The sequence below is a fragment of the Electrona antarctica genome (assembly GCF_951216825.1).
Source record: "Electrona antarctica genome assembly, chromosome: 14".
NCBI classification, from domain to species: domain Eukaryota; kingdom Metazoa; phylum Chordata; class Actinopteri; order Myctophiformes; family Myctophidae; genus Electrona; species Electrona antarctica.
The window spans coordinates 30715729-30859907 of record NC_136795.1 but is presented as its reverse complement, the minus strand read 5'-3'; the positions used below and the strand labels follow the sequence as shown (position 1 = coordinate 30859907).

At 42.6% G+C, this 144179-nt stretch overlaps 4 protein-coding genes and 1 long non-coding RNA gene across 6 annotated transcripts in view; 1 reads left to right on the top strand and 4 right to left on the bottom strand.

Moving 5' to 3' along the window:
- Nucleotides 1-9467, bottom strand: part of LOC306937150 (uncharacterized protein) — a gene marked incomplete at its 3' end in the record, with an annotated part of 28851 nt that extends 19384 nt beyond the window's left edge. The window contains exon 1 of the mRNA XM_079520816.1: nucleotides 9159-9467. Coding sequence (XP_079376942.1) covers nucleotides 9159-9213 — 55 coding nt within the window. The 5' untranslated portion in view covers nucleotides 9214-9467. The remainder of the gene's footprint in view (nucleotides 1-9158) is intronic.
- A 22363-nt stretch (nucleotides 9468-31830) lies between these two features.
- Nucleotides 31831-33195, bottom strand: LOC306936827 (tubulin alpha-1A chain-like; the record flags this gene model as incomplete). Its single annotated transcript, XM_079520451.1, has 1 exon — nucleotides 31831-33195. One exon carries the CDS (start codon nucleotides 33193-33195, stop codon nucleotides 31831-31833), a length of 1365 nt encoding a protein of 454 aa, XP_079376577.1.
- A 17517-nt stretch (nucleotides 33196-50712) lies between these two features.
- On the bottom strand, nucleotides 50713-129086 carry fbxl16 (F-box and leucine-rich repeat protein 16). 2 transcript variants are annotated; one of them, XM_079521594.1, is made up of 7 exons: nucleotides 128783-129086; nucleotides 72635-73361; nucleotides 61874-62116; nucleotides 58823-59088; nucleotides 56510-56594; nucleotides 55998-56061; nucleotides 50713-52121 (listed from the first exon to the last, which is right to left on the bottom strand). In XM_079521594.1, exons 2-7 carry the CDS (start codon nucleotides 73352-73354, stop codon nucleotides 51973-51975), a joined length of 1527 nt encoding a protein of 508 aa, XP_079377720.1. In that variant the 5' UTR covers nucleotides 73355-73361; nucleotides 128783-129086; the 3' UTR covers nucleotides 50713-51972. The 2 variants fall into 2 exon arrangements, with proteins under 2 accessions (XP_079377720.1, XP_079377719.1); XM_079521593.1 differs by lacking the exon at nucleotides 128783-129086 and adding an exon at nucleotides 81201-81821.
- Nucleotides 129087-131190: 2104 nt separating this feature from the next.
- Nucleotides 131191-135077, bottom strand: LOC306936150. The gene is made up of 5 exons (XR_013791471.1): nucleotides 135004-135077; nucleotides 134495-134527; nucleotides 134095-134400; nucleotides 133575-133712; nucleotides 131191-131305 (listed from the first exon to the last, which is right to left on the bottom strand). It is a non-coding gene; the product is annotated as an uncharacterized lncRNA (long non-coding RNA).
- A 1141-nt stretch (nucleotides 135078-136218) lies between these two features.
- Nucleotides 136219-137775, top strand: LOC306937149 (tubulin-specific chaperone E-like; the record flags this gene model as incomplete). The annotated part of the gene is made up of 1 exon (XM_079520815.1): nucleotides 136219-137775. The coding sequence occupies one exon, from the start codon at nucleotides 136219-136221 to the stop codon at nucleotides 137773-137775; it is 1557 nt and encodes a 518-aa protein (XP_079376941.1).
- Nucleotides 137776-144179: the final 6404 nt, after the last annotated feature.

The following is a 144179-nucleotide window of genomic DNA, read 5'->3' as shown; positions in this document are numbered from 1 at the left end:
ACGCACGCGAGTGTGTCTGCACACGCTCAAGCTCACACACATGTGTGCACACACAAACACACAAGCATGCACACAAACACTAGGCACCCTAGTCTAGTTGGTGGTGAAGCCTACTTCCACTTACTAAAAAGCACATCTGGAAGATGCATTCCAGCCAGCCGTTTGCAATGTCGTAACATTGCAAATAACACAGTGCCTGGGGACTCATAAATACACACAGACACAGAGACATGCGCGCGCACGCACGCACACACACGCACACACACACACACACACACACACACACACGCACGCACACTAATGCCTACATCACTTAGTTATGTATGTAAAGCTGCTATTTATCCTCTTAAGCACCTGTTGGCTGAAATAAAACATTAAAAAGAAAAGACATATTAAAGGGTGAGACCGCACAAACTTCAAACTCCCCGCCTTTCCTGCCTGAAAAAAACAGTCTGTCTGTCAATGTTGCAGGCTTGTAGATGACACAGAACCACTTATGTAACCCCAGACAGCCACAGGCGTCATGTTACAAACATTTTTGTAAAATGTACATACATGGAACTAGGGCTGAGCAATATTACTTCAAATCGAGATCACGATTATTTCAAACATTCGCCTCGATTACGAATTAACGTGTTTTTGGTTTTCCATCCATCCATCTTCAACCGCTTATCCGTAGTCGGGTCTCGGGAGCTCCACCAGAGAGCTCCAGACTTCCCTCTCCAGAGCAACATTAGTGACTTCCTCCTGGGGTATCCCGAGACGTTCCAAGGCCAGTGAGTCGATGTAATCCCTCCATCTGCGCCTTGGGATCTCCCAGTGGGACGTGCATCGAGGACCTCCCTAGGGAGACGCCCGAGAGGCATCCTAACCAGATGCCCGAACCACCTAAGCTGGCTCCGTTCCAGGCGAAGGAGCAGCAGCTCTACTCCGAGTCTCTCCCGTGTGACTGAACTTCTCACCCTATCTCTAAGGGAGATGCCAGCCACCAGTCAGAGAAAACTCATTTAGGCCGCTTGAATTTGCGACCTTATTCTTTCGTGAGAGTAGGAACGAAGATTGCTCGGTAGACAGAGAGCTTTGCCTTCTGGCTCAACTCTCTTTTCGTCACAACAGTGCGGTACAGCGACTGCAATACCGTTTTTGGTTTTATATAGTGAAAATAGTAGATCTATCTACAAGCACATGATGCAAACTTGCCACTATACAATGAATGAATACAATTTTAAGGAGTTCAGACTAATCAATGTAGTTGATTACAAATCTATTAGAAGAATGCTTTAATGTTGTTTTGTTGATATGATATTTTACAAATATATTCTAAAAACTGCAAGATTAAGTCAATATATTTTAATGGTTAATTGCCCGGCCCTGAACTGAAACTGAAACAAGCTTATGGGACTTGACTGAAATCCTTGGGAGATAAAAGAACCAGACTTAAATCGCCTTACAAATATTGAAAGATTAACTATATGAATTATCTAAAGCCCTTTGTAATGCTTGAGCTTGTAGAACTGCAATTTTCACCGGATGTTTGCCCTTTTATTACATGCCAAGAATAGAGCGTCGCAGTCCCGCCTCCTACCCTGGACCAGGAAATGAAACCCAATGCATTTTCCTCATAGACATTTCTTAAAGTATTTATTTAAAGACGGTTACGCCGCGGACAAAGCCAACTCGAGTCGTGACAACTCATGAAAACACAAACAATATTTTGGACCAAACAAATAATTAGAAAGAAGAAAAAACTAAAATTATTTGTTTGGTCCAAAATATTGTTTGTGTTGTCATGAGTTGTCACGACTCGAGTTGGCTTTGTCCGCGGCGTAACCGTCTTTAAATAAATACTTTAATAAATGTCTATGGGAAAAATGCATTGGGTTTAATTTCCTGGTCCAGGGTAGGAGGCGGGACTGCGACGCTCTATAGGGTCTCTATAGGGTTCACGTGGTTCAACAGAGTTGTTCTGACTGGTGTGGGAAGGTCATTATTTCACCTCTGAGGAGAACGAGAAGCGGACAGAGAAAAAAATATAAACCCGATATATGAAGATGATGTAAACATACGCCGTTATCATCTCCTGGAACATGGCTCCCTGCCTTCTCTCACAGTCTCATTAGGCGAGGACCCAGCATGGTTTGAGGGCCTGAATGCTCCTTGACATGTCTGAGCACTGCAGCCTTCACTGATGTTCTGCCAAGATCTGCTCTGTTACGGAAGAACGGCTTGGCAGCACAGCATGTGCGTGCGTGCGTGCGTGCACGAGCGTGTGCGTGCGTGCGTGCACGCCATTAAGGTAGTTCAAGATAGAAGCTTTCTGAAAAGGATTGGTCATAAGTGAATAGTAACTTGGTGACAGGTGAGTTAGAGAGTGCGCACACACACACACACACACACACACACACACACACACACACACACACACACACACACACACACACACACACACACACACACACACACACACACACACACACACACACAGCCTGTTAGCTGCTGCAACATGCCAAAGAATCGCATGACGGTAGAACAGACACACAGGAGCATGTGAAGTACGTGACCCTGTTACAACATTTTCCACAATCTCACTTTATTCGCTATATGGAACCTATATAATATGACGGCTGTTTTAGCTCATCACTCATACAGTTACACTAGCCCCGTTTGTGACCGCAACCTTTTAACCCGTCGATTCTTTATTTATATATATTCTGTCAAAACTCTAGACATCAGTAGGATTGCTGGACTACCTTTGCATTTTTGTAAAGGTAGATGACGTACAATTAGAAGAATGTAAGAATTAGACATTTTCTCCGATCCCATGCACCCTCCGCCAGAGCCCAATGCAGCAGGAACTCATTCTTTTTATATAGAGTATACCTCCTATCACATCCCACCGTTCCCACGGGGGAATTTCAGTTTTCGACTTCACCCAGCTGAGTGGGGAACAGTGTATTGCTCAGGGACACTTCAGCACATTGCTGAGAGCTGGAATTGTACCTGGGACCTCCGGAGCTCACTAACCATTCAGCTATGGCCGCCCCCAATAGAGCAATAGCGTGGGGGAGGTCCACATCCACACGCCATAGACTCGCACTGACATACGTACAAACACCACGAATGGCCCACATACACAGTATAAGATCCTCAGTATTCATTTGTGTGAAATTGGACCCCAAATGGGCCCCGCGAGAGTTCATCTGGGGTAGTGTGCACAGCACACACACTATCACATGGCACACCCACAAAAGGATTTTCACATAAACATATGGATCGACATTCAAACAGACAGCCGCGCACGCACGCACGCACACCACACACACACACACACACACACAAAGCTCCACAGACTTAATGCAGACTGGAATGTAGGAGTGGGACACCCTGCTCTTTGTTTTGACTGAGTGCCACTTGTCAACCCGACCAAAGACCACTAGCTCTGTGAGTGTGTGTGTGTGTGTGTGTGTGTGTGTGTGTGTGTGTGTGTGTGTGTGTGTGTGTGTGTGTGTGTGTGTGTGTGTGTGTGTGTGTGTGTGTGTGTGTGTGTTATGCTAATATGTGACGCATTTTGTGCATTTGACTGTATTATGTGTACATACGTGATTCCATATGTGTATTTGCATTTCAACCATTGTATGTATGTGTGTGTGTGTGTGTGTGTGTGTGTGTGTGTGTGTGTGTGTGTGTGTGTGTGTGTGTGTGTGTATGTGTTGTATGTCACTGGGTCAGTGAGTCATGGGACCGTCTGATGTTTTGGGGGTCCGGGTGGGGGCCTTTGCTGGATTGGAGTACCAGTAGGTGACAGGGGGGAGGGCGGGACCACCCGTACCCTTCTGACCTTCTGCTAATCCCTCCCCGCTACCCGCTGGCTCCTGTATTCAAACCTAGGAGCCGCTCTGCGATTGTGGCACTTAGTTGGTTTACGATGACACTTTCATCCTTATTTGAACAAATGAGAATTTATTCTAGAAGGATTGTTTAAGCAGTTAACAGTTTTCTCGCCTCACAGCAATCGAGCAATAAGATGAAGATTTATCCTTTTGGAGTGTTTTGCAAGCGTGTGCTGGTTTTAGGGTTGGCAGGACAGCAAATCTGATGATACAAATGCTTTGAGAAAAGTGGTGTGTGCCTGACACCCCCTCCCCTTAACTTCATTAGAGTTTAGCACTCAGCGGTAAATTCCTGTCCTGGGAGTCAATCTACCTTTCACACGCACAAACACGCACAATCACGCTTTTCTGATTTAGCGAAGAATCCTCAGCAGCTTCCCACATGTTTATATGTGCTCTGCACACACATCTACATAAACACACATGGTTGACGTGGGACAGCACAACACTGGCCCTTTTGTTTCGGAAAAGGGGCCCGGCCCGGGCCTCACTTGATAAGGTAAAAAACACTACAAGAAAAGTCCCCTCTCCAAGATCACATGCCTTAACAAAGGGGTTGGCTCTCCTGAATCGGATTGAAAGGCCCGCTAATTGAAGCAGGCACTGTGGGAGAGGGGGGGGCACAGTGATTCGTTGAGCCCTCCAGCGGTATGGGCAGCTTTGAGATCAACAATCGATCCCCTGTGACCAAAATTGAATTAGGAGTCTTGTCACATCTGATGATCCTGTGCCTCCAAAGGAGACGGTGGCAGCGAGCCACAGGGTTCAGAGTATAGTACTGGAACACAGAAAATTGAAGACAGCAGCGAGATAACTCACTGTCTTCTTTCATTCCCAGCGGGCGGCGGGCGGACAAACATCTGTCTGGCAATTTAAAACAACGTTGGCTTCATGGAGGCATCAAGGGCAACAGTGCTTTGGTTGTCAGGGGACAGAGGGCAGTCACAGGTAGCCCATGTTGTTCACTTCAAACTCAAGGGGTTAGGAGGGCCAGCAACGCAACTCGATCCTAAATGTGTTTACTCTAGCCCGGGCCTTAGCTACTGCCTTAGCTGATCTCTCTCTACCCGCGAGGACAGCCTTATTGTGGGTAATCAGCTTAGCTCTTGAAGAGTCATCTCAGAAGAATCTAGGAGGGTGGGAGATAAGACGCATTAGCTCTGTAAATCTCTAACACATTGCATAAGTTGGCCTGTTGCCCCCACACAAGATGCTGGCTGGGTTCAACTCAAGTAAGACACACACTACAGTAGTGAATGAGCTCGCTGCCGACGCCTTGTACAGGGTCGTAAACGATGGGCGGAGGCTAACTACTATTAACACTCTCGTGCCGATGTTTTGAGGTGACAAAGGCACTCAAATTCAGCAATGGTGGCTTTCTCTGACCGGACGCTACAAGGCTACTTTGTTTAGCCCCACGGAGCAACACCTGTCTAAACAGTGCGATGTGGAAATAGAGGAAGAATGACAGAGAGAGAGAGAGAAAGAGAGAGCAGCTTTTGTTGGACCATCCCTGCAGGGCCCCAGGACTTGATGGATCACCATAAGAAAAACAAGGTCTCTCTCTTATTGCTTCCTCTCTCTATTGCTGACAGTTCTCTTGCTAAATTATTAGTCAGTATATTTTTCTCCTTTCCCCGGTATATTTTATTACCATTATCTTGTATTTACTGTGTGTGTGTGTGTGTGTGTGTGTGTGTGTGTGTGTGTGTGTGTGTGTGTGTGTGTGTGTGTGTGTGTGTGTATGTGTGTGTATGTGTGTGTGTGTGTGTGTGCGCCTGCGAATTCCCTCTGCCTCTTTACATCCAAAGGTTCCTTTGTCTCCCCCTATCTTTGAGAAGGAGGAGGTCCCATTAATAAAGTACAGTATGTGAGCTGAATTTTAATTGCTTATCTTAACCACTCAGTTATACACTTTGTTGAATGGGGCCCCCTAGTTGTCTGTACCTGTGTCAATAACGACCCCGCTTTTTCGCACCAAATCTCTTTGCATGCTTACAATATCCGATTTACAAGCTCTCAAGACTTCACGGCTGCTATTTTTGCCACATGCATGTTCGCCTATTTTCACCAAGTGATCGCCTATATTATCCCATGCCCACTGCCCAAGAGAATAGGGACAATATAGGGCAGTGGTTCCCAAAGTGGGGTCCGGGGGTCCACAGCTAAATGATAGTTTGGAACCAAATGGACCCTTGTGGGTCTGTAACTCTGAGAGTGTACAAATGTGTATATTGGAACCAAACAAATGGAACCAAATGGACCCTAACGGGTCCATTTGATTCCATTTGTACACTCTCAGAGTTAAATTAACATTGATTTTACAATATAAATCGGGGGTCCCAGAGATAGAAATGCCATTAAATGGGGGTCCGTAGAGTGTCAATTTGGGGGTCCTTGGCATGAAAAGGTTTGGGCACCACTGCTATAGAGTTCATGGGGTTAAGGATTATGTTGTGCGGTGCCATTCCCGGTAGGCAGAGAAGCCACGGCCTATTACCTGAAAGTTGAATCATTATAAATAAATCCAATTCGTCAATGCAGAAAGAGAGGGGAGGTGGGGGTATGTGGGGGGGGGGGGGGGGGGGCAATTCCTTCTACTCAGTTTCCCATGACATACGGGAAGACAAGGGGCTTTGCAACCTGTGCAACTCTAAATTTGGATGATCCGTTTTCACGAGGATTATTTTAAGGCATCATTCATACTTTTATGAGAACAGCGGAGAGAGACAGGAAGGAGTGGGATGTGAGAGGAGATAAATGTGGCACCGGTTTATATTCACATCCGTGATGTTGTCATTTCAAGGTCTGTGCCAACGTGCACGATGGTAGTCCTCTGCAAACTGTCTTAACCACTTCAGCCCAATTTAATACTTTGTCGTACAACTGTGTCGTACAGTTGGGTGCCACCGATATTGTCCCTTATCATTTGACCCATTTAGGCCTGACCTCAAAATTAAAAAAAATCCTTCTAAATCCTCCAGTTTTCTGGAATAAATATTTTCACGATTTTTCAAAAATAGCAGACCTACAAGCTTGTAGCGCGCCACTCGGTGGCGCGCTATGAGCTTGTAGATCTGCTATTTTTCAATAGCTAAATTATAACATAATGTTTAAAACACCAAAAGGGGTTTTGCGCAGATCACGCAAACCTCAGCAAAAAGAAAAGAACAATATCGATGGCCTCCAACGTAGGGTTGGGATCCGAGTCGGTTCCTTCACATTTGGAACCGTTTCTGGAACCGTTTTTATCACACTGTCAGAGCTGGTTATGTGGACTTCATGTCTGCTATGCAATTACTATACCAGTGGTTCTTAAACTATTTTACTTCAAGGACCTACCATAACTCACTGAGAGTGTACAAATGTAACCAAATGGACCCAGTTGGTAAGGGTCCATTTGGTTCCATTTGTACTCTCTCAGAACAGTCCTGTAAGGTTTCATTTGGAACCCCCTATAAGAACTGAGGGGATTGTTAATGAACCGGAATGGTTATAATCCTAACGGATCGCAACCCTAGTCGCATGTCAGGCTACATGTAATATTTCAATAATAATGATATGCCCAAAATAGGGATGCCAGTGGCTTGAAAGTGGTGAAGATGTCCTCTACCTCATTTTTTTCCTTCTTCTTCTTTTGTCAGAATTAACAAGGGATCCTTATCCGTTGTTTCCTAACCAGGGAGGCCAATTGGAATGCGGGGACCCGTGTCACTGGACCTTCACAATGTATTAAACAATATAATCTTCCCCTGGCATCGCTGTGGTCCCATGCCAGTCCAGGGCCAGGGTCCTTGGAATCATGCCAACCTGCCAGGCGATCTGCCACAACAAGTAACTATAACCTTAGCTTGAAGCTATGTTATGGATAGAAGATGTCAATGTTTTGGAGCTATTGCTGGCGGGGCGGATCTGGTGGCAACGAGATATTTCCATCAAACAACCATATGCCCCAGTCCTTCAGGGTAGACTTTGAAGAGCCAGGCTGTAAAGAATGGCTGCTGCTTGGGGGCCTGTGTGTGTGTGTGTGTGTGTGTGTGTGTGTGTGTGTGTGTGTGTGTGTGTGTGTGTGTGTGTGTGTGTGTGTGTGTGTGTGTGTTGCTGCAGTCAACAGCTTCTTTCATCTCCCTACAGCTGGGCAGCTGCCAGCAGCACACAATAAAGAAGCATGGATCGCCCTGCAGTGGCATGTGGCTGCAGTAACAATCATAACAATAATATTTCTCCACAAAGTGACAATATCTAAATAGTACATGTATATTCCCAACCTGTGGGCCGGGGCCCACTGGTGGGCCGTCAGGATTAGTGCAAGTGGGTCCCCAAATAACTGGCAAGACATATACGATTTTAATTAGGCCTAATGATAATATAGCATTAATTTATTACATTTATTTTAAATTGTGATATGCCTACCAATGAATATGAATGTATTGATCCGAGCCAGAAAACGTTCGCTCAATTGATCATCAAAAATGCTCTGAAATAGTATCTTAAAAAAACCAACATATCCAATGTTTAATTCACTATACATCACGAGATATAAGGCACTATATAGCCTAGCCTAGCATGATTCATGAAATCTCTGTGTGATTAGAATCCAGATGCTCTATCAGACCTCAGAGTTATGGAGAACAAAAGAGGGTGGCGTGAAGAACAAGACAAAACCATGCATTTAAATAAACTATGAGCACACAACACAACACAGGTAGGTAGGCCTACAACAAACAAAGGTTCTTGTTGGATAAACAACATGAAAGCTATACCATCTATAGCCCCAACACAGGGACAGATTCCAATCCATGACCATGCGATTACCATCGATCGCACTGTTGATAAAGAGACTGCAGCACTTGAGATCAGAGACAGTGTGAGTGCGTGCATTCATGGGCTACTATAGCCTACTACATCACACGCACGCAGCGTGGACACACACACACACACACACACACACAGTCACACACACACACACACACACACACACACTAACTAAAAATGTACACTACACGCACGCCCTCATGGAGGTCGGGGCATTCAACAAAAAAGCAGTGTGCGCAAACTGCGCATTGGCATTAGCAAGCCGTTTAATATTCCAATGTAATGTTAAATCAATGCTAAATAACGCACGCACGAGTGACAAACAGTTATCCAGCCTGAACTAGTAAAGGGCGCAGGGCGATATGTTTTCCACTTAAACCGCTTCCCTCCTTCCTTTCTTTGTAAATTAGCTGCAATTTAGGCCAGTGAAACAGACAGTCTTATGTTACATACCTTCAAAGTCTGACAGAATGCCCTCCAGGTGGTCGTTGACTGAAAACTCCGACATCCTGCCTGTGCCTCGCAGTGCGCGGTGCGGTGGTCTCCGTGTGGCTGGCAAAGCTCAGAGACTGAGAGTGTGCACAGAAAAAGTTCAAAAAGCAAAACTTTTTGGTCACTATTTAGGATGGAAGTAGCGTTGCATAACACAAACACATCGAACTTCTTTGGACAACAAAAGACCAACTCGGGGCAACCGAAACAAAAAGTTGCATTCGCCGTGGTGGTCGCCTCCACACATCCGAGTGCGCACTGCTCGCTGGCTTGGTGCGTTCTGCTCTCTGACTGCCTCCCTCAGTCAGTCAGTCATTCCTGCAGTCACTACTATGGGACAGAGTACAGACAGCGGGTCTGTGGACATGCGCCTCCCCGCGAATAAAGCCCAGCCCCCCAAACTCACCCCCACCAAACACACACACACACACACACACACACACACACACATACACACACACTGCCTGGAAGTTGGGAGTAGAGAGACAGAGAGAGGCTGGAGGGACTCAGAGGGTACCTTGTAGGCAGCCCTGCAGTGCAGACAGACAACACCTGGAATTCTCAGTAAAATTCTCTCTCTCTCTCTCTCTCTCTCTCTCTCTCTCTCTCTATTAAGGCCATCATGGACCAAATTGAGGTTACAAATGGGGTTACAAAGTCCCATTTGGGACCATTTTTTTGTAACCTCGACCTGTAAGGTTCAGTTTGATTCCTATATAACTATCAATCATTTAAGATGGGGACCCCCTGGAACTCCCTCCCCCTGGAACTCCCTCTGGCGGTACGGGTCCCCAGACCCTACTTTGATAACCACTGCCATAACCCCTTCCAACCAAACTTCCACAATTCTCTGTAATCTTAATCTCTACCCCTTCATTTCTCACTTTAAAGGTCCGATGACACGCCCTGAAAATATCATAGGAGCTTTAAAAGAAAATAACAGTTTGTAAAAACATGATTTAATACCAATGCCTGGACAGTAAAGTCAGTATAGCAGCGAGAAATCAACTTGTTGATGAATGAATGGAAACTTGTAAAAGTGCCAAATCAAAATCACCAACCATTACAACCACAAATACTTATAATCTTTGTCAAATTGAAGCCCATAAACTCCCTGGAAAGGTGTGCGCGCAGCCTCGCACACACACCAACACACAGAAAGCACGCACAGCGTCTGACAGACCATGCAAAGCCTCAGTGACATTAATCCTCTTCTCTTCAGAGCCACAGGTTTAATGAGGGCCCTCCAACCTCAGGTTAGTGTGTTTGTGTGTATTTGCGTTTTTGTGGGGAGAGAACTAAAGGAATTTGGTGGGTGTATCATTAGGAAGACATGAGGAGGGGGTTGCAAAGTCCATAGGGCAGTGCAGTGGGTTCTCAAACCGGTGTCTGGGGAAACAGCCAGGTGTCATTGAGGAGTGTGCAAGAGGGTCCCGGACAAAATGAGGGATGGTTTAATGCGCTGGTTCCCAAACGTTTTAGCTTGAGAGAGCTAGAGCTAGACCCAAGCTAGTGAAAATAGCAGATCTACAAGCTCACAACACGTCGCATCGCCACGAGTTCAAGGAGATCTGTTGCATTCCTAATTCGATGACCGGGTGGCTGGCTGGTCAGTAGAAGACTGAATTGAGTCCGCTGGTAATCAAATTATTGGCTCAGGAATGTGACCAAGAAAAAATCTCCATGAATTCAAGGCTTCATGCAGGTGTAATTGATAGAAAATATTTTTTTTTTTGGGTGAACTACTGCTTTAACAGTTTTTCTGTGTTACATCTAACACAGAATAGGGGTTAATACATAATTAACTAGGGGTTAATACATAATTAACTTGTGGGTGCTTGACTCGAACATGTTTGAGAACCACTGTCCACTGCCATATAAAGCATAGTGTATAAGTGTGTCAGTCAGTAAATATACATACATCTACATGTATGTTGTGTGCGTATGCATGTACGTGCATGAAGGAGACGGGATTGTGGGAATGCAACCCCCTCACACAGGGCCCTTAATTGGCCAGTGTTTCCTCTGATATGCTTGATAGCTGCAGACAGTGTGTGGGTGTGTGCATGCATGTGCGCATGGTACGCACATGCTCTGTCTGCAGCTTATTAGCATGTGTGCATTTCGTTTGAACAGCAGTTGATAGTTTTTACGAATACATATCATAATAGACAAACATGGGGTGAAAATAGATCTACAAGCCTACAATGTATCTCAACAACACAACACATTGTGGGCTTGTAGATCTGCTGTTTTCGCTACAGACGTACAACAAACTATATCTAGGTTGTTAGTAATTGGACATTAGTCCAATTACAATTTAGGCATTTAGCAGCCACTCTTAATCCAGCACGCCTTATAATATATAAGAAATCACACCCGTGTGAACTGAGTGGTGCAACTACACATTTATTGTTATAGTTACTGTACATTAGAACCAGGAAAGGTATTTCTATGTAATTCAGGGTCTTTTGATTTTTCCATATCGTCTTCTAAAGTGAAATATCTCCAATCTGATCTTTTGCCACTATGCCTAACATCTGTTGAGGAATAATTATAAAGATTGATTATATAGAGATTGATTCACTCTGACGTGATATCTGTGATGTCAGTGACGTCACATACTAACCATAGCAACCATGCTCGTTTTTTTGGTTGCTAACCATAGCAACCATGCTCGTTTGTTTGGTACGAACAAACACAGGTACAAAGCCAGTTGTTGGAGTGGTTTGCACCACTCAAAAAATTAAAAATCTATACATTAAAAGTTTTAAAACTATACAAACTATAGGATGCCAGGTCAGCCAAATGAACCTGGCCTCTGTCTACATAACATGCTAACTAAACATTTTAACCTTTGCATAAGCCTGCAAGGTCGTTGAGGCTAAGGAAGTACTACGGTCTAATGTCCATGCACTAATTCAACGCATGCATCGTGTACCAATGTAATTGATACAAAACAGACTGCTTCACAGAACACTTTGTATGAGGATTAGTGTAAACACTGCAGTGGCTTAAGTTTGGCAGGCGACTCGCATTAAGCAACTTGCCATTGTCCTGGCTCAAGAACCTCAAACCCTCAATCCACTCAACTTGCCATTGTCCTCCTGGCTCAAGAACCTCAAACCCTCAATCCACTCAACTAGCACCTCATAACCATGAGATCCAATTCCAAAGCATTCTGACTTAACAAGCATAAATATTGGGTTTCATGCACTTTTCATCAATGGGAAAACTCAATGGGGAACACGCTTAACCCGATTAAGACCTGAAGCCGATTCTACAAATTGATTGATTGAAATATTTATTAACAGTTTGCAGAATTACAGTACATTTCAAGCACAAACTCAATACAAAGACTGTTAAAACACTTTAATTGCCCGGGGTTATTTAATCCATTACATTATAGCGCCCATTCGATTTATAAACACAGACCCCTTTTCCAGACGGACCGGCGGAAGTTGTTGATGTGTGTGTAGCAGCTAACAATAGCCACACCACTCTAGAGTCGATCGACAACAACGGGAGACAATAATACATCTATCGAGACTAGCGACTGGACCGCGGAGCGCCGTCTAACACAGGATCTTTTTTCATAAAAAGACGGGATGATTTAGATTGCGAGTTATGAACGTTTTAAGATTTTCGTTTTCATCAGCTAAACAGAGGAGGGAGTTTTTCGATGACGTCTCACTCTTGCGCGTCACCGAGGATTGCCCAGGAGGCGCGCCTGGGCTATAGAGCCATGCGATCCGTTCTCATATCAATAATCTTCGTCTTTTGGACAATACTTCGTCCTGGGCGTCGGGCGTTACTAATAGAAAGGACAAAGTACTTCGTCCTGGGCGATGGGAGTGTTAACTGTGAGTGGACGACCGAATTAAGCATTACACTTGTTTACAAGAGGGTCCACCTTGTTCAATTCATCAAAACATTTAGAGACGTACAAATAGACACTTCTATGTACCGGATACCCCAGATTTTACGGGGGCCAGTTTCGAATTGCAGCCGTCCGTAGGTGCCCCTTGAGAGCGGTTTTGAAGGAGTCAAGGGATTTGCATGTCTTAATGACTGTTGGTAGGGCGTTCCACATTTTGGTGGCATAGGAGCGAAAATAATTTAGTCCCTTGTTTGTGCCGAATCTGGGTTGTACATGGTTCGTTGCACTGGTGTATCGAATCTTGTGTATCAAATGCCTTCTAAAGCTGTGGTTCTCAAACTTCTCCATGCATTTGGCCGCGGAACCACCCATCTGAAAATATGTTGTGCCAGGGACCCCCAGAAGAAGAGAAGATTTGTGTTTTAATAGCACTGTGGTGTGGGCATTTTTGAAGCTGCCGAAATGTTTTTAACCAACAACCACAACTTTCTGCAATTTCATCTCAGTGCCTTGGGTGGGGGATCCCACAGGGCGCTGTGCTCGGCCCTGCACACACAGCTCCTTTCTTAGCCCCAAATTTGAAAAGGTTCCAATTGAAGTGGTGAAGAGTATATGAGTTCAGTTGACACTAAGTCAACTTAGTGGGGCGACTGTGGCTCAGGGGGTAGAGCAGGTCGTCCAATGATCCGTGGGTCGGCGGTTTGAATCCCGGCTCCTCCTGTCTACATGTCGAAGTGTCCTTGGGCAAGACACTGAACCCCAAATTGCTCTCGATGTGCTGGCTGGTACCTTGCATGGCTTCCGTCGCCATCGGCGTATGAATGTGTGTGAATGGGTGAATGTAATGCACAATCTATGTAAAGCGCCTTGGATAAAGGCGCTATATAAATGCACCATTTACCATTTACTAAGTGGTTTTTCCATGCAATGTACCAAATTATATTGGCTCAGTGGACAGACAGGTTTAATGCAATGTTGCCATGTCCGCTTGTTATAAGCGACTTTGGGCTTTCATTGTTTTTCTGTAAAAGTAGCGTGCAAATGGACAAATCCATGGAGCGGTGCCCTGTAGGCCAGGTGTAGGCAATCAATGCTGAAGTGTCAAGCGGCACTTAATGTGACATCTCAGCTATGCCTGCGACCAAAGCACCCCTCTGTGGATTCGTCTATATTGGTACATTTGGTAGGTCTAGGTCACGTTTTTTGGGGGGGATTTTTTCTAGTCTAGTCTGTAGTTGCTTATTTGGGCGTGTTTCCTAATCCTAAACTTCTCAAACATTTTCATGTCAAGGACCTGAAAATATCCGATCTATAAGCTCTCAACACACTGCATCACGACACATTGTGCACATGTAGATCAGCTATTTTCAAATAGCCAATGTAGCTAGTAGCAGCTCATGTGGCCTATAGTCTTTCTTTTGGGCTTGTTTTCGTAGAACTGGCTGCTTATTTTCTCTCACAATTTGACAACACTGATTTAATGCTTTCCACCGCCATGCCAGCTTCGTTGCATGATACAATAAGATGCCATTAGCCCAACTAAGCAGGCCCTGCTAAGATAAATACATTATTATTAATCTGTCAACATGCTGCACTTTCAACCGCGTCAGAACTGAAACGGTCCTTTTTTTCTTTTGTATTGTGATTCCAAGCACTGAGCAGACCTTTCAGGAGCCTTTTAAGTTCATTCATATGAGGGAAGTTGGGAACTCAGGGAAGTGTCAGCACCTATTTAAAGCGCCTAAATTGCCTCTTGTCTTAGCTATTGCACTGGCACGTCACTCTTATCTGTAACACTGTGGTCCCAAACAAGATGTCTCTAGAAGTACTGCATGGCTGGATTGTCATGGAATTTAACACACACACCTTCAAGGCAAGCTCCATCCTCGATACTTACTTACTGATTTTGGTGACCATGGCCCGTCCTCTAGCGCCACCCTTAGGCCAAAACGGGTCATTGTTTTCCCTATTTTACCCAGATGCACACTAGAGCACCTATTCTGTGCATGTCATATAAGCAAACATTCAGTGAATATACGTGAACATTCAGCAAAAATAGCGAAATAAAACCTCCTCAGTCTGTGTCGGCACGTCCCCAATCAGCAGCAGATCAGGATTAAAGGGATAGTTCACCCCCAAAATGACTTTTTGTCATGCCCTGAGCAATCAGGCAGGCTCTGTTATCTCAATGGTAGAAAAAATCTCAGCACTTTCAAACTCCCGGCCCTGATATAAATTCTAAACATCAATGGTCATATCGTTGCTGTTGGGCAGAAACCTCTTATCTCCTTATTTTAACCTTTGGTGGGTTTTTTTGTAAATGAATGTCCTACTTGATCATACTACTGGCTGCACCTGGTGAGCAGGAGTGGACCTGGTGAGACGTAGGAGGGGCCCGGACAGGAGTCAACCCACAGAGCCTAGTCCTTCCACGTGCCAGACCTCCCAGTCCCGGCAGAGTAGTTCGGGAGTGGCGGACTGTGTGACCCTGTCTTTCCCTAATGTGACCGTGATGATCGTGGGTAGCTACTGGGACATAAGTCGGGACTTGCTCCCCCCGGGCTGGGTCACCTGAGTGAGGGTATGATGTTGCGAGACCCGAAACCCTGATGACCTTGGGATACATCACTAAGGATACGTCCCAGGTGCATCCATGCGATGTTTTTTCATTCAGCGTCACACAAAAGGATAACAATTAGCAGATCTGCAAGCTTCACACCGCGTTTCAAGCTTGTAGATCTATTATTTTTGTTATTTTTTAATCTGAATTTTGAAAAGTAAGAGGTTTGGTTTTGGACATATGACAGAGGCGATATGATATACCTCACAGTCGTGAAACGCATCCTCTTCCTCCACGAACAAACACCAGTGTGCAGCTGCAGCAGCTTGCATGGCTTTGCATGGTCATCGTTCGTCAGTTGCTCTCAAGAAACTTGATGAAACACGGGGTAAAAGAGAAAAGGGATTGGAAAACAAGGATTAGCACTGATCCAACCCACCCAAGAAAACGACCTGCTCCATGAACCCAATACCAGTCCATCAAGACTAACACCACCTCTGTACATTAACACACAACGTAAACTGTGTGTACATTAACTGTGTAGAATGCATATCCATCCATCAGATTTCTATACACAGCTAACCATTTATTTACTCTGTAAAATAACCTGTCTTAGATCGATAACAAGCAGTTTGCTGGTTGTTCCATAAAAGTAGCTGTCAGGCAGAAACTTCTTATCACCATTATTATAACTTTTTGGTTTTATTTAAATTCCCTACTTTTTTGATTATACTACAGCGTCACACAAAAGCATCAAAATACAAGCTTGAAACATGGCACGTAGCAACGCATTTTGAGCTTGTAGAGATCTTGAAGACTATAGATCTCTACAAGCTCAAAACGCGCTGCTATGAGCTAAGAGCTTGTAGATCTGAGCTAAGTGAGCTTGTAGATCTGCTACTCTTTAAACTAAAGACATGAGGTTTCCACGCGACAGAGACAATTCATCTAATTTGTCGTCTTTTCTGTAGATTTTATTAGAAATTCAACACTATTTTAAAAAATGAGAAAAAAACAATAATGGCGTAGAACAGGTTCTGGCATCAGAATCTCTCTAATTGAGTTACATTGTATTACAACATTTTAAAGTATCTGATCAATTTATTTGGCCATTTCTCACATACAATATACACATTTACTGTAAAGAAGCCACAAACGTTAATTTAGGAACAATTTGTAATAAATGTATACATTTTTATTTCTGGCAGAGAGAAAACATCTTTAACCACATGAACCCCGGAGGCCCTATAGGATGAACATAGATCTACAACGTCACAACGTGCTTGGCTAAGCGATTTGTTGTGGATGTAAAAACAAACAAAACAATAGTGGGTTTAAGTGGTTAACTGGGGACCCCCTGGAACCAATTCAAGGACCCCTGGGGGGGGGGTCCCTAGACCCCACTTTGAGAAGCTCTGGTTTAAGTGGCTAATCCTGGGAGGTCATCGACTGGGCTCTGCCAACAGCTTTGCTCCCAGGGAAGCCCCTAAAGGAGCTCCAACAAAGGAAGATCTTTAATTTGATTTAAGGACATCCTGTGCAAAGCCAGTGTATATCTCAAATGATCAAACTGCAATTGACCCCAGGGCCGCGCAGCGTGCATTAAGGGCTAATAGCACTTTAATGATATCACATTGTGAACTTTCCGCTGGCTGAGAGAGTTCTCCAAACAACCACAGTACAGTACGAGACTGTATACGGCTGACTTCACTTCCCACACCACCAGTAATCCCCCAGTAAACTCTCTCTCCGACCACAAGCCTACACATCCCTGGTGGAACGTAAGGTACTTATACTCATGTACTGTACTTCAAAATGAAATGTCTCAACTCCTTAATGCTGTACTAGAGCACAATGTTGAGGTAGCCTGGTGTTGCCAGACTAATCACTATTACCTCTGGCAGATTTGTCTAATTTTGACCTTACTTGAGAGACCTACAAGGACAAGCTGAATCATAACAAGACAGGCTGTACCAAAACAATAGCCATCAGGCCTAAATTCTTCCTCATACACTTATTACCACTACAATTACCTGAAAACTTTAGTTACAAGTTACTTTGTAAATTTAGATTGTCATTACGAAACATAAGAAAAATAGCAGATCTACAAGCTCTATTTTTGAACATTTTTGAAACATCTTGAAAGTGTGAGAACTACTTATTTAGAAAGGCATTTGTAGAATCGGCCTGCAGGTCTTAATGGGTTAACAGAGTATTTTTTTATATTGTAATATTGCTGCATTTACTCAAGTAAAAATAATAAACTCTCTCAGACCACAAGCGGGCCTTGAATGTGGATGTGTGTGGTTCAGGGTAGACGGAGGTCATATAGTGAAGTGGCCACTCAGAGCACGTCTCTGTGTGTGTTCACTAAAGGAAAACAAAACGTATCCCCCTCGTAAATGATGAAACGCTTCATTACTTTCACTTACTTAACCTTAACCCATTTAAGGCTGATTCTCCAAATGCCTTCCAAATCAGTAGATGTTGGTGCCAAGGACCCCCCAAAATGATATGCATTCATTTGGCCGCAGACCCCCCATCTGAAAATGTTTTGTCAGCTAGGGACCCACCAAGAGAAGATTTGTTTAAAAAAATGCAAACTGATTGAACATTGCAAAATAAAATTATTATCATTATTTTCAATAATAGCAGATTTTCTTTAAATTTTTAACATTTATTTGGGAGGGACGTAAAGCACATTGATGAACACCACACATACAATGCAATGTAAATATGCCATATATACTGTATAGCATGAATGTTCATTTCCATTCGTATAGTTCCCATGCATAAAAAAGCATATGGTGTGAATTGGTGTGGTGTGAATTCACTGTACTCAATGTGCTATCAACTAGAAAACACTTATTTACTTCTTTGCCATGTGTAGTGTCCAAATGTTTAATTCTCATATTTATAGCTATTTACTAGCAGTAATGCTGTTAAAAGCATATTTATTAGTAAAATATGTATGAACTAATGATTGCTGGCTGTGTGACATTGGTTAACTAAGGGCCTGCCCCCTGTGTACTTAAGCCTTACTGTGTTGCCCCCTCGGGCTATGACCTGACGAAGATGTAACTTACACATCGAAACGTTGTCACTTTTTACTTGCACCCTGCTATAATAAACTAAGGGCCTAAATCGTCTGAGCTGCTCCAGTGCCTTCTTGTTCGCATGTTATCCATCCTGCTCCTGAGATGCACCAGACTGGCCTGCTATAGGCTAGAGGCGCGGCTGGAACTCCCTTCTACATATTTATTAGTGTTATCTAATACCTTAACAGTTTCTACAATGTATAAATGTCATGCATGTTAGGTTCGCTCTGTATGTGCCAAAGTGGTATAGTTAAGGTTGGGTTTAAATAGATGAATCTTGGAGTCAATCCAAATTCTGGGGAGAACATCCAGCTAAAATAGTATAGCTTACAATGCCATGTTGCAGTAGATCAGATCTATTTTCGCAGAAAAAGTTTGGTGTAGAGGGAAAAAAGGAGGGAGGCTCTAGTCAATAACGTATTTAAATGTTTACGGTAGTAAAAGGACAGTACATGTAAGTGGAAAGTTGTAACAGAGGCAATGGTTATGATCACATTCACAGCATCATGGTACAGTGTTCATATACCAACAAGCATCTGTATGTGGGGCTACCAAGAGTGAGTGAGAACTTAGAAGACAGCAGCCAGGAGAATGAGGCTGGCCAGTCTCTCACAGAGACAGGGAGCTCCCAGCCAGCAAGCCTGTGCTACGGATGGGAGCAAAGTCAGCCAACACACGGACATCGATCACAAGGACGTCCCACACCTACTTGGACGTCCTAAAGAAAGACACGGGGGCGGAAAGTATACTGGCTAGCTGGCCAGATGTATGGAGGATCCAGATGACTCACTGGAGACACCGCTGGCTGGAGATCTCGTCCAAGGGAGAGAGAGAGAGAAAAAAGAATCACACAGGGAGTCGAGATGTCATTTATCTCTGCGGCGGTATATCTTAGACTCATGTACAGTATATTGCTTTTCCAGAGTCTTCCTTTATTCATCTTGTTTAGATTTTTGCTCACATGTACTTTATGGCTGATCCGTGTCCACTGCAGAATTCCCAACACAATACAAGCCCAACAAGTGCTAAAATTGTTTTTTGAAGATCCGACTGCAGCGTAAGCAAAAGCCAGTAAGCAAAAGCGAGGATTAACGGGACACTGATCTTACCAATAAATGAATTACAAAAAACAAAACAAAAGCATGGCCCTCTATTGAAGTCCAGCAGTGTCCATTTCCAGATGTTAGATCATTTTAAACATAATAAGACACTGTGCAGATAGTAGTACTGGATACATATTAGATGCGCAAGCGCACGCACACGCACACACACACACACACACACACACACACACACACACACACACACACACACACACACACACACACGCCTATACATTCATGCAAACATGTTACATGTGGAAATACTGTATATGTGCACTCAGGCAAGCATGAGCGTGAGCGTGCACATTGCCCACATACAACTGTACAGTGCACAGTTGAGTGTTCAGGAGGACTGTATGTATGTTGTTCAGTAGAGCTGAAAGAAAGGCGAGGCAGCGTTTTGGGAGCAGCTCGACTAGGGAGGCTCCTGTTTTTATTGGGCCCCGGGGCTAGGAGAGCCCACGGGGCCACAGGGCCTGCTCTTTAACGATGTTACAAATCAATCAATAACGCAGTCTGTAAAATTTGTCATCTTCTGTTTATGTGAATGGATTCTCTCGGGAAAAATGTGCTGTAAATGCCCGTTCACGTTTATTGGCCAACATTGGAGCTGATAATCTCCCTCTCTCTCTCTCTCTCTCTCTCTCTCTCTCTCTCTCTCTCTGTGTCTCTCTCTGTGTCTCTCTCTAATTGCTTTATACTTAATTTTCTTTTAAATAATAGTGGAAATAGCAGATGTCGCATTGTGATGTGTTTTGAGCTTGTAGATCTGCTATATCCACACACACACACACACACACACACACACACACACACACACACACACACACACACACACACACACACACACACACACACACACACACACACACACACACACACACACACACACACACACACGCAAATAGGTGAACTCTTTTCGAGGACTCCTTTTCCCAGGGGGTAATAATAATTAGGTCCATCGACCAGGTTATACCTCAGGCTAGCTGGACAATGGGTGACCCCTGACCTTTGGCCTCTACCTGCCTATCAACGGGGTGGCGTCAGTCCAGAGAGAGTGTCACTGCCTGGAGACAAAGTCCAGGCACCTGAGAGAGAGAGACAGCCATGCACAGAGCATGATGTGGACAGCAAAACATTAGCCCAATGCACGCGTGACGCACGCAAACGCACACAACAGTGTTGATTTCGTCAACTGAAAATAGCAGAACTCAGTTACTAGAGCTCAGACGTCTATTTAAAATTACCTGACAAAAAAACCTGCAGTAGTCCTGGTCTCTAAACAGCCTCCCCCTGGCCAGCCAGAAAACTCTCCACCTACTGATCTAGAACTATAGGGCAACCAAGTTGGGGACTGTATAGATCCGAAGTCTCGTTAGTCCGAACATGCATTAAGGTTGGCGAACATGCATTAAGGTTGGAAGGTTGGCAAACATGCATTAATGTTGGCGAACATGCATTAATGTTGGCGAACATGTATTAAGGTTGGCGAACATGCATTAAGGTTGGCGAACATGCATTAAGCTTGGTGAACATGCACTTGTGATGGGAGCTGATGTTGAAATCCACCTCAGCAATTCATCTCCCAGGGGTCTAGATCTACATTGTAAAGGGTACAGACACCCTTGTTGCGTGGCTGATACTGATAATAAGCCCCTCCGACCTACTTATGTGCATTCTTATCTTCACTAATGATGGTACAGTGATAACGGAGGGTTGCTTTTCAGTTTGAACAAAGCCCACCTCTGGCCATTGTGGCCCTTCTGTTTGGATGGCTGGGTGTCCATTTCACCTCCACCTGTACATAGAAACCACTCAGGTTTGTGTGTGTGTGTGTGTGTGTGTGTGTGTGTGTGTGTGTGTGTGTGTGTGTGTGTGTGTGTGTGTGTGTGTGTGTGTGTGTGTGTGTGTGTGATTCTCTGTGCTCAGTGAATCAAATCCAGCATATTATCGTTTAGCGCCTCTGCATCGCTTGATAGTAGATCGGAGATGATAGATGACAATAGGATGGATGTTTCTACACTATAGCATTCATCACACGCTGACATGAATTAGATCTACAAGCTCACAATGCGCCACGACCGCAATGTGTTGTGAGCTTGTAGATATTCTCCTTTGCACAGCAAACCTCACGAAAAAGGCTTTTTATGGAAAGCAATAAATGGAAAATAGTAAATAGTTTATCCAAAGCGCTTTACATAGATTGTGCATTACATTCACCCATTCACACACAGATCTACATTACACCAATGGCAGGGGAAACCATGCAAGGCACCAACCTGCACATCGGGAGCAATTAGGGGTTCAGAGTCTTGTTCAAGGACACTTTGACACCAACTCTGGGGGAGCCTGGGATCGAACTGGGAACCTCGCGTTTGCCATCTGGACGCTCTACCCTGAGCCACTGCCGCACACACACACACACACACACACACACACACACACACACACACACACACACACACACACACACACACACACACACACACACACACACACACACACACACACACACACACACACACACACAGTTCAGGTGGTCCAGACACTACTTTGAGAAACAGTGGTGGGACTAGATGGATATGTGCTGAGGCAGGTACTGAATAACTGTGGTTTGTATTGTCTTTCTGGTGTGGTGGCGGTCTCCTCCAATGCTGATGTCACAACACTGCACAAAATGATGTATTACTAAATTATATGAGTGGATTAAAACAATGAATAGGATAAGTGCGTGCTTAGGGAGAGAGGGAGAGAGGGAGTTTTGAAGAGTTGTGTATGTGCTCCCCTCTTCTCTATACCAGGTCAGAGGTTAGAGTGTTCGCCCTGCAAGACTGGGAGGTCGGGGTTCCATCCTCAGCCAGGTCATACTAAAGACTACAAAAATGGGACGCAAATCCAATGGCTCCCTAGCTGCTTGGCACTCAGCATCAAGGGCTGGATTGTGTACTTGTCTTAGGGGATGTACTTGTACATCACCAAGCCGCCTCACGCTGCAGAAACAGGAGATAGGCTCCTGCCCTATGGGCCACATGGCGTGGCAAGGCTTACTTACTTACTCCCCACTCACATTCACAATTCCTCCACTCACCAACAAGTGACCATGTGAGCTGAATACATACATACTGGCTTATCCAGTCCATCGCCTGAAAGCAATTCAATTCAAGTGACAAAGTGGAGGCATTTTAACTATCATGCAATACAAACCACAATCGTAGCAGTGCTATACTACCACTTAAACCCTATTGTTGACCAAGGTCCTACAAGGGTTTATCCTATTTCCCCTCTACACCGAATCTCTTCAACGACTCCAGCCGATACACAAGCTCACAACGCATTGCATTGCTTGTAAATCTTCTACTTCTATTTTCCACCAACCTTTCTTTGCCACACGCTCATCTATTTTGAAATGCAGGTTCAAGTGGTTAAGATGAGCGAAAAGGTTGCGCCCTAGTTTTCCTCCCCTTATAACATGTCCAAGAAGGACCACTCAGGTAGAACTAACACGAGGTGGAGGCGGCTGTCACTGAGAAATGTGCAAAGCCAGAGGGCCCAAGCTGTCCCGAATAATCTGCAGAAAAATGCCGGGCACTCAGATCCCAGTGCAAATCCTGTTATCTCGCCATCAGTCAAGCACTAGTCGCAATCAAGGAGAATTCGCAAAGCTTGTCCCGTTGCCAAAGTGGAATGTTGCAGTAGCCATGCAGGGCAGCGTTGCACGTATGTATACCAGCTGTTCGTTTACTTTGTTGTGCACCAGTGTTGCGCAGTGGAAATTACAGATATACAAGCTCACAACGAGTCACATTGCAGTGCGTTTTGAGCTTGCCGATCTCAGTTTGATTTATGATACGTAGCTTGTGGAGTTAGTTCAGATATACTCGAGGGGTTTCATGCCGTGCTCAAGGGCGCATTCATATACTCAAGGGGTTAACATGCTGCATTACTATGTGGGTGTATTCAGTGTGTGCAAGACCCACATGTAATTCGCTGATGTGGCAGTCAGCTGACCAATTGGGTGGGCTATTTAAGCTCACTAGACTGCATGCTCTTCCTGCCTTCCTTCTGCTTATGGTTCCTGGTTGTTGTTATGTGATTTGCTCCCACCACCACCCCAGCACCACCGGTGGGCTCTGTTATTTATGTTCCCCATGGGGTTTTTTATCTATCTCCCTGCTCTTAATGTTTAATGATGGTGTTTGATTGTGTTGAGCAGGGAGAAAAATGTAGCAGAGCCGAACACCAAGATAAAATATTATATGCACACTTGTATTCTCATTCACAATAAATATTGGTTAAATCTATTCGCGAGTTGTCTGACTGAAACACTGGTTAACTAGAAAAAGTGCCCTTCTGGGCACAGGTCTCCACCAGGAGGATAGGAGTGTGTGTGTGATGTTTGGCAAAATGTTTAGGAGCAATATAAACGTGTGTGTGTGTGTGTGTGTGTGTGACACGGCTTGGCCTGTTGTAGCGCCACCATGAGGCTGATTTGAAAACTGTCAAGTGGCATTTCTTCCAAAGCCTAGTGGGAATATGCATGCAGTTTCACCACAATCGGATGCTGCGTTGAGTAGTTGTGGCGATTTGTACAAAACGGGTACAAAGCGGGCTACTCCTGAAAAGTTTAGAAGCCAATCGTAGCCAATGAGGGTGGATTATGAGAAATCAAACAAACCCGTCTTGATCACATGACTATGAAGAGCATGTGTACCGATTTGCGTGAAATTTGGATAAAATCTGAAGGAGTAATATTCGAAAATGTGTTTTACATATGTCGGCCTCCTGGTGGCGCTATAAAGAGCAGATGTGAACAATTCCAGGCAAAGGTTTTTCCTTGGCCTCTAGGGAGTTGGCATACAAAGTTATCCACAGATCTGTGCAGTTAGAGGTAAAAACACTTTTCGGCCAGTTATAGCGCCACCATGAGGCTGAGTTGAAAATGTTCATGTGGCATTTTTTCCTCTGCCTAGTGGGAATGTGCGTGCACAATTTCACGGAAATCACACAATGTGTTCATGATTTGCAGCATTTTGTTTGAAACTGAGCACTCCTGCGAACTTTGGAAGCTAATCTTAGCCAATCAGGATGGAGTCTGAGAAATCTGAAAGACCTGTTTCGTTGAATGGTTCTAGAGAGACTGTGTACCAATTTGCGTGATGTTTGGACAAAATATGTAGGTGTACTGTCCAAAAACTTGTTTTGCACAAAGCGGCCTCCTGGTGGCGCTATAACAGGCCGTTCTGGAAATGTTGGGGCAGAGGTTCATCGTTGGCATACAGTGTGTGTGCAAAATGTGGCATCGACGGGTTTAACGGTGCCGGAGATTAGCTGTTCACAGACGGACGGACGGACGGACGGACACACACACACACGGACGGACTGCAAAACATACTCTCTCCCCATGCCTTCGGCCTGGTGGAGACAAAAATGAAAGGATAAGAATAGTGTAGCAATGGTATTTGGATTGTTGATGTTTTAGCTTTTTTGCATTGGGTATTCAAAAATACAATACACTACAATACAATACAAACTTACTTGTACATCTGCTGTTTTGGAACATTTTTGAAAAACATCTTGAGGCATTGTAGTATCGGCCTCAGGTCTTAATGGGTTAAGACAAAGACCAAGATAGAAGAAATTTGTTCATGTTATCAGGTCAATGATAAAGCAAGATCAAGCAAAAAATATAAAAGCAGTGTTCTTTTGCAAAACACTAATCCTCAAAACACACTAATCCTCAAAACATTTAAACGACCTGCTCGCTCACTGACGCTGTACGTGCCTCTGCTTCAAGTACAGCTGATACTGATACCGTCTTCCAGAGCTCCTCTGAATGACAGTATCAGCTTAAACCCGGCCTAAAAGGTCAACGCTTTCACTAACTCGAGCGATGATTTGAGCCTAATTTGTGAGTAAGCCCTTACTACTAGAGCTTATAGTGTGTGGGATTCCGATTGGGGCTTTAGGTCAGAAAAGTCGATCCACCGCTACTGACAGACAGCTTTTTACTCAGCCTAATTTCTCTCATAGTTCCATTAAACTCTGTACGACAATTTTAGGCCTGTGTCTGTGATCGTCGACTGGAATATCACGCATGTCCTTCCCTCTGGTTATTTTTCCTAGCCGCTGCAGGTCTTTGAACTTTAAGTAACTATATGTTTGAGTGATGCCTTGATTAAGCTCAGGTATGTTTTCGGGCCACATGTGGCACCTAATGAATAACAGGCAGTGAAATTTTACTGTACAGTTATGCAATCCTTTCACCTCCAGGAAATAATGTTATTACACTGTGACGGTGGTCCCTGGTTTCACCAGATTTCTGCTGTCAGTCAATCTCCCCTGATCTCAACATAGATACACATATGGATTGCTGCCGGCTTCAACAGTGTGTCTCTATTCCACAGTGAATGGCTGTTGTGCTGAACACAGCTCGGGATAGTGTAGGTCAAGTTAAAATCTGACACTTTGGCATAGTAACATGAGGTCACATGTTGGAAATATTGCTTCAGTGCTATTGAAGCATATAGCACATAATCGTATTTTTTTAACCAGACGCTCTTAACCCAGAGCGACTTACAGTAAACAAGGACATGACAAGGTAATACATCAAATGCATAGATATATTATATGCATTTGCTGTTATTTTTAAAACTCATGTACATACCTGCTAGGCTGCTACTATGCTATAATTACGTATGTCCACTATACTCATATTAGAACACACAATTTGACTAGCTTGCCAAAAGAAATTTCCCTGCACTGTTATTCAGTAAATTTATTTTTACTGCTGCTATAGTATTGATGATTTCTTGTACAGTATGTCTTGATGAATTGAATACAAAGGACCACAATGGAAACAAGCCACTGACCTGGTATAGCATTATAGAGGGTATGCGCATGCTTAAAGTGAATGGCACATTGAGTGGCAAATCGAGTGGCAAAGCAACAGGCAAAGTGAGTTTAACATTGTTTAATGCAATCAGATAGGACTTTTCTGTTTGCATGTATGGGCAGTCAAGGCCAGAAAGTAGTTGTTTGCCACTCAGTAGGTGTTCCTGCATAACTTCCGGGTTTGATGATGATGTCACGCGTATACCCTCTATTGTATAATGTACCTCTGTACTCTGTTTTCTTTTCGTTTTGTTTTCTTTCGCTTACCGTCTTTGGCTAGCAGTCCCCAGGGACTACCTATAACAAATGCAAGGATACTTATAAATAATTGTTAATATACATTGAACTTAACCTTTTACAGGCATGCATGAATATTTCAAATATACATGGTTTTGAATGCTAGACATTTACAAACATTCAATTATAGGCCAATATTGTACTTGAAGTACTGGCAATACATCTAGCAACTTCTTTCAATATTAATGTTATCATGGTGCAGTTCCCTTTCTTGTAGGACCACCTTGTCAAAACGTCTCATTTTAAGCTATTTCCATATAAATATATGAAAAAATATATGTTTAGATATGGACTTATTTAAATATCAGAAGTTGTCCCTTGTCTGTTGGGACAGCACCTTTTAAACATGATTTGACTTATTGCTCCCTCTAGTGGCACATTTAGCTTCCTACCGTTTTAACATGGTGGAACAGTATGTCACATACTTTTAAGAGAATTGTCTCTCAGCAAAAACGTTAAAATTAAAGTTAAAATTAAGTTTGAACCGGCACCTAGGTTACAATGTAGCCTGGCAGCGTGTTGCAGGTTTGATTTGTGTGTGTGTGTGTGTGTGTGTGTGTGTGTGTGTGTGTGTGTGTGTGTGTGTGTGTGTGTGTGTGTGTGTGTGTGTGTGTGTGTGTGTGTGTGTGTGTGTGTGAAAACTACATTTTCAGAAAGAACAATCATCTCTAATAATCATAATCACACTCACCGAGATATTTCCAATAAAAAAGAAAGTAAGAGCCTAAGTAGCCTTGGTCCTCAACTAGTTCCCAAGCCATGTGGCCCAAAGGGCAGGACCCTATCTCCTGTTTCTGTAGCAGGAGGCAAGTATACCCCCCTGGACATGACATGGAGATGCTAGTTTGTCACAGGGACTTAGTTACCCCCAATCCAACCTTTGATGCCGAGTGCCACACAGGGAGCCTTTGCGTACCATTTTTATAGTCTTATGGTATGACTCGGCCAGGGAATGAACCCTGACTGAACCCTGTCCTCCTGGTCTCAGGGCAGACTGAGAGGTCACAAGGCCACTGAGCTGGTAGAAGTAAAAGTCAAACTCCACATTAAACTGTTTGATTGTCTGATTTCTCTTTTGTTTGCCGTGTTTGTGAATTAAGCAGTTTGGACAGACTCTACACGGCTTCGCCTCTGAGAAACCACGTGGTATGAACATCATCATCATCATCATCATTTACCGGTAATATGAACATATATGATAGCATTATTGTCAGTGTTAGTAGCTTCTGCTAAATGGATAACTAAGACAATACACGATTACACAGGGAGCCAAACTAGTTTGATGTTCAAGGTACGGTTGATGATGATGATGCATTTATTTGTATAGCGCTTTTCCAAACATAGGGCTTTAGATGTTAAAAACAGCAAACAACAGTGGCCTGTTTTGAATTAAAAGCTGGATCTCTAAAAATGTCCGGAGGTGTTATCGCCGAAACAAATAAATAGCCAGGGAGGGAGGGGGGGGGGGGGGGGGGGGAAGCTCAGTATATGAATGTTTAATCTGAGCATGAGAGCTTTATTGTCATCCACATTTTGTCTCTGTTATAATATAAATAAATTGTTCCAATAATAGTAATATTTACAGAAGGCAATGTATCCTGTTATTTTTAGATATTTTGTCTGTCTTTTCTTTTGTTCAAATATGTGTTAAATTTCACTATATTCCCATAGTATCATTGCTTTAGACTATAGCAAGTTAACTCTGTTCTGATCCAATGTGTCTCTCCAGCTCTTTAACTCTTTTAACAAACTCTTTCAATAAACAAACATACTTTGATTTAAACATAAAGAAATTAAAATAGAAAATCTAACCCGTGTGAAGTGAGGGGCGATCTGTTTACGCAAACACTCAAAATTGTCCATTCATTGTCAATGGGATTTTATTTTATGTGTAGGACGTCAGTACATCATCATGACGTACATTATGACATCATCAGACACTATAACGTAAAATTCTCCATTCATTGTCAATGGGAATTTGTCTAGGACAAAGTTTGTGAACATACACTAAAAGCTGGACACTCAAAAATAACACTTATCATCATACATCACATTGCTCACACATTGGGTACACACATTGCTCAGACAATCAAATCATCGTTATGGGGTACAAAGTACACACAGACACACAAAGCTGGTCATAGGAGGGGCTAGCGGCCCTCAAAAGATTGCTGGAAAGGTGAAAAACAGGAAATGTATGAAACACTGATCCACTGCAGGGTAAACAGACCTCACCTTGTGCTTCTTGAGCTGCCCTCGTCACCTTTGACCTCTTCATGTTCCTTACAGCCGGGATCGATCTGTTAAATCTGTTAAATAAAAGAAGAAACAGGAACTTTCTTAAGCCCCGATTAGCTGATCTACAACTCACAAGCTTTTAGATCGTCTAGTTTAGCTATTTTTGTCTCAATCTGACCAGAAGCAGGGATAAAACACATCCCCACGGTGATAAAAAATCACACCCGTGTGAACTGAGTGGTGCAAGGTCTTATATAGTCTGATCAGCTATGTCAGTGACGTCACACACTAACCATAGCAACCATGCTCGTTTTTTTGGTACGAACAAACACGGGTACACGGGTACAAAGCCAGTTGTTGGAGTGGTTTGCACCACTCAACAAAAGAATGGCCAGAGGGGGATATCAAAAGCAGGAGACATGATCCCTCCCTCCAAGGTACAGACCCCGTAAGGGTCTATTTGTACCCCTGGGGGTACAAATCTGAAGTTGAGAACCAGTACCATAGTCTCCACTATGGTGACCTGAACCTGGCATTGTGTGCTTGCTTGGGTCCTTGACTTTATAACTCACTAACTCAGTGGCTCTCAAAGTGGAGTCCGTCCATTTGGTTTGACTTTATAACTCACTAACTCAGTGGCTCTCAAAGTGGAGTCCGTCCATTTGGTTTGCTTCTATTTGGACTTGGTAAATTAAAATAGATTTTACAGTATAAATTGGGGTCCCAGGGATAGAAATTAAAATGGTTGAAAATCAATGCTAGACCCGTAAAAATTGGCATATCCTTTCAAATGGGGGGTCCGCTGACTAATAAGAGTCAATGTGTGGGTCCTTGACATGAATACGTTTGAAAACCACTGTTCTAGTAGTCAAGGTGGGCATCAGTCACACCTCTTAACATCCTCACCCTCGGCACCGAAGTCCCACAGGGACATGAACCGAGCCCTCCGCTGCACTCCCTATACATCTATGAATGTGTGGCCAGAGACAGCTGCAACACCTCTGTCCAGTTGGCTGATGGTGCAGTGATGCATGGTAGGCCTGGTCAGTGATAATGACGAGGAGGCAGAACTGTCACAGAGGTGCCAAAGAAATGGCCTCTTCTTGAAAGTCGGGGGGAAACCAAGATGATCATGCGTTTTCCGCGGGAAAGGCAGAGAGGTCCCACACGCCACCCTCTTCCCGGCGGCTGTCAGAGCCATGAAAGAAATACACAGACAGTAGGAAGAAAGAGAGAAACTAAATAAAAATTAAATAAAAATATATTCCTGTACAGATTGCTCAAACTGATATTTCACAATGTACAGGATATATATAAATGTATCTGATTCTGTATATACATGCTTATGATTTATTGCGCATTCTTTAAATCCATACACTAGGATATAAACATTGCTCATGGGGCCTATCTTTATCTGGGCCTTATCTTTATCTTATTATATATTTATACTTTTATTTTTTTGTTATGTTATGTTACGTTATGTTGCCGTTAGCAGACTATTGTGGACCTTACTACACTTGTATTTCACTGCTTATGTCTGTAATAATTAATGACAAATAAACCCTATGGATTCTTCATTGTTTTGAGACAGTGACGGAATAAATAGAACAGGAATTGGAAAAAAACATTTCTGTTACTGAAACAAAAGTAAAAACTAGGATTGTGTTTACAAAACTACATTAAACTAACTGAAATCATAAGAGAAAATGTCCTTAGTTTTTTAGTCCTTGTCAGTATTTAATAAGGGCTAGTAATGTGGGTGGATATGAATGTATCTTCCAATTTCTTAGATGGATGTCATCTTCTGACCTTTCTGAATCTCGCCCCTGGTAAATACCCCATGATGAAAATAAATTCAGAAAAGAAGTCAATTCAGAAAATAAAAACTAAGGTAAACTAGCAAACCCACTTTAAAAAACGAATTAAAACTAAACTGAAATTGAAAATGTAAAAACAAAACGAACTACAATTTTACATTTTAATTTAAAATAGCTGACAACTTCAGAGGATTATATGTTTTATTATCAACCGTGAGTTTTCTAAGGTCGTCTGCTCTGGTCTGTAAACTAGGCAGAACTAAACAGACTGATTTTAAGATACTTGAAGACATTCAACAATTGAGTCTGTTGTGTGTACTACTACTCTTCAGTGATACTAGCTTTTATACCAGTATTTCAGTTACTTGCCTAACATTGAATAATCTATGTTTTGTGGATATTGTAAAAAAATATGTAATTATTATTCAACTGATGGCTATAAGATACAGCTTGATATTCATTGATGTCCAAAACTATTATTATAATTTTAATGAAATTAAAAGAACGCTCAAGTGAGTTATGATATTCTTATCAAAAGCTCTAACACATAGGCATCCCTATTTTGCGTATATCATTATAAGCTAAACTTTTAGACAATAATGAAAATAACCGATCTACTGAGTATAAGATAGAGCTAAGTATAAGATAGAGCTTAAGTGGTTAATTGTAAAACTCCACAGAGACATAAAGAGTGACCAGAAATATTGATCTATAAAGTAAAACAAAACATAGTCCAAACATCCAGCAACTTAATACTCTTCCTGTTCGTCTCCCTCTCCCTCACTTCCAGCATCGAGGGAGTCAAGTCCAACCTCCTCGAAATCCTTCTCCAGGGCTGCCATGTCTTCTCTGGCCTCCGAGAACTCTCCCTCCTCCATCCCCTCGCCTACGTACCAGTGAACGAAAGCACGCTTTGCGTACATCAGATCAAACTTGTGGTCGAGCCGAGCCCATGCCTCAGCGATAGCAGTGGTGTTGCTCAACATGCACACGGCCCTTTGGACCTTGGCCAGATCTCCACCAGGCACCACGGTGGGCGGCTGGTAGTTGATGCCGACTTTGAACCCAGTCGGGCACCAGTCCACAAACAGGATTTTGCGGTTCCCCTTGATGGTGCTGATAGCTGCGTTGACATCTTTGGGCACCACGTCACCGCGGTACAGGAGGCAACAGGCCATGTACTTGCCGTGGCGAGGGTCACACTTCACCATCTGGTTGATTGGCTCGAAGCAGGCATTTGTGATTTCGGCCACCGAGAGCTGCTCGTGATAAGCCTTCTCGGCAGAGATGACAGGAGCATAGGAAACCATGGGGAAATGGATACGGGGATAGGGCACCAAGTTGGTCTGGAACTCTGTCAGGTCAACATTAAGAGACCCGTCAAAACGAAGGGAGGCTGTGATGGACGACACAACCTGGCCAATGAGCCTGTTGAGATTGGTGTAGGTAGGATTCTCAATGTCGAGGTTCCTGCGGCAGATATCATAGATGGCTTCATTATCCAACATGAAGGTACAGTCCGAGTGCTCTAGTGTGGTGTGGGTGGTCAGAATAGAGTTGTAAGGCTCCACCACAGCAGTGGACACCTGAGGCGACGGGTAGATGGAGAACTCCAGCTTGGACTTCTTTCCATAGTCAACAGACAGGCGCTCCATCAGGAGTGAGGTGAATCCTGAGCCCGTTCCACCTCCGAAGCTACGGAATATTAAGAAACCCTGCAGACCGGTACTCTGATCAGCCAGTTTGCGGATTCTGTCCGACACCTGGTCAATGATCTCCTTGCCGATGGTGTAATGTCCACGGGCATAGTTGTTGGCGGCGTCCTCTTTGCCGGTGATCAGTTGCTCCGGGTGGAACAACTCTCTGTAGGTCCCGTTGCGCACCTCATCAATGACCGTGGGCTCCAGGTCGAGGAACACGGCTCTGGGGACGTGCTTTCCAGCCCCGGTCTCGTAGAAGAATGTGTTGAAAGAATCGTCCGCTCCTCCGATTGTCTTGTCACTGGGCATTTGTCCATTGGGCTGGAGACCATGCTCCAGACAATAGAGCTCCCAGCAGGCGTTGCCAATCTGGACACCCGCCTGCCCTATGTGGATGGAGATACATTCGCGCATGTCTGTATGATTTAGTAGCGCTTAACCAAGAGATCTTGTTTAAACAGATATTTTGAACTATCTTCCCCTCAGGATTTCCAACTGAATCCTACTTATTCGTCCAAAAAAAGGTTGAAATTATATTCATGTACACCCTACAGAACATTATAAACGCTGACAGAGCTCTAGTCTGATGTTGCCCCCAACACAAACCATTGCTTAAGAACGACGATTTATGCAGGTGTGTCCTGAATTTACCATTGCACGAAGGGGCACAACAGTTAATCAAACAAACCGATTGAATCTATATAAAACCTTTACGATAATGGATAAATTAATACAATTATCAAATAATCGATCCCTGTTTTGGGCATGTCATTATATAAGTGAAATTAGTGCAAATAGCCACGTTGCAGATCTGTTACTTGTGCAAGCAGAGCGCGCAAGTACTAGTTTCGCCCGACGATGCGTATGCACCGTCCCAGCAAATGACGTAATGACTACTGACTACTGAGCTAGCTATATCAGATATACCCTGACGTAATTTGCTGGGACGGTGCATACGCATCAAGAGTAACCACAGTATACCGCTAATCAACTTACAAATTACATATACATAGGAAAATTACCTCTAATCTTCTCGACACTAAAACATATCGTCATTACGTCACCATCAAAAAACAATTACATTCTGGCATTGGGTCCTTTAATCCATATCTTTATCTATAAAAAAAGATTTTTATAGATAGAAAGTTCTACACTACTTCATAATACCACTTTTTTACCTGCAAAAAGTAGGTACGTAGCAAATAGCTAAACCTAATAATTCAATATTTCAATCGTTCTTTCAAAGAGAAGCTGAGATTTGACAGTTTGTAGCGGTCGACAGTACTTGCGCGCTCTGCTTGCGCACTAGTAGGCCATTTATGGCCTACTTGTGTGCAACAAGCAAGTAGGCACTCGACAGAGTGCAGTTCTAGTTTTCACTATTTTGGAATGACACCATTGTTCGACCATATAAAATAATGTTTAAGTGGTTAATCGATTTGTTTTATATTTAAACAAAATTGCACTTCTCAATTACTTGATTAATCAACAAACTAATCAATAGAATAATGTCTAGAAAATAATTTGGTAGAGTGTATTGCTGCTGTTTATTGTCTTACCTTCTGAGGTGGACAGTAAACTACTGTACAGTAAACTACTGTACGTAAAGGTAGGGTAAGTGATATTTGTTCATTAACAGAAAATGCATTTTCAGGTCGGAATACAAAATTTGTTACACAGGATACAGGCAAATGTTATGCTGATAAATGGGTACTTTCTCCTGATTTGCTGAAGATTGGCCACCCACCTGAAAAAGTAATGTAATATTTAATGTTTATTAAACCTTGACAGACAGACAGCTCTGCTGCTTAGCGGACAGTGTGGTGTTGTAGAGGAGGTCTCCCCGGACATGTGCATATGTCACACTAGTCGATACATAGCAGGGATTTTTGTCCAGTGTCCACTTTAGTTCACTTTAGTCTGGAAATGGGATATTTCTTATCTTTCACCTCGCTGTATGGCGTGCCAATTTTTGTTTTACACCTCTGCTGCTTAGCGGACAGTGTGGTGTTGTAGAGGAGGTCTCCACGGACATGTGCGTATGTCACACTAGTCGATACATAGCAGGAATTTTTGTCCAGTGTCCACTTTAGTTCACTTTAGTCTGGAAATGGGATATTTTTTTACCTTTCACCTCGCTGTATGGCGTGCCAATTTTTGTTTTACACCTCTGCTGCTTAGCGGACAGTGTGGTGTTGTAGAGGAGGTCTCCACGGACATGTGCGTATGTCACACTAGTCGATACATAGCAGGGATTTTTGTCCAGTGTCCACTTTAGTTCACTTTAGTCTGGAAATGGGATATTTTTTTACCTTTCACCTCGCTGTATGGTGTGCCAATTAAATATTTACACCTCTGCTGCTTAGCGGACAGTGTGGTGTTGTAGAGGAGGTCTCCACGGACATGTGCGTATGTCACACTAGTCGATACATAGCAGGGATTTTTGTCCAGTGTCCACTTTAGTTCACTTTAGTCAGGAAATGGGATAGTTTTTGACCTTTCACCTCGCTGTATGGCGTGCCAATTTTTGTTTTACACCTCTGCTGCTTAGCGGACAGTGTGGTGTTGTAGAGGAGGTCTCCACGGACATGTGCGTATGTCACACTAGTCGATACATAGCAGGGATTTTTGTCCAGTGTCCACTTTAGTTCACTTTAGTCTGGAAATGGGATGTTTTTTGACCTTTCACCTCGCTGTATGGTGTGCCAATTAAATGTTTACACCTCTGCTGCTTAGCGGACAGTGTGGTGTTGTAGAGGAGGTCTCCCCGGACATGTGCGTATGTCACACTAGTCGATACATAGCAGGGACTTTTGTCCAGTGTCCACTTTATAAAGTCCATGCACTCCAGTGAATAGCATTTATCCATTTAGATAACTTTTTAATTACTTATCTTTACACAGAAGCATTACTTATTACTTATTTTTACACAGAAACATAATGTGTGTCCTATAGCATCGTTTAAATGCTTAATTTATAGTTTTAATGTGCAAATTAATCTTTTTTTCAATACTCTAGAGGGTACTCTTATTTTGAAGAGATCGTCCCCCGGAAGTCTTATATTTGCTAGCTTAGATTTGCCAGAAAAACAGTGCCGCAAGTCTGTTGATCATTGATAGTGTTGTTTCAAAGTCGGTGTTGGTGTTTATTGTTGTTGTTGTTTTGTTATGGTTGCTTTTTGTTGCTTATGTGTTAAATAAAATGAGGCAACATTAAGAGAGGCTCAGAGTCGCAGATGTTATTTATAGCCCTGCCTAGATGATAATATATCACATGCATTTCGTGCATTCCAAATACACACACCTTTATTGTGTTGCGAGTCGCGCTGCTCGTGTACTCACCAAATAATGAATTCCTAAGAGTCAGATATTGTCCTCTATAGTTTCATATCTATTTGAAACTTCTGGCAGAAAACGTGTGTTTAATAGGGGCGACTTCTCCGGGCTTTGGGGCGGTCGAACTTCGCCGCTTCGGGCGAGTTGGCAAAGGGGCGAGCCGTCCCGTATTCGTAAAATATATCCACGGACGACATTCTCTCTGTGAGGTGCCGGAAATGAGTACTGAATATATCAAAACTTCCTTTGGGAAGCACAAATGTAGGCCTATGTGGCACACAAATAGCAGGTGGTGTGATTAATTAATAATTACCCAATTTACCCAACACCAATCGCAACGCATCTGCCAATTGTGTGCCCCGATACAGCATTTCAGCACCACCGGGATTGAACAGCGACACACGCACGCACACGCCTATATTAACATATTTTCCAGCAACGTCTCGTCATAGAGAGCCAAATTAAAGTTATTTAATTACACACGCAAAGAAAACAGCAACAGTACATTACATTCATTTTAGGCCCTACATTTTGTGAGCTGAGCAGTGAGTGAGCTGAGCACCCGGGCCACACTATTGACACTAGCCTACGTGATAATCTTGAGTTACAACGTTGTTAAAATATAGTTGTAGTTTTAGCCACGTGTATGCAGTGCACTTGATGAATTAATCTGGCTATATTATTCTTGTCACAGTTGACAGTTCAATACTACAAAACATGGTTCAATCTTTGTAGGCCTCCTAGTGGCCTACTTGTCCTGACGAGGCTCAGCCTGGTGGTGACGCGAAAATAAGTTACAGCCCATGATGACCGTAGCCATAACAGGCGCAGCAGTATTTCCGTCTTGCATAGGCCTACTTTCGTTTTCACTTACGGGGGTGGAAGACAGACGGTCGACGACATGTTTTGCTAAAGGTGGGATAATTACAATTTGTAGAATGCTATAGGCCTACATGACTCATTTCACCATATTATGTTATATTTTAGGATAGGCTATGTAAACAATTTGCTGATTTATTTACGTAAAAGTAGGCAATATGCCTATAGGCTAATTTAAAGCAGAGTAGGCCTATCAGTCTCTACGAGGCAGTCAGGCCGGCCTTATAGCCTAAAGTCCTATTCATTATAGGTCTATAAAAAGCTCTATATGCCTTTCTAAATGTTCTATATGTTGGCAAAGTCTGATGATAAGAAATACTTGGTATAGCAAGCAGTAGCCTATATGTCCTATGAATATGTTGCAAATGCCTACCGGCTACAGGATACAGCCATATTGAAATATATGCAATATAACTATACTGTCTATTATTATATTGGGTTAAACATCTAAAACTTCATAAAAGCTGTAGTACTGTTGTCTCTGTTATTATTATTATTATTATTATTATTATTATTATTATTATTATTATTATTATTATTATTATTATTATTATTATTATTATTATTATAATTATTATTGCAGACCCAAAATGTATGTCATAGCCTATAAGCGATTGACTCAATAACAATGTTCATAAAAGTATATAATTTATTTAGATTACATAAATGTAGGTCTAATTGTTATATAATTTTACTTGATCAATAGTGGTGATCTTGAAATAAATAATAATAAATAGTCAATTCTAAATTGTTAGTAGGGCCTAATAATATCAAGTGATTGGTTTGTCATACTAATATTTTAGACCTTCATGGTTTGGTGGCTTTGCTAATCTAACCTTTCTTTTCCAGATTTTCTCATTTTCTCATTTTCTCATTTTCTAGACAGGTACATGGGTATCTTGGTGGTGTATCGAATCTTGTGGACCAGACCCATTGCAAGATGCTGTACTCTGTCGTCGACCCTAAGCCATTCCAGCCTGTCAAAGTGGGCAGGGGTGAGGTGGGTTCGGGGGGTGAGGCCAAGTAGGAGCCTGACCAGTTCGTTTTGAGGGGTCACAGCACGCCACAGCACACTGGGAGGGGGGGGGGGTCAGTGTTCCATTCACCTCCACCATCTGTTCTCTCCCCTCCAGGTAGGATTGCATCCAGCTCACTGATGTGCTATCGAAACCAATTGCTTTTAGCTTGTTAACCAGTATGGAGTGGTTCACGGTGTCAAAAGCCTTTTGGAGGTCCAGCATGACCATGCCGCAGTATTTGCCAGCATCCACCTCATGTTTGATGTGGTCGCTCAAATAGAGAAGGCATGTGTCAGTGGAGTGGGACGTTCTGAAGCCAGATTGGAACTCGTACATTAATTTATTAGTGGCAAGATACTTTTCAACCTGTTCATAGACTATTTTTTCCATCACTTTCGAGATGGAGCTTAGAATAGAAATAGGGCGGTAGTTGCCGGGGTCTAATTCACTCCCTTTCTTGTGCAAGGGGGTTACTTTGGCCAGTTTGAAATCTTGGGGGACCTGTCCCTGTTTGATGGAGAGGTTTACTATGTGGGTGATGATTGGAGCTATAGAGATGGCTGAGTCTCTGAGAAATTTGGAGGGAATATTGTCATGGCCAGTGGCCTTGTGGGGTTGGAGGGCACTCAATTTCTTAAGAGACCAATAACGTTTAAATTAAAACACGTCAGTGGGTCTAAAAACATAAAGGAATTCTTATTTTATTTTTTTACAATTCAGAAGCAGCGCAAATATATTCAGTTTGACTCATTCTGAATGTTTCACACCTAAAATAGACTGCATAACAGAGAACACAGCATAAGACAGCTGTAGGTCTATAATCTTTTAAATACAGTCTGAGTCTCAGAGTCTGACACGCACCGCGATTGACTGATGCGATAGTTGAGGATCGTGAATCATCACTGATGAACAGGCTTAATAATGAGTTATTTCTTGCTTAAATATTTGGCGGCGGCCTATATATTAAAAGCCATTTATGGTATAGGCTATACAACAACAACACACACAACTCGCTACAAACTACAATGAGAAAATAGTTGGCAAGCCTTAGGGTACGTTAACGTTGATCGTCGCTCCCTGTTATCATAACTCGCTCCTCTGTCTGTTTTTTTAAGTGACTGTCTGTCACTTAAAAAAACAAACCAGCTGGACTAGTTACTTTTCCCCGCCCAACCATCAGCAATTCAAGAATGCCAGAAAGCCTCCAATAACGCCAGAAATGATGGATAACCTGTTCTGAGCGAAACTCCTCCCTACACTCTGGCCCTGCAGCATCAGTGGTTCTTGATTGATTGGGTTCAAGTGGTTATTAAAATATTATAGGGCCTATAATAAAAATGGTCTGAGGAATTTAATCTAACATTTTCTTCTGACTTCTTTTCAGATCCTGAATCTTTACTCCAACACCTTAACCAGTGATGGCAGGCCACAGAGATTGTCTATTGGATATCTTTGAGGATTTGGATAATTCAGAATTTGGCAGATTCCAATGGCAACTGCGCAACGAGGGCAGAGTTAAAAAAGCCATGCTGGACAATGCCGACAGGATGAAAACAATAGATGCAATGATGGGATCATACAACGATCAAGTTCTGGAGGTCACCAGAATGATTCTGGAGAAGATCCATAGGAGTGATCTAACCAAGAAGATCCCAGGGTCAGGTTCAGGATACAACGGTAATGAAATGAAATAATAGAGTTTTATTATGTCATGTCATTCTCCTCAGCTGTGGGGTCAGAATCCAAAGTTAGTTACTGAGAAGAAACAAATTATATAAAAATCAAACATTTGCTCAATCATATGCTTATAGAGGGTATGCAATTGTCTATTAGGGATTCTTGAGAATCTTGATTCTGAACAATTAAGTAAATTCCATTGGCATATGTGCAACAATTCCAATGGTAAAATTAAAAAAGCCCAGCTGGAAGATTCAAAAACTAGCAAAAGTTTGACTAAAGGTGGCCTTACACTAGCCGATTTTTTTCAATCTGAAATCTGATAGCACCACACACTACAGGATAATCGGAGCGGGGCAGAGCAAATATCAAACATTCTTGATGTTGATCGGGCCGATCCCGATCGCGCTTTGAGCGGTCGGGCACCCCCCGAGCGTCAAAAATGCCCGATTATCGGCTAGTGTAAGGCCGCCTTAAGGAAGCCACAGTAGATCTGCTGGTGCAAACATATACAGATGGAGCTGTGCAGTTCACAAAATGTCTTCTGGAAAACATGCAAAGGAACGATCTAGTGGAGAAACTTACAGACACTGTCACTGGGACAGGATCCAAAGGTAATTACATTATTTAAATTACATTAGGCTACATTAAATTACATTAAATTGTCATGGAATATCATTCCCCCCAGGTGACAGGGTCAGAAGCCAAAGTTAGTTCCTGAGTAGATTAGAAGATTTATCTCATGAGATAAACATACGTTCTCAGTCCATTTTATAGTATTTCAATCTTTTTAGTTGCATGTTTTTTTCTTTTTTTCGTATCTATTGCAGTTTGAACACTATGGGAGAAAGTTATACTCAGCCACTTGATGAAATACAACATATTGTACTAATTAGTGCTGATGATCATGAAATGTATATGTGAGGCATGAATTCAGTTTCAGTTAGGTGCTGTCCCCCCAAATTATGTATTTGGCAAGCTCATAGCGTGGCACAGAGTGACGCAATATGAGCTTGTATATCTGCAATTTTTGAATTGCCAAAATAAAAAGGAATGGTTGAAATGGTGGTTAAATTGTTATAATATAATGGGTTAACCAATGAAAAGTATTATTACAAGAGTTTGACTAAATAATAACTACTTTGGATCCATTGGAGGGTTCTTTTTTGTTTTTGACATACAAGTTTTCTGGCCAACAATAAATTATGATATTATTTATATTATTTATTATACTAAAAAAGTGAATCTTGTCTTCAAGGTGGTACTGCAACTCAGCAAAATGTCAAGTCCCAAGGAGAGTCAGAAGAGCTGCTGGTGTCTGTGAAGAATGAGTCAAGTCAATTGCCAGACCTCCTGAAAGTTATACAGGGCATACTTCTGGCTGGCAATATTTGCAGAAGTAATGAAGAACTTGAGTTAGCCAAAGCTCATATCCGCTGTCCAGAAAAAGCACGGCTATTTGTGGAAATGGTCAGAGACAAGGAGTGTTCAGACATGCTTGAATGTAGGATTTCCTTTGACATACAGCTGAACTGCACACGTTTAAGACTGCCGGATCAAGATGAGCCTGCAATGGAACACTTGACAATGTCAATGGCACTGTATAAACTTAGGTCTTTGTGGTCGAGGTTTGTTATGAGAATCTCAGTGCCCGTACTGATATCTCTACTGGATGAACTTCTGGAGATGGACATTATTAATGAAATGGAAATGGAGTACGTCATCTCTGAAAAGACAAGGTTAAGAGCACGGTTAAGGTTAAGAGCACGGTTAATTATCTACATGGTGCGGAAAAAGGGAGACAAGGCGAGTGCAGTAATGATTGCCGTAATTCAGCAGCTGGACCCTGAGTGTCTTGCTGAGTCGCAGCACAAAATTGAAAATAAGCTGAGGAAGGATTCCCTAATGAGAATCTCAGAGGCCAAGCCTACTTCTTTACTGCACAATTATAACAGTGATGAAGAAATGGGTTGCGTCACAGGTGAAATGTTGAGGACACGGGTCGAAATGGTGCGGAAAAGGGGAAACAGGGCGGGTTTAGAAATGACTGATATGGTTCATCAGCTGAATCCTAACATGGACCCTAACCTTAGTGAAAAGCTGACTTTGGCTTCTCCCTTGCAGGCACGTGCACAGATATGGCCCATGGGGGGGCTTGAACCTCTGCCTCTTTGGCAGAGTACACAATTGCTCTTTATTTTGACTGGTATTAATTGTATTGTATTTTTTTTTTTTTTTTTTTTTTGAAATCTTATCAAATATAGTCACTTGTGCACATCATAAAAGCAACTTCTCAATCTTTTGAACAAATTGTAAATACATTGGCACGTTCATGAATCCAAATGTCGGTTGTTTATTTCAGCTAGCTGATATCAAAATGTATTACACCGGTTCTGTTGAATTGTCTAACCCTCCAAAAACATCTCAGCATTAGTTCATTACATAAGAGAAGAGGAAGTTTAGTTCAAGCAGTTGGCAGATTGGCCAGATCTCTATGACCTCTGCTATCGGACAAGAGTCCAGTTAAAATGGGCAAAAGAAAACGCTGTTATTGGGGAGGATGTCTTAAAATTCACCATCTAAGCAAGACTGCATGCAAGTACCAACCAAGTACAATCTGTCAATCTGGTATCCAGACATAGTCTACTCTACTCTGTTAAACCATCATGATTCTGAGCAACATCTAGAATCCATTTCACACATCACAAATGGATGCAGTGCATATAAAAACGTGTACATTGCTTGCCATGGCCGTATTGTTGACATTGCGTCTGATGCAGTAGAAAGATGTATGCCATCCAGTGCAGCAATGTATAAACATTCAAGAGTGTTACCAGAATGGTTTAATTATAGGTGATGTCTTTGCTAGCATCCCGATTACACCGGATTTTGTTGACACCAGTCACAAGGAGGGTACCGATTCTAGCTGTGTTTTTATTTGTACATGGAACAGGCTTTCAAAGATAAAGTACCAACCGTTACTTAGAATCATAACAAACTTTGGGTACAGATGTAGACTCTGCATATTCATATTTGGAAGCCTGGGCCATGTATATAAACTTACCAGTGGCCTGAAAATCGCTGGCATGACAAAGAGCAAAGCAAAACAACTTGCTAAATTATTGCTCTGTTTCAGCTGTTAAAGGCAGGTTGGCTGTGTGGAGGAGAAGGTGATGTATCCCTTCCTTGTAGGTGCACATGGACTGTCTAACCCTGTTATTTGTTTCCCTGTACATTCATATTAATTTGTTGATTCAAATAAATAATTAAAATGTGTGTGGCTGTGTGTGAGACTGTCCTGAATTAATTAATTGCTCTCAGGTGAATCTTAACTTTTAAAGAGAACATAATAGTCATACACATTTTATGAAGGTGCAAAGCAAGACGATCATAAAAGGTAAAACTGTCCTTGTGGCCCTGCATAATATAAAAAGGAGAGCCATTAAAACCAGGACAATTGACTGCAGGACTGCCATTCAGATGATGCATCTAGTCCAGTGGCTGTCCACTTTACTAAAACTAAACAAAATACCCACTCTCAGATACCTTGGCATCGAGGCTAGTAGAAAATGTCCTCATAGATTAAGTGATATGTCATGGGTCATGTATTTTTATTTTATTATTATTTTTTTTAAATTTGTTCTGTAATTATGGACATTTCCTGATATTTCTTCGAAGATTTTGTTTTGTATTTGCTGCCATTGGGATGGGGGGGGGGGAAATATATGTAAATAATTCCTTTGAAATTACTATGCTACTATGTACTATGACAATTCAATAAACATATGTTTAACTTTTTTTTTTTTTTAAATGGCATCACTATACGTTCTGTTTAGTCTGTAGCTTACTCAAAGTGCATTTAATTTGCACATCCAACAAACATGACATTTCTTCATCAGTGTGCGCCTGTGCGGACCTTCTTTTATCTTATGAAATAATCTTGCAGGTTCCCACACATTTTTACCAATGAATTTCCAAAACTTTTCCAGAATATTAAACCCAATTTCCAGGACTATATAACAATCATTCAGCAAAAGAATGAGTCTCTTACTCCTATGTGCAATGCCCAAAGACAGGCAGTGTAGCAACAATAAAGCATAGAATATAGAATGCTATAATTCTATTCCAAATGTTGTGCCAAATGTTTTGCTACAACAGCTATGCTAGGTCACAGGATCATGCTGCAGCACGTTGTGAGCTTGTAGATCTGTTATTTTTGTCACATACTGGTACACATTAGGCTGCAATCACGCTGCCAGTTTGGCGAATAGTGACTTATGTTACATATTTCGTGTAATGTTATACATGTTTTGGAAAATGGTTTCTATTAACAAAATCAATAGCCAAAAACAATGCAACATTTCCGACATCTATCTTTTTCTCTTTTTTAAAATAAATCTATGTTTACCACCTTAAACCTGGTATTGGGCAAATTTGACAAGTTTTTCGATTATTATTATTATTATTATTCAACTTATTTAACAAATAGTGAAAATAGCAGATCTATGAATAGATGTAGATATTTGTCGTACAGAGTAGTACCGGTATATGCTGTTCTTGCTGAGGGCCATCTTGGAGCAGTGGTTCTCAAACGGTTTCATGTCAAGGATCACCAAATTAATAATGTATTTGGCTGCAGACCCCTCATCTCAATCTTTAAAAAAAAAATATATATACTTTATATTCAACAAATTTTGCAAGGGGTTCCCTGGAACCCCCTTAAAAGGAAAGTTCACCCAAAAAATTACTTATTTTCTATCAATTACACCCCATGAAGCCTTGAATCCATGGAGATTTTGAGTTTTTGTCACAACCTCTGATAGGTAGGAGACTCAATAGGTAGGTAGGAGTCTCCGGTAGGTAGGAGACTCAATAGGTAGGTAGGAGTCTCCGGTAGGTAGGAGACTCAATGCACTCTTTGAATCTCACTCCTCCGGTCATCAAATTATTGGCTTATAGGAATACAACAAACAACAAAAAAAAGTAATTCTTTTCGGGGTGAACTATCCCTTAAAAAGGGCCCCTGGAGATTTCCCGGACTCCACTTTCAGAACCCACTGCCTTGGAAGTGCTGGGACTTTCTACGCCAATGAAACAAAGGACATCACACATAATTCTCCTTGTGCCAAATGCGATCAGTAAAATCTCAGTATTTATTTGACCACTTACTTAAAGTTTGCTGTACAAGAGTGTTTACATCACATTAGCCTCAGGTGAAGATGACAAAGATGGTAGAAAGGAACAGAGTTGACAGGAATTATGAGTCTTGTCATATTTGTACTAGTCTAGCGGGACACGGCCATGCATGTCCCCGTCCACGACATAATGTAAACGTATTAGCAGTAAATGTCCCTCATTTTCGTCCTCTCTGCTTCATTTGTGATCGTCAGTGTGTTTTAGTCACCCCCCTTTACCAAACATCTTAAAAGTTGGATATCTTTTGGCCCTTTTCAACTACAAGAACTAGGTGAGCCCAGCCGCGCCGTTCTCTACGGCTCGGTTTTAGAGAAGGTTCTCAGAACCTAATTTGGGTTCCTGACTGTTCAGGAGGTGGTACTAGGGATGGGACCCAGGATGGGACGATATGAAAATCGTCCCATCCCTAGGTGGTACTAACTCAGAGTTCTGGGAGCCCATAACGCATAACTAACATAAATAGTGACAATATAGCTATTTCCACTGTTTTATGAGTTGTTGTTTTTTGTTTTGACTTGATTCTGGTTATAATAGAAATGTAAGGAACAGTGTCAGAACTTCAAGGTTTCATATTATTATGGAAGGTTCTGGGTCACCGGGCCTTCGTAGTCGAAAAGATCCATTTGTGGGCCGATCAGGGTCACAGGGTGATCACAGAGGTCAGTGGCCAAACTTGCTTACATCTTCTAAGCCATGCTTTTCCTTTATTTGCTATGTTTTATTATACTGATCCTATTAGGTCTTTCTTTGCAATGTTTGTGGCAGTTAAAAGTTCGCAGTGGCTCTATTGCTGCTGTTGAACGTATCAAACAGATTCAAATTTAGCAGGAGACACTTTCCTCCTGCACACGTAACCACTTTAACCTGGCGGCCCCATTTTTGGGCATGTCATTATAGGCAAAAGCATTTCAAATATTTTCCAAAATGTCCAAAATAGTGAAAATAGCAGATTAGTTTAGCCATTTGTTGTACAAGGAACGATATAGGGCTTAAGTGGTTAATTGCTTCAAATTACAGTATGCCAGGAACATGATTCTTTGTGAAAACCTAAAGGGCTTCAACAGTCTTTTGTGTTCTTCATGTAGGGCAAATTGTATGTAGAAAGCCCGCCCCCCCAAAACACACACAAACAACCAATCCCAAAATAGAAACATCAATGCCACAACTTCTTTACTGGTCCAACTTTCAAGTAGTGAAATGTAGGCCTCTTCCACTAGACAAAAGACAAAAATAAAAATAAGAAAATGGCCATGTCAATAAATAGATTAAATAAATACGATGCAAATTAAGTTAAATAAATAAATAAATTACAGATATGTACATCAGAATGAATACACAGATGCGGAACAATCTCCTCCACAAAAATGGCCTTCTCTTGAAAGGCAGCTTTCCTCTCCAACAACCTCCCTGCTTGGTGTGCCATGTTGCCCACAGAGGTACACACAGAGAGCTTTTCAGAAAAGCTAAAGTTTAGATACATTAGTCATTTTCAAACCCTTTAATCTCCAAAGTACCCTCAGTATGGTATGCATGGGGATCCATGGCACTCTGAGAGTGTATAAATTGAAGCAAATGGACCCGTAATTGGAGTTACAGACCTGTAAAGGTCCATTGGGTTCCTCAACTATCAATAATTTAGCTGGGGAGCCCCCTGGGTCGATACAACAAACCCTTCAGCGGCAAATGTGACAAGACTGGCACATGGCTTGGCTAATTGATTTTTCGTAAGTAAGCTGGTAAAGAAATTAAGGAAAGAAATAATTGAAACAAAACACTGCTAAAGAAATTATATCTTTAGTATATTTACTTACGATATTATACGTCTGTATAATATCGTAAGTAAAAAGGTTGCTTGGTATCAAGCAGGTATTGCAGTACATAACCCTTTTTATATATAAAATGTTATTTTGGCCAATCTGTATGGTAGAGCATGTTAATAGAACATAACTAGCACAACTGTGGTGGTTGTAGTTCGTCGAAATGCATATCCTGTGCAACACAACGAATCACGTTGCATTTTTCAGTTGAAAATCTGCTATTTTCGGAGAGTGACGTAGCCAAAGTATAAATGAGCCATCATTTGTGGTAATCAGTGTTAAAGGCAGGGCCAGCGGAGGGGGTGCTATCGACTATAGCCCCTGTAATGGCCCTTCTGAGCAACCATCTGCATATATTGTACATTATATATGGTTGCTTTGAAGTTACATCTGAGCAACCTTCTGTATTGTACTGTACATTATGGCTGCTCTGAATTACCATCAGGGAGCCATTCTTGCCCTAGCCTCGCATCGGGGGGCTAGAGCATCGAAAATGTCCACAGTCTATTGCACGCCTATGTTGGGGGGAACATTCACCCAAAATAGAAGATCTACAAGCTCACAGTGCGTCATGTGAGCTTGTAGTCTCCTATCTTTGGCAAAGAGATTTGGTGTAGACAGGAAAAAGTGGACCAAGTACAGTTGTAACACAGGTTTGTTTTTGACTGAGAATGAAGTTTAACTTTCAACCCGACGTAAATATTGATACCTGGTGTACCTACGGGTGTAATGGCTAAAATAGCAGATCAAAAAGCTCACAATGTGTTGCATCGCAGTGCGTTGTGAGCTTTTACTGTATACTGTGTCTGTTGTTCTTTACTAAATAGGGCTTGCAGTAAGTGATTAAAATGTGTTGCTGACTGTACAGGTGCCACATAATGCACTACATTAATTTAAAAGTATACATGGTTTTACAGTCATGTTTTTGGATACGCTATGAAGTGTTCATAACAGTGGCATGAAAGAACGTCAGTTTCCAATATTGTAATCAATAGTCACTCAATATTTCAACACGCTGGAGACAGGGGGTCGTATCTAACTCTGCACAACATAAACGCTTTATGGTTTAGATGTGATCCCAGACTAAGTACTACCGTATGTAAAACTGGAAGGCATGGCTCAGATCAGAGCTCTGGCAATGCTCATACAAACACCAGAGAAATATCCCCCTAAATCACTGTAAATCCACAACAGCACTTGTCTACTTCATAGCGGGAGGATTTATGTAAACTCTGAAATGTTGCAGCTCTCAAACCAATACCTCCCATTGATTTACCATTATTATCACGAGGGTCACAAACCACACAATTCAGTTTGACTTTGTTAAGACTGCTGCCTGACTCTATGCTCTGGAACGGAATATAACTGTACATCTGAGTATCATATTAGAAAAGTAGAGCTTACATTGTACATAACTGAAGGTAAGCTTTTTTTAATCGTGGAGTGGTCGAGGAGTTAGCAGTCTAGTGCGTGTGTGATTCACATCCAGAAAACTACTACTGAGACTACTTGTGAGGAATCTTGTAAAATGTAACCATCGAGGCATTGTCTGATTCAGGCCGCGTTGACAAATCAAATGTATTAGTAATTACAAAAACAAGAGAAGGAAAACAGTCATGTTGGCTGACCGCCACAACGCAAAGTAAAATCAGTAGCCAGCCACTGCTAGCCAGAAGAGATGGGGCTATATGAAAATGACAAGTCACGATTATATTGTGGCAAAGACTTATTGCGAATAACGATGTTATCTGGGGAACGATAGGCAAAAATAGCAGATCTACAAGCTCACACCACGATAAAAAACAGACCTCAGAGGTCTGTTTTTATCAAGCATAGAGAGTTTAAGTGGTACTGAATTTGCAGCCCAACAAAAGCTAAATTCATCCTAGTGTATGAGAACTAAATTAATCGCGATACGATTATTGTGTTTCTTTATCACGATAAATGATAATAAGGATTATCGGCCCATCCTTAAGATATATGGTTTGAAATGATGTGTGATGCAACACCAGTAAATATATCTCTCTCACTTCCCCAGTCCAAACTGTTGACTGGCATTAAGCTTCCAACAAATCTCTGCCCCCAAGCTCTTGGTACTGATCAATAATGCATTCACAGCCCTGCATTCTATACTTAGTCATAGAAAAATAGCATATTTACAAGTTCACACTGCGACACATTGTGAGCTTATAGATCTGCTATTTTAGGGACGTGGCAATGTCGTTTGACGGAGCATATGATTGGGTCTGCATTTCACAGCAATGCAGAGCTGTCATTTTGTATTTGGTAGACACCGTTTCGACGGGCAACGAGCGAGAGGGAGTGTGTTTTTGTGTGCATGTGGATATCTGTGCACATGCATGTGTGTGTATGCCTGCACACACACACACACACACACACACACACACACACACACACACACACACACACACACACACACACACACACACACACACACACACACACACACACACACACACACACACACACACACACACACACACACACACACACACACACACACACACACACACACACACACACACACACACCATGTGATGCAGTGGAAGCTAGAAGACCGCAGGCCAGATGGCAGCAGGTACTCATTACCATCCTGCCTCCCCGTTCCGTTCCACCACAAAACCCTGAAGTAAACCGACCCCGAAACCTCACGACCGCACGCGGCACAAACACGGAGCTGATGCTTCCGCCTCGCGTTTTGAGTGTGCATTTAAAAAGAGAAAGCGAGAGAAAAAGAAGAGTTTCATTCCAAAATGCGATTCCCATTCATAAAAAAACACCCACTCTCTCTCCCGTACTTACAAAGTGAAATGAAAGTTCACCGTACTATATTATTGTAGTTATTATAGTTATTAGCTCCACGTGAGTCCTTTGCTTACAAAATAAGGAATTAGTAATATCCCAGGAGGACGTAAGCAATTGTAGTTTTGAAATATTGAGCTATGAACATCATGTAACACTTTTTTGGGGGGTGGGGGGGTTATACAGTATGACGTTTTGTTTTTTTGAATGATGCCCTTCAGATATTACTATTTACCCATGAGCCACTAACACACAAATCATATCATCCCTATTCTGGGCATGCCATACATAGGCGAAACATTCGGCGGAAACTGCAGATCTACAATGTCACAATGTGTTGCATCGCCAGTTGCGACTAGGGTTGAGGAGCCAACATTGAGGAACTGTTTCCGGAACCTGTTGTATCACACTGTCAGAGCTGGTATGTGGACTTCACGTCTGCTATACAATTACAATACCAGTGGTTCTCAAATGTTTTAAATTCAAGGACTACCATCATTTAGGCTCCATTTTGAACCCCCCCAGGTAACCCAGAGGGTCCCTCCCTCTACCTCATTTAAAGAATTAGGTACAGGGAATCGTTAAAGGGAACCGTTAAGGAACTGAACCGTGGAATCGTTAAAATCCTAAAGGATCCCAAACCTAATCGCGACGACATATTGTGACATTGATCGGCCGTTTTCACTGAGGAGTTGGGTGTAGAGGGGCAAAGGAGGGGGCCCAATTACAGACCCCTTGGTGACCCAAGTCCACTAAGTAATATAGGGTTTTGAGGCAAAGCATGACCCTGCGCAAACTACGCAGGGAGGACAATGACAACGATCTGTCTGTAAAAACAAGGCCATGTTTTATGTGATATCGTCCGTCTGTGTGGTGCGAGTTTGGCATCGCAATGTACTGTACTGCTGCACAGACACTGTGACACAGCACTCCTCCAATGTGTTCTGAAGCAGGAATGGAACCAGAGAGTGCAGCTGTGGCGCTGCGTCGCACCATGTCTTCAGCGTCAAATCTGCAATTGAGCCACTGTGGGGCCAGTAAAGTTCCATAATGTACTGTACTGTTCCTTCCCATGGTAGGTTGGATTGCCCTTTAAAGTCTGGCTTGTGTCCCCTCGATGAAAAAAAAGGACAACAACCCCCTATCCCTCTTTACCCACCCACCCAGATACGTTCTCTTCAGAATCTGGAAATCAAAAAATCAAATAACAGATATGCCATTGCAAAGAAAATGAGCGAGTGGAAAATTAAACAGAGAAGACAATGAGAGAATTAAGCGTACAAGTTCGAGGCAGAAATTAAACTTGGCGTAGGCTGTCCTTTTTATAGTTCTCTTTTTTTGTTTTAGTTTTAGTTTAGTTTAGTTTTGGGCAAGACACAGAAATGGAAAAAAGACACGGCATCTTGAAAAGGGAAATGTGTGGCTCCGTGACACACATCACACCAAAGTGGAAGCCAGAGACTCCAATTTCCAATAGTTTCTTACTAAAACCAAGTCTCTTCGTCTCTCTCTCTCTTACTGGCTGGGTTGTCATCTCTCCCACACGGCAAGAGCAACAGTTCAACTTTTATACCCTCTGAAAAAAAAGGTAACTAACTATATTACACAACGTGGCGGGAATAGCGATGTTACTCCTCGTGGCCTTGAGGAGTTAATTTATTTCAAATTCTATCTGTGTGTGTTTACAGTGTACAACGCATGTGCAACCTCCATCAGCTCAACTGAAACATGTCCCACACAAAGTCTTCCAATTGTATTATTATTATTTTTTCCGTCACACTCCTTGATGCCAAGTCCCGATCCGCACGCGTATCCTCATGACTACGGTCAATGGCGGATTGCTCCCAAAAAAGAACCCCACCAAAGTCTGTTTAAGAAACATCCCCTCTTAAAAATAAAAAATAAAACATATTGAAATTCCCTTTTCTGTAAACGCAACGTTGTTTTTCTGAAACCACTTTTTTTTTTGCGAATAAGGAATGCGGCTCTCCTCCCCTCATCAGTACCGAAGCTTTCCTTTCTGGCGCCTCCCCCAAACGACGCTGGAACCCCTGTCCCATTGGTCACTTAGCTCTGGGTGTGGGGAGTACGCAGCGATCATCAGCGTCTGCCCACCTCTCGCCAGTCTGTCCTTCTGTCCATCCATCCCTCCATCCAACTGTCCATCTTGCCTTTCGGTTGTCCCCCTCTTTCGAAAGCGGGGTTAGGGTTTTGAGGGGTTTGGAATAGGCGGTTGATGAAAAACTCATGGCATTAAGCGTTAACGTCAGGGAGGGGGAGGGGCTGCATTTCGGTTCAAGTCGGGTCTCAGCCGGCACTTTCCCACGGAGATGGTGGGGGTTTGTCGGGGAGCGGGGGGGAAACAGCGAGGGGGGAGAGGGGTGGGCTGGAAGGAGGTGGAGGTATGGCGTAGTATCGGCGGTGGTGGAGGTCGGGTCGGCGGTTCTACTCGATGACCATGCAGTGTGGCAGGTGCTGGGAGTAGTACTTGAAGAGCTCGGCGGTGGCTCCGGGGCAGTTGGTCAGCTCCAGCTCTTCCAGCTCCTGCAGTTGGATCAGGCCTGACAGGCCAGTGGTGGTCAGCAAGGGGCAGCCTGGAGCACACACACGCACACACACACACACACACACACGCACACGCACACGCACACGCACACGCACACACACAATTACTCAACTTCCCGTACAGATGTCCCATTCCAACTCTTCACGCTTTCCTAATATTTTCATGAAGGTTTTCTGAAAATGCATGTTTTCCCTGAAGGTTTTTTCACTGATTAGCCTTGCTAATTCTACTGCTTTGCTACTGAAAAGAAGTGTCCAGCAGAGGGACTCTATCTATTCAGGGAATCTGAATAGAATTAAAACACCTTGAAGGGGCATTTCTGTAAACCCAGGAAAAAGAAGAAGAAAATGAAATAGGTAGGTAGGTAGGTAGATAGATAGATAGATAGATAGATAGATAGATAGATAGATAGATAGATAGATAGATAGATAGATAGATAGATAGATAGATAGATAGATAGATAGATAGATAGATAGGAATAGAATGAAGATGAAACAAAAGTAATTGTAACACATTATAAGGACAATATCAGTCACCAGAACCAGTGTGTTTTCAATTAGTCTAACGTGGTTAAAATGTATTATTAATTATCCACACACAGTTCTAGTTTCTTTAAATAAATAAAGACACACACTCATTGGAATGAGGAGGAGGAGGAAGATATTGGTGAGGGAATCAGAATTAGTTGCACTCTCATGGTAACAGAATGGCTTCACCATTTTGTGATACTGGATGTAGACACCAGAGGGCGAACTTGAACAGTGGGAGAAAGGCAATGAAACTATCCCCTGAACACTGGCCATATACTGCCCCCAAAACCATTAGCCTGGCATGGCCTTTCCCTGTGGCAGATTCATCTGGTTTCCAGGCTACAAAGCCATCATCTCTAGAGAGATGAATAGCACGTATTAATAGTACTGTATTGCACTTTGGATGCATCAGACTTTTTTCTCTTTTTTTAATTTACCAATGTTGTCTGCTTTCTCTCTACTTAATTTTTGAGGGGCGCTATCCCCTCCTATATACAGGTTTAATGTTTGTTTTTAGTTAAACAAACATTAAATGCCATTAACTATAAAGAGAGTTTAATGTTTGTTTTACATCACCATTACATCACTTAATCATAGCAACATGAGTTAGACTTTAATAAATTAGCGCCCCTCACTTCACACAGGTGTGAATTTTTTTAATGGATTTGCCTCTTTTTAACGTGTCTATTGTTTTAAAATGTGACAAGCACCATGACTGCGGAGAACGGTAACCTATTGTGTATTGTGGAAGAGACAATAAAAACTGATTCTGATTCTGACGCAACACTTGTGTGTGTGTTTTTTGTGAAGGGAGAAACAGAAGTCAAGTTAACCACATTAAAGGTCATTCTCTTTTTTTCCCCTTTACACTTAAGATAACCTTTGCCATAGTGAACAACAATAAAAAAAAATCACTGCATAAACTGCCTCCCCCTGGCCAGCCGGGGGGGCAGCCTGATGGAGGGGAAAGGAACTGGTTGGAATAACGTGACGTGTTGTTTCCACACGCTACGTCCAACTGGGGAAACTCCCCCCTGAAGGAAGCATGAGGTCAGTCCGTTGCTCTCCCCGGGTTGGCGGAGGGAGTGTAGAGCCCAGGATTACAAAATAATGGGTTACAAAATCGTGGGATAAAATTATTATTATTAAAAATATATATATATCACTGCAATTGATAAAAAACTAAACACAGACACTGATAGAAAGCCATTGGTAAAAAGTACACTTAATAATCTCTCAAGCTTAGACTTTCTATTAAGATTCAAGATTCTTTATTATTCCATTCCATTATACTGTACAAATAAGTATAAAGAGGGTACAATTATTGGCTTTCAACTCCTATTGTATCTTCACCCTAATTAAAATAACATAGCTGCCATTTTAATTGTTAGCAAGAATAATAGCAAGATCATTTTAAAATTTAAGGTGGGTACTGTGCCATCCTAAATACTGTTAATAGCTAATCCGATCTGCTTCAAAGATCGGACAAGAATTAAAACCTAGAAAGTTTCTGTAAATAACATTAACATTAATAACAGACATCTACAGTAAGAGATGCTAGGTATCCAAATACTGCTACACTAACGGATATTTCAACAAACCGGGAAAGCATTCTGTGTCATTTAATACTTTGTCTGTTCAAAACTATCAGACATACAAGCTCATAGTGTATCACTATGTGCCGCACTATGAGCTTGCAGATCTGATATAAAAAGCTATAAAAAACATGAAAATTAGTGCAAATCTTTGACTATACTATATGTTTGTAAATGGAAAAATGTTAACTAAAATCTTTGCTTCTGGAGGTCCCTGAATAAATTATTTTGAGGGGGTCTGGGCCACGGCCAATACATATAATTTACAGTAGTAATATATATAAATTACAGTAGTAATATACTGTATATTATGATGTAGTAAGTAATAATATACTGTACATTATGCCTGAGGTGTGTCTGAAACCTGAACAAGCGGATCGATCATTGTCAGCTTGTCTATCATATTATATCTATAAATTCTAGGAATCTATATACTGTATGGCATAGCTCACAATGCGTCACATCGCGATACATTGTGAGCTTGTAGATCCGCTATTTTCAAATGGCCGAAATGTATAATATAGTCATGTAATCATAGTCATGTAGTAATCTACAAGTTACTAGAAACGAATGTTTTCAAATAATTGTAGTGGAGTAAAAGTATAATATTTGCAGCTAAAATTGAGTAGAGTACTAGTAAAAGTACAGAGAATTTTACATACTCAAGTAAAAGTAAAAAATGTCTGCCAGGGTATGTAATAGGACCCCAAAGGCAGGCGGGGTTAAATTCAAAAGGTTTAATATTAACCAAAAGGGCTGACAATAAAACATAAAAGCTCGACCACAGAAGGCTCACAGCCTAAACACTATACTCACACTGACACTACAAACGGCAAACTGACAAAGAAAGAACTGACTACACACAGGGGAGTTTAAATAGACACGACACTAACAGGACCCAGGTGAATCAACTGACAGTCAACACAGGGATAGGCTGGGGCAAACAGGATACAGGTGACTAGGATTAACAAATAATCAGGGTGGAGAGATAAGACAAGGTATAGACAAGGTACGGTCATTAACATTATTTTTTCTGGCAGATTCTCCTGCAGATTCACATTTTCTCTGGCAGCTGGCAGATTCGACTCACTTGGGTTGAACTGTTCTTTTCCCCCCCGCCTAATTTGTGTTCAGTGTTTCCACTGAACATTAATTGGTGCAGAACCCCCAAAAGTTGGTTCGGAACTGGAACCAAAAAATGCTCTCTCTTGCCTTGAACTGGGAACCAAAGTGGGAGTGTCACTATTTAACAGAACTGACCATTGAATTCGACCGGTTATTCGACACGTTGCTAGCAAGGCCTGAAATCGAACCTTGGGACCTGGGCAGCTGGGGATTCCTGCTCCCCAGACACTCATTCAGCTATACTGCCCTCAATTAGAAAAGTTCTGCTTAAAACTGGAGGAAACGCAAGCCGGCTCGCGACCGGTTCCGTAAAGCACCAAGGTTTAATGAGATAACACACAATATTACGACATGCCCAGGAAAGGGACAGTGACTAGGGTTCAAGTGGAGAGATGGATGCAAGCTGCAGGTAGACATGGCAATGTGCTTGAATGCTCATTGAGTTCACTCAGTTCAGGTTACCAGACCGGTTCAATGCAATGGTACACGGCTAAAATCCTGGGTGTTCAAGTTACGGGTCAATTTCTACACACTCAAGAGTTAAATGAGCGAGTGAGCGAGCGAGCGAGCGAGCGTGCGTGCGTGCGTGCGTGTGTGTGTGTGTGTAGGATATGGAGGAGGAGAGAGATGGAAACGGGAGACGAGAGCACATACCTGCAAGAGACAGCAGACGCAGACTCCTCATACCGAATAAATGCTGTAGCCCGAAGTCTTGCACCTACATGCACGCACGCACGCACACGCACACACACAGTCGCACACGCACACGCACACACACACACACACACACAGTCGCACACACACACACACACACACACACACACACACACACACACACACACACACACACACACACAAATATTTACACGGTGATGTACACAGATGAGCTTTCTGAATTGCATGTTGTAAAAATAGTAAAACTAGCAGATCCACAAGCCGGAAATTGATTTGCATCACAATTCGAGCTTGCGGATCTGCTACTTTTGAGTGACGCTGTAGTATGTTCAATAGGGCATTCATTTATGGAAAAAACACAAAAAGTTAGAATGTGGAGATAAGAGGTTTCTGTCGGACATCGACGATATCACAGTGAGAGGTTGTAAGTGAGAAAGGATTGGAAGAATGAATGTTCCTTGTACTAGTTGTGCATGCGTGCGTGGTATTACCTGACAGCACCAGCGCAGGTAGAGACTCCTTAGTGACGACATGGTGGACAGGTAACCCAGGCCTGTATCTGTGATCCGAACACACCTGCACGTACAGACCAAATTACTGTCATTCAACCCTGAAGTACAGACCAAAATACTGTCATTCAACCCTGAAGTACAGACCATTCATTCACACCTTCCAATACTTTGACACGAACTGGATTTGATTAACAAAGACAGAATTATATTGCATAGACGTTCAATTGTTTCTGGCGAAACATAGATCTATGTACCTTACAATACAGCACGCACGCAAGCACACATGCACACGCACACGCACACGCACACGCACACGCACACACTAAATGAGGGTTGTACAATTCTGGGGTCCCAGTCGTGTCTGTCTCTGTACTTCTACCTTGTAAACTCATTGCTAAATAAAAGGATAACATTTGCTAGTGCAAAACTGATGAGCGCCCACGCTGTTTTTACCTGAGCTCAGCGCAATCCCCATCATCATTATTAGAGCGCTGTTACTCTGCGAGACACTCTGCGTCGTGATTTATTTTCAGCCACCTCCCACGTGTGGCGCAGCAATATTTTATAATGACAGGAATCTGTGGGGAGCAACGTTACGGGAGCACTGCAACTTTCCTCCCTGGAACTTTTAGATCATATACTGTACACATAGCTGGCCTCATGGACGGTAATATTGGGGATGACATATCCATGTTATTGCCAAAGGCAATTTCATGCGAAATTGATGAACTCGTTGATGTAATTTGCAAATGTTAGGACATTTTCTATAGCATGTTTGTTGAGTCAGATATTTTTTCTACTCAGACTGTAGTATTCTGTACAATATGACCCGCTTTGTCAGAATGACCCTAGACCTCATTTTGCATTTTACAGTGCAGTCTCCCTCCTCAACTGTTTTACAGTGCAGTCTCCCTCCTCAAACTGTTTTACAGTGCAGTCTCCCTCCTCAACTGTTTTACACATAGAGTATATAAAAGGATAGAGACTGAACTGGCGCGAAGCTCCGCCCCCCCAGCTATTCATGTCAGTGGAAGTTGCTCAGTGGCGTTTTGAAGCACCCGGAAGACTGCCGGAAGTCCCTCCTCCGGACCTCAACTTTGAGGTCCGGGGTGACGTATGCAACCGAGCGCTCAATGTTAAAGCCCAGCTGCACGGGGTTTCCCGGTCATGAATCCACGGGTCCGCCTGTAGTCCCTCCTCCTACCACTAGGGCCCAGACCTTCAACGTTGAATAGCCTCACTGGCCCCTTGGTTTTACAGTGCAGTCTCCCTCCTCAACTGTTTTACAGTGCAGTCTCCCTCAACTGTTTTACAGTGCAGTCTCCCTCCTCAACTGTTTACAGTGCAGTCTCCCTCCTCAACTGTTTTACAGTGCAGTCTCCCTCCTCAAACTGTTTTACAGTGCAGTCTCCCTCCTCAACTGTTTTACAGTGCAGTCTCCCTCCTCAACTGTTTACAGTGCAGTCTCCCTCCTCAACTGTTTTACAGTGCAGTCTCCCTCCTCAACTGTTTACAGTGCAGTCTCCCTCCTCAACTGTTTTACAGTGCAGTCTCCCTCCTCAACTGTTTACAGTGCAGTCTCCCTCCTCAACTGTTTACAGTGCAGTCTCCCTCCTCAACTGTTTTACAGTGCAGTCTCCCTCCTCAACTGTTTACAGTGCAGTCTCCCTCCTCAACTGTTTACAGTGCAGTCTCCCTCCTCAACTGTTTACAGTGCAGTCTCCCTCCTCAACTGTTTTGCACTGGGTTTGTATCTGTTCTCAGCTAATTGCCTTAGCGGTCTAATGGCATGACATAATGTGGTATTATTTTGGTACTTGGCGAGCTATGTCAGTATGACACATAATATTATTGACTATCGCCAAGCTATACAGTGTAATGTGTTCTGCCTTGGATGACATGATCTCCATATTGAGAACTGCTGTCACTGCATGATGTCACCATGTTTGGTTAAATTGCTCTATCACAGTTTGATGAGCTTATGATCCCCTTTAACTCTCTGTGTGTCCGGACTCCTCAGTCTCTCACACGCACACACGCACGCACACACGCATGCACACACGCACAAACTTCACTCGCTCAAATCGGTGAACCAATAGGATCCACTGGATCCCTGGATCCTATTGGTTCACTGATCCACCGGTACCCGCCCTCTAGACCAGAAATCACACAGGCTGGGGCAGGCTATGCCTGTCATAACTAAAAGTTAGTTGATGAACATTTTTTCACCATAGTTTTAGTAGACGAAATCAACACACACACACACACACATACACGCACACGCCGACTGACCTGTCGAGCACCAGCTCCTCCAGCTTGTGCAGGTCGCAGGCGATGTACTCCAGGGCCATGTCTGTGATGCGCGGGCACCACGACAGGTCCAGGCTGCGCAGTTTGCGCAGGTTCTCGGCCACCAGCTCCACGCCATCGTCCGTGATCTTGGAGCAGCCGGACAGGCTGAGGGCGGTCAGGTTGGGTAGGCTGTGCACCATGTTCACCACCCCGTGGTTGGTGATCTCCCAGCACGAGTGCAGCCGCAGCGTGTGGGTGGTGTAGCCCTGGTGGTGGTGGGGGGGGACAAACACGGGTATGTTACATAGCACTGGTTCCCAAACCTTTTCATGTCAAGGACCCCCAAATTGACACTAATTAGCCTATATATATATATATATATATATATATATATATATATATTAGGTAGATTAGATATTCTATTGTATGAGCGATATTAGAAAGAACAGAACAATTAGCTTGAAAGATGACTCATGATGAATCCAAAGCCAAGCCCATGAGGGGATTAGATATGTGCACGTCCGTTTGTTTTGATTCCTTTTATTCTGTTGAAATCTTGTATCTCCATATTTGATCTTTTTACGTTTTTTTTTCTTCATAAATCAATGTCCTATTTTATACTTTCCCATCGTGAGCTTGTAGATTGTCCATTTCTTGCTATTTTTGAGAGATAAGAAGATGCCCAAAATAGGGACGCCAGGTTGAAAGTGGTTCAATCTGCATCAACAAAAGCTTGTGACTAAAGTACAAGGCTACAGTACATTTCCTGAAAAGTAACCGTTGTACACATACAAGGTTTCTGCCTGTCAGCAACTATATTATATTGAAACCAAAAGCATTTATGTCGAAAATGTCAGCCAGGTCCCAGATGTGGAGGTGTATAACAAGCTAACAAATGAGCATGAAACAAGAATACAAAGCAGCTATTCTGCCATCGCAAAGAAGACAAAATACACACCGCCTGCATGCATTGCGGGCCACACCATTTCAGTCACTAAATCCCGATTTAAAGCCGCGATCCATGACTTATTTTAATTAATAAAACCAATCTGTATGGTAGAGATACTGTACAACAGGGGTAGGCAACCTTAGGCACGGGTGCCAACATTGGCACAGGGAAGGTTGGCACACTGGCAAAAGTGTGAGAGTTTTTTCTTCTAAAATTAAATATTTATAAAGAAAATCTATATACAAATTCACATTCATTTACAAAAACTACTTCCATATTTCTTTTTCTGTTTTTCTGTGATGTTTATTCATTTATTTTTTATTTCTATAATCATATATTTTTAGTACAAGGTTTCCTCCATTTTAATCTTTACTCACATAAACTGTATTAGTAATACGTTTAAGAACTACACAAAAAAATATTATTATTATTATTAGTGGTACAGGTAGTGTACACGATATTTGTTTGTTAAAATAAAACGTTTTTTTTCTGATCATTGATTGTTTGAGAGTAGCAAAGCAGGGGTCTGTGCGTCTCTTCAGATCTTTAATAAAACAGAAAATACATTTTCAGGTGGGTGGCCAATCTTCAGCCAATCAGGATAAAGTACCCATTGCAATTAATGTTCCAGTTCCAAATTTGTCTGCTCGTTTCTTTGTGCCATCACTTTCAATGTGGGCGTACGAGGAACCGGCGTCCATTCATTCATCCGGTAGATAGTTTACAGTATTGGCCTTTCTGGTATTCTCTATCTGGGTTTGGCACCCGATTAAACCAGCAGTTTACTACACACTGATCCTTAACCCATTCAGGCCTGACGTCGAAATTTAAAAAAAAAAGTTTTCTAAATCATGACAATTTTCGGAAAGATTTGAGGCACATTTGAACGATTTTTCAAAAATAGCAGACCTACAAGTTCATAGCGCGCCACTCGGTGGCGCGCTATGAGCTTGTAGATCTGCTATTTTTCAATAGCTAAATTATAACAATGTTTAAAACACCAAAAGGGGTTCCCGCCCAAAATGGGTTAATGGTTAATGTGGTTAAACGCTAACGTGACATGGATGCGTTCCAGGTCTCAATGGGTTAACTAGTTTTACAATTGTTTAATCTGTATCCTGTGTGGGTTCTCTCTCTTGATTGGATCAAATTGATATCCCAACCTGAAAATGCATTTTCTATTTAATGGCGAGACCCCTGTTACTGAATAAACACTGTAGTTTCTATACCAATGAGTACTATTAGGATATAAATATAAATGTAACACTTATTTTAACATGGCTACATTTGTAAACTCCCAGAGTTAAATTATAGTGCCACCAGCACTGCATTAGTAACACTATGGGGCGGCAATGGCTCAGGGGTAGGGTCGCCGATAGAACAGCCGGATGGGAAGTTGGGAACCGTGAAGTTCCCAGTTCGATCCCGGGCTTCCCCAGAGTTTGTATCCTTGAGCAAGACGCTGAACACCCAATTGCTCCCGATGTGCAGGTTGGTGCCTTGCATGGTTTCCTTTCGACATCAGGGTATGAATGTGTGTTGTGAATGTAATGCACAATCACAAGCACTTAAAGTTTGGATAAAAGCGCTATAAATGCACCATTTACACTGCAGTAGGCATTGAGCTGGGGTCACCTCACCTGTTTGGCTGTGAAGTAGGCATTGAGCTGGGGTCACCTCACCTGTTTGGCTGTGAAGTAGGCATTGAGCTGGGGTCACCTCACCTGTTTGGCTGTGAAGTAGTCATTGAGCTGGGGTCACCTCACCTGTTTGGCTGTGAAGTAGGCATTGAGCTGGGGTCACCTCACCTGTTTGGCTGTGAAGTAGTCATTGAGCTGGGGTCACCTCACCTGTTTGGCTGTGAAGTAGGCATTGAGCTGGGGTCACCTCACCTGTTTGGCTGTGAAGTAGGCATTGAGCTGGGGTCACCTCACCTGTTTGGCTGTGAAGTAGGCATTGAGCTGGGGTCACCTCACCTGTTTGGCTGTGAAGTAGTCATTGAGCTGGGGTCACCTCACCTGTTTGGCTGTGAAGTAGTCATTGAGCTGGGGTCACCTCACCTGTTTGGCTGTGAAGTAGGCATTGAGCTGGGGTCACCTCACCTGTTTGGCTGTGAAGTAGGCCATGGCCGTGTCGGTGACGTGATAGGCCTGCAGGCTGAGCTCCGACAGGTTGGGGAGGAGCTGGGAGATGGCGGCGATGGCGTCGTCCGCCACGTTGATGCAGTCGCTGACGCTGAGCGAGGTGAGCCGCGCGTTCAGGCTGGACCACAGGCCCGCCTCCGTGAAGTCGTTGCAGCCCGACAGCTCCAGGTGCATGAGGCCCTGCATCTGCTCCAGCATCACCTGCGACAACATGCCAAAACACACAGACGATTTTGATTTAGTTTAGTCATTTCATTTTAGGTTTGTATTGTATCTAAAAAAAAACAACAGAGACAGGTCGTCTTACATGTAATCATGTATAAACGAGCTGAAGAAGTAGTTTCCATTCATTCTGGCATCAACGTGTATATAAAACGATGTTATCATGTAATCCTGTCATTCATTTAGCTGATGCGGCAAAACATGGAAATGCGGTATCCAAAATATTAGATCTGTTTCCTTTAATCTTTTAATCTGGCTGTTTCAGGCCAGTGCAGTCAGCTTGTGGTAAGGTCATTAGTTGAGGCGCTGTTGTAGCTACACACTCAAAATCCTCCGTGTCCATTTATCCATTTGCAACTCTATACAAGTCAAGTGTAACCAAATGGAGCCTTTTCTTCAGGGTCCATTAACACTTGTCTTGAACACACAGTCAAATTAACACTCAGGATTTGACTGTGTAGGTGGCGGCACAGTGTGTGACCCTCATTAGACTTTGTTGCTCGATAAAAGTAATGGGTTTTCAAGAGAAAACGTGCATGAGGCTGGGTTTGATCAGTCTTTAGAGTGCAGAGTGAGGATCGAGGATTCTTTTCATTGTGGATGGGACGGTATGAAGAGTTCAGATATTAACAATATTGTCACAAAACGTATTCAGACCTGAGGCAGACTCTTAAATGCCTTCTAAATATTTTTTTCTGAAAAAGGGGTTCCCGGATTGAAAGGTATAGGGGTTCCCAGATTGAAAGGTATAATTATGTATAGGGGTTGCCAGATTGAAAGGTATAATTATGTATAGGGGTTCCCAGTCTAAATGGATTGAAAGGTATAATTATGTATAGGGGTTCCCAGTCTAAATGGATTGAAGGTATAATTATGTATAGGGGTTCCCAGATTGAAAGGTATAATTATGTATAGGGGTTCCCAGACTAAATGGATTGAAAGGTATAATTATGTATAGGGGTTCCCAGATTGAAAGGTATAATTATGTATAGGGGTTCCCAGACTAAATGGATTGAAAGGTATAATTATGTATAGGGGTTCCCAGTCTAAATGGATTGAAAGGTATAATTATGTATAGGGGTTCCCAGTCTAAATGGGTTAAAGGTATAATTATGTATAGGGGTTCCCAGATTGAAAGGTATAATTATGTATAGGGGTTCCCAGTCTAAATGGATTGAAAGGTATAATTATGTATAGGGGTTCCCAGTCTAAATGGGTTAAAGGTATAATTATGTATAGGGGTTCCCAGATTGAAAGGTATAATTATGTATAGGGGTTCCCAGTCTAAATGGATTGAAAGGTATAATTATGTATAGGGGTTCCCAGTCTAAATGGATTGAAAGGTATAATTATGTATAGGGGTTCCCAGTCTAAATGGGTTAAAGGTATAATTATGTATAGGGGTTCCCAGTCTAAATGGGTTAAAGGTATAATTATGTATAGGGGTTCCCAGATTGAAAGGTATAATTATGTATAGGGGTTCCCAGATTGAAAGGTATAATTATGTATAGGGGTTCCCAGTCTAAATGGATTGAAAGGTATAATTATGTATAGGGGTTCCCAGTCTAAATGGGTTAAAGGTATAATTATGTATAGGGGTTCCCAGATTGAAAGGTATAATTATGTATAGGGGTTCCCAGTCTAAATGGATTAAAGGTATAATTATGTATAGGGGTTCCCAGTCTAAATGGATTGAAAGGTATAATTATGTATAGGGGTTCCCAGTCTAAATGGGTTAAAGGTATAATTATGTATAGGGGTTCCCAGTCTAAATGGATTAAAGGTATAATTATGTATAGGGGTTCCCAGTCTAAATGGATTGAAAGGTATAATTATGTATAGGGGTTCCCAGTCTAAATGGGTTAAAGGTATAATTATGTATAGGGGTTCCCAGTCTAAATGGGTTAAAGGTATAATTATGTATAGGGGTTCCCAGTCTAAATGGGTTAAAGGTATAATTATGTATAGGGGTTCCCAGATTGAAAGGTATAATTATGTATAGGGGTTCCCAGACTAAATGGATTGAAAGGTATAATTATGTATAGGGGTTCCCAGTCTAAATGGGTTAAAGGTATAATTATGTATAGGGGTTCCCAGTCTAAATGGGTTAAAGGTATAATTATGTATAGGGGTTCCCAGTCTAAATGGGTTAAAGGTATAATTATGTATAGGGGTTCCCAGTCTAAATGGGTTAAAGGTATAATTATGTATAGGGGTTCCCAGTCTAAATGGGTTAAAGGTATAATTATGTATAGGGGTTCCCAGTCTAAATGGGTTAAAGGTATAATTATGTATAGGGGTTCCCAGTCTAAATGGGTTAAAGGTATAATTATGTATAGGGGTTCCCAGTCTAAATGGATTGAAAGGTATAATTATGTATAGGGGTTCCCAGTCTAAATGGGTTAAAGGTATAATTATGTATAGGGGTTCCCAGTCTAAATGGGTTAAATGTATAATTATGTATAGGGGTTCCCAGTCTAAATGGGTTAAAGGTATAATTATGCATAGGGGTTCCCAGTCTAAATGGATTAAAGGTATAATTATGTATAGGGGTTCCCAGTCTAAATGGATTAAAGGTATAATTATGTATAGGGGTTCCCAGTCTAAATGGATTGAAAGGTATAATTATGTATAGGGGTTCCCAGTCTAAATGGGTTAAATGTACAATTATGTATAGGGGTTCCCAGTCTAAATGGATTGAAAGGTATAATTATGTATAGGGGTTCCCAGATTGAAAGGTATAATTATGTATAGGGGTTCCCAGTCTAAATGGGTTAAAGCTCGACTTTGTAACTTTCCTCTTCTACTGCGAATTTGAACCCAGTTTCCTGCTAGTGCTGACATTATTTTTTACCGTTGAGCTACTAGAGCCGGCCTGCTTGCTCAGGGGATAAATTGAATCTTTACGGGTCAGGTCAAAAATTCCTGCCAAGGAGAGAGAGAGCAGGGACACAAAATACAACCACACAATAAGTAATATTGTATTAATATACTCTACCATACAGACCTACAGTTGGGTGCCACCGATATTGTCCCTTATCATTTGACCCATTTAGGCCTGACCTCAAAATTTTAAAAAATCCTTCTAAATCCTCCAGTTTTCTGAAATAAATATTTTCACGATTTTTCAAAAATAGCAGACCTACAAGCTCGTAGCGCGCCACGAGCTTGTAGATCTGCTATTTTTCAATAGCTAAATTATAACATAATGTTTAAAACACCAAAAGGGGTTCCCGCCCAAAATGGGTTAACTGTCCTTTTGCGCAGATCACGCAAACCTCACCAAAAAGAAAAGGACAATATCGATGGCCTCCAACTGTATTCATTAAGAGAAAGTTACATAGTGAGGCTTTAAAGTACCACTTTTGTTAATAACGTAAACCTCAGCATCCATGTTCTGGAGGGGAACATTAGCCCTTAAAATGTGTCGCATCGCAACGTGTTGCCACCTCATAGAGTGTCCATTTTCACTATAGTTGAAACAGAATTCAGAACGTAATTTTTACTCCCTAGAAATGTAGTGGAGTCTCTATGAAGACATGTACAACATTTGTATGTATAGTGGAGTGGAGTGGAAATCACATGTATCCCAAAACACAAATACTCAAGGATAAATGTAACCACTTGTGCTGCTGCACGTTTTCTTCATGGTTTACACTGATTTATCCTCATGGTTGTGACCACCTGGATCTTAAAGCCAGGCTTCTCACATGAAAACACAACTTGTAGCACTCAGGGGGACACCGTGTCCCCCCCCCCCCCCTCCCCCCATCCTCCTGGCCTAGTGAGATATTAGGCTTCTGGGATTCAGGTATAGGGCTATTCATCTGCTACATGAACATCATTCTTTTTAATTCCCTACTACAAGAAGAGCTCAAAGTTTGTGCGTATTGCGCTGTGTTTACCCATGTATTATGCTGTGTGTGTGCGTGTGCACGTGCTTGCATGCTAATTATCCCATTCTGGGTGGGAACCCCTTTTGGTGTTTTAAACATTGTTGTAATTTAGCTATTTAAAAATAGCAGATCTACAAGCTCATAGCGCGCCACCGAGTGGCGCGCTACGAGCTTGTAGGTCTGCTATTTTTGAAAAATTGTGAAAATATTTATTTCAGAAAACTGGAGGATGAAATGATTACTATATTTACCCAGGGTATCTGGGCTAAGCTCAATAACTTGTTTCCAGCCAGGCCCTGCTCATAAAACACATTTCATCGTAGTGGTTCAATGCCTTGTTCAAGGGCACTTCAGCGGTGGTAATTTTAACGTGTCGGACCGCTGATTCGAACTGGCGACCTTCCGGTATCAAGACCGCTCCGCAATCCGTTCGGCCACCGCTGCCACCAATTAGAAGATCTTTTTATTAGGATTTAGAAGATCTTTTTTAAATTTCGAGGTCAGGCCTAAATGGGTCATACAATCCATGCTGATCACACAGACATTTCACATAAATTCAACAGCACCTGCATGTGTACAGTCAGTATTTCCATCTGCTGCAGGGCAAACCATTACTCTCCTCATGGGTCAACCACGTGGCCATTGTCAAAACACATTTCAGGTTTATGCTGTGATATTAAGATTTTTGTATGCACCACTCACTCACTATATTACCATTTTTATCACGTTTGAATTATCATTCCGTCGCTCTTTCTGCCGTAACATTAACTGCAATAGTAGCAGTAAAGGAAATAGTGAAATGTAGCCAGTGAGTGAGCTGATGAGCAAAACCCTTATTGCGTTAGAACACACAGGCAGTATACATACTTAGGACAAAGTTAATGATCAGTTCTTTCATAAATGATGAAGGAAGAATGATGGAATAGAAGGAATGGATCTGTAGATCAGATGTAAGTCGGTCCAGTTATAGTCACAGTAGTTGTGCGATAGTGGCGTGCAAATAAGTATAAAGGCAGCTCCCCACCACGCCGACGGTAAGTGTTCGAAGGCGTCTGTTTGCCGAAATATTGGTTATTTTTAGCACCATACAGTAGTAGGCGTCTGTCAGTGTCGGTTGTGCATTCAGCAACTCTTTTTCCACACCTTTCAATCGACTGATCTCCGGACTTCATTCGAATGCCAGACTGCAGTAATCCGTAGTATAGTCTGTATGGTGGAGGCATTGTCCACAGGAAGTGTTCTTTGATTGGAGGGATGCTTTGGATATCATTGCTGTCGGGCAACTATCTCCATATTTTAACTTTTTGTGTCTTTGTGTTTCATAAATTAATGAACTATACGTATTTTTGCATGTGTGATGATGATAGTTACAGGTGTCCACATGGGGGGGGCTGTTGCGTTATGGTTTGTATTTTATAAACAAGTGTAGTAGAGCTGTAAGGGTGACATGCAAATGTTCTGTCCCAGTTCTATTCCTTTAATAAAATATATTTGTGTAAAGAACACAGGCCACGGCCGTGCCACAGTATTCTCCATGGCAACCAACCACTCATCTCCCAGAATAGCAGCCCCATAGCAGGTGTGAAGAGCCTCCTGAAAAGTTCACAGGCTTCAAACTGGCACACTGAAATCCAACCATTATTGCTTTGATTGTTTCTGATCGACAATACAGCTGCAATAGAATCGGGGGTCTTAATCAGCGGGTCCGGGACCCCTAGGGGGTCCTCAGATATACTGCTGGGGGGCTGCCAAATCGTTGGGTGACAGGGATTGGACTGAAAAACGTTGAAGACCCCTGCAATAGAGGGAAAGCATTTTGGTTATTTTTGTTAAATTATTAATTCATTTTGTTCAGCCTTTTTAAAAGGGTTTAGTGTACAGAGGAGGGAATATGTTTCATATGTAAAAAACAAAAATATATATAAAAATCAGTGAATGGTGCAAGTCCGTGTGGGGGTCCCCGGGGGGTCCCGGGAAGTTCCAGACTCACAGGAACGCGTCCAGGGTACCGGGCCGGTTCCGACAAGCCGCCCCACGAGAAATGACAGAGTTACTGTGTGGGGGTCCCCAGGAGTCCCTGGAACATCCAGACCCCCAGGAACGGGCCCAGGGGGGCGGCATAGATTCCGGTGAGCCGTCCCGTGTCCGAAACGGTTGAGAAATGAAAGAGTTACCGTGTGGGGGTCCCTCTACTCAGTCTACTGTACTGTACTGTACTGTACTGTACTGTACTGTACTGTACTGTACTGTACTGTACTGTACTGTACTGCACTGTACTGTCACAGCCGAAATCACGTAATGGCTTTTAAAAACTCAGCTTCCCATCATGGTCTAACAGTGCAACAGTCTCTCTCTCTGTTTCTAGCTCAACAGCTCCACTTTGGCACCTGTTGGTACCCTAAACATAGGGACATACATACAGACATAGGGACAGACATTGCTGTTCCTTGGAGTGGCTGCACAACTCAAAAATAGCTGATCTACAAGCTCACAACGGGTCGCGGTGCTCGTCATTTCATATCAATCTTAATGCTTTTGTGACGCTGTAGTATGATCAAGCAGGGCATTCATTTGTAAAAAACAAAAAAAAACAAACAAAAGAGGTTTCTGCCCGACAGCAACAATCCCCACTGGTGATGAAAATGACCAGAGGGGGGATATCAAAAGAAGAGGCATGGGCCCCCAACCCCATCCAACCCAGTTTGGAAGGATGGGGGAAGCGCTTAACATGCAACCATGCAAACCATGACATCAGTATAAGGTCTCTGCCAAAGTACACACAAGGGCCTAACGGGGTGAGTCATTAATGGCTCCCTAAACTACAACTGTAAACTAAACTTACTGAAAATAAATAAATGCACTAATGTTGTTAGGGGAATGAAACTGTGCCAATCAACATAATACTACTAAGTAAGTCAAGGTCAAAGCACAGATTATTAATACAGAATACTTTTAATTTCAAGGAGCCCCCCTGTTCGATAAGCATTATATCTCTGGCAGTGTTATCTTAACACTGAGAGTGTACGCATGTGGCATTTGTAGACTCACTGAGTTACAGGCCCATACGGCTCCATTTGTTTCCTAACTGTCAATCATTTAGCTGGGGATCCCCTGGAAAACCCTAAAGGTACCCTGGGGGGGTGGAACCCAGTGATGTAACAGGCCTACGGTGCATGTGGAAACAGAACTAAGGTCAAGAAGGTAAGTAGAGAAAATACTTTGTAGGGCTCTCACCATTACACATTTTTGGTTTACGATTAACTGTCACACAAATATTTGCGATTAACGCTTTGAATGTGTCTTTGGCATTGAACATAATTTGGAACATATCCAATGTTCAAATGAACAAGGAACAAATAAAAAGTAAAAAGTAAAAATTACCAACATATTAATAATTGTATATATTCGAAGTGACGTGTTTTAAATGATGAAGTGGTGCATTGTAAGCTTGTAGACCTGCTATTTCTTTTTCTTTTTTAACGTATGAACATTTCTCAACGTGGAAACGATTATGACGATTATGATAAAATAATCGCAATTACTAATTGCGATTAGAAGATTATGTAATCATTGTGAATTAATGTATATTTAGACATTTCTAAAGGCAATGTTTATCTTTCTTAAATCAAACACATGTCTACAGTAGTACAGTCTAATCAGATTGAGCTGGCTTACTGAGGAGGTATTTTACTATTTTTAGTGGAGGAGGGTCAGCGTTATAGCCTCCAGTCTTTGACCTCATGTTTTATCATTGCCTTTTGTCGCAGGATGTTCTAGTCTACTTCTGCCATTAAGTAGGACGACTGAAGCAACATGATTGCTTGACGGTTTCCACATTGATAGTCAGGCACATAGTAAGGCACAGGTCTATACGATTTTTCAAGCCAAGGGCCCCTTAGCTGACCCCCTACTATTGTATAAAATTGTGTTGCAGATTCAACTTTATCATAGAGTTCACTGATAACTTCATAGACTTGTCATCAGTGTATGTTAGATCCATTTTAATGTGTATTTTCAGACATCTGACCACTTGTCTTAAACCCTTAAGACTCTTCAGCTCAGATTGACCATTAACCATTTATTGCAAAGCTATTGCAATTATTATGGCGGTGTGGCTCTGCTCATGTGATATCTCAGATTACCTGTGCACCGAGACACAGCTCTGATATCAACAATCCCCAGAGCAGAGCATAAGATAAAGACATTACATCAACAACATAACTTTCAATGCATTCCATATGCGTGAATCTCGTTTGTGTCCGAGCATAGGCATGGCTGAGGCATGGTAACGCCCTGCCTGCCTGTGATTGGTCTACTGACACTGCCCGTCTTGACTGTCCTCCGAGACGCGAGGTTACTCCGTGGTGAGATTGAGAAATAAATAATAGGCTACAAGAGAATGACAGCTTGGCACGCACGACAGAATGCAGCCTTGTAACTAACTTGTAAGTTTTATTTTTGTAGAAGAGGCAAACTTATTGTTTATGCCGTTTGCTAAATAAATTGTTAATGTTGATTATCGTGTATTAATCTAAGTATAGTAAACTAATACTATTACACTAAAAAGGATATAAAGATGAACGGAAATAATGTTTCAACACAAACACTTTATTTTAGAACACACCCAAATCAAATCATATTATGGCATGCATGTTCAATCAATTATTCCATCAAAGCAAACGGCGTGAACAATATTAGTTTGCCTCTTCTACAAAAAGAAAACGTACAAGTTAGCGTTCTCTTGTATCATACCATAGCCTACTTGTATTATTTCCCACCAGCATATATGCCTCGGAGGACAGTCAAGACGGGCAGTGTGGGTAGGCCAATCACAGGCAGGCGGGGCGTTACCATGCCTATGCAAGGACACAAACGGAATTCACGCATTCCATATACCACATAGCTACACATCACATGATCATAATACAATCCATAAAACACATTATAATCACAGATACCCATAACAGAACTACATACCACATATAGTACAATCCATAAATCACATTATAATCACAGAATCACCCATTACAGAACTAAATGCCACAGGGAGGAGGCCGGGGAGGAGGAGGGAATTTGAACGCTGACATCTGAACAGATATCACACCCAGATATATGCGACAAGGGGCTGCTGTCTTAAAACCAGGAAGAGAGCTTTTTGTCGCCCCTTGTCGCGTATATGTGGCTGTACTGTGCGTCAGCTTGGCATGTAGAGTGAACACAGAGTAGTGACTGCTTAAAAGGACCACCTGATTGAATTGTGGGCGTGAGTGAGTTAGCTTGCAGCGAATGAGAGTGAAGGGAGATGATGAGGAGAGACAGCTGATTTAAAGGAGCAGAATGAATTACTGTTAGAGAATGAATGAAGGGGGTCTGGGGAATTATATAATACACCTTCTGACTTCCATGTCTCAATGAACTATCGCTGCACTGGATTAGTAAACTTGACCTTTCAAATACTGTGAGCTTATTTCTCCTAAGAATAGGAATGCTATAGAGTTCAAGTGCTTAATGTAACACACATTTTCCTATCACACAAAGATTTGGTGTCACTCCTGTAGTAACTCTGAGGACCCCCTGGGATAGGGGTTCCGGAGCACCTGTTGAAGACCCCTGCATGGTGCAATGGATGACGCACAGTGAGCAAGTCATTTTACACCCCGAAGAGCAGTATTGATCAATTCACCGCACTCACACAGATAGTGGTGAAATAGTGGGAATAGCGGATCTACAATCTCAAACGTGCAAGTTATTTGTCATATCTGCCCTGTGCACCAAAACAGACATTGTCATTATCAGTAATAATGTTCCAATGTTCAACGACAGAAAGTAACACGATTAAATTGCTAATGGCAATTATTTGACAGCCCTAACCATCAGTAATGACTGCATATCCACAAAACAAGTTCTCTGTTAAGTTAATTTGTACAACTGCAAACTGATGTTTTTCTTTCCACATGTTCCTTCTACAGATACTCCCACACAACATCCTGTGTAGCATTCTACAGTTTACAGAATGAGAGGTTGTCTCCTGGAGCTTCTACTGTAGTTTAAGCAGAAGTCAATCGATTATTATACTTTTGAAGCCTGATATTGACATTTAATACACAGAAATGGGGAGAATGTTTAGGCCTGTCACAAAGATGCAAAACGATATTATACTATATTATTTGATTGACTTTTATACCACTTAAATGGTACAAAAGATCGGTTTCTCTAGATCGGGTAAATTGCTGATTGAGTAATTTTTGGAGTGAATATCGGCCGATCACCAATCGGTGGCCGATCGATCGGAGCACCTCTAGTTGTCAATCGAACATTGCAACAGAAAGTGCAAAGAAAGATGATACCAGATGAGCTCTAAAAGATAGGGTTATTGATTCACTGAATATTAACCCTCCATATTACAATATCGCTTTTTTGTTGATTTCCACTTACCTAAGAAAATCGAAGGGATAATTCGAACTGCTGTGAACGCACTGTATAAATGTGTGACACAGTCGTACAAAGTAGTATAAATGGTTTATGGTTTCTCCTCGCAAATCTAAAAAAACAAAAATCCTCTACTTTCCTCTCATCAGCTAAAGCCCACTATCAGACTCACCTCCAGTCCGGCGTCTGTGATAGTAGACCTCTTGAGGCTGACCGAGCGGACGCCCTTCTTGGACAGCGGATAGTTGTCAATGAACTCGCAAATGTCCAGGTCCGACACACCCACCAGGCAAAACGACTGGAAGCCACGCAGGGCGAAGGCCTGCAGACTGACAAACTCCTTCTCCCCGTTGGGCAGCAGCGCGTACAGCTCCTTGGCGTGCAAGATCGGCGTCACGGCCTCCCAGAACTTGGGCTGGTACAGCACCTTGCGCCACGTCTTGCACACCTGCGCCAGCACACACTTCTCGGCCGTGGTGAAGTACCAGAGCAGGCGGTTGAGCAGCTTCTCGTCCAGGACCTGCTGGCGCTCTAGCAGCAGGGGCTTGGGCAGGGTGAGGGGCGGCAGCTGGCGGAGGCCCGGCTTCAGGCCCACGAGAGGCTTCCCCCCAGGCTCCAGGTCGGGGCCTAGGAGGGAGGCAGCCGGGTGGGGCATGCCGGGAGGATTGAGCGAGTCCAGGTGATGGTGATGATGGTAGGGCAGGGAGCCTGGCGGCGGAGGCAGGATGGAGGGCACCGACGACGACTGGCACAGGCGGTTCTTGGCGGCGGGCGTGCCTTTGGTGATGCTGGCGCTGCCCAGGCCATTGGGCTGACTGGGGGGCAGTTTCACCATGCCGTTTCGAGTCACACAAGGAGACTTGAGCTCAGTGGGGGTGGACATGTTCAACATTAGGAACCTGCGGGGAAAGGGAGAGAATGGTCAGTGAACACATTCAACGTAGGGGGAATGCCACACACACACACACACACACACACACACACACACACACACACACACACACACACACACACACACACACACACACACACACACACACACACACACACACACACACACACACACACACACACACACACACACACACACACACACACACACACACACACACACACACACACACACACACACACACACACACACACGGAGGAAGGCTTGTACAGTACAGTACAGTACAGTACAGTAGACTATTTTTTATTTTTTTCAATTCCTTCACTGTATGCTGCATATATATGCTGTATGCTGCATATATATATATATATATATATATATATATATATATATATATATATAGCATGCATTCCTGGACTTGTCAAATTCTTTTTTTTAGCTTTGGCCGTTTGGTCAACTCTACAATAGCGATATATTGCCCTCCATACATCACTCTCACTGTAAGGTATTGTGAGCTTGTAGATCGGCTATTTTCACGATGTTAGCCTCTTTCTTACTATATTATAAACTATAATATTTGACAATAATAATTTGATATTAAAAAGGTCTTAAAAGTCGTTACATTGTAACTTCAGAAATGTGCAGATATCCTGTATACACTTATACCGTATGTTTGTTTACTGTTTAGTAAGGAAAACAATGTTGTTGTTGAACATTAAGCTATCCATCAGTGGGGAACCTCCAAAAGAATTTGGGGACCACCAGGTTGGGAACCATTGGTATAGAGGAACATGAATGGTCTGGCATTCTACGTGGCTGGCTGGCAACATGATATGAAAACGGACAACACGTTACTTTTAATGTTGCTGCTGTCTCCTTGGGGAGACAATGTGCATTTTGTACTGAGAACCGAATGATGCTTGTGTATAAAATTTATTGTCTACCCAGGCAATGACAATAAAAACAATAAGTTGAAAAAAGAAAAGAAAACAGACATATCTTCCTCCACAAGTTTGTTTCAAAGATCCTGGAATGTGTTTTTTCCCGGGATTATAGTTTCCGTTATACTTCTGTGAGCTGACAGCCACAATTATCCATATGTGCTTCCATTCTCGTTGGGTACTTATCCCTTCCCCTAAATAAATGCTTGTAGGCCGCCGCCACCGCCACCGCCACCGACACGAGTCAGGGAGCTAAGGAACCTCCACTGTTGAGAGTGCAACATCTAGAGGCTGCATTGTTGTCTATTGCAGCTTTAAATTACCCGCCGATTTGGCTGTACAACTTCTATACTTATTGCGTTTTGGATTCATTGTGACAGGAGATGGGGGAGAGGTGCCATAATATCTCTATATAGCCATATGGGAGAAGATGAGTCCTCGGTGGCACAGAGGTGATATGATGCCACCTGTTGCAGTGCTTGTACACTCTTGTAAGAAATGTAGAATTGATTGGTGTTTACGGTTTTTCTTTCTACTAAAGAATTTTCGCTATACATAAAGGTAAAATAACCTTCTGTGTTTGCATGCATGTGTGTGTGCGTGCACTTTTGAATACGTTTTTTCTTAATGTCCTCCTGCTCTTTAGAAAACATAGATAACTTAAACATGTTTACACCGGTCTGGTTTGAACACAAAAAGCAATTCTCACACTCGTGGCGGCAAACAACAACACTTCGCCAACTGGCATTAACGTTGTGTCTCCTATCAGCGCCATGTCCGGATATGATTTAGCCAACATTTACATTTACGCCTAGGCAAAATGTGTCCCACCACCACTCACACACATGCACACATACAGAAAACAATGCCGATCAGTTCAGCAACAGGTCACATAGTGTGTTCAAAACATCTTTTAGAGTGGTGGTTCTCAAAGTGGGGTCCGGGGAGCCCCAGGGGTCCTTGGGGGGGTTCCAGGGGGTCCCCAGATGAATTGGAACCAAATGGACCCTTATGTGGCTGTAACTCTGTGAGTGTACAAATGGAACCAAATGGACCCATATATGCTGCGCCACATATGCTGCGCCACTGTTGTACACTCTGAGTTACAGCCATAGCCCGCCTACACTCTGGCCTAGCCATAGCCTGCCTACTGTATCCGGTAACTTTTTGCGCACACCATAGGCATGGAGAAAAGCCCTTTCCGTATCCAGTCCACTCACGTGATGCGCAACATAACACATGCGCAACATAACACAAATTGTGCTCAAGTTGTATGCTAACTATGCCTCTGTCCTGTGCTGTGGTATAGACTCCTTATCAAGGGACATAGGTCATTGTATACATGCATATTCACATTTCTGTTGGTGTGTGCGTGCATGCGTGTGTGCGTGCGTGTGCAAGCACACACGTACACATCGTGCCAGGGACCCCTTGTAGGGCAAGCCTAATGAGGGATGGTGGTTTCAGGATTCAGCTTTGGTTAACTGACCATATTGATTATTCCATCTTCAGTTGACCACGTAACATTATTTTCCGTATTCTCTCAGATATCACTGTCCTCATCTTCCTCCATACTTTACATCCAGTTGTTGTCAGCTTGTAGTTTGGCTATTTTCATAATATTTGGGTTGGAATAGGCTGAATTGGGTGGATTCAATCATGGCCAAGGTCTCTATACTTCGGCAGCCTCATTTTTCCCCCTCTACACCAAATCTCTTTGCCGAAAATAGCAGCGTTACAAGCTCAACACGTCGCAAATGTGATGTGTTGTGAGCTTGTAGATCTGCTATTTCTGCCGAATGTTTGGCTATTTTCGCATGTTCACCTATTACATGCCCAGAATAGGGCTGCTAGGGTTCATCTATCTATAAAAGTCTCTGTACGTACGTACGTACGTATGTACGTACGTACGTACGTCTGTAATCCACATAACTCGAGAACCGTTCGCCCCACCGACATTCGACACACGCGTTCCATACACCCACAGGGAGTCCGTCGGATAGCCGATTGTCCAGAACCAGCACAAAAGCCTCTGCCCGGGCTCTGGACCTGATCCCCCCTATATCCTTCTACCCTAATAGAAAGGGGGTACACAAGCACATGGCCGTTTATCCGCTCTCCTTCTCCTACCAAACCACTCCGTTAGCACACATCTCTCCATGCACAAAAACATCCTGCACGCCACCCGAATCCATATGCACTACATCGCTTCCCCACAACTGCCATATTTACTGTACAAATATTACTTTTGGTTTGCTGCTGATGAGCTGGCTATGACATCTGCATAGACCCCACATTTGGGCATGCCTGATAAAGAACTCCATATATGAACATAAAAGGGACATCGACATAATAACTAGATGGGGAATACATTTCCAACTTGCATCGTAGGCCAGTGCCCAACGGGCACCTCTAGTGTTTTAAAAGCAGCACTCTGCATTCAGCACAATAGTGTTCTGGTCATTCACACACAGTATCACAGTACAGGAGAAAAGCCCCAAAACCATCATTTCACATTCAATTTCGCAAAAGTACACTTCTTCCGATACCGATACCAGTAGCGGAAAAGCTTCTGGTTCTCAAACCTTTTATTTTGAAGGACCCCCGACCAGAGTTCTAGATTTATCGGATCAGAGTCTGTATCGGCCGTTGGGTATAGGAATCGGTATGTGGCAATATCACATGCGGTACAAACAATTGTATCGATACATGCCTACTAAAAAGCAAACTGGTGTTCTTGAGCAGGATGAACTAATCTACAACAAATATACAATTTGCTTGGGAGGAAATAACAAGTAATGCATCTGGCACTGATCCTGTGAGAAGTGAGAAGCATCAGTGCAAGAAACAGTTCAATGGTCTTCGATGATGATGTTGTAGTCAATGATATTGTTTTATCTCTGATGAACTGTTTGAAGTAAATTGATTGTTGGTCACCTGCCTCTCCTCTGCAGAGCTGGTACTCCTCTGTAGATTGAGAGGGTGCCTTGTACTGGATAGCAGTTTGTAATCTTGTTTGGGAAAGCGCTATACACATAAATTCACAATTATCATTACGCCAGTGGTTCTCAATTATTTTCATGGACCCCCAATGTATACAGTTTGGACATCTTTCTGCCTTTAATTTGTTTTGCTGCTAACATGTACAGTGTATATTTATATACTGTAACCAAGACAATGAAAGGTCTACTGTATGCATTGAAAAGAATGAAGAATATTACTGTATATTTCCATTTTACTAATAGTATATCGAAATACAATGTACAGTATACCACAAACTTAGCAATTCAGTTTCTCACTGCTCACCTGAAAATCCATCTATCAGGAGACCACAAGGGGAGGTAAACTCAAATTTCCCATAGAAAGAAGATGACAGTGTGTTTTATAGGTTACTTAATACAATCCTATTATATTTATTATTTTTATGCTATGTTGATGAATTGAATACATAAGACCACAATGGAAAGAAGTCCCCAGGACTTGTTTGTGTTATCCTTTTAGCCTAAATGTCTGACTGTACATCGTGCTGTTTACATTTCCTAATCTAATACCAATCTTCAAGTTTGAGGTATTCATATAAAAATGAAACAGCATCATCAACATATTATGAAGTGTGTTTGTGTGATTTTGTAGACATCTATCTGGTTGCACCTCCGTTCCAACTGAAGTCATACAAATAGCACAGAAGACAGTGTGCACATCTCGCTATATCTGGCAGACCAGGTCTAAGAAGCACGGGGGTGGACTGGAGGATGGATGTTGAAAATCGTGATACTCGATGACAACATAATTTCAGTGCACTGGTGATTTGCAAATGACACACCCTAACTATAGAGCGTCGCAGTCCCGCCCCCTCGAGAGACCCGGAAAAGAAATCCCAGTTAATTTTCCTCATAGACTTTTCAGAAAGTATTTATTTAAAGACGTTTACGCTGCGGACAAAGCCAACTCTTGTCATGACAAATCATGACAATAAACACAATGTTTTGGGCCAAACAAAGAATTAGAAAGTAGAAAAAAACCGCAGGTTACAACACTTTTTTTGTTGTTTTTCTTCTTTGTAATTAACACGCCTCAGGAAATTGACAGTTTGCCCGTCCGCTGTGCGCCTTGCGCCAGTGCACCTTCCCTAAGTGTATCTAACCACTTGAACCTTACTTGTAGTCTCCCAGCGGTCTATCCTAGGTCTATCCTCTACACCAAATGTCTTTGCCGATAAGCCTATCTCACAGAATTTCCCCGCCCCCCTTAATACGCCCCCTTTTGGGGTTAGTGGTGATAGCGTGACGTCACTCCATAGACGCTACATGTTAACAGAGGTAATTTAAGAAGTCTACAACTTTTGTTTTCTCAAGGTAAGGTTTGTTCTATCTGTTCGAGCTGATTTACCATCTTGTTTGCTTCATAATAATATTGGTCTGTCACATTTTTACATTAGAAAATGTACTTAGATTCTCCAGAGAAAAAACCGTGTAAATGCTCATGTTAAAGACACCACTATTTACCGGAAGTGGGCGTGAAAAGCGGGCTGTGAGATAGGCCTATTATAGCCCCTCTACAAGCTCAGATCACGCCAGGGGTTCATGTGGTAACCAATTAGTCAGTAACTTGTCACCAATAGGGCTTGCCGATATGATATGACTTCAAATCAGTATCACCAACTATTATTTCAAACTGTTTTCTTAATTATATACGACTAGACCTTTACGTGCCCGGCCTACTTGAGAACGTTGCAACTTGGGAACCTAATGATATACGTTGTCATAACCCTAACCCGTTTTAACTGTCAGCCGGTGTCCCACATGAAGATCTGTGTATGTGCCTGTGTGTGAAGACTGCAAAATGAAAAGTGTACTTGGCAATCAATTCGGCCCACTGGCAGAGCCTGATTGGTTGAGCCTCATGGCTGAGGCAGAGGCTGGAAATTGCACAGGTGAAAGGAGTTGGCCTCATTAGGCCCACTGGCAGAGCCTAGCCCAGGTGAAAGGAGTTGGCCTCATTAGGCCCACTGGCAGAGCCTCACCAGAGCCTTTTGTGGTGGTTCTGGAGAACCGTGGGTCCGACCGACTCGATACGATGCACTGCACTCCCTGTGGGGGTGTGGAACGCGTGTGTCGAATGTGAAGTCGATGTAGTCAAACGGTTCTCGAGTTACATTATATAGTAGATTACAATACAATACAATTATTACAAAAGCTGAAATCACAGATCTACGCAAGCTCAGCTATTTTGACTGTTTTTGTAGGCCACCATTGTACAACAGACTATAATACAGGGACAATAACATTCCTCTTCTACCCCGGAATGCGCAAGTGCTGAAATGTTTACCATTGAGCAAATAGAGCCTGGCTGCTTGCTCAGGAGATAAATTGAATCTTGACCATCAGGTTCAACATTCATGTCAGATCCTGTGACCTCTGACCACAATCTAAATGTCTCGATAGAATAGCAGGGAGACAAAATACAACCCCAATTGTATACTGTAAGTCGTATTGTGTTAACATACTCTTCTATACAGATTTGATACAATTATTTCATTAATTAGGTCTACATATAGTGCCGCTTTAAGTGGTTAATCAGACTTATCGATGTATTCAGCAAGATTAAGTCAGTTAAACTTTTATATAATAAAAAAACTGCCCAGACCTGTCACAAAGTCAACTCTGAGACAAAATAAAGCAGCTGTGTATCAATGTCATCAGTAACCTCCACTAACAGGCCTATTTATTAAATACGGCAGGCTTCTCTTCTTCTCTGGGCTTTAAAATCCATGAAAACTCAAAGCATCTGTCATTTTCGAATTTTAGCTATAAAGATTTTTCAGAAAACTTTAAGAAATAAAAACAATAGCATAAATCTTCTCTTCTGGGGTTCATTGGCATAAAACATTTTCAGATGGGGGGGAGGGGGGTCCGTGTCAAATACATTTTGGGGGTACTTGGCACTAACACTTTTGAGAACTACTGATTTAGAATGCATTCAGGTCTTTCTGTGCTATACAACTCAAGAGCTTTATCATCATCCATCCAAATCAAATGGACACATCATCGTGAATCAGATTAATCCTGTTGTCTGTGGCCTCACATATTTGTATCAGTAGCAGGTGGACAGTTGAGATAGCTCTCTGACATACAGTAGCCATATACGGTTATGTAACTGCTGTGTATAAGGCAACTGGCAAGGCTTCCTCAGCACAGCCAAGTAAACCTTGCCACCCATCCATACAGTAGGCGACAAGCACACGCCCTGAAGATGCACGAAAATTACATCATGTCAAATTTGGGTGCAATTTATTGTTGGTCCCTCCAACCCCAAGTAGAATGGCCTTAACAGAGTGTCATATTATGGCAGGCTATATATTGGCTATATGCATGCTCTAGCAGCCAAGCATCATTCAAGGCTCTGCTATTATGTAATGTCAATGCAATGTTGTAGGCTACACATATATAGGCCTAATGGTTATTGAATAATAGGCCTATCTGTAGACAGTAGACTGTAGCCAATTAATGGTATACGATTATGGTAAACGAACGATTAACGAACAATTAGCAACCGTTCTTGGAAATCGCCTCGTTGCATTTGGCCAAAAATAATAATCATATTTTATAATATGCTAGAATATGCTACATCTTAATAACGCACGAACGCAGCTATTGTCTATTTATTAGGCTATTGTTTTTTATGTCGTTTAATTAAAAAAAAAAAAAAAAAAAAAAAGGCACAAGGGGTTTCTAAACGCCTGTTCATGTGTATCATCGGGTCGCTCGGCACAGAAGATGCTCCGTGGACCGTCAGTCAGTCAGGCAGTCAGTCAGTTAGGCAGGCAGTCAGTATAGTAACACAAAAGGAGCCATGCAGTGGCTCAGCGTAGCCTGTGTGAATCATCCGCATTGCATTGCTCTTACCTTCCCACCACCACTGAACCTGACCGTTACACCCGGTGTGTGGTTGTAGGCTGCCTATCTCGACCCGGTCGCCATGCTGCTGCTGCTATCGGACGGCATCCATCGGCGATTCGGCGACGATCGCGGAAAACAAGAGGCTTGTTTGGTGGTGCGCGAAGATGCTGCTGCGATGCGATGCGCGTCTCTATAGCGGTCCATTATTCAACAACAGACAGCGAGACAGCAGCAGCGGTGCCTAATTTCACTGTAAAGCTCATTGTTGTTGAAACCAAACGAGACACACACACACGCAGAGAGAGAGAGACCTGGTCTCATCATCATTCCCCGTTCCCCAACGTCAGCAAATGGATATATCCGATTGCTTTGAATCGCCAACTAGTGGCAAACGGGCGAAAGTCCATAAATAGAAGCCGACACTTGACTGGCATCGCCACCATACACCAGACTGCCTGACATCAGCGGAACTGAGGAGAGCGACCAGGGAGACAGCACAGCACACTGAGCGGTAGCAGAGAGGAGACGAGCCTCCAACCACCGCTGCCGTGCACAACAACACACATTGACATAGACATTGACAACATTGACATAGACATTGCCAGATTTCTTTGAGAAATAAGTAACTTGGTCTATGAAAATTAAGCCCACAATAATTGAGAATCTGTTAGGTAACAGGACACTAGGATATAGGCGCAGGGCACTGGGCACTGCTGGGCACCAAGGAAGAGTGCCCAGATGTCCCTGGCTAGTGCTCACATATCCTGTATCCGGCCACATGAGCATCGGATTGTAGATCTCTATTTTAATACAATAATAAATAAAGTGTTTTGTTTAAAAAGAAAAAGTGAAACATTTTGAATATTTTTTTAACACTAAATGTGGTAAATACATCTAGATGGGGGTCCGTGAACAAATACATATTTATTTGGGGGGTCCTTGACATGAACCACTGGTTTAAACAACATTTATGAAGCAAGCAACTTAAAAACAAGCCCCAAAAACTTTACAGGATAAACAAGCCAAAAGTTGCTTAATATTATAATAAGCGGACATGGCAACACTGATTGTATAGCAAACACAAACAGGGACTTAAACAAGACATACACAACACACCACACACCACACTGTTGCCAACTTGCCATTCATTAAACACCTACACAAGTGGTTCCCAAACCGGACCCCCATTAATTTTATTAATGAGACCCCATTCTGAAAATATTTGTGCCATGATAAAGGGAGCCCCATACACGATTTGTGTTGTTCATAATGTTTCACGGTTTTCCAAGATCTTTTTTGAAAACAGCAGACCTACAAGCTCACAACGCATCACGGCAGGTGAGCTTGTAGCCATATGTATATACTGTGTAGGGATAAAGTGGTTGCCCTGGACCCCTCAAAGACCCCTGGGGGTCCTGAATCCCCCACTTTGAAAACAAAACGCCTGTGGTCTCTGAGGCTATAACCACTGACCTATACACAGTTATGTTGTCAGTGTTAAAACGTAACTTTTATTGTCTTCCCAGATTTGATCCATGCAGGCATGGCGAGACAACATGCAAACATGACCCGCTTTAATTACTTCAGTCTATAGCTTAATGACTAGTATTACAATGTTTTTGTCTTTTTATGTCCAACGTAATTGTATTTAGTTCATAAAGTTAACAGAAAGTTAACTTCAGGATTCCAATTCAAAGATAGCAAAGAATTATTCAATATTTGAATTTGAATATAGCAAAAATAGCTGATCTACCAGCTCAAACCGTGTCGCTATGCTATTTTTGCTAAGGCGTCACTGTAGATCGGCTATTTTTGCTACGACATAAATATGCATTGTAGCCCTCTGGAGTGAGTGTGGAAATATAGTGGCCCTCTCCATCGTCAAAGTTCCCCACCCTTGACCTACCAGACACAAGGGTCTACATTTCTCAATGGATGAGTAGGGGGACCACCTCCAACCAATACAAGAACGCTCGCCCCAAAACACGCTCGCCCCGGGTCTAATCCGGCATCTCGGAACGCTCACCTCCAGGTATTCCTAAATGGAACCTCAGTAAAACTATGCCTCGACCTAACCTTATTCCTAAACGTAACCTCAGTAAAACTATAGGCTACCTAAACCTAACCTTATTCCTAACCTTAACGTCAGTAAAGCTATGCCTAAACCTAGCCTTATTCCTAACATTAACCCCAGTAAAAAGAATACAACAATACAAGAACCACTGGGGGCGAGTGGTCTGTGAAAAGAATGGGGGTGAGTGTGTATTGGGGTGATCGTTCTGGCTACCCCTCCAACCACTGCAGATGTTCTACTGTTAGTTACTGTTAGTTTGGGAACAAACATTGGTGTTACTGTGAAAAACTGTGGTGAAAAACTGTGAACCATAGAATTAGGTAATGGCAGTCCGCCTTCCCATCATGCACCACTCGATGTAGCTCGGCCATAACATGTTATTTCGGCCAAGCTACACCGAACGCATTTGTGCGTGTCTGTGCGTGTAATTTACTGCGCACGTACAGCGCATTTGGAAAGATCCAACATACAGTATGTCAATCATACCGGTAACACCAGATACGCGGATAGCGCGGGCCCTGGGTACACATGCTCTAAAAATAGGATCGGTTATTCAGCGCGTATATTTTTGCGGACTGCGCATAGGTCACACACACTCGCTGTAGCTTGGCCGTCAGCCTTCAGACCTCAACTGCCATTTGAACAAGATAGCAACCAACAATGCAAACTGGCTCGCAACATTAATAGAAAGAAAAGGAGATATCTACAGTAGGCCTATAGCACCACTCAGAAAAAGATTAAATGCTAAACACCAGGCAAGAGGGCTCACATATAAGCATTCAGTGATTTGGGTGATTTGGAAAACGGCCGGTAACAAGATGTACACATGCACACGCTCTACAGTGGGGGGGGGGGGGGGGGGGGGGGGGGGGGGGCATACAACAAGCCAACAGCACGTGCACCAAGGCCCACCCCCACTCAATCATGATTGGAGGAAGGCCCCTCTCATCCTGATTGGATGAAGGCTGGGCTCTCTAGCCAAAAACGAAACCTAGGGTTTTTTGACCCCAGGGGTTAACTGGGGACAGGGAGGAACTCCTTATATGGTCAACACACTCTATAGTAGGGAGGATTCCCGGACGGTTAGCTCAACCGTCTGGGCACCTAGGCTGCCAAGCCAGCCTGACGGCGTGCCGCGTGTCATCCCCTCATCTCTCTCCCCATTTCCTGTCAGACTACTTTCAACCTATCAATAAAAGGAAGAAAAAGCCAAAAAAATATCCTTAAAAAAAAAGAAATAGGGAGGATTATCAAAAAAACTAAAACAAAAAGTGATATTTGAATTAAGTGAAATAACTGAATATACCTTTAAGATAATGTAATCTTTTCACTAAGCAACAGGCCAGTCTCCCCTGGTCACTGGTTTCACCATTATCATCTGACTTTTTTATTTGGTCCTTGCAATGAAACCTTACTTCTAATGTACAGTACTTTGATGTATGATAGTGTTGCACCCTGAAAATAGGCAATCTACAAGCTCACAGTCTGTCCCTGATGTGAAAGTAGCTGATCCATCTGCAACGTGTTGTGAGCTTGTAGAACTGCATGCTCTTGGCCTGGGCCGTGGTCCAGCGGTCTAGGCACCTAGGCACATAAGCGGCCTGGCAGGCATCGCAGGTTCGAGTCCCGTTCCCACGGTGTCTCTCCCTGTCTCTCTCCCCGTTTCATGTCAGTCTACACTGTAATCTATGAATAAAGGCAGATGCTCTGCATGCTCTTTTTGGTGTGCAACACCACAGTCTGCCATATGACAGAACATGAATCAGGCATAACCAGACAAACTATATTCAGCTGTTTTTTGCACTTTTTATGTTTGACAGGGGGGTGTTTTCCACTTAGATGTGAACATCAGGTTCTTGATATTTTTGGTTGTCTATATTTAACCAATCACCTGAGGTGCTTAGCAATGGCAAGTATGCAGTGCTTTTCATCACTTTTCTGCATTACTCCACAATTCAAATAAATTTCCACAGTGTATACAGTTTTCTGGAAACAGATTCAGCGATCGCCGAATTTCAGAATGAGAAGGAGAGTCTAACTTGTACAATTACACACATTTAGCAACACACATGGGAGCTGCCCAGAGCAACCACAGTCTCTTGACTGTTGGCCACTGACAGGCAGCCAGAGTTAAACATGGCTGGCATTGTATATGGCACTGAAAATAGCAAATCTAGTGCAATGCGACACGTTGTGAGCTTGTAGATAGGCTGTGTTCGATGCAAGACACCGGTGCACAACTAACTAAGTATAAATCAGGTGACAAGCTCCACTGAAGCAACCGAGGTTAAACACCGTGCAAAAGGCACCTCTAGGAATGATTTAAGGAGAGCACTCACTAGCTGTGCACATCTAGATTTAGACCTCTAGCATTCCCATTCCCACCACCCTTTTACCCACAGTAAAATCCTCAGTGTTCTTTTTATTTATATATCCAAGTTACAAATGGATAACAAGAACAGAATTGTAGTACGTACGTTACACATGGTCCATCAGATCTACAGTAATCACATCACGCACATGCAGTTGTGTTTGAGTTTTAAACTCCAGGACTACACTCGGTGGTGGAAAGTAACTATGTTCTTAGGTATAATTTTGCAGTATACTTCTACTCCACCTCACACCTAAGCTAAATATTGTACTTTTTACACAAAACATTGACAGCTTTAGTTAGTAATTACTTACTTTGCAGAATATTAATACAAAACCTATATTAACCATTTTAGCCCTATTTTATATTTGGGTAATACCCGTCTTTTTTCCCCCATTTCCTGAAAGTAACGGTTGTGGACTACAAGGTTTCCACCCCACAGATAAGTAAAATTGCTTGAGCAATGCATGCACGAGTTCAGCTCTGCCCTGCCTTAGCATGCATGCAGTTACAGTATGTACAGTTGGAGGCCATCGATATTGTCCTTTTCTTTTTGCTGAGGTTTGCGTGATCTGCGCAAAAGGACAGTTAACCCATTTTGGGCGGGAACCCCTTTTGGTGTTTTAAACATTGTTATAATTTAGCTATTGAAAAATAGCAGATCTACAAGCTCATAGCGCGCCACCGAGTGGCGCGCTACGAGCTTGTAGGTCTGCTATTTTTGAAAAATCGTGAAAATATTTATTTCAGAAAACTGGAGGATTTAAATGTTGAGGTCAGGCCTAAATGGGTCAAATGATAAGGGACAATATCGGTGGCACCCAACTGTACAATCAAATGTGAGAGCACAAACGCAAGGCTCTTCTACCCTCGGCCCACTACCGAGCAGTTCCACTGAAGCAATACAGTTGTAAGCTCCCTTTGCTTGAGGGGCATCGCAAACAACACAACAAATAACCACAGACTGCCAAGGGGCTCAATTAAAACATACAGTATGCATACAGTGTGTATGCGTATGTGCTGCAGCTGTAATTCTCTAGCATGCAGTATAGTGCATTCTATACAGTAATTCATCCTGATGAATATAGCTTTGATGTGCGTGGGTTTAGCCATAGTTAAGTATAGAAGTACAGATTAGGATTAAGGTGATGAGAGGGACACACTGGTTTAGGAGGAGGTATGGTAGCAGGAACATTTCAAAGGACTGTCAAATATTTTCTTTTTTTTTAAAGACACCCCAAAAGGCCAACACATGTACAACAATGCCAACTAGGGCTGCAACTATCGATTATTTTCTTAGCCATTATTCTATCCATTACTTTTATGATTAATCAAATAAGCGAGGAGATGTTTTAGATGACTTAAACCCAATTTTATATTTCATCACAAAACAGTCACATCACGGCTTGTAAAGCTTGTAAATTGACTATTTCCTATATTTGTGAAACATTTTTGCCTATGACGACATCCCCAAAATAGGGTCTGATTATTTATTATTGTATTATTATACAAATTATTGGTTATTTGTCATAATCTATTCAATAAATTAGTTTGATTAACCCTAAAGTGCCGAAGCCCCTTGCTGTTCCAGGTCTTGCTATAAGGTTCCTTACAACGACGCTGCCGCTATCCTCACTTTAACTTCAGCACCAAGGATAGCAGCACTGCAGTCAAAACAGTGACCACTGGCCATGTGTTTTCTTCATAGCACATTCTCGCACGAGGACATTCGCTATAATTCAGAGAAGAAAAAAAAAGAATATAAAATAGTTAAACTTTCTGTAGAAGTCAAAGAATTGGTACATCATTTGTTCACACACTGTGTGTGTGTGTGTGTGTGTGTGTGTGTGTGTGTGTGTGTGTGTGTGTGTGTGTGTGTGTGTGTGTGTGTGTGTGTGTGTGTGTGTGTATGTATATATTTTACAGTACAGAATAGAATAGAAGAGAGTACAGTATGTGGGTGGATGATTGACAGTGTGGGATGGAATGCAGTCTTAAGTTGAAGACAATAAGAGGTGCGGTAGGCCCGTCACTTATTAGCTACATAATCGCCTAAGAACGATTATGCAAAATCGAATTGTGATTACGCAATTTGTTTTTGCATAATCTTTGTAATTATTTCCATGTTGAAAAAATATATATTTTTCAAACACATATACATGTGTACACAATACATTTTCAAAAGTAGTGGAAATAGCAGATGTACAAGGTCAAAGCTTGTACAGTAGCAATTTCCACTATTCGTCTATTATATTTGAGCAGTTGAGACGAATAACAGTCTAAGGCCCTCATTTATCAATGGAGTGTAAAATCTGCCTCAAATTCGAGCGTCGGTTTTGGAGTACACTCACGTCGGCACGACATTCATGAAGTGATCGCAAACAGCTGATCCTTCATTAATTTCATTCCTAGCATTGATAAACGTGACGGCTGAAATCAATCTGGCACGCCCTATAAAATCAAGCCTCGCCCTCGTTTTTGCGACAACTGCAATACGACCAAACAACGTATGGAAACCATAGTTACATGATGGAAAAAGCCAATACAAAAAGTTTCCCCTGCTTGCATTGCTGCCCGCCTCACTCTGCACTAGCCTACCGGTACTCTCCAACGTCCCTCCAAGTCATGAAAATATTCCAGAACAGGCAGCGCAAATCCTTGCATGCAAAACACTGTTTAAATGGCGTAAGCATCTAACTTGCAACATTGTTTTTAATTGCACGGTTTTAATTGCTTGTAGGCTACACTTGGAAATATCCTACCAATTTCATATGACATGCCTTTACAAAAATTTTTTTTTTCACATGTATAATATATATTAGTTTTATATACATTTTAGTATACCGGTGAGTGAAAACATATGTTTAGATGCCTATGACAGCCTGCCAGCTGGTCAGACAATGCTGCTCCGCTTTTCTACGACAGAAAAACAGGTGAGGACAAAGCCCACGACAGCTCCCGACCTGATGTGATATTTGGCCGGGCGCACGTTCAAGTTCATGCAGGAATGATAAATGCCGAAAATTGCTTCCGGTGCCCAAATTTGGGCGTACGCCGCGTTTAAAAAGGAGGGCCTAAGTCCATAATTTATTCGGACCCCTCCCCGAAAAGGTATCTGTCCTGACCCCGTATCCATCATTTATATATTATGGATATTTAGTGTGGACTTAGACTGTTATTCGTCTCAACTGCTCAAAAAAGTTATATTATGATGTAAGTTTTTTGTCATTTTGTTTACGAAGCCTAGAAGCCAAACAGAAATGTAATTTTTATTCATAATGTTCCAACAAAGTAACGACAGAAACTATTATTTGAGTGACAATTAAAATGTCATAATCGCGACACGCACACGCGCACACACACACATGAAAACTTGTTTCATACACGATGTAAGAGACCAAAACGCTCTTCCAAGACAGAACTTCGGGCAGTACCACCAAACGCCAGGGTCTGATCTACAGGCTCACAGCGCCTCATGCTGCGAGGCATTGTGAGCTTGTAGATACGTATTTGGGGCAAAGAGGTTTGGTGTAGGAGGAAGAAAGAGCAGAACAAATATACATTTTAGTATGAAAGTGGTAAACTGTCTAAAGATTCACATTAACATTGAATCCAACACAACGCTGCACATGAATAGTGGCATCAAACAAGTCTATGAAGCAATATTGCAGCTTTAATGTAACGCTGCAGATTTGGCTACGCAGGCAGAAAGAAAGGCCTGGTGGATCCCTGCCTGCCTGCCTGCTGCAGAGCTGGCCAGTGTGCACACACAGGCACACAGCTTTCAGGCATCATGTAGCAACATCTGTGAATAAAACACAAAGCCTGCAGAGTCTGGGGCTTTCTATGCTCAATGGCCATAGAGAATAATAGATACAGAGTTCACAACATGTAGGAAGCATCGGCTATTTTCCACAGGACAGACTTAACCACAATGCTGGTGGTATAAATGCAACATTGTGTTTGGTTTTTTTACTCACTGACTCAACTTGTAGCAACTTTATTGTCACGTCACAGGTTTCGTAAGCTTTTTCATTTCAAGGACCCCCAAGTTTAGTGTAATGCATGAGGCCACGGGACCCCCATAACTCTGAGGGTACACTCTCAGAGTTACCAATCATTTAGCTGGGGACCCCCCTGGAACACCCCCCAAGGACCCTGGTGGTCACCAGAACCCTTTCTACTTGTTGAATGTCACGATGAGGGAGAGATGATGAAGCAGAGAAGTCAACCTGGCATCCATTAAGTCATTATAGGAAGAACAAAATGGGGGGAAAAGAAAGTCAAATCTGCAAGCTGTATGAGCTTGCAGATCTATTTGACAGGATTAAGTAGTTAAAGAAGGATGTTTTTTTGGGGGGGTACCGCAATAATAATGTTGTGTTCCTAATATTTGCAAACAATTAGATGTAATATCTAGTACAACACACACACACACACACACACACACACACACACACACACACACACACACACACACACACACACACACACACACACACACACACACACACACACACACACACACACACACACACACACACACACACACACACACACACACACATATTAATGTTGCTTACACACATGCACAAACTTGTAATTATCCATAGTTTGGCTCGAGAGTGACGACAGGAACTGGTTGTCCTCGGCAGTGTGCCAGAAGACAAGGTGGTGGTTGTCAGCCATATGCCTCGCCGGCTTTGTCATCCATTTTGTCACAATTTCCCAAAGTATACAGTAAACAGTATTGTCAATGATCTTCTGACATCATATGCAAGATGCTGATGTACTGTAGACTAGTACAATGGTTCTAAACCTGTGGGTAGGGATACCCAGGTAGGTCACCAAATGATTTTGAGGGGTTGCGACATTATTTGCTTAATGTGCAACATTGTTTTCTCACTCAACAGTAAACAAACCAGTGTACAGTATAACTGTACACAGGGTATCTGCATATTTGACAGTGACAATTTAAATACCACTAAATGAAAATATGATCATTAGCATGTAGATTGGCTATTTTCACAATAATTAAAATGTAATGCCTCAACTTCTACAATTTCAAGTGCTTGTCAGGGTGGAGGGTCCCCAGTTCAAATATGATTTGACTTTCCAAAAATAGCAAAGGTAGCAGAGCTACAATCTCACAGCGTGTGAGCTTGAAGATCTAATAACTATAAAAAATAACTTTAGTAGGATTTGACTTCAGGCCAGGAGGAAGCCTAAAGTGACTAAACCACAACCACAGTATTTCTAGGCACCATAAATTCCATTATTATTTTCTATGTGATAGTATAACGCTGACGAAGGCTATATGCCGAAACACGTACGTTGTGCTGTCTGCTCTGCAGCATACTGTGCGAATATAAAATAATAAAAGTGCCTTAAACCAAATGACATGTCCGTGAGTGCTGGTATTCTCTCCTTAGAGAATTTCTTGAAAAATATTTTCTATGAGACTCATTTTCATTTGACAATGGTCGCTATGTTTGTGTACGAGTGCAGGCTAAAGCAATAGAGTGCTTAAAGGCAGAGGGTTATTTAAGGTTTGCTACATTTAGTTTGTTTGGTTGGGATCCTTTATTCTTTTTTTTTTTTAAACTTTTTAAACCTGCTGTCCCTATTTTGGATGTTTGGCTAGCACCCCTCAACATTTTTAAATGTTTAAAAGATAACAAAAATAGTCGATCTATTTGCCTATCGATTGCCTATTTTCACTATTGTATATCGTCTGTCTGTTACTTTTTCAGGATTCAAATAAAAATAAATAGAAAAAGTAACAGATCTGCTTCTGATACTTTTGTACTGTGTAGATTTTGATTATTATTACAAAGCATATAGTATGTAAGTTTAAATAGGGCCGACACATGAACCACTTCAGCCCTATTTAAACTTTGGCTATTTGAAAATAGCAGATCTAAAAGATGCGTTGTGAGCTTGTAGAGCTGCTATTTTCGAATGATTTCTTTTATCATCCAGCATTTGATGCCAATACTTCTTGCACTTTTACGTACCTTATAAGTAAATTGTGATTGCCTGACTTTTACGTGTAACATTGCCGTACTGTTACATGTACAGTTGGAGGCCATCGATATTGTCCTTTTCTTTTTGCTGAGTTTTGCGTGATCTGCGCAAAAGGACAGTTAACCCATTTTGGGCGGGAACCCCTTTTGGTGTTATGTTATAATTTAGCTATTGAAAAATAGCAGATCTACAAGCTCATAGCGCGCCACCGAGTGGCGCGCTACGAGCTTGTAGGTCTGCTATTTTTGAAAAATCTGGAGGATTTAGAAGGATTTTTTAAAATTTTGAGGTCAGGCCTAAATGGGTCAAATGATAAGGGACAATATCGGTGGCACCCAACTGTACTTGCCGAATTTGAACGGCTGTCCATCACACTACCCTGTGCTGTGCATCACACTACCCTGTGCTGTCCATCACACTACCCTGTGCTGTGCATCTTTCAGAATGCTGTCCATCACACTACCCTGTGCTGTCCATCACACTACCCTGTGCTGTGCATCACACTACCCTGTGCTGTGCATCACACTACCCTGTGCTGTGCATCACACTACCCTGTGCTGTGCATCACACTACCCTGTGCTGTGCATCACACTACCCTGTGCTGTGCATCACACTACCCTGTGCTGTGCATCACACTACCCTGTGCTGTGCATCACACTACCCTGTGCTGTGCATCACACTACCCTGTGCTGTCCATCACACTACCCTGTGCTGTCCATCACACTACCCTGTGCTGTGCATCACACTACCCTGTGATGTGCATCACACTACCCTGTGCTGTGCATCACACTACCCTGTGCTGTGCATCACACTACCCTGTGCTGTCCATCACACTACCCTGTGCTGTGCATCACACTACCCTGTGATGTGCATCACACTACCCTGTGCTGTGCATCACACTACCCTGTGCTGTGCATCACACTACCCTGTGCTGTGCATCACACTACCCTGTGCTGTGCATCACACTACCCTGTGCTGTGCATCACACTACCCTGTGCTGTGCATCACACTACCCTGTGCTGTGCATCACACTACCCTGTGCTGTGCATCACACTACCCTGTGCTGTGCATCACACTACCCTGTGCTGTCCATCACACTACCCTGTGCTGTCCATCACACTACCCTGTGCTGTGCATCACACTACCCTGTGATGTGCATCACACTACCCTGTGCTGTGCATCACACTACCCTGTGCTGTGCATCACACTACCCTGTGCTGTCCATCACACTACCCTGTGCTGTGCATCACACTACCCTGTGATGTGCATCACACTACCCTGTGCTGTGCATCACACTACCCTGTGCTGTCCATCACACTACCCTGTGCTGTGCATCACACTACCCTGTGCTGTGCATCACACTACCCTGTGCTGTCCATCACACTACCCTGTGCTGTGCATCACACTACCCTGTGATGTGCATCACACTACCCTGTGCTGTGCATCACACTACCCTGTGCTGTCCATCACACTACCCTGTGCTGTGCATCACACTACCCTGTGCTGTGCATCACACTACCCTGTGCTGTCCATCACACTACCCTGTGCTGTGCATCACACTACCCTGTGCTGTGCATCACACTACCCTGTGCTGTGCATCACACTACCCTGTGCTGTCCATCACACTACCCTGTGCTGTGCATCACACTAGCCTGGCGCAGCCACACTAAACCCGCCCCTATTGCATATATGCCCCAGCCCAGCGCAGTGGTATATTAGTATCGCAACGCGAGGCTAGCATCACACTACCCTGTGCTGTGCATCTTTCAGAATGCTTCATCCTTATTAATTACATCTCGGTGTATGATGATGATGCATGCTGCTACTGTGTTGACACCGGGCAGTAGAAGGCCACACGTCTGCTCTCCGAACATGAATGATTCATTTTAGCACTAGACAACCGGCTTATATGGACTCTCTTTGATGGCCTCTTCCATCTACCTCTTCCCAGCAGTATGAGAACACAGCCGTTTTCCTGTGGTGTGTGTGATTAAGTGTTGTTTACGTGGTAAGTGTTGATCAGAGTGTTGTTGTGTCTCAAGGGTCAGCTTTCCACAAATGTGTTTAGCTGGCAGAACTAGTGTAGGCTACTATAGCTACAATGGTTCAACGGTATATAATTCCAATTTTATACTGAGTGTAAATGTCCCTATTGAGCTGTTCCATATCAGCTAGCTTCATCCCATTTGTACCAAAGGGATTTTACTATTACTCATCTTCCAAACAAGTTGCGGTCCTCTCTCTATTTTTTGACAGTTGAACTTATACAGTACATTTAGAGTAAAATTGAGATGCGAGCAGCTACAAGATCATTAATCCTTTTTACAAGTGGGTGCTTGCTTGCTGGATGTACTGTAGAGGCCAAAGGCATATAGCATTGCATTGTAGTACCCAACGGAGGCTGATCTAGCATATGAGTCATAACTATGATGTCCAGGGTTTCAATTACATTCAGGAACTGTGATGTCTCCCCTCGCTTTGCAATGTAATGAAGCAGATTTGCTTTAGAAGTATCTATAATTTTCTGACCTTTATTTCATAATGTAAAGACAACCTTATCCTTAACCCATTTAGACGTTTGAATAGCCAATGCTAAAATCTAAAATGACACAGATGCTTTACGGGTTAAAATACATCTCAAGAGTCTTTCTGTAGTAGCTGAATGTGTCTATGGAGAAAAGAATAATCTGCATACTTTCTGTTTTCATCATGCTATGAGTTTAAAAGCCTAGATTCTCCTACAAGTCCTGTATTCAAGTCGGAAAGAATGAAGAAGAAAAAACAACGCCCATATCATGTCTAAGTGCTACAGTATATTGACAAACTTAGTTCTCATAACTTGTTCACGATTTAGTGTTTTCAGCACCCTCTAGTGGACAGATGTGCAGACAGGATCCAAGGTTTTCAAGTGGTGGTCCATGGACCACTGATGGTCTTTTAAGGTATCGCATGTGGATAATATAAGCTATACGACAGACAGACAGACAGACAGACAGACAGACAGACAGACAGACAGTAGCTATCTCCAGTAGCAGAATGTCAAAAGTACTTGTACATTATGGCAACCAAAACTTTATTTTTTATATATATATCAGCAATAACCAAAGGATTTGTTGAGAGCAGCTCAAAATTTAATAAAACAAGCAATACAAGAAACTAAGGGAAATGTATCTGCCATTTCTGCTAGTTAAGCTGAAGCCATCATATCATCTTCTCTAGGATGGATTTCCATACCTTCGATCAAAGCTATGGTGTCATATTTCTTTGTAAAAATAGCCATGCATGGTAAATGGTTTCAGGAACTAACTTTGTTGTGTGACGAATCCTAAACTCCATGAGGTAAACGGTGCTTTTATAGCGCCTTTATCCAAATCCATTTACGATGTGCGTCCGTTCACCCTTTCACACACCGACGGCAGAGGAAACCCTCACCTTCTGTAATTACTGTACAACATCATTATTCAACCTGTTCTGTTCCATATGTTTTTTCACTATATTAACAAAAAACTAACTTTTCAGATTGCCTTCAAGATTATAGGACTTCCCACACCAACACTTTCTGATATGAACAATAATGCCATCACACACTTTGACACTGATCATCCCTAACATAGGCATTTTGAACTTATACAATCTGGACGAAGATACAGAACTCTGAACTAAACTACACAAAAAGTTTGTTTTAGTGTAGAAGTTTTGTCCCTTCGGCCATTGCGGCATTAAACAAACTGCCTCGCTGATGGGGCTTTTTTGTGTATACTGTACGACCGTGCCATGTTGTTCTGTGCTATTATGGTTATGTGTTTTTCTGTTGAACAGACTGTGAAGATGAATATCCCCGAGGAGACAATACATTGTTAACCATGCAAGGAACCAACCTGCTCATTGGGAGCAGTTGGGGGTTCAGAATTGCTCAAAGACACTTCAACACTAGTCTCGCATGGCTAGACTGTTGCCGCCCACAAATTTCTAATGTTTCCGGTCATACAGATATTAAAACATTCAATGTAAAGATGTTTTTGAATTGATTTTTGTGAACGGAAATGCCAGCTTCCTTGCTCGGATTTTAGGAGGTGTAGCTCCAGACTTCGGAGATTGTGGAAATAGTTGTCTGGCTACGCAAGACTACTTCAACACTAACCCAGAGGGAGCCAGGGATCGAACCAGAAACCTTCCGACTCCGTTTCCGGAAGCAGAGCCACTGCCGCACTGAGGTAACTGTGGCAACTGATTCAAATTCAACATCTGCACACAGCAGTCTAATTCCCAGACTGTTGTGCCTCAGCCTTTAGCTCAGTGTCTCGAAGCTTCTTCCTTTGTCCCGTTACTCAACCCAAGGAATAGCAAGCTCAACAAAATAAACTGTCCACTGGGTTTTGGCCCATGATTCCAAGACAGATGTTAGTTGCTCGCATATACAGTCCAGTCTCTAAATCCCACAATTCCCTTTGTTGTCCTTACATGAAACATTATAACACAAATCTTATCGTATGCATGCAGATCCCTGCCACAAAATCTTTTTAAATGTCTCCTCTGTAGGGTGGAAACCTCATAATATGAGGTTTTGGACAATATTATGTCCAAAACTGTTACTTTCCAGGATTCAAATTAAAAAACAGCAAAAGTACAAGCGTTTCGAGCTTGCAGATCTGCCACTTTCGATACTTTTGTGTGACACTGTAGTATGATCAAGCAGGCCGTTAATTTCCGAAAAAACACAAAAAGTTAGAATATGGAGATACAGTAAGAGGTTTCTGCCGCGACATATCAAAGCCTAAACCACTGGTGCTATAACCACGGCCCGCTTCCGTGACCAAACATAACTGCCTCTCGCCTAGAACAACTGCAGACTACTTTTGTGGCCTATAAAAGGATATTTTTTTTACCGTGACGGTGGCGTGCCGTCTCAAGCGAACTTGAGCCACGAGCTACAGCGTGTCCTTGCACAAGCGGTATAGGCTTTGGGATGATGCGTTTCTGCCTGACAGCAACGAAATAATGGCCATAATTCTGCATTCATGTTAAGTTCTATCCAGCTATGACTCTTCTTCTCCACAGTTTGCACTCCCCGTTTGTCCAGCGCTCAGATTGAAAAACTGCTTCCACAAGCACTGCTTCTTTCCTCTGCCAACACATTAAGCTCCTTCACTAATTTCCTCTTTTCTACGGATGTTGCTTTGTTCCAAGTGAGCTCATTGGTGCCAAGATGAAGGTCTCGATGCATTAGTTAATGCGCTAGCTCCAACCTTACTTTAGGGTTAAGGGCAACTATCGATTACTATGATCAACTATTGATTTTCTCAGCAATTATTTGATCAATTACTTTTACAATTAATCAAATAATCAAGAGGCATGCATTACATAAATACATCACATTATGTAGCAATTTATGCTTACTCCTCAACATCAGGGAGTTCACGTTGCACAGGCCTCTATCTACATCTGTTCTATAGCTAATTGCACACTTTGAAGAATACTGTAAATGTGAAAAGGAAGCAATATCCCAGACCTTCAAACCAGTGAACCACATTAATGCTGCTGTTCCCAGATCAAATCCTGCCACAAATCAATTCACCAAGTATAATATCAAGTATAATAGTACCAACCCACTGAATTAAGTTACGTCCTATAAATACCACGACAAGACATACTCATTTATTTCACAACATCCCAGAGAAAACATGATTAATAGTAGCCTGACTAAAAGAAGAAAGTATAGCCTCGCCTTTGTTTGTTTGAAGGCTTTCGTATACGCAGCAGATGCTGAGTGTGTGTGTGTGTGTGTGTGTGTGTGTGTGTGTGTGTGTGTGTGTGTGTGTGTGTGTGTGTGTGTGTGTGTGTGTGTGTGTGTGTACTGAATAGGCCCCTGCCTCTTTCATTCACAAGTTCCTGTTTGAAAGGCCCATGCAGAGCGCGAGCTCCTCGACAAACAATATGTCTAATCACCTCTGGTCTAATTGTGTATCTCATGGGGATACGGAAACATCTCATTGAAAACATCCAGGAGGAGAGAAGGAGGCGCAGGTGTGAAAGGAGACGTAGGGGAAGGGAGGGGAGTTGGCGGAGGCTGTAGGGTAAAAGGGAGATGTTTGTTGTGCAACCCACAGAGACAGAGAGAGAGACTTAACAGTCTTAACATTATGGATTATGGAGCTTAGATATGGATAAATCAATGCTCAGGATATTACTGTGTATAGGCGGCAGGCCTACTAAGGTGACACTTGTTATGTTATTCTGGACAGCAAAAACCCGGAAATAGCAATGTTAATTTATAAAAATCACACCTGTGTGAACTGAGTGGTGTAAGGTCTTATATAGACTGATCAGCTGTGGTCTGACGTAATGTCTGACGTAATGAAATCACACCCGTGTGAACTGGATGACCATAGCAACCATGCTCATTTTTTTGGCACAGACAGACTAACAAAGCCAGTCGTAGGAGTGGTTTACACCACTCAAAAAAAGGAAAAAAAAGTTTATTCTGAGAATGAATAGTGTCATTTTGAGTATCCAGCATCCATCTCAATGAATGGATCAGTACAATAACGTTTCCAGCCATGGTGAGACTACATAGGGTTGTGCTGTTCAACAGATTTGAGAGAACACAGTGTATAAGAGCGGAATCATCAGAAAAGTCAATGGATCAAATTCAAGTCATGTTATTTTACACAGTTCCATAAACACACACATGCAGTAGTGCATGAGAAAGGGATTCACTTATGATACTTCAGTGAAAGTTACATAACATATTTTCAAGAAAGCCAAAGATATACAGCTCCTAATGTCAATAATATGAATAAAAGTGCACAGGTGGTGCAGGGGTAACGTTCCAAACCTCCAGAGGTGCTTCCGGCTTAGCCGGGTGTTCCATCGAACACAATACGCTCTATGCCCAGCAGCCATATTGGAAAGACATTGGGCCTCTTCCTTACTTCCTTCAGGTTACCCTTACGGGCCCATTTGAGAGAGTACAAAAGTACACTCTCAGAGTTACACACCTGTAAGGGGCAATTTGGAACCCCCTCAAGGAACCTTCCCTGTACCACACTTTGAGACGCACTGGTGTAGCAGTAGTGTTTCCATTGAGCCAACATGCACAATATCAGCACCCCGACTCTGTTTGACCAGAATGGAACAGAGCCTTCATTAGAATCATTGGTAACACCTATGAAGGAAGTAAGGAAAAGGCCAAATCATTTCCAACATGCATGGCTGCTGTGCAAAGAGCCTAAGCAATACAGCGCCTCCTGCAGGTTGGCCGTGTCTTCACACCCATTCAGCGGTGATTCACTGCTACATGTTACACCCACAGCTAGCAACGACATGTTTACACAAGTGGTATGTAGTGATTATTGGTTTATCTATTATCCTAGATTACTATTTCTATGCATTGATGTATTTATTACCTTGGGGGAAGCTGTTTTTCCTTGCTTACTGTAAATCACTCTGGATTAAGAGCATCATGCTAAATGCCTAAATTGTAACTCCCTCCCCCAGAACAACCAGTAGAGGTCAGCAGTGACAGGAATTAACATAGTGGGGATTTGACAAACCATGTATTTTTGAGTGGTGCAACCACTAAGGAACAGCTTTGTCCCTATGGGACTATGTGACTATGTTACTATGGGACTATGTTACTATGTTTAGAGTACCAATAGGGGGTGCTGTTGCACCACTCGCTTCAGACTGGTCTGATTTTTGAGTGGTGCAAACCACTCCAACAACCAGCTTTGTCTGTATGTTTGTGTACCTGTACACCTACGTGTCCGTGCACAGGTGAGCATGGTTACCATGGTCACTGACATTACGTCAGACCACAGCTGATCAGGCTATATAAGACCTTGCACCACTCAGTTCACACGGGTGTGATTTTTTAACAAAGGAGTAGGGTTGCGTCTGAGCAAATAAGAAGGAATCAATAATTGATCTCTCCTTAATCACACAAAGCTACAACACAATGGTGGCATCCAGCTGCCTTTTATTAACTTTGCTCACCGAGGCAAACAATAACTGAACTGAGTGGTGCAGGCTGCTCAAAACACCGCTGGCTGGCTGCCAGTGGTATTGCAGCTGTTTGTACTCCAAACAGACAGACAGACAGACAGACAGACAGACAGACAGACAGACAGACAGACAGACAGACAGACAGACAGACATGCCAGTCATTGGAGCGGTTAGGCACTGCTCAAAAACGGAAAAAGTAGCTTTGTAGTGTGATCAATTAGGGCATTCATTTATGAAAAATCACCAAATAATATGGAGATGAGGTTCCTGCCTGACAGCAACGGTATGTAATCTCCATGTTTTTCCGCTTACTGTATTATCTAACCTCATGTACATAGTACTATACTGTACCTGCTTCATGTACATAGTACTATACTGTACCTGCTTCCGCAGTTAAATTAACACTGAGCATTTCACTGTGTGTAGTACTCGATCTGTGTTTCTCAAATTACAGGGGGCAGACAAGGTGAAAGTATTTTACTGTTACTGTATGAGTAAACATTGAGAATTACTTATGATGCTGTATGCTGATCAGAAATGGACTTTGAAAATTAAGGTGTTTAAAATAATTCTGCTCAGAAATCACTACTTAAGTTGAAACTATTTAACAAAATGGCTTATTTGTAATGTAATATTCTTCAAAAAGGTGAGTTATCATTCCGTCAGAGCATCTATGGTACTATGGATTCAGAAATCAGGTAGAGGGAGTGCTGAGTCAAAACTGTTATGCTGGCTCTCGTGTTATAGTCATCTTCAACTGTTTCTTTATTCATTTGTCTATTTTAAATTTTTAATTAGCAAATGTTACCTAGCCAGCATAATGTAGGAGTCACTGGTGAAACGGGAAGGGTGTTCATAAAGATGTTGCCACTGCAGTCGGGTAAATCGGGGTCAACAGCAGCACATTAATAATGATGCCAGTACTGTACCAGATTCAGACACAGAGTGCTTAATAAGGGAAGGAATGATGATTAGGCCATTTATACTGGGTTTGTTGACCACTTTGAATAGTTCATTATCTGTCAGCCTCCAGTCAGCCATAAAGTCAGTCATAAACTTAAATAAATAGCGCAGTACCTGTTATCAGAGTATTTGGTGGCGGCCTGTCTTGGAAAAGATTAGAGATCTCCATGGACAAAAAGTAGGCTACACACAGACAGACAAACAGACAGACAGAGAGAGATTATTGGATTTATGGAGTACAGTTTACTTTTTGACCTGGGTTCCACAGGGTTCTATAATTGGTTCCCTCCTTTTTGAGGGGCGCTAGCCCCTCCTATATACAGGTTTAATGTTTGTTTTAAAAACGGCATTAACAATAAAGATAATTTAATGTTTGTTTTACATCATCATTACTGTACATCACCTAATCATAGCAACATGAGTTAGAATTTCCTCCTCCTTGTTGTAAGATGATAATAGCGCCCCTCACTTCACACAGGTGTGATTTGTTCACTCTACATCACCAACAATAGCTGATCTACAAGTATACAACACAAATGCACACACGCACGCACACGCACACACACACACACACACACACACACACACACACACACACACACACACACACACACACACACACACACACACACACACACACACACACACTCACAGAGAGATAGAGTCTTGTCCTTCATTTAGTTGTGGGAATTGATTGACAATGACAGTTTAAAGATTAGGCTTAATGATGATTGGCAGTAGCAGTGGCATCCTTGACAAGATACTATATGGCCAGTTCTCCATCTGTCCTGTGTCTCTGTATTCTCACTCTGTCTTATTCAGAGAGGACAAAGAGAGGAGACGATTGGACAGACAGACAGACAGACAGACAGACAGACAGACAGACAGACAGACAGACAGACAGACAGACAGACAGACAGACAGACAGACAGACAGACAGACAGACAGACAGACAGACAGACAGACAGACAGACAGACAGACAGACAGACAGACAGACAGACAGGATGGCGGGGGGGATTAGGAAGGGTGATTAGTGCTATCAGACTGAGCCCATCTGTCATATCCCACTTGTTGGTGGTGCTCAGTGGAATAATGACTCATAATGTCTCACACTGCACTCCAAATATGTATTAAACAGCAATACAAGTCAACTTTCACCCCTATCTAACAGCAGTGACTCAGATCATTTACTAGGGCCCTTTCATGCCAAACTCATGGCCAAGAACTTTAGGGCCAACGTCTACAATCTCATGTAATGAATGATTGATTCATTATAATATGAGCAGAGTCAATGTGACACCGTGAGTGCAAAACTATAGTATTGACTTTACCTGAGTTTACGGTTGCATCTTCGTTAATAGAGTTCCTCTGTGTTGTAAACACTAGGATTGGAACAGTATCGAAACCTTTCCCATCCATTAATATATGCATGCTAACTAGTGATTTAGTTTAGCCAAGTACTTTAGCCCACATGTCATTTGTTGGGTGTTGCTATTGTTGGCTATTGTAGCATACACAATCGCTTCCAATAAGTGCTATGCAATGCTGAAATGTATCATTGCATTTGACTTGGTCATGCATGCTTGTTAATACTTATATTATTATATATTTATAATAGATTTACTAGAAACTCTACGATATGCAATATACAATGCACACTACAGAGATGAGAGAGAGAGAGATACTGAGAAAATAAATAGGCACATGATAATACTGCATTCCTTTGAGTTTGTAGCCAATGTTTGCATTTCTCCAGCTCTAATGTGAGTCATTTGTAACCGGCTCTGCCATTGTCAGTTGGATGATGTGCATTGCTATGCACAGTAGCAATGTAGATATTATTAGCCTTTAATGGTCCATATATATTATTTTTGTAAACCAGATATTGAACGAGATGTGTCACGTTACATGGTAACCAGATCATCCCAACACCTAAGAAAGGAGACCTCTCATTAGTCAATAATTATAGAGGAATTTCCTTAATGCCAATTGCTGCAAAACTTTACAACAAACTCATCCTTAATCGTCTTATCCCCCTCGTTGAGCCTCTACTCCGAAACAATCAAAACGGATTTAGACGTGGTAGATCCACTTTGAGTCAAATCCTATGCTTACGTAGGGTTATTGAGGAATCACAGCTATGCAACATCAATCTCGCACTAGTCTTTGTTGATTTCTCAAAGGCTTTTGATTCAGTGGACAGAGCCAAAATGTTTGAAATTCTTAAATGATATGGTATCCCGACAAAATTATCAATACTATAAAAGTTCTAAATACAAATACCTCAGCGATCATCCTTACTCCTGACGGAGAAACACCATCATTCCCCATCCTTGCTGGCATTCTCCATGGTGACACACTTGCGCCGTTTCTATATATTATTGTTGTTGATTATGTTCTTCGTATGTCAGTTGATACTATCAATGATAAGGGCTACCAACTACACCCTAGGAGAAACTCTCTTCATCCTGCTAAATACCTAACCGACACTGACTTCGCTGATGACATCGCGCTTATCAGTCAATCATTGGAATACGCTCAGGTTCTCCTTCAGTCTCTTGAGCAGGCCTCCAACTGTGTTGGTCTTTATCTCAACGAGACGAAAACTGAATACGTAAATATATGCAAATCCAACAATAACCACATTATAAAAACACTTAACAACACTCCTCTGAAACGGGTTGATGACTACAAGTATTCGGGTTCATATATATCTTTTGTTGTACTCTGAGTTTAAATAAAGGTTATGATGATCTTCTTCCCAAAAGGACTTTCAAACTAGGAAGGGTATGGCCTGGTCAGCCTGCAATGACATGCATAAGATCTGGTCATCCCAGCTTAGTAAGATGTTAAAAGTAAAAAAATATTCAGGACGACCGTTGCGCCGATTCTACTCTATGGCTCCGAGACATGGACACCTTCAAAGAAACTAGAGAAACGGTTGGATGGCACCCGCCTTCTAATGAGAGCGCAAAATCTGTCTTGGAAGAGCCACCCATCGACTAATCTAATATACGGCAACCTTCCCCGTGTTTCTTCACTAGTCCAATCCAGAAGATCACAGTTTGCCGGCCACTGCTACAGAGCTGACAATGAGGTTATATCTTCCCTTCTTCTCTGGAGTCCTGCCTCAAAGCAGACCAGAGGTAGAAAACTGTCGTTCCCTGATGTCATCGCTAGGGACACATCAGTAAGCAGGAACTGGGGGTGGCAATGAAGGACCGGGAAGTCTGGCGTGGCATTGTGAAATCCATGATCTCGACCGCGGTCGAAAAATGATGATGATGACATGGTAACATAGTCATTGAGGGAAAATTGGTGCAAAGTTTCAGGCAGTGACATTAAGAAACGTTTGTGCTTCAGTCCCAACAGTGGAAATATATATATTCCCACTGTTGGCACCGAAGCACAAACGTCAAAAGTCAATGACTTTAACCTTATAAGATTATTGTAAGTCCAACCCACAAAGGGAAGAGAGAAGGGGGGAAATAAATCAAATGCTGACAAACTTGCTAGCTACATAATATTTACAAGCCTCAGAAGTACAGTAGGAGAATATATTTTTGGCTGAGCAATAACCAACTGAGAATAGAGCAGGTCATAGAGTATACTGTATGTCTCTCAGCCACTCACTGAGCTGAGCAAACCCATCAAGTGTGATCCTATACTAGAATACTAAACCTGCTCCCACCAGAATACAATAGCCTATACTGGGCTGACATCTCACAGTGAATGTCTTCCTCCAGCTCAACTGAGATACGACTGAACGTCTCTTCTTCCTATAGGTAAAGCCTGATTTATACTTCATGCTGGTGTTGCATGCAGTAAATAGCAGATACAAGCGTTGAGCTTGTAGATCTTCCATTTACTGAGCACAACAGCGGCATGCAGCGGCAATTAAGTCCTGGCCCATGCAGGATATTTCCATTGACAACTCCTTGCTTGCGTCTGTTCCAACTGCCAAGAAGAGCCCCAGGGTGTTGTCCTGGACAGGACAGTCGGCTGTCCTTCAAGGCACACATGGCAAAGGTGAAAATGAAATGTAGGTGTTATTTAGAAAGATGCCAGGTTCATTTATTGACCTGGCGCTAGCCCCTCCTATGTCCAGCTTTGAGGATTTGTGTAAACACAAACATTGTCCTAACACAAACATTGAATGCAATTCATAATGAATGGCCAGTTTCAAGTGTTTGTCCTAACACAAACATTGAATGCCATTGACAATGAATTGCCAGCTTTGAGCGTTTGTCCCAACACACATTGAATGCTATTGACAATGAATGGCCAATTTTGAGTGTTTGTATAAACACAAACATTGCGTAAACACAAACATTGAAGACGAAGGTGAGGACGCAAATTCTGATTGGCCGGAATGAGATTATGTATGATGAGGTCCCTCACTTCACGTGGGTGTGATTTTTTTTAATATTGTACTGCTCAGATAGGCTGATGGTTTCTTACATAATCCTAGTCTTGATTATGCTAGACGTGGTCTTGATCACTATATCTGTCTCTATGCATTTGATGTTGTGTTTACCTTGCTTTATTGCGACCGGAGGTTGCAGATAACTATGAAACCTTGCGTTTTTGTCACCTCACTCACAATCCCCGTCACTCTGACACATCACCTAACTCAAATCCCCGTCGCTCACCCCAGGCAAGCCCCCAGGTCATTGTGACATCAGTCCCCTGGTCTCCCCAGGCAAGCCCCCAGGTGCCCAGGTCATCGTGACATCATCGTGACATCACGTGAAAAGTTCCATACACGGGCATCCCCAGCTGATACCCTAATACAATCCCTGTTATGCCCATATATGGAGATCCCTGACTGTGATCAATATTAAGCCCATATATGGGAATGCCAATATGATCATATTGTGACAGTCTCATGATAACCACTGTGGTTGCCGCAAAGGTCACAGTTAACTATTGAATCATGCATTTCCCGTCAGTCAGTGTATCACTTAAAATCCCCATACATGGGGAAAGCCCCATGGTGCCCAGGTCTCGTGACATCGCATGACATCATCAGGGATGGAGATTCCTGATGTCATATTAAATGCGACCTGCTGCCACAATTAAGCCCATACATGGAGATCCCTGATGTCATCAATATTAGTATATGGATATATATGTCAGAACCTGACATTCCATATGTTGATCGTTCCCCATCCATCCTTCCTTTTTCGATGTCTCCCTTTTGACTGATACCTGTCCATTAAAACTCTAGACGGGCCTGCCCCAAAGTTAATTGTGCAGCCGTGCCCGGCAGCCGGCGAAAACTAGAGTTCTCAATAGGCCAGAAAATTAAGGCCTGGCCCTATACCTGGGCCCTCATCAAACCCTGCATATTCAATACACTGCCCCCGCTGCCACCCTTAGATCTCCATATATGGAGCTGACCTATGTTCTGACATTCCATATCTTGATCTGACCTCATCACACCCTGTACACTCAAGATACGCTCCATATATGGCCAGTGCACGCAACGCTTCTCACCCCCAGGCGTCTTACTGGTACTGTAAGTCGCTTTGGATAAAGAGCGTCTGCTAAATGCCGCGCTAAATTGTAAATTGAAACGGCCACTTGTTCCTGCTGTTGATATACACGTTGTAACATCTGAAGGTCCAGACCCTTCCTCAGCCAGGAGTCTGCCCTGCTATCCAGGCCTGGCTCCAACATCACGTTGTAACATCTGAAGGTCCAGACCCTTCCTCAGCCAGGAGTCTGCCCTGCTATCCAGGCCTCCAACATCACGTTGTAACATCTGAAGGTCCAGACCCTTCCTCAGCCAGGAGTCTGCCCTGCTATCCAGGCCTCCAACATCACGTTGTAACATCTGAAGGTCCAGACCCTTCCTCAGCCAGGAGTCTGCCCTGCTATCCAGGCCTCCAACATCTCCAAGCTTCACTACTGTACCTCCATCCTATACTGGCCTCCTGGCATGCTCCCTTTAAGCCAGTCCAGCATGCCGCCCGCTGCACGCCTGGTCTTCAACTAGCCAACATTATTATTGCCTGCAATAGACTTTTCAGTTATAGTATGTAATAATGTTATATGTACTTTGCAGTAGCAATAGCAGATATATTATGTCTGTAGAATGTGTAGATATAGATTGACAGATAGATAAGATAGGCTATGCTGTATAGATTGGACATGTGCGCGGCCACGCACGCACGCACGCGCACACGCACGGACACACTCACACACGCACACAGGATATAATTAGACCACAATACACTGCCACTGACTGTACAATAGACAACCATCCATGAGCTAACCATAAAAAAGGAACGACACTGTCTAAAAAAACAATGAAAGTATATAAGGCTAAATAGCCATATCTCCTGGTTCTTGTTTTGTCTTGCAGGACATGATGTCTTCTGCATCTCAGATCATTTGGACGCTGTTACTAGTGATGCTGCACAAATGCATGAGAACCAGAGAGAGTGGGTTACGTCATTGAAACACGTTCACGTCAGACGTCATTCTATTTGCAAAAATGCACTCCTCGTTGAGACTGCTATAATATAGCGATGCGGTGATCGAGCCATCTATCTCTCACTGAATGTCCCCCCCATCAAACACACACAAACACACACACGGGGAGGATCTGTGTAAGCTCTAGCCAGGCCTGGCTATATTTGATGTTTTCCACATTAGACTTGAATCGGGTCGGTTGATAGAAACGATCCAGTGCGCAACGGGTTCCTCCAGCCATCACTAGTAGGCTGGCTACATACGCGCACCGAAAACAGCCGATATACAAGCTCACGGTGAGCTTGTAGATCGTCTATTTTCGCCCGCTAGTTACCTCACAAGCCACTCCAACTGTAACCGCAGATGCTCCGCCGTTACAACAGAAACGAACGGTTTAACAATAATCATCAGTCACTGTCCCTGTCGGCCTTTTTGTGGCATGATGCACATCCCATTACCTTTTCAGAAGATGTTCACACGAGCCATTAATCCATGATCGGTTCGATGTTTTGTGTTTTTCGGCCCCCGGTGTTCCGTCCAGTGTCACGTTATTCTTCTCCCAACGTTGTTATACAGGCGCAGGCAGCGCGTATATTATGAGAATAAATAAATGATAAAGGAGGAAGCCAGGGTCGGGAGCAGCACAGTAGCGCCCAGCCCCGTTATGTTCTCTTCAGTGGGATGAGACGACAGACGCGTCTGCTGCTGCCGATTCCATACTGGGGGAAATAAATCGTATAGCCTTCAATCCAATGAAAGCTCAGAGCGAGGCGTGCACAAAGCGTTTTAATAGGGCTAAATTATTATATTATTCCCAGATTCTGTATTTAAAAAATACAGAATATATAAATATTCTGCTCTGTGTGATGATGCTGAGTCCTGATTCCTTTTCTGTATAAAGAGCAGCCTCTCTCTATCTCTCTCTCTCTCTCTCTCTCTCTCTCTCTCTCTGTGTGTCTCGTAATTTCACCCCCCTTTCTCTCATACACACACGCACGCACGCACGCACAGGCAGACCAGTCCCACTTAAAGAGATAGTATAGGCGAGCTCACTGGAATATCAGTTCAGTTGTAACGCATCGCTGTGGGCTATTGAGCATTGAATTGGGCGTCTATTTTAAAGGGAGCTTGAAGTCCGCAGTGCGATCGGAACTGTGGGCTCTCTGTTCTTATGTAACCTGATGGGCACACACTGGTGGTAACTGGCTGGCTGAGCTCTTCACTGCATGTCATTGTCAGCCATATCTAGAATACATAGGTCTGATTTGGAAATCAGTGCAAAACTATAACTGCTCCTCTGATAATTATGTTCAGCAACATCATAATCATGCAGACTGATTTAATTGTTGGTGATAGTTATGATCAGATCAAATACGAAAAACGGATTCATAGCCTACCAGGGGTGTGTGATTCATATAGCCTAGTGATTAGTGAATCTTATTAATGGAATAAAATTGCTTTATTTAGCTTAAAGGGACATTCCACCGCTGGAAGAAGCTGCAGTCACTCAGTGTCAGTGTTAATATAATTTGTAGTAGATAACAGTAGGCTAGTGCAATTTGAAATATGCACCCTATGGCCAGAAGAATAATGAAGTCTGTGTGTTTGACTATATAGGGTGTGACTGGATTGTTGAATTCATACAATGACCATAATGCTTTGCTGTACTGCCCCTCCTTGTGGAGAGGGGGGAGGCTGCGTGGAGGTGTGACTTGTAGTCCAGAAAGGAAGTGAGACCACATTTACATGGTCATGAACACGGCGCCATGACTAAAATATCTAAAAACACATATTACACATAAAACCCCCAGGAAAGTGTTTCTTTTGTGTCCTACACATGACATAAAATAGACAATATGCCTATTTGCTCAGACACTATGACGTAAAATTGTCCATTCATTGTCAATGGGAATTTAATGTCGGACAAAAATAGACACTAAGTCGATTTGCTCAGTAAATTCTCCATTCATTGTCAATGGAAATTTAATGTTTGTGTAAGACGAAGATCTACACTAATAGCTGACTAGAAAAGTCGCAATTTTGTAAAATTGCAAAGTGTGGTTGCCGCAGTCGCTTACATAGGCCCCTCCCACAGAGATTGTCAGCCAATTACTGTACAAATTCTGTAACGCTTGAATAATTGGTCTTTTGACCCTTTGCTACAACCTTTGTCCAATTTTCCTTGACTCCTTGACTCTCTTGAATAGTTTGGTCTTCTGCCCCTGCAAGGGAATTCATGGCTTTATAAACGATTGTAAAACATAGATTGGTTACGTAAGCAACAACAACAGCCAATTAGCTACTACAAACTTTATGCAAAGCTCGGCCAATCACATCGGAAGTTAGGTAGGTTACTCCAGAAGAATAATAATAAAGTGTGACAATAACTATAGTCTGGCAACCACACTAATAATACATAAATATAGGAGGGGCTAGCGCCCCTCAAAAATCACACCCGTGTGAAGTGAGGGGCGCTCTTATCATCGTACATCATCAGCGTCCTCAGCTTCGTCTTCAATGTTTGTGTTCAAACACTCAAAATTGTCCATTCATTGTAAATGACATTTAATGTTTGTGTAGTAGACACTGTCTACTAGACAGTAGGACAAAGTTTGTGTTTGCACACACACTAAAAGCTGGACATAGAGGCGATAGCGCCCCTCAAAAATAAATAATCTGTACATTGAAACTATACCAGGATGCCAGGTCAACAATGACCCTGCCATCTGTCTATAACATGCTATCTAAATTATATTTTAACCTATGTATAATTCTAAGTGCAATGGGGAGTTTGTTCCACAGTTTGGGAGCCAGAAGGGATTAGAGTCTAAGGCCCGGATCCAGGGAAGGTTGGGAACCACTGGTCTACACATAATGTGCTGGTGGTGTGTAGGCAGTTCATCTGTGTCTTCATGTGTTGCTTCCTATAAAGCCCTCGGGGGAGATTGCAGGGCCACACGGTACCACTGTTACCCATTATGGCTCATCATCAGTTATGTAATCACTCCTCAACCAGGCTTCTTCTTCTTCTTCTCGCTCCGTCTGCTGCCAGATCACGTCAGTCAAGCTCCTACTAAAAAGCAAATGTATCAGTGGCAATAAAGATGTTCCTGATCCTGAGATGGAGAGGAAGGCATGAGGGCTTCTTGTGATGATAGCTGTGAACGCAGGGAGGTTGTGGCCTATACGCACACACACAAATACACAGGCAGATAGGCCTACAACATTTGTAGTGAGGTGGCTTGTAGTTTTTCTTACATTTGTTTTGAAATACACATTCTTGGTATTTTGTATGTCTTCCTTTTTTTGTTTTAGTTCTCTCACTTCATGTCAGGCATACTAATTTGCCAGTGCACGCAATATGCTACACAGTATATTAAGCTTGACTTGGCTTCACTTGAATGGCAAGTCCAGCAGAGAGCTTGAGTGGCTGTCCCAGGCGAAGCTTTGTTCGGAAAAACTAAAGGCGTCCGCCCGCTGTCAGGGGAAAGGGGGAATATGTCCAAAGGCACGACAGGGCTTATGATTACAGAAGGAAGAGCTGAATCCATCAAGAAAGCTGCAGTCTGTTGGCACTGATTATTTTCCAGTGGTGGAAAAAAGCACTCACATGTTAAGTAAAAGTATCAATACTGCAATGCAGAAGTAAAAGTCCGGAATTAAAAATGTACTTAAGTAAAAGAACAAAAGGACCGAATGTAGTACTTATTATGCAGAATGTCCGACTTCAAGTTTTCAAATGAATACAAATCTTTTGAAAGTAGCAGATCTACAAGCTCAAAATGCGACCTAGACTAGAGTGACTCCGTAACGGGCCATTTGGTTACATTTGTACTCTCTCAGAGTTAAATTAACAGTGAGGATGTTGTTGTGTACACAGTATGGTGCTCTTTGCCTTTATTAAAACACATGCACCCTTGTGTCCCTATTGGGTGAACATCTGGTGAACTTGTAGATTGGTTGGCGAACAGAGTAGTGTAGAGGAGGGGGGAAGAAAAGGAGCAGGCCAAGAATAGAGACCTGGGGTACTCCTTCAAAGAAGTAGGGTGTGTAAGGGGTTAATGCACTTCTAATCTGTGCACAATTTGAGCTATTATTGTACTTGTTCCTTCAAGTGGCTTCACCTTTCCATCTATTTATACAGTTTATATATTTGGGCTTCTGGCAGCCGTCTTTTCTCTCCCTGTTTATTAGAGCTCGGCTATCATATAAGTATTAGAGAGCCTGATATGGTATTGTACTGCACCTTAGAGCATATACAACCCTTACTGGTTCACTCAGAGTTAAATTAACACTCAGGATGTTTACTGCACGAAGTTCTATTCCGGACATCATCCCAGATGCACAAAACCTTCTGCTTCTACAGCACTTGTTATGCATCTGCCCAGGGCACACGCACGCACGTGTACACACACACACACACACACACACACACACACACACACACACACACACACACACACACACACACACACACACACACACACACACACACACACACACACACACACACACACACAGAAGCCGCCTCTGACTCTCCTCATCTGTTTCTCTGTATCTCAATGTGTCTTTCCAAAGATCCAGGGAGCGTGTTTTCTATTTATAGAGGCCTAGCCGCCTGTTCAGACTCCCACCCCCTCTCGACACATGCACACACGCACACACACACACACGCGCATCCGGACGTGCACACATACACAGACACACAAAGCATCCACGAACAGCCCACATGGAGGCACAAAAACACATGCATGAGGCATCGCGTGCATGAACAGATACACACAAAGATGCATTAATATTCACGTTCTCTGAATGTGTACCCAGAAACACGCACGCACGCACGCACGCACGCACGCACGCACGCACGCACGCACGCACGCACGCACGCACGCACGCACACACACACACACACACACAGAGAGAGAGAGATAAAAGTGCAGATGAAGGAACCCACACAAAAGAACCCAAAAGAGGGCTTCCAATTTTAGACTCTGAGAATTAAAGGAACACTCTGCGTTTCAGTGTGCACTCGCTCATACATTTTCACACAAACAACATGCATGAAATTTAGAGACAGGGCACACAAAGGAGCGCTTGTAAACAACCCACATATATGTACGTACGGGTACGTATGGGTACACATGCAAACACATGCATAGAATGCCTATAGTGCAAGGAAGAGAACTGACATAATAGAGGATAACTCATGAAGCCAAATTGTGTACACAGACTACACACGCACTCTGGCACGCACTCTGGCACGCACGCACGCACGCACGCACGCACGCACGCACGCACGCACGCACGCACGCACGCACGCACGCACGCACGCACGCACGCACTCAATCAGTACAATTGTCAGTGTCAGTTTATCTCAACAGTTACAGGTAGGCCTGTCACAACCATTACATACTCGTCTAATTGCAATTATTTGAGATAATGGAAATTCTTTTGCATAGTCACAATTAGGGGTGCACGAATCACGATTATGAAATCATGGCCGATATCCGATCTCCGACTATTTGCAGGGTCATTTCTGCTACAGTATATGCTGCCTTCAAACATTAGAAATACACAAAAGTGTTGTGCCTGAGCTGTTTTTCTTTTCTTTTTCTTTTTTCTTTTTCGTTTGTTGTCCTTACATTTGTTAAAACCAATAAATATACTTTATAAAAAAAAAGAAATACACAAAACAAAAGCGACAGAGCCATTGATGGCCACATTATTATTGCGTCATCAACATCTGTGAAAACAATCGGATTATTTTGAGACCGATCCGATAGCGATATGGCATTTTTATGGCCGATATGGCCTATTTGGATGCTACTGATTATATTGTACATCACTAGTCATAGTCGTTTCCATACAATTAATCATCAACTGTGAATGAATTCAAGGCGTGTATAATTTATAGAAAATTACTACTGAACTACTGCTTTACCCAATACCCTATAGTGCCCGGGGTACCTCAGGGTGCAATATTTGTTCGACTCCTTTCCCCCCTCCTCTACATCAAATCTCTTCACCGGAAATAGCCGTATAGTAGGCTATTTTCAGTGAATGCCTTCCCCCAAATAGGGACGCTACCCTAGAGTGGTTAAATGAAAACTCAGTATTTTACAGAGCACAGGGAGAAACCATATCCGTACAGAGGTACAGTAGTGTGTGTGTGTGTGTGTGTGTGTGTGTGTGTGTGTGTGTGTGTGTGTGTGTGTGTGTGTGTGTGCATGTGTGTGTGTGCGTGCGTGCGTGCGTGCGCACAGTGGAGACACCCCCCTTCATCAATAATTCAGATAGTTTTAGTGAAGGCGGGGGAGCGTCCCCTGTGATGGATATGGCTGGGGGGGAGGGGGCACACACACACACACACACACACACACACACACACACACACACACACACACACACACACACACACACACACACACACACACACACACACACACACACACACACACACACACACACACACACACCCGTAAAAAGCCTTGTCTAAATTTGGGCGTCGTCAAAAATATCCGATTTTTAAGGGAGGAAATGTGACCCAGAAAACTGGTATTTTCGGTGAGGTAGAGTATATAAATTATGCTTTAGAACCTCTGTTTAATGTGCTTTCTTATACTATGATCTCGAAATGCCGTGTGAAGCGACGTATTTTTGAGCTTGTAGATCTGCTACTTTTGCCGTTTGTTTTATTTTAATCCTGAAAAGTAACAGTTTTGGACATATGAGGTTGCCACCCGACAGGGACGATGTGTTTATGTTCACACACCCTTTAATGGTAGTGCAATAAATCAACGTTTTACTTTACTGTGTGTTAAGTTAGAAAGAACACATTTTAAACTACAGTTGAACGTTGAACAGGGTTTTTATCTTTCGAAACTTTTATTCCATAATTTTGTAACCCATTTTTCACCCGGTGCCAATGCCTAAACTGTAATCCTGGGCGCTTCTCTCCCTCTGCCAACCTGGGGAGAGCCCCGAACTGAGCTCATGCTTCCTTCAATGCATTAGCAGTGAGCAGGCCGCTTCTGATCACCTGACAGGAAGGAGTTTCCCCAGTAGGACATAGTGCGTGGAAGGAACACGTTATTCCAACCAGTTCCTTTCCACTCCATCAGTTTAGAGACCAGGATTACTGCATGTGTTTTGTGAGGGTACCTATACCTACCCTATAGGGGACACAGGAAGAACATGCAAACTCCACACAGAAAGGCCCTTTTGCCTGGAGGAGAGGACACGCCCCCAGCGCCCTCCGAATCCGGGACCTTCTAGCCATGTGGCAACAGCGCTATATGCCGACTGCGCCACCGTGCCCTTTTCTACACCAAATATCTCCCCAGAAAATAGATGCACGTCACGTTGCAACACGTTGTGATTATATAGATCCAGATTTTTCCCAGAATGTGATTATGGTATGCTCATTCATGAAGTAGATGATGTTTCTGATAATATAGATAGGATAAAACAGAATGTGATTATGGTATGCTCATTCATGAAGTAGATGATGTTTCTGATAATATAGATAGGATAAAACAAAATTAGATGAGATAATTAAGTAAGTAATATAAGAAATGGAAGTCTGCACACTGTAACTTTGTAAAGCTCCCAGACAAGGCTTTTTTTTCCTTTTTTTAGATTAACGTTTCAACACAGAGTCTTCATCAGAATAAATAAGTAAGTATCCTGCCGAGCCATGTGGCCCATAGGTCAGAAGCCTATCTCCAGTTTCCGTAGTGTGTGAGGCATGGCATGTGTACAAGTATAATAGTTGACACTACTTTGTGGTATTTGTCACAGTGTAACTATTTGAATGGACAGTGAAAAATGAGGTATCTGCATATAGTCACAGGAGCAGTGGGCGCTAGGGGGGCAGCGAGCACCCTCGGGAGCAGTTAGGTGTCTTGCTCAGGGACGACACTTCGATAGATTGCTGAAGCCGGGAATCAAACCTGAGGCATTTTATTTCTCGGCAGGCGGGTTTTCTAACCATTCAGCTATGGCCGCCTCCTGTACATGACACTAGTATGTCACAGGGACTTACCCCCAATCCATACCCTTGATGCTGAGTGCCAAGCAGGGACGCATTTTCATAGTCTTTGGGACGACTCGGCCGGGGATTGAACCGTGAACCGTGACCTCCCAATCTCAGGGCGGACACTATAAACAGAAGGCCACTCTGAGCTGGTTTTAAGAGATAAATAGATCCAACTTCATGTCTCTCCTGGGACCGTGGGCCACTAGAGCAACAGCCGTAAAAGGCCAAAACACTACTGTATTTGTAAAACTATAGTCTCATTCACAGGAGAATGGAGTGCCGTGATTCTTTTCCACCCTAAAACATGGTCATCACTGGGTATTAATATTATAGAAGGAGGAAGAATCTTTTCAAAAAAGTGTACAGTATTTGTTAAAATGTTTTTTTCCCCTAATTGGCACGTTTGACTGTCAAGGTTTCAGACTCTGAAGAAATCCTAAATACAAAAGAAAGTCATTATTGCACTTAACAACCACACCATGGGGTCTAATGAGGTACTGTCACCTCATAAAAACATGAAACACTAGAGAGAAAACAATCAGGGCACTCCATCTTTAAAGTATATTTTGATGCAGATACTTTTGTAGGCCTACTTTTATTCAAATAAATGTTTGAACACAGGACTTGTTACCATTTCTACATTGTGGTATTACTTAAAGGGAGAGTTCACCCCCAAAATGACTTTTTTTCTATCGATTACGCAATATGGAGACTTGAATTCATGGATATATATTTTTTTGTTTTTGTCGCATTCCTGAGGCAATAATATGATGACCAGTAGTGGTTCCCTATGGAGACACAAAGGAGACTCTTTGTGTCTATCCATGAATATCCATGAAGTCAAGTCTCCATGGGATCAGTAATCGATAGAATGTTTTTTATTTTATTTGCTGAACTATCCCTTTAATAAAAAAACAAATACAATCCAAGTACGACCACTGGGAAGTAGAGCTTCATATAGGATCAAAGAGGAACCCCCACGACCCCCCCAGTATGCATGGTGGTGTACTGTATTCAACTCTCTCTCTCTGTGTGTGTGTGTGTGTGTGTGTGTGTGTGTGTGTGTGTGTGTGTGTGTGTGTGTGTGTGTGTGTGTGTGTGTGTGTGTGCTGGTGGCGGCTGGGGCCTCTCTGTGCCATTCTGTGTCAGGCACCCCCCGGTGACGTCAGCAGAATCATTCATGCCCACACATACACACACACACACACCCACACCCACACCCACACCCACACACACACACACACACACACACACACACACACACACACACACACACACACACACACACACACACACACACACAGGGTTGTTAGGGTCCCTTTGGTTCCATTTGTACACTCTCAGAGTTAAATTAACATCGATTTTACAATATAAATTGGGGGTCCCAGAGATAGAAATGACATTAAATGGTGGTCCGTAGACTAATGCATGTCAAACTGGGGGTCCTTGAAATTAAACGTGTTGAGAATCACTGCTAGAGCCGTAAAAATCTTCTCTTATGGGGGTCCCTGGTAAATCTTTTCAAATGGGGGTCCGTGGGCCAATTAGTGTCAATTTGGGGGTCCTTGACATGAAGAAGTTTGGGAACCACGTCATAATATATGACGCTAGTATTTTCTTTTCTAAGTGAAAGTGGTTAGGTGTGTGTGGGTTCTATGAATACTGAACATATACAAAATATGAACAAGGCCTTGTGACTATAAAATAATAATTACACTGGATCAATTGGAACACGTGTTTTTCCTTAAAAGTAACAGTTTTGGACATACAAGGTTCCCACCCGACAGCAGCGATGTATTGTCCTGATAGGCGCGCATTCTTATCAGACCTTATGCCGTGACATGATTCTAAAACGTCGTATCCATTAGCACATAATAACCTACAATATAATATTAACGTGCTTCTAATTGGAACATTAGAAAAGATTGTCCTGAGATTATCAGAGGATTACTGAACGAGGCAGTATAAACTGAGTGAGATATAATACATGCATATATTAAATACATACATGCATTAAGCAGCATTATAAATGCGGAAACACAGTGTTAGCAGCACGTGGACAGATTAACCACTTGAGTCCCGAGACCAGTTTCTACAGATGTCTTCTAAATCATGATAGTTTTCTCAGTGGTTCTCAAAATATTTAATGTCAAGGACCGCAAGGAATTGGCCGCCGACCCCCATGCCCCATCTGAAAAGGTTTTGTACCAGGGGTATACTGTATTTAAAAATACAGTATATTTTCAAAGACTGTGCCACATTTTCATGATTTAAAAAAAAAATAGTAGATCTACAAGCTCGTAGCGCGGCACCGATGGGTTAACCACTTGAACCCTAGCAGTACCAATACTGGGGGGAGTGTTCGCCAGATACAGACGATCTACAAGCGTGTGAGCTCGTAGATCTGCTATTTGTGGGAAAGAGACAGTGGTGTAAAGTAACCAAATACATTTACTCAAGTACTGTACTCAAGTGCAATTTTGAAGTACTTTTCCAATTTTCAATACTTCTACTCGACTACATCTCAGAGGAAAATATTGTACTTTTTTTCGTATTAATATTACAAAACATACACTAACCACTTCAGACCTATAGTCTGTATATATAACTTGCAAATCTACACACTCACAATGCGTCGCAAAGCTTGAGCTTGTAGATATGCTATTTCCAAAATGATTTTACTTTTGGTACTTTAAGTACATTTTGAACACCAAACTTGTAACTGACTATTTCTACAATAGGGTATTGCTACTTTTACTTAGGTAAAAAAATGTGAGTGCTTCTTCCGTCACTGCAAATAGAGGGTATGCGCATGCTTAAAGTGAATGGCACATCGAGTGGCAAATCGAGTGGCAAAGCAACATGCAAAGTGAGTTTAACATTGTTTAACGTTGTTTAATGCAATCAGTTGGACTTTTCAGTTTGAATGTATGGGCTGTCAAGGCCAGAAAGTATTTTTTTTTTGCCACTCCGTAGGCATTGCTGCATAACTTCCGGGTTTGATGATGATGTCACGCGCATACCCTCTTTTCCCTTTTACCTCCTTTATGATGAATTCCTGTTCTGTCCTTTGTCTATATAGAAGTGTCTATTTGTACGTCTCTAAATGTTTTTGATGATTTGAACATGGTGGACCCTATTGGAAACAAGTGTAATGCTTAATTGGGTCGTCCACTCACAGTTAACAGCCTTTGTATTGAGTTTGTGCTTGAAATGTACTGTAATTCTGCAAACTGTTAATACATTTTTCAATCAATCAATCAATCTATAGATTAGTCTAGAAGGAAGCAAGAACAGAAAACAGAGACAACTCAGGTCAGTTTTTACAAAGTACAGAGGTGTTTATGCGGCTGAGTTTCTGTATAAACTGTATAAAGTGGGTTTCCACACAGATAGCACAAGTTACATCATATGCCAACGCTTTAAGTTAAAATAGATTTGGACCATTATGATAGATAATGACTGCTTTCTACACACAGTGCTCAGCCACAGCGCTTGTCCGTATTTTTTGTGTGCACTCCTGGAGTTATAACCACTTATAGACCTATTTTTATACGTCGTTGTACAATGGTGCATGTTGTGCAAAACAAAAGAGGGAAAAAAGCACAAATATCCAGTTTACAAGCTCAGAATGTGTCGTAGCGAGCTTGTAGATTTGCAATGTTTCCGCAATCTTTGAATTTTCACCCCAAAATAGAAACACCCGTTTGGAAAGTGGTCAAATTAACACTAATTATTTCACCGTGCCACTAATTTATATCTCAGCTGTTGAACACACTGAAGAAGGGATTTATAGGGTCACACATACAACCTATATTTCTTAGCGGAACAGGCCTGACTAACAACTACTACTTACCAGAGCCATAGAGTACTGACAACTCTGTTCACTTCATGGGGCCAGTCCAATGGCGGCTTTTCTACATAGACTTCTATTGGCGAAGAGCATAGAGAATAGGGACAAGTCTTTGCGCGGAAGTTGGCAGAAATGCATTGTACTCAGGCAACAGCCCAGCTTTAATGATCTTAAATCCCTTTAGTTTAGATTGTTTTTAGTAAGAATACAACATAAACATTACAGAGACTTTAGTTGTCACTGTACAATACTTTAAAACAGTTGGCATGTTGCACCCATGCCTAAAATTGCTCTTATTTGCGCCGCCCTCGTTGAAAACAATGTATTTCAAACTCCAGCTTGTCCCAGTTCAGGCTGCATGAACAGTGCTCGAGCGCTCAGTTTTCTGCCCCCTCAATGTCGCAACTCTGACTCATACTCTATGGCTCTGCTACTTACTTGGTCTGCTCTTGCTTCCTTCTACACCTAAATCTCTTTGCCAGAAATAGCCGATCTACAAGCTACTGTACTGGTGTAACCCAAGAAGCTACAGTACATTCAAAACATTGCAATTTACTCGCTTTGAAGTTCAACCATCACTGCTGGTGACACACGCAGTCACGCACCATAGCGATGAATGACACACACACACACACACACACACACACACACACACACACACACACACACACACACACACACACACACACACACACACACACACACACACACACACACACACACACACACACACACACACACACACACACACACACACACACACACACACACACACACACTTGTGTACTGACACACAAGGACACGCACTGCAGTGCAGATGACTCAGCCACCAGTGTTACCATGGAAACCTTGCCTCTTTTGCAATCAGTCTCTTAGTAACTGTGTGGTTGCCAAGGAAGGACCACGTGAGCGTGTGAGTGTGCGACTGTGTGCACATGTGTGCGCGTGCACGTGTGTGTGCTATTAGATTGCTTTGGCTATTGAAGTAACTGACCATTACATTGATCACATGCTGGCATCAGATCAACCCGTTAAAGGCGGGATGGGAGGTTGACTGGCACACTGGCATAAGTGTCAGAGAGAGGATTTTTGATTTAAAAAAAAAAAAGAATTGTCAACTTGATGAAGTCCCCTCACACCTGTATGTAAATTACATTCTGCTCATAATTCTACATTCATTCAAACTCCGAACTCTGACTGCGGAGGGAGTCTGGGAGATAAAATAACTCTGACTGCGGAGGGAGTCTGGGAGATAAAATAACTCTGACTGCGGAGGGAGTCTGGGAGATAAAATAACTCTGACTGCGGAGGGAGTCTGGGAGATAAAATAACTCTGACTGCGGAGGGAGTCTGGGAGATAAAATAACTCTGACTGCGGAGGGAGTCTGGGAGATAAAATAACTCTGACTGCGGAGGGAGTCTGGGAGATAAAATAACTCTGACTGCGGAGGGAGTCTGGGAGATAAAATAACTCTGACTGCGGAGGGAGTCTGGGAGATAAAATAACTCTGACTGCGGAGGGAGTCTGGGAGATAAAATAACTCTGACTGCGGAGGGAGTCTGGGAGATAAAATAACTCTGACTGCGGAGGGAGTCTGGGAGATAAAATAACTCTGACTGCGGAGGGAGTCTGGGAGATAAAATAACTCTGACTGCGGAGGGAGTCTGGGCGATAAAATAACTCTGACTGCGGAGGGAGTCTGGGAGATAAAATAACTCTGACTGCGGAGGGAGTCTGGGAGATAAAATAACTCTGACTGCGGAGGGAGTCTGGGAGATAAAATAACTCTGACTGCGGAGGGAGTCTGGGCGATAAAATAACTCTGACTGCGGAGGGAGTCTGGGAGATAAAATAACTCTGACTGCGGAGGGAGTCTGGGAGATAAAATAACTCTGACTGCGGAGGGAGTCTGGGAGATAAAATAACTCTGACTGCGGAGGGAGTCTGGGAGATAAAATAACTCAACGTTGTGAATTGTTGAAGAAAATAAAAACACTTTTTAACACAATTATTCCACGATTCATTTATTACGTATTAATTATAAATGAATAGAATTATCAATTATATCTAACAGGTCTGTGACATTTCAACTGTAATTCTCTGTTCTGAGAATAATACATATGGAAGAAAAGAAAAATCAATATCCATAAAGTATAGGCTAATGTTTACAACATAACAAGACAAATGGTAATGAGGTGCATATGAATACAAGAGAACAAAATATTAAATAGAATATTAACCTGCCACTATACTGTTATGATGCATAGCAACAATAGCTGATCTACAAGCTAAAAATAGGGACGTCTTGTTGGATGCGGTTAACAAATAATACAAAATCTTCCCAAAATGTTTTACACATAAAATAAACATGATTAAATGACCACTTCACCACTTTTCACTATCTTCATTTAATTGGTCCTCACTAATGATCATGATAAAATGCCACCATTATTTTCTACTCGGTCTGTGTCTCATGGGAGGGCTGTGAGCAGTTCAGAAACCCGTCCACCAGTGACATCATCGATGGGGAATCCAAGCCAATATAAACTGCAGGCTTTCTATTCCTTGAAAAGTTGCAATGCGTTAATGGAAGCCATCGTTCTCACGATTATACAAATCTAAATATTTAAAAAAAAAAAAAAAAATCTGCCTAACGATGATGTCACTGGTGGACGGGTTTCTGAACTGCCCACAGCCCTCCTATGAGACACAGACTGAGTAGAAAGAAAATGGTGGTAATTTATCATGAACATTAGTGAGGACCAATTAGATGAAGGAACCACACTACTGGTCTCTAAGATCAAATTGTCTTTTCTTTTTCCAAGTAAAACAAACGTTTTAGATCTAGTTGAGGTCACACAACTCGGCAGTGACACGCTCCATGCTAAATGCTGAATAAATGAAATGCAACATGGAGGTTGTGAGTGAATGTGGCATGTGCTGTGTGGAGGAGAGTCATGGTGTCAGACTCAGACACAGGTAGAAGGACAGGGTACCTGCACTGTAGTCGAGGTACACTCCTATTCTGCAGTTCTCATAAAGTTTGATGTCAGTTTTAATGCATCTGTGATAGAAAAAATGATATGGATCCATTGGATTGGTACATTGTAAAGCCCACGATTTATCATTGAATCCAAATGCACATTCATCACCATACCCTGTTCTGCTGATATCTTTATATGCGACTGCTATCAATACACCGTCTCCACTCCACTTTACCTCCCAGTACCAGCGTCCAGTCAGAGTCTCTTTACTCAGAACCTGACCTACTCCAGTGAATCGCTCTGGGTGATCAGGGTATGAGTGTGGTTTGTTACCACTTAATGTTACTTTTCTGTTCCCTTTAGACAGAGACAGGAGTCGATGAGCTGTGTTTGGATCCAGTGTGATTGGACGTGCATATTGTAATAACTCAGCTCTGGTCTTGGGTTCTGATGGTGTTGAGAGTAAAACATCCACTCTGTTTACTGTGTCTGAGACGTTTGTCCCTTCCTCTGTAAGAATGTCCTCTAGTTTGTCTCTCAAGATGGTGTCACTGTCCTCCACTGCGCTGTCAGCACAGTGGTTGATGGACTCCACCTCCTGGTGAAGCACACTCACGTCTTCTGCTGCAGCCGAGATCGTATGGTGACCTTTGTGTTCTTTGGAGGTGAGTGTCACAGTAAGAGACCAGACACTGAAGACAAGTCTTCACAGCTTTCAGTCTGCTCCCAGTGCAGACATCACAGGCCACATCTCCAGGTCCAGTGTAGCACTGATCATGAGGAACATCTCAGCCAACATGGCATTTTGCTGATCCTGATCCAGTTGAACTCCCTGTTGTGCCATTTTAGTCAGTCAGTCAGTCTTTCTGTCTGATTGAGTTTAGTAGTTTGGTTTAATAATTCATTTCCTGGGAGATCACATGATATGACAGATCATTTCTGGTTGGTTCAGAGGTCACATGAGATGAAAGCACATTTCTGGTTGGTTCCTCATAGGTCACATGAGAAGAGAAATCCTTTGATTGGTTCGTAAAGACAAGCCACACTGAACCTTGTCCCTTGCATTATTGGGCTGATAAGAAAAGGCATGGCAGGAATCTGATGACACAGGTGAGGTTCAATGTTAAAGGTTCTGCAGAGAGAGAGAGAAATCTGATTTGTCTGTTGTCTTGTTTGTTTTTGTAGTATTTTCTTAAGTTAGATTTTTGAGGTAATAATAATAGCGCTTTTCTAAAAGTACCCAAAGTTGCTTTACACAGGGAAAGGAATGAACCACCTTTAATAGTACTGGGAAGCCATTATGGGTCGTGTTCATACTTCATCAATATGTGGGGTGTTGCAATGTAAGTTTCTTCACCGTCAGTTTAGCCAGGATTTACTGATGACCCTCACCCGTGATAGATTTACTGATGACCCTCACCTGTGATAGATTTACTGATGACCCTCACCCGTGATAGATTTACTGATGACCCTCACCTGTGATAGATTTACTGATGACCCTCACCTGTGATAGATTTACTGATGACCCTCACCCGTGATAGATTCTGATGACCCTCACCCGTGATAGATTTACTGGTGACCCTCACCTGTGATAGATTTACTGATGACCCTCACCTGTGATAGATTTACTGATGACCCTCACCTGTGATAGATTTACTGATGACCCTCACCTGTGATAGATTTACTGATGACCCTCACCCGTGATAGATTCTGATGACCCTCACCCGTGATAGATTTACTGGTGACCCTCACCTGTGATAGATTTACTGATGACCCTCACCCGTGATAGATTTACTGATGACCCTCACCCGTGATAGATTTACTGATGACCCTCACCCGTGATAGATTTACTGATGACCCTCACCTGTGATAGATTTACTGATGACCCTCACCTGTGATAGATTTACTGATGACCCTCACCCGTGATAGATTCTGATGACCCTCACCCGTGATAGATTTACTGGTGACCCTCACCTGTGATAGATTTACTGATGACCCTCACCCGTGATAGATTTACTGATGACCCTCCCCCGTGATAGATTTACTGATGACCCTCACCTGTGATAGACTCCACCAGGCTCCAGCTAATCTTGTAATATACAGTATGTTTTGGACCTGTCCTTTCTATCATCTATATTTTACACTATTTCGGATGTCTTACGGTTGCCCATAGATCCATCCCCTATTTGCCATTCCTGAGACAAGTTCCAGACCCCGGCGAGCCACCCCGCGTCCGAAACGGTAGAGAAATGACAGTTACCATGTGGGGGTCCCTCTACCGTACCCTCTACTGTACTGTACTGTCACTGTACTGTACTGGCACACCCGAAATCATCATATATACAGTTAATGTGTGTGTGTGTGTGTGTGTGTGTGTGTGTGTGTGTGTGTTGCGCACAGGTGGGGAAAAACAACCATGCTGTTTTCGTGCTCAGACACAGTCAGCCAGCCACCCACCCACCCAGCCACCCACACACATAGCTTCGTAAGGGAGTGGTTGCACCACTCAAAAAACGTCTCAAACGTCTATAACGCGTGGCAGACTTTTCTATCGTTGACAATCTTGCGCTTGTGTCCCCAACTGAACCCGATTGAGTCTGTAACCTATGTATATGACAGTAGTCATTCTGTGTAATAACCCCTTGGTGTATTACCTGCTTATCACTTCAGTACTGTATGTACTGTATGATTGCTTTCTAGACCAAGAGTATCTTAACTGAGTGTGTTTAGAAATGTCCTTAGGATGTCCTGTTGATTTGCTTCGGTATACAGTATGCCTATATGACCTAAGTGTAAAGCATCCCAGAAAATTCAATAAAACAGAACGTTTAAAAAAAGGCCTGCCTGGTGTTGAAACTCTGTTCTACCACCTTCGCTCATCCAAGAGGCAATACCCGCTTGATATTGCGTGTACGAGCTTAACAACTTTTAGGTGGCCTACACCTACACCCAACACTAATGACTAAATCTCCAAATGGAATAGTATAGTTAGTACCTATATCTTGTAGAACCATTTGTACATCATCAGAGTATAAAATACAGCGGCCTGTCTGTCTGTGTCTCTCTGTCTCTCTCTCTGTGTCTATGTCTCTCTCCTCTCTCTCTTCTCTCTCAACCCCTCCCCGCCCTCACCTTGATTCCCTCCCTCAGTCCCTTCGCCTCCCTCCCTCTTCACATGCTCCTTTCACATTGTGTGTCTCACACACAATGTACACATGCATCATGCTATACTACTATGCTACTGTAGCAGCAGAGCAGGCAGGCTGACTAAACCCACAGGTTTGAATGAACACGCTATAAGCACTAGCTAATAGGCTGTGGGCTAGCCCACCCACGCCAGCCAGCAGGCTCCTCCCCCTCACACAGAAACCCCTCCATCCGGCTGCATTGACGTCAGACGTGACGCACGTGGGCCTGGAGTGGCCAGCTACATCAAAGGCCTGTATGTGCAGGCCTAAAAAAAAGAGGTATTTTTAGCTGGCATGAGGGAGAGAAAAGAGAAGGAATGGGAGCAGGGGGAGAGGGCAGGGACGGGGGTGAAAGGCCTTTGTTTGGGGGCCTCTGAATGAACACGCTGAAACGCATGCACAATAAAACCCTCAGTGAGAATGTGACGCCGCTGAGCGAGCGCAAAATGTAACCGAACGGAGCACTTGGGAGATACAAATGGAAAAATGGACACAGTCCCCATGTGGTGGAAAAAGTACTCAATGTATTTTACAACTGAAGTAAAAGTATCAATACTGCAATGTAGAAATACTTTTACATACTTACAATAAAGGCTGGATTTCAAAATTTAAATGAGTAAAATTACAAAAGTATTGGTATCAAAATGCAAAATGTTCTTAAAGTACCAAAAGTACAAGTACTCATAATGCAGAATGTCCCTGAACTCAAGCTTTTTCAAAAATGTAAAAAGAAATAGTAGATATACCAGCTTGCAGCGCGGCACAGAGTGATGCACTGTGAGCTTGTAGATCTACTACAATATACTGAAGTCGCATTGTTGCAGCTGAACTCCAAGTTTCATTCAGCACAGTATCCAATAGATTGCTTCCATTGTAATGTTGTGCTATGCTGTCCTATTGTTCTCTTTGTGTTGTCTGCTTGCTGATCATTCTCATGCACTCTGTGACTGTGGATATTGGATACAATGTTTTTTTTTTCTCTTTTTCTTTTTTTTAGATCATTATGCCTAGGCCTATGGAGGCTTGACAATGAAGTTGAACTTAAAAAGTTTTAAGTTTAAAACATCTATCTATGTGATATTATATGACTTCTGTTCTCAGCTGTAGTTGAGCAGTAAGGAATACTCTGACATGGCATTATCTAATTTAGCATTAAACCAAACGTTACCTATAGAATAGTCAAGAAAAGTAATTGTCCATACAGAAATAAACTTCCATTAATAAAAAAAAAGATTAGATAAAATCAATACACTTAAAATCAATACACAATCAAAGATACCAAGAAAACATCCATTCAGTGCAAATAGAAGAAAAACATGGAGTCCAGCAATGAAAATTGACTTCAAAAAATGCTTTTGAGGTCCAATGTTATATATGTTGTGCACAAAACAACTACACAGACCTGTGTCCTGTCCACTCCAGTAAGTGGAAGGGTGTGAGTCAAGTCAGCAGTTGATTTTGGGTGCCCCCAAGTGGAGGATGACTGTCATGGCTGCCTAAGATCAGAGTGGCTTCATAATAGTTGCAATTACAGTTTATCACCCCTTGGTGTAGCCTATGTCATAATGTCACTATAATTGGAAAACCATTGGAGGCGTGCCACCTGAAGGTGACTTGAGCCCCGTGAGGCACCGTCGAGTGAGCTAAAACGAACGTCCAGTCTGTCCGTCGTCCATTCTTTTTAAAATAGCTGCACAATAGGGCACAAGCAATCTAGGGCTCAAGTGGTGGTTGTTTCTTTTGGCCTTGTTTTCATAGACCTGGTCGCTCGTTTCACTCATAGAATCTGGCCACTCCGGAGCCTCTGCATCCCGCAACATAACAAAACACATTTGCTTTGGACACACCAGACCAGACCCACCAGTTTGGGCTGACACAAGTAGTCAGCCCTGAAACATGACGAGCAGACTAGAGGTCCACTCTATTTACCCCACTCATCACTACCACACAGATGTCGACGGCTCCCGAGGTCGTCAACCGACCAAACATGCTCGGTTCTTCATAAACGGGTTCCGACTAGTCGGCACATTTATATTGACGGCAATCGACAGGAGACTCCTCCAGACGCTTTCAGACTTGTTGCCGAATCTTTGACGAATCGGCTTGGTGTGTACCTCAACATATACTTGCACACTTGACTTGCTCCTTAGTAGAACTACACCCCAGCTTGAGCTCTTGAACTCTGGATCAGGGGCCTGATTTGGGTCACCCCCTAGGTATTCACATTTAACCTCAAATAAAGTTATTTTATGCAAATGTATTTTAGCAGGCAGGCCCTGATGGCATCATGATGACCGAACCCGGGCTGCCCCAGAGTTAGTGTCGAAGTGTCCTTGAGCAAGACTCTGAACCCCGGCCCTAATTGCTCCCGATGTGCCTTGCATGGTTTCCTCCGACATCGGTGTGTGAATGGGTGAATGTAATGCACAAGCTCTGTAAAGCTCCTTGGATAAAGGCGATAGGTGAATCGATCGAGAGGCTGCTGTATCGATACGGCAATAAACGGCATGAATTATCTGGGTGACGCAGTGTTGATAAACGCACCTCTGTTTAACGTTATCAAAGCCCTCCTTGCAAGTTGCAATGCACTCCCTTCCCTGACCTCTTGTTAGGATGTTTAGACATATTATTTTAATTTAAAGATCTCTGTGGGCCTGAAAGTGTTTTCTTGTATTTGTGCAACATGGTCATTATTTTGAATAAACGTATAATCTATATACATCGATAAATCGATATATTGATATATATCGTATCATGGCCTCTGTATCGCGATACATATCTATCATGAGATTGCAAGCAATATCCACCACTAACCCTAACCCATCTTGCTTAATTAATGTGCCAACATTGACTTTTTAGTACAGAGAAAATGTTATGAAACGCCAAATCTAAAAAATGAAGCCATGGTAATCCATCATACATGACATGAAGTGTACATCCAATTACGGGCATTGTTGTCAGTGTATAGGGCGCATGGCTTATTAATTTATTCAGCCAATTATTAACTATGATAAGTCATCACCCATCACTTTATGACTTGAGGAGACAAGGATATGGAGGCATCCGGGTGGGCGGGGGGAGGGGTAACGCACCTGCCCACCATGGGGTAGACTGGGGCTCAGTTCCTCCACCGCGCCTCTGGCTTGGCATTCCCAACAAACACAAGTGCCATGAATAAAGAAGGCACTGGAGCTACTCGGATGGTTGGGAGCCTTTTTCTTTAATATGGAACAGGGAAGGCAAGAAGAACGACAACGTTTTGATGTCAGATTACATTTCCGTCAGGTGATGATGACCTCAGGTGAAGATGACCTGATGAAGATGTAATCTGACAATGGGTGGATTGACATAATAATAATGACTAAATGCCAATGGGCTACCTATAGGTCACACGGCTGCAACAGCAGCATCACATCCCAGATACCAAGCAAGACACTATACTGTAGGTTATAGCAAGTTATAGCTGTTCTCTAAAAAGTAAGACTACAGTCTACACAGTACACACACAAGAATGGCCTGATGCAAAAAAGAAATGATCTAGTGTAGGGTGTCAAAATCTATATAGAAAGAAAATGTGTGATATTTTAAGAGGTTTATTGCTTACCTTATTCAGAGAAGCTCACATCGACAACCTGTTGCTCTTTACAAGCTCCATGTGTCATATAAAGTTATGCATGGCCCTCCATGATAACCATAAGTTCACAATGGAGAATGATCCCATGTGTGAATTATGTTGCCTTCATGTTTGATCCTTTCATTTTGTCTGTCTTTTGTTAGGTTAGGTCCAAGGTCCAAGGTCTCCTCCAAAAAGCAAGCATCAGAAACAAAAAAGGGACTTTTTAGCTGCACTCCTTGCTTTTGTACAGTAAGTAACACAAGATTGACCATTTCAGACTGTTCCCCACTGCCGTGTCTTCTTCCTCTGTGTGGAGGCAGCCATTGTTTAAAAAGCAGGTGTACTTGTAATGGCAGTGTTGCCAGATTTTGCAAGAGAAACAAGCAAATCTATGAAAACAACCCCAAAAGAAATGACTACCAGTTTAACCACATTTATAGTTATACAACAGCTATTTGAAAATAGCACATCTATACATTCTCACAAGTTCAACGCATCATGATGTGACACACTGTGAGCTCATAGATCTGCTACTTTCAAAATAATCTTGGGGAAAAAAAGTCCAATACCGGTATTTGTTTCAAACATTTTAAAATATACACAAATGATTGATATTAACATGTTTGTCAACCAATGGTTTAAACAACATTAGGAAGCAGGCCAAAAAAGCAACTACAACCAAAAAACACAACCAGCAACTATATTTATTTAACAAATTGGCCCACAGGCCTGTGGGAGTGTGGGCTGAATGAACTTAGCCTTAGCCTAGCCAGTCGGTACCTAGGCTTTTATTTTCATTTGCATCCAGCTCAAAAGCCCAAATGATGAGTAAATCAAGTAGGCTGCAGCATGCCATGACACCTGTCACTTACTTACTACAATGAAAGTGAATGGAAGCAGATTTGGAACTGGTCGGAATAACGTGTTCCTTCCACGCGCTAGGTCCGGCCGGGGAAACTCCCCCCTGTCAGGTGAAAAGAAGCAGCTTGGACTCCTCATGCATAGAAGGAGGCATGAGGTCAGTCCGCTGCCCCCCCAGGTTGGCAGAGGAAGTGTAGCGCCCAGGATTACATTAGATAATTGGCACTGGGTGAAAAAACTGGGTTGCAAAAATCGTGGGATAAAAATTTAAAAAAATAATAATAATAACATTTTTTCATCTTTATTCTAAAAGATAGGGAGGGTTAAGCCCTTTATTTTACCAGGAAACATGCTACCACACATATAATAAAACATCTTCTGGAATCCAGGAGATTTCCAGATCGATTCACAATAATCAACTCCTGAACTCCCAGTTCCTGTGGACTTACAGGAACCTGAAGCCACAATCAGGGTGGATTCTTCCAGGTGAACTGTGTCATGCCTGTGTCATGCCAAGCTTGGTGCTTGCACCCTGACTTTAAGGCCCTTACTTGCATGCATCATTGTAAATGAGGCTAGGCTTACAGATACTACTGTATAAGATGAGATACATTAAATATACACATGTTGTATCAGTCCCAATTTGTTTATTTAAAAGGATTACCACTGAAATTGCAGCTAGTCTTTCTGGCTTTCTGGGGTCCTAAGACAATAAGGTGCATTAAACAATAAGCATTACAAGAACACGAACACGAACACGAACACGAACACACACACACACACACACACACACACACACACACACACACACACACACACACACACACACACACACACACACACACACACACACACACACACACACACACACACACACACACACACACACACACACACACACACACACACACACACACACACACACACACACACACACACACCCAGGTGTTGAAGTAAGCAAATACTGCAAATGAAAGTTACTGCAAATCAAATTAAAATGGCATGCTGCTGCATCGTGTGCCTGCATGTGTGCTTGCGTGCTGGGTCTTGTGTGTCATGCACGAGTGTGCATTCACACCTGCAACTGATTTGTTACAATCAGCTGCAGGTGTTCATGCCATGGAGACATACAGACATACAGTACACACACACACACACGCACACGCACACGCACACGTTGAAGTGGCTGGCACCACTTAAACTAAAAACTCATCCAATAACAGTGACATAGTTAACTTCTTCTTTTTCATCGATGTCATCATACTCCTCCTCTTCCTCTTCCTCAGCCAGGTTGTCAATGTGCACGTTGCTGGCAAGAGCAGATAATGAGCATAATAAGTTCTATAAGTTAATTTAAACCGCAGGATAATTGAGAACACACTTAGCTTCCAATTAAACCAACTTGAACTTCAAAAAGAAAAGATGAGACCCCCTGCGGATTAAAGATGATGGCTACTATGATTATTATCAGTGGTAGTATTGCACTAGTATACATTTTTCCCTGATTCATTTAAAACTATCGGTGTACTACTGACCCATTGACATAGTCATCGCTGTGGTCATCGTTGCCTAGGTGACAGGCCTCTGCGTCGGCGTAGACTTCATCATTATCATTTCCTCTTCCGACTGTGTTGTTGGTGTTCATCACACCTTGGAAGAAATGCACGTCATTCATTCATTCATTCATTCATTCATACATATATGCTTTCTTGCACTGACCATTGGACAATTTGTTTGCCTTTGCACTGTTGACTTTATTTTAACCACACCAAAGGGTCACCATGCAACTCCTTGGGTCCAAACGGTTGCAAGGAGTTAACGCTAAAACCGTCTTAACCCTTTGGTGTGGTTTGGGCCATTGAATTCCATGCGTTGAATCACTAGAGTCAACGTGGTCAACGTGCAACAAGACACAGATATCACACCGCAGGGACAACGCTAAAACCGTCTTGACCCTTTGGTGTGGATGGGGTTTAGTCTTAGTCTTTTGAATAACACACCATTTAGTCTTAGTCCTATTTAATCTTATGAAAACCCTTAGTCGACTAAGCTCGACTTAGTCTTTATTCTTAGTCAACAAAATGAACACTGTGGCAGGACACTGCCTTTCCCCTTGGCCAGGTGTGGCTGATCAGGACACTGCCTTCCCCCTTGGCCAGGTGTGGCTGATCAGGACACTGCCTTCCCCCTTGGCCAGGTGTGGCTGATCAGGACACTGCCTTCCCCCTTGGCCAGGTGTGGCTGATCAGGACACTGCCTTCCCCCTTGGCCAGGTGTGGCTGATCAGGACACTGCCTTCCCCCTTGGCCAGGTGTGGCTGATCGGTGCTGGTTGCCAAACTTTGATTTGTATACAGTGCATGCTGCTATTCAAAAGAATTCCACCTGCACGAGAGGCATTTCTGCCTTCCGCAGTGCCACCTATCGACTGCTATCTTTAAAAATCATCTCATGTACAGTATATTGGTTTGTGTACTGTGTAGTTGATTTGTCTGTGCTTTCCTGTTATTTGACTTGTTCTCTGCTATGTGTTGCTTTCTTCTCTATTCTCTCTTCCCTATAGCTTGAGGAACCGAATATAACGCCTCACTTCTCCATTGAACTCAAAGGACACGGCTACCATGTTTTGTTCGGTTTTGAATGGTGTTCTCGGGCTTAACTCTAACTCTTGTGTTACTGCAAGTGTAACGATCGCTCAGACAAAAATAATTTAACAATCTTTGAAATCTGATCGGGCGATGTGACAAATTAGTTGATTCTGATCTCATATGATCATTCAGCATATCTGAATGGAGCATTCAAGTGGAACAACTTTGAAGCCACATAATGTGTAGTGTATAATTTTAAGAGAGAGAGAATGAACTTCCTCATTCCTCAACATCATACTCTTTAAAACATAACAGAGGAAGTCAAATTATTTTTTATCGTATACAATTTCTTTGTTTGGTTTTGTGCAATTATTTTATTGGCTTTTTCTGTGTTTAGGGTTAATGAATTAACTGTTTTACATTCAGTCGCATCTACCGTCGAGTTATGTATTATTATTATTATTATTATACATACAGATATCATGATATAATGTTGATGACATCTCTTGCAATATATTGAATATTGCAATATTGCAATATATAGAATATTGTGATATTATCATTATCGAGAGCCTAATATCGCCACAGATATCGTATCGTTTCCCCAAATTCAAGGTACCAACAGTTAACTCTGAACTTGGTAGATCTGCTTTTGGCTTCTGTGGCCCTAATACATGGAATGACCTGCAAACCTACATTAAAATTTACCACATTGGTTCCCCTGAGTTGTTTTAAAACCTTGGTGAGCATATCCCCACAATATGTAACTGTTTTTAGATCTTTTTGAAATTTATCTTAGCTTCTATTTGTAACGTAATTCATATGTATTCCTTTTGTTTTCCTTTTCCTGATCTTCTGATGTATTGTGATGTTTTTGAGTGGTGTAAACCACTCCTACAACTGGCTTTGTTAGTGCAGAAAAAATGAGCATGGTTGCTATGTTCACCCTGTTCACCCGGGTGTGATTTCATTACGTCAGACTGGCTTTGTTAGTCTGTGCAGAAAAAATGAGCATGGTTGCTATGTTCACCCTGTTCACCCGGGTGTGATTTAATTACGTCAGACATGATTTCATTACGTCAGACAGGCTATATAAGACCTTACACCACTCAGTTCACACGGGTGTGATTTTTTATATTAAATTGTATTACTCGATGACACTGAAAATTAGTTTAATTACTCAGCGTAATTTTGAGAATAAATAAAACTTGAATGAATGAATGAATGAATGAATGAATGAGGTACCCATATTGCCCCACCCCTAGTGCCTTCTGCCTTGCAAGTGTTTTGGATAAAGGCACCATGTAAGATGGACCATTTATAATTACTCACAGGCTGTGTCATCAGTCTTTTTGGTCTCTGTCTTTCTGTGCATCAGCCAGAGACCAGTCAGCAACAGCAGTAAAAGCAGGAGTACACATCCTACTCCTACAGTCCTACCCACCATCATGGGCCCGGGCATTAGCGAGTCTGGAAGGGAAAATAAATAAATAATAATAATATTAGTTGTATTTTTTTCTTTTTGCAGTTGATTTTTCTTTTGTCTCTTAGGTTATTTTGTTTGTATCTCGTCATTGATTCCCTTACCATGAAAATCAATTAAACCAAAGCAATTAACAATCACAAACACATACAGTACAGTAAGTGTTTGTGATTGTTAATTTGCTTTGGTTTCTTTTGTTGTTTAAGTTATTTGGAGTCTTGTCTTTTATTGGATGATATGTTTTGAACTTGCTTTTTTATTTGAGATGAGACATAGGCTATGACATCCATTCTCACATTCACCTGGAATTTTGGACCTTTACGATTTTTTTGAAATACACAAAATGAGAGATATGACTTCCATTCTTACCTGAACAGACGACACCAGCATCCTCACTATGATCACAGTCGCCTCGACCAAAGTATCGACACTGAGTTAGAGACGTTTCATTTCCTGAACAACTAACAACCATGAAGATTGGACCATACCCTCGGCCAAAATGGGCATTTCCAGGGGCACTCTGTGCCGTCCCACAGTTGAGCTCTCTGCAAACCACCTCAGCATCTTTCAGGTCCCAGTAGTCATCACAGACTGTTCCCCAGCTGTTGTTATGATAGATCTCTACTCTTCCAGAGCACGGAGAAGAAGATCCGGCTAATATGATCCGGACAGCTTCTATAAAAAAAATAATCATGATCATAATCTGAATGAATGAATGAATGAATGAGAATTCCTCATTTACATTATTATTTAACAAACTTTTGCTTACCTCCATGTGAAGGTATGTAGCGGGAAAAAGACACTGTAGGTGGAAAAAACAGAGCATGTCGAGTTACTTTCAAAGTTTTCAGGAGGGGCCCATTTCACACAATATGCCACAAATCATGAACTCACTGTCCGATTGGAGTCAAACGTTGCACGCACACTCCAATTAGCTTAAGGAAGATAAGGCATGTACACTCAGAAAACTTAAACCATCATTTTAACACTTCACAATGTCAACGTTACATCACAATACATGTCTGGGAATCTCTTACAGCAGAGCAGACAACACTGTGTAGAAAAGTTGGGTTAAGTGGATATTCATACTCTCAGTAATGCCTTCAAGTCAGTCAATACCAGTTACTATAACTTACTATACTATCATAAATTCAGCTAGAATGTTACATATAAACTCTCTCACTTCACTAAATTCAGTGGAAAAAGTTACACACCTATAGTCATACCCTTATTTTCAATATCTTAGAAATAAATTGAAAAATAAAACCTGGCACTCACTCATGTTCAAATACAGGAATGTTCTCCATATTACGAGTCCCATAGTGGATAGACTGTTAAGGTCTTCTCTGTAACTCTCCAGTGGAGTTGAAGACTGAACTAGGAAGATGCAAGTTCTTTAATGTGAATGCTCATAAGAAACTGTTTGTGCAAGTCATCATTAATGGTGAGACTTCCTCTTTCTGACATCTGCCATTTACATTCTCTGCAGGTGTATTTAGCGTAAAGTCATGCTGTGTGTGTGGGTGTGGGTCCAATTAACCCATTCAGGCCTGACGTCGAAATTAAAAAAAAAAGTTTTCTAAATCATGACAATTTTCGGAAAGATTTGAGGCACATTTTTAACGATTTTTCAAAAATAGCAGACCTACAAGTTCATAGCGCGCCACTCGGTGGCGCGCTATGAGCTTGTAGGTCTGCTATTTTTCAATAGCTAAATTATAACAATGTTTAAAACACCAAAAGGGGTTCCCGCCCAAAATGGGTTAATGGTTAATGTGGTTAAACGCTAACGTGACATGGATGCGTTCCAGGTCTCAATGGATTAAAGAAAAGTAACAATCGATTAACTGATAATCGATGATCAAGAATAATGTGGTTCCTGGTCTGCTCTTAGTGTGCTCAAGAAATGTCACACTACTGATTCAGTGTAGTGGTATGAGAGTGAGAGATGGAATACAGGATAGAGTGAGAAGCTCAGTGATCCGTGAGACAAAAGGTTTGTATGGAAAGGAGCCAGGTGAGATGATCCAAATAAAGTTTTATTTACACTAAGTTGTGTGCATTGTGTAACATACCGAAAACAGCAGATCTAAAAGCTCACATGTTGTAGATCCACTATTTTTGGTGAGGGACCAATTCATGTAGCAAGGTGCCCCAAACAGTTGCAAGTTCCGCCATGACGCTCGTGAAGCCATTTGTAGACTCTGCCTCAGGGCTTAATGGGATAATGTGTCTCTTATCCTCTGTGTCTTGATATCTTAATGCTTGTTTTATGTAAGCACTTTTTTAATTGCCTTGTTGATGACATAATGTGCCATACAGATAAATGTGCTATGACAAGTGTCGCACAATTCTCTGATCAATCTCTGAGTTCTGATCATCTGTGTTGTTTGGCAATGGCTTGTGTTGCGTGTGACGTCAGCCCAGGAACCCTGGACAGCCTATATAAGGTCATCAAGGAGAGCAAAGTTGCAATAGGACCAGACAGCCATGATGTCTGTTGTAGACACAGGAGAGGTTCCCACTGACGCACTGGGCAGGCGGGTGTCTTGCAGTGGAGAGCGCGGCACAGTTTGGTTTGTGGGAACCGTCCCTCCGACGGAAGGGCTTTGGCTCGGCGTAGAGTGGGACAACCCCTTACGAGGCAAACACAATGGAACGCACGAGGGAGTGCAGTACTTTAAATGCACGCATCCCAACGGAGGATCCTTCATCCGGCCCAAGAAGGCCAGCTTTGGGGTGCACTACGTGACCGCCATCAGGGAGCTGTACGCGGACTTGGGCCGGGAGGTCTCCGCGGTCGATAAGGACGAGACCATAAGCATGTTTGTGAAAAGGCTAAACAGTCTTCAGGTGGTGTCGTTGAGGATGAAGGAGGTGTGTGCGTCCGGCTCTGGGGATGACATCAAGACAATCACGCCTCACGTTCGGTGTCTGGACCTGGGAGGAACGTTACTGGGCAGCTGGGATGATGTGGCGGACATCACCCAGCACATGGAGCGACTACAACAACTACTGCTGTGCTACAGCAGACTACGCCTGCCCTCCGACCCGCTGGCTCGACGGCACGCATTCTCTGGTCTAAAGATCCTCTCCCTGCAGAACTGCGCCCTCACCTGGCCGCAGATCCTACAGTGCGCCCCAATGTGGCCTCATCTGGAAGAGCTTTACGTCAAAAACAATGCCATCACACAGCTGCAGAGGCCAGGGGGCGTCCTGGAGTCGCTGAAGCTGTTGGATCTGTCCTGCAACCAGATGGCTGAGGACAGTGTGCTTAGTCTGTCACAACTGCCCAGACTGAACAACCTGAACCTGTCCAAGACTGGTCTGTCTGCCCTTCGGTTCAACGATGTCCCTCCCGGTTGTAAAACGTCTATGTTCCCTGTGCTAAAGACACTGCTTCTGAATCACAACAAAATATCTGAGTGGTGTGCGGTGAACGAACTGGACAAGCTGCAGAGTCTGTCGGAGCTGTCATTTCGATACAACCCCGTCCAGAGCCTAGTAAAGAATTTACAGACTGCAGATATGATGTTGATATCCAAACTCGGCCAGCTGTCCATCCTCAACAAGTGCCAGATAACGCCTCCAGACCGGAGGTCGGCAGAGCTCGTCTACCTTAAGATATTTGGGGAGGCTTGGCTCCAGGCAGGCGGTCACCGAGGCCCGGAGCAGAGCCGACCCAGCACCCAGTTCACATCAGAACACCCCCGATATCAGAGCCTGATAGACAAGTACGGCCCTCCAGATGACAGTGAACTCAAGGAGGAGCAGCCGTATGCTCTGAGAAACCAGCTAATGAACATCACATTTGTTTGTCCAGGCAAAGCCGACCAAAAACCCATCGTCAAGAAACTCCCGGACTCCATGCTGGTCCAGAAAGTGAAGGGACTGTTGTACAGACTGCTGAAGGTCCCCGGAACACAACTACAACTCTCCTACACCAGTGCAAAGATCCAGGGCACAGAGATCGTGATTGACAATGACCAGAAGTGTCTCAATTTCTACTCCATTGAAGATGGAGACACGGTGCTGGTCCGCTGGGCATGACGACACAGCTACACACATACACATTACAACATCCAACAAGATCGGTTTCTTCTTGGCTTTTTAGCACATGGCCAAAACCCCATAAGCATCTTCACTGAACAATCAACAACAGCTTCTGCAGCCTTGAGCAGCCTACTGCACAGCACAAACAGCCATGGTTCCATCCAGATGTACAGTACATGCTGTGCCAGTTGACCCCACAACCCCCCGAGGGCGGTTCTTCTAAATCCTAAGTTTTCTTAGTCATTGGTCATTGGTGTTCATGTCAAGGACCCCCAAAATTATGTAATTGGCCGCGGATGCCCATCTCGAAATATTTTGTTCCAGGGACCCTCAGAAGCAAGGATTTGAGTTAAATATTTGCTTCACACACACACACACACACACACACACACACACACGCACACACGCATGCGCACACGCACACGCACACAATTCATAAGAAACAGCAGATCTACAAGCTCACAAAGTGACATGCTGAGCGTGTATATCTGCTATTGTTGAATAGCCAAAGTGGTTTACACTTGGTTGCACATCGTGTCACACACACTGCAAATAGCAGCTCGTGGGTTGTTTTTGTATGATGCGCAACCAAGTGTAAATGAGACTTTATGCATCTGTTTACCATAAAACAACCTACCGCATGGCCGATGACCACACCTCACCACAGACACATGGGGGTGGGCTGGGGGGATACTCTCTTTTTTCGCCCACATCTCACAGATCCAAAATGTCTCACTTGATCAGGCCGGATGGCCACACATGTAGCCAGTCACTAGTACACACTAAGTGCCATTAAATCCAAACTAAGGAAGTCATGGAGGCCCTATCACTTCCCTGTGGCTACAAGGCCACAAGGAAACTAATTTCCATGTTCACACCTTCAAATGGACAGGTTATAAACCTGCCACAGCAAGTTTACTCCAACAGCCAACGGCCACTGTCTGGTACTCCAGACTGTGGTCTTGTGGTTAAAGTGTCCACCCTGAAACTGGGAGGTCGGTGTTCGATCCTCGGCCGGGCCATACCAGACTGTAAAATGGGACCCAATGCCCCCCTGCTTGGCACTCAGCATCAATTGGGGGGTTACATCAAAGACTCAAATGATTCCCGAGCACACGGCTGCAGCTCACGACACCGCTCCAAGAGATGGGTCAAATGACACCGCTCCAAGACACCGCTCCAAGAGATGGGTCAAATGACACCGCTCCAAGACACCGCTCCAAGAGCTGGGTCAAATGACACCGCTCCAAGACACCGCTCCAAGAGATGGGTCAAATGACACCGCTCCAAGACACCGCTCCAAGAGATGGGTCAAATGACACCGCTCCAAGAGATGGGTCAAATGACACCGCTCCAAGACACCGCTCCAAGAGATGGGTCAAATGCAGAGAACACATTTCACTGACACCGCTCCAAGAGATGGGTCAAATGCAGAGAACACATTTCACTGCGGTAACGTGTGTGACAAATTGTACGACTCATGCAACTGTGGAAGATGCAAAGCGTCCAAAGTAAAAAACCCAAGTCCATGAGTTGCCATCCAATGACTTTAAGTCATCGAGTCAACATTCAGTATACTAAAGGAGAGCAGTATATGTGACTTCACACCACAGACAGTGGTGTCGCTTATGTCCTATGGTCATTAGAGCAATACCTCTCCACAGGTGTGTCAACACTCAAATTGTCAAAAAGACTAATACTGTTAATATGCCGTTTTTGGTTGGCATTAGTGCACTCTTAACTACAATTATATTTATAGTATACCCATTAGATTATCTCTTACAACACACAAATCCCTGACAGTTCAAATGCAGAGGACCTAGCAAGAATACTGTAGTGTATTTACTACTATAGATTATGGTAATAGCTCACACATAATGGTTGACATGTAGCCTCGGTCCCAGGCTTACTCATCTGCGAAGAGAAAAGCTTGGTCACAATATAAGGCAGAGAAGTGTCGGTCCGGAACATCCGTCAGATGTATATCCCTCTGGATACGATATTTTTTGACCAATCACAGCACTTGTTTCATTCACGAAGAATGTAAACAGATTTGTAAAGCATCAACGTAATTTCCTTGAGTGCTACTTCCGCCAAAATCCCGCTACTTCCGACATATTTCAGCAATGCACTTGATGGATAATTTTGAATTATTAAGATTTAATTGTTTGTAGATCTGTTATTTTGTGGATGGAAGTTTCCATGTTCCCTATGCCTTTCATATCTCAGGCCCTGGGTCCCACTGATTTCACTTCTCCCCTAGCCAGCGAGTAAGATATAGAATTGTTATTTCCCGTTTATCTCCTCCCTGTTGGAAAACATGTTATTTTGGCCTTGGTGCTTTGCCATACTAGTCTCCAACTAGTAGCCCGTAACTTGAGTTATAAACTACATCTGCCCTTAAAAGACTACATATCCCATGCATTATGCTTCCTGGTTTTGATAGGAAGTGACAGTGAATCATCCTTTGGTTGTTTGACACGTTGCTCTGTGTAGCGTATTCTATCTGATTAAAATGATATATATACCGTCTCCATTTTGGAGACGGCAGAGAGACATTTTGTAATTTGGCTGTATGTGGGATCTGTCCTGTGCTCTCCGAACTGAAAATGAATTGACAAAAACCATATATGCTCTGACTGGACAATCATTCTTTCGGTGGATTCATTTATTCTATTGGGTATTTAAAGGTATTTTTCTAAAGAGTATTTCCTGCTTAAGGTAACATTTGGATATTGATCAATCTCTTAAAAGTATTCCTGTTAAAGCTAGTGCTTAACTTTATCATCTAAAAGGTTTTAAACCATTTTAAAGGCTCTCTGCCTAGAGTTGTGGTGCTGAGTATTTATTTGTACTCTGATTACTTTCAAAAGTATTTTTATAGTTTTATAGTTTCAGCTCTGCTATCGAAGTAATACAGTAATACAGTCCTTTATCTTAATTAGCAATTATGTATCCCTTAAAAATATGTAACAGCACTCTACAGCGTATACAAGGCCAGCGTGGTTGATGCAGACAGCCAGACAGATTTTATGTTGGGTCATTTGCATCTTATTCCTTCTATCTGTGTTACATGTTTACTCCTTTTTTATTACCGTATTTTTGAGGGGCGCTAGCCCCTCCTATGACTAGTTTAGAGTGTTTGTGTAAACACATATTGTGAAAACACAAACATTGTGTAAACACAAACAATGATAACAAAAATGAGGACGCAAATTGTGATTGACCAGAATGAGATGATGTATGATAAGAGCACCCCTCATCTCACACAGGTGTAATTTTTACCGAAGTTTAAATGTATCCCTCTACTACCTGTATCTGTCCTGTGTTTTTGAGTGGTGTAAACCACTCCTACAACTGGCTTTGTTAGTTTACGTGTCTGTCTGTCTGTACGTACGTCTGTCTGTTCGTACCAAAAAATGAGCATGGTTGCTATGGTCACCCAGTTCACACGGGTGTGATTTCATTACGTCAGACATTACATCAGACCACAGTTGATCAGTCTATATAAGACCTTACACCACTCAGTTGTGATTTTTCTATTGTGATGAAGGCTATGGCACCTGCATTTCCCTAGTAGGATCAATAAAGGCCTATATCTAGTACAGTAGATTTCCTAAAGAATCACTTTAGGCCACATAGGAGCGTGTCTTCAACTATTGTGTGCAACCAACCTCTTCGTTGTCCACTGATTCTAAAAACGTGTTACTACATCAGTTTTCATGTCAAAACGTTTTCATGTCAAGAACCCCCAAAATGTGTATGTATTTGGTCAAATGTATGTCGGGCTAGGGCTGAAATGCAATCTGAAATCTGTTGACTATTAATGTAACCTTAATTTGTGTAATTAATTATGTGAGGTGCCCTTTCCCGCCCCATGAGAACCTGCCCCCAAAATCTCTGCATGGCCCTGCACTCAAGTACTCATTACTGGTAATAACAGGAAATACTTTCTGGCTTGGGTCCAGCACAGACTTCTGTGTTATTAAACTTACATCATCAGGTATTTTCTTCTCCAGCAGTCTCTCCAAATGCGTATTCAAGTTGTAGGCATTTATAATTGCCTGTTGGCAAAAAGTAAACACATTTACATCATCTACTCAATATTTCACAATTTAAGCTGACTGTCTAGTCTAGGATATACCGTATTGTGCCGAATATAAGACGACTCTGATTATAAGATGACCCCCATTTTCCTAGACTCATTTGTGGAAAAATCACATTGAATAGTCTAGTCCCCGATTATAATACAACCCTGTTTTTTAGGATATTTCCATTGCAGAACAATAGGGTACTGTATGAATATACTGTATGTTCAGAAATCTTTAGTAGTCATACTGTATGTATCATGTACTATGTCATCAGTAATCATACAACAAATGTTAAAGGCCTATAACATAAAATTCAACTTTTTCAATTTCTTTTGTGTTTTTGGGGCTCCCATATGTTTTCTATCCCCACAAATAACCAATTTTGAACAATCAGGCTTTCATATCATATAGGTGCTTTAATGGAGATTGCTCTCAGCAACAGCTCAACTGATTTTGTCCTCATCGTGATGTCATTGTATAATTCCTCCTCTTCTTCAGTCTTCAGTTCCAAATTTGCATTTCCACTTTGTTGACAATGTCCACCATTGTTAATTTTCCAAGCTGGCATGGAATGGAAACAAGGCTGGTTTTATCTAGCATCAGTATTATAATGACACAAATATTAAATAATCTGCATATCAGCACCCCCACCACCTCAGGACAATTTCTGTAATAATTGATTTCTGTAATAATACTTTCACATTTGTTAAAATATACATGATCTAAAATACTTCCGTAATCTGTAGTTGGATTTGTGATCAATTGTTTAAAGCCTAATCTGCCAATGAAAGCCTGGGTATCGAGGCTTCCTAACCCCTAACAACAATGAATTACGTAATGTTGTAATTAATACGCACAAGTGACGGCTTTCGATGGTGACGTATATGTCGATCAGTGTCGGGTGGATTAAAGGAAATGCCTCTATGTATATGTAATTTGTAAATTGATTAGCGGTATACTGTGGTTACTTTGCGCCACTTTTGATGCGTATGTATCGTCCCAGCATATGACGTCCGGGTATAACTGGTATAACTAGCTCTCAATGATGAGGTAATAAAGATGTGGATTAAAGGACCCAATGCCAGGGTGTAATTGGTTTTCGATGGTGACGTAAGGACGATATGTTTTATATGTATATGTATATGTAATTTGTAAATTGAATAGCGGTATACTGTGGTTACTTTGCGCCCCGTTTGATGCGTATGTATCGTCCCAGCATATGACATCAGGGTATAACTGGTATAACTAGCTCTCAATGATGACGTAATAAAGATGTGGATTAAAGGACCCAATGCCAGAGTGTAATTGGTTTTCGATGGTGACGTAATGACGATATGTTTTAGTGTCGGGAGGATTAAAGGTAATGCCCCTATAGACATATGAGCATATGACGTGATGAATATATGTACCAATGCCAGGGTATAATTGGTTATCGATGGTGACGTAACAATGACATGTTTCAGTGTCGGGTGGACTAAAGGTAATGCCCCTATGTATACATGTATGTAATCTGACACCACTGCCATAACGGGCATAAGTAATCATTACCATACTTCAAAATACTACTTTTTCTCCTCCAAAAGCAAGGCACGTAGCAAATAGCTAAACCTAATAATTCAATATTGCAAACGTTCTTTCACAGAGAGGCTGAGATTTGAAAGTTTGTAGCGGTCTACAGTACTTGCACGCTCTGCTTGCGCACTAGTAGGCCATTTATGGCCTACTAGTGTGCAACAAGCAAGTATAGGCACTCGACAGAGTGCAGTTCTAGTTACTTGCGCAAGTACTAGTTTCGTCCAGGACGATGTCCGATGCGCCAGTCATGACGTAACTCAAACTCAAAGGTCTAGGAGGCAGAAACCTTATAGCTGGCTCAATTTACCTGATGGCCCACTTTACCTGAGACCACCCTACATACAGACCAAAGTTTGGCGGAGCCCGTTGCTCGCTGCTGTTAGCACACCCATGTGTCATGACCACACACACACACACACACACACACACACACACACACACACACACACACACACACACACACACACACACACACACACACACACACACACACACACACACACACACACACACACACACACACACACACACACACACACACACACACACACACACACACACACACACACACACACACACACACACACACACACACACAACAGGAGGGGTACACAGTGTGTGCTGCTGTGCTATCCCGACCTGCGTAGCCGGACCGGCTGCTGCTCTGTTGACAGCTATTGTACGGAACGCAGTTTGGGCTGCATTCTGATTGGTCAGAGGTGTTGCAGTTCGCCT

Coding starts and splice junctions, on each gene's coding strand:
- fbxl16 (XM_079521594.1), bottom strand. CDS start 73,354: ATGTTGAACATGTCCACCCCCACTGAGCTCAAGTCTCCTTGTGTGACT. Junction 62,117..72,634: donor TCACAGACGCCGGACTGGAG/GTGAGTCTGATA, acceptor ATGTTGTCGCAG/GTGATGCTGGAGCAGATGCA. Junction 52,122..55,997: donor GCGTCTGCTGTCTCTTGCAG/GTATGTGCTCTC, acceptor TGTGTGCTCCAG/GCTGCCCCTTGCTGACCACC.